We start from the raw sequence: 144,179 nt of genomic DNA on the forward strand, positions 1-144,179 counted from the left end.
CGTCGTTGTCGTCGTCAGTGTCATCATCATCGCCATTCCACTGCAGGATATAAGTTTCTCCCAGCTATTCCCTGTCCCTCGTCTTTGACCTGCAGGTTGTTAGCAGGTTTCATCTGCACACAGTTGTTTATCCTTCAGCTCAGTGACTTAACACTTTATTATTGCCGCTGCATGGCGATTTTAATCAAATTAGGAGAAACTGTTGGAACTGGATGTGTTGGAGGTCAAATATAGTCTTTGTAGGCATAAAGCAAGAAAGACGTCATCGTATTGTCTTTGTAAACTATACTTGTTTTTGTCACATAATTCTGGAGAGTTATCACCTTCCTTTCGACTAGAAGTTTCTATCTCTGAACCAGCTAAGACGGCCCTTAGGGACCTGACAATTAACCTACGTTAGAAACTTTCAATAGTAAAAAAATAGTGAGGTAATATTTTTAACCTACAGACGACAAAAGTCCACTCCTAAGGTAAATGAAATCGTCTGGGCGTGACGGAAATGTAATTGTTCTTAGTCGTATTATTGGAACCAACAGGGCGGCGGTGTGAGCAAGCTTTTAATTTTTGATGGTCTCTTATGGAACACATGTAGTTACAGAATATGGTCCACTTCTCTCTCACATTGCAGAGCGTTGCCAACAACGATACAGAAAGTCACACGTGTTTTGTCGTCTGTGGATTCGGAAATTATGGCAAAAAATTCGGGCTTCGTCTGCACATTCGCGATCTCGGTTTTGATTATATGGACTTGTCATTTCATACGTCTTAAAAGGTTAAGCATACGTCATTCTCTCTCTCTCTCTCTCTCTCTCTCTCTCTCTGTCTGTCTGTCTGTCTGTCTGTCTCTCTCTCTCTCTCTCTCTCTCTCTCTCTCTCTCTCTCTCTCTCTCTCTCTCTCTTCTCACCTCGGCACTCCTCTCAGTCTATCCCCTCACCTCATCACACCTCTCAGCTTTTCCCCTCACCGCACCACAACTTTTCTCACCTCGTTACACCTCCCAATCTCCCCCCTCCCCTCCTCACATCTCCCAAAGTCATCCTTCACTTCACTGTTCCCTGGATCACTCCCCCTCACCTCGTCACACCCCTGTCTCTCTCTTCACCTCGTCACACCCCTGTCTCTCCCCTCACCTCGTCACATCTTCCAGTCTCTCCCTTCACCTCACCACTGCTCATGGTTCCTCTGCTCACCTCCACTGTCGTCAGTCCCTCCAGTCACCTCTCAGTCTCTCCCCTCACCTCTCTCCTCATCTGTCTCTCTCCCCACCTCGCCACACCATCCAATCTTTCCCCACGCTTCACCAGATCTCCCAGTCTCTTCCCTCACCTCATCACACCTCTCGATCTCTCCTCTCATCTCTCCACACCTCTCACTCTCTCGCTTCGCTTTTCCACACTTCTGTCTTTCCTTTCATCTCTCCACACGTCACAGTCTCTTCCCTCACCTTTCCACACGTCATATTCTCTTAGTCTCATCCCTCACCTTTCCACACGTCACAGTGTCTTCCCTCACCTCTCCACATGTCGCAGTCTCTTCCCTCACCTCTCCACATCTCTGTCTTTTCCGTCTCGTATCCACACCTCTGTCTTTTCTCTCACCTCTCAATCTCTTCCCTTACCTCTCCACACCTCTCAGTCTCTTCCCACACCTCTCCACACCTCTCAGTCTCTTCCCTCACCTCTCCACACCTCTCAGTCTCTTCCCTCACCTCTCCACACCTCTCAGTCTCTTCCCTCACCTCTCCACACCTCTCAATCTTTCCCACACGCATCTATCGTGCCATAGTAACCTATCAGCGTCCGCCCTTCCCTTCGCCTCGCACAGTCCTAAATATTCACCACACATGAATACTGCACCACCCAAGGCAAGTACCACTGTGTGTGTCTCTCTCTCTCTCTCCCCCCCCCCTCCCGCGCGCGCGCGCGCGCACACGCACGCACACACACACACACACACACACACACACACACACACACACACACACACACACACACACACACACACACACACACACACCATTTTCAACTCACTCGCTCCGTATCATACCTATGTATCTACCTGTCTGTCTGTATCTATCTATCTATCTATCTATCTATATGTCAGTGTGTCTCTGCCTGTCTCTGTTGATCAATTTGTCAGTTTCTGTGGTGACAAAACGAATGACTGGTATGTATGGCTGTGAATTTTTTTTTTTTTCTATTGAACAAAAGTAAAACAAGTAGCCTCCCACATCCACTATGCCCACGAGCCGAAGCTGCCAGGGGTGAATAGTGAAGGTGCATCGTACAGTATAAAAAAAAGTCATAAAAATATAATCGGAAAGGTTGAATTGAAATTAAACTCACACTTTTTTCACCGGTAGGGGAAGTAATATCAAGTTAACATTAAGGACCGTATTCCCTTCGTCTATTGAAACTCGCTAACGTCTTTTCTTAAGTGATTTATTTTGCTTATTGCACCTTCCAGTCCTCCTCTGTATTACATAAACCCATCAAATATCGGCATACTCAGCATAAGTAACGTACGGTACGAAATGATATTAACCAGACATATCCAAAAATAAATTCCTAAGGAAGAGGTGCTAGGGAGCCACCCTAAGCGATGAGGATACGGACCTAACTCCATGCGATACAGATGCCACGCCTGAATACAATCTCTGTGATTTGGTTTGGAGAGTAATATTAACTGTGTAAGTCAGAAATGTACTTTTTATTTGTCTACATTTAGCTTGCGAGGTAATTATCCAAGCGACTTTCAAATGTTATTGCCGTACCAGGCTCTGCTACATTGTGAGGAAGTTTTTTCCCTACGTTTACTACCCTAATTATGGTGGAAAATTTTTGCTAGTGATTTGATAGTCATTATTTCTTGTGTAAATGGAGTGCATATTGTCATTTTCTTTTGAAAATAACTCATATGGCACTTGAATTAAATCTCCTCGTACTCTGCTATCTGTAAGGTAAAAGTGTGCATACTGAGCGTGCTCTTGTGGTTTGGCCCTAAATTTTGTTACCTGGTGTACTCTCTGTAGATACCCTCCCTTCTCCCCCCCCCCTTTTTTTTTTTCTGTACGCATGAATGGCGGAATTCGACGTGTGGCTGTTCTAGAGAATTGAGAAACAGGATGGTGTTATACTGAACTCTACCCATGAGACCAGTTAATTTGATTTTAAATAGCTTCCTTACACTGTTGGATTGGTTTCAAATAATTTATTATATACGGTGCATATATATATATATATATATATATATATATATATATATATATATATATATTTTCATAATCTTGTCATCCCTTTCTCCGTCATTCTCCTTCTTCCTTCATCGCATCCTCTCAATTTCCTGCCTCTCCCTTTCTCTCCCCTCCCTCCCAGTCTCTTCCCTCCATTCGCTATTCTCTCCCTCCCTTTTACCCCCGAGCATTTTCTTTCTCTCTCTTCATACCACAACCCTTCCCTCCCTTCCGTGCCACGTCTCATTCAGTGGCTCCTGCTTTCTCTGGTGTCACCATTTCTCTCTCTCTCTCTCTCTCTCGTGACGTCATCCCGCCTGGCAACCTAGCGTGAAGCCGGCCACCCACATCCATACTTCATTTTTTTATTCATAGCCTCGTGCGATATTCATTAGTTAGTGGCGCTATGGCTCACGTTTCTCTCTCTCTCTCTCTCTCTCTCTCTCTCTCTCTCCATTTATTTATTCTTTTCCTTCAGTCTCTGTTGCTCCTTGTTCAACTTTGCTTTTTCGTTGTCACTCGTAAGTTCATCTGTATCCCTCCCCTTCTCCTTTTCTTTCTTCTCGTCATTGTGTTCCTATGTCCCCTGCCTCCTCTTCACACTCCGATTCTTCCATTATCGACAAGGTCATGTTCTCTTTTAGGTAGTTGCTCACATGATTTTGTTCAGTAGTCACCACCTTGTTACAGCAGAGCATCATTCAGTTTTGCAAGTACAGTTTACCTAAGCAGTATATCCTGTTGTGAATATCATTTGTTATTTCACCCTCTGTGTAAAGAGTCATGCAGTTATACAAATATTACTTGCGTAGGTAGTGAATCATGTCATGAATACCAGTTAGCATTAATTAGGTGTTATGTCATGCAGTAAATATGGGTTGACAGTTCTGTTGTGCGACATGCACTTATGTAAGTTGTGTTTTCTTTAGTAATGTGTCGTTCAGCTCTATCGTTGTAGCTTCATCTTGCCATGGTACTGCGTCATGCAGGTATATATTAGAAGAATGTGTGTAGGTGGTGTGTCATATAGTAAATACAGTCCCTTCAAATATTGGTTGTGTTAAGCAGTTGACCCAGATAGCGTTATGCTGTTATATAATCAGTAGTTTACTTCGGTAATCTGTCATGCAGTACTTAGCTGGTTTGAAGCAGGAAGCACAACTTGGAAATTATTACTTGCGGCGAAACCAGCAGGGTCTATAGTCGGTACACGTGGGTGATTTTTTTTTTTTTTTTTTTTTTCGTTCAAGGAAAGTTCGAATATCTGCTCTTGGAGAGCGCTGAGCATTTTTTTTTTTTTTTTTTTTTTTTTTTTTTTTTGAAATACAAAGTTGCCCAGCTTGATGTTTTGAGTTGATTTAACATGCCAGCTGTTACATCAGCAGACTATTAGGCGATTTACGATTTCGTCTATAAGGAGGCATTTTTGCGACTGTATTATGAAATACAAAGTTGCTCAGCTTGAAATTTTGAGTTGGTTTGACTTGTCAACTGTTACAGCAGGTGATGCATCAGCTGATTATTTAACAGTTTTCAATTTTGACCGTAAGAAAACATTTTAAAAAGCAATTTCACAGTTTCTACGAGTTTCAGATAGAGAAACTTTTAAAAATTGGCTGCAATAGTTTCGCTGCGGGTCTGTGAAGATAGTCTCTTGTTATGTAACAGGAGTTGGTTCAGATAATGTATCAAACAGGTAGGCGTATGTTAAATAAGCTGGGAGTGCGCCATGCTATTCCATGCTATTCTGTCCGTTCTAGTGGCTGATGTAGCGTGTCATGTAGTTGTATGAAAACACATTTGTTTAAGCCACAGGAAATGTCTGTTTTTAATGTCTGGGTAGAGTATCATGTAATTATGTCCGTTCAGCCACATATGGTAGTGTTATGCAGTTATATAAGAAAAGTTTGGTTAGGTATAATGCGTAAGCACAGAATTCCTTCATAGCCTTTGGGATTGTTGTATAATATACCGGTATATGTCGAGGGAGAGCATCATGCAGTTATGTAAGTATAGGTTATCTTGGTAGCGTATTGTAATTATTATACTTGCCGTTACGCATACTACGTCTGGAAGTGTCATGGGGTAAATATCAGCTTTCTTTATCTCCGGAGAGCGTTAAACAATAATATACGTACGGTACAGTTGACGTGGGTTATGCATGATGCAGTTGCATTACCATGGTTTCGCATGGTAGTGCCACGTAATTATATACCGTAAGGACAATTTGCCTAGCTAGTGTGTCTTACGTAGTGTGTTGTTGTGGCAGAGCATCATGCAGTCATATACTAAATTTATTTAGTAATGTGTGATGGACTAAATAACAGTTTTGTTGATGTAGGTATAGCTGCAGTCAAGTGGTTAAGTTTATTTAGGTGGTGTGTCATGGCGTATATTAGTTTCATTATCAAAATTTAGCGTCATGCACTTATGAGAAAAGTTTGCTCGACATTGCGTCATGCCATTAGGTACGTAAAGGTCGCAGGGGTTGTGTGTCATGGAAGTAAATATCACGTTTTATAATTAGCCTCGAGCGTCATGCAATTATACTCTTACAATTTACGTGGGTAGGTAGCGCGTCATGGATCCTGTGTCAAGTAAATGGGAAAGTGACATGCAGGGGAAACGCCCAAAAACCTCGCTGCAATCACGGGAATAAAGCATCTGGAATTGCCGGTAATTGTAGTTCACCTCTTGACTCCCACTCGCAATGACAAGCGTTCCCATCCGCTCTGATGTCGCCAAGTTTTTCATTTTTCCCTCATATTTTTGCTCCCCTTTTTTTCATCCTTTTGTATCCCTAGTCTTTTTTTTTTTCTGCATATTTTTTTTTTTTTACCCCAGCTCCTCCTTACTCTGTCTCTTTTTACTTCGACTCCCTTTCCTCTGTTTTTTTTTTTTTTCTTTTAAGCCATGGCGTGGAAAAACTCAGAAGCCATAGTTGTATGTATAAAATTACCGTAAATGTTCGAAGGCGTTGACATATCCTTGTAGACAGTTTTCTGGCGCGTTGATTTCATGATGCGTGGATGTTAACCCCTTCAGCCTGAGGACGTCTGGGGAGTGATACTGGGGAGGGGGCAATGCGGGGGTTGTCTGATGATATATATGGTAATCAAGGTAAAACCGAGAAATCGGTAGATTTAGGGAGATTGGAGTGCTCAGAGTGAAAGACTGAAAATGAAGCTGAGAAATAAAGGAATGGTAAATAAATAGGAGTTTCAGGTGCTAGACTTGTTAAGTTCAGTAAAGTGGGAGCAGGTGGACTTTGAAAAACATTTGGAGCTTATACAGGAATAGTTTTGGTTAGGAATGATAAAGCTGTATTTGGTGTTACGAGGATATAGAAACGAGAAAGAGAAACAGCTTGGTGGGATATGTAAGTGGAAGTAAAGAGAAAGAAGTAGGTAGGTGGATGCAAGAAACGGCTTAAGATTGAAAGAAGGAGGGAATATATTGAGTGAGAAATGTGAGGTAATTATTGGAGAGAGAGAGAGAGAGAGAGAGAGAGAGAGAGAGAGAGAGAGAGAGAGAGAGAGAGAGAGAGAGAATACTAAATTACTAATAAAGATGGAAATTAAATCAGAAACACATGGAGAGAACAGTTTTGGAAGGCCGATAAATGGGAATAATAAGAAGCGAGGAGTGGCAAACATGATTGGCCTTGGTGGTGAGCGAAGATGGAATGTGGTGCCAAAAGTGAAGAATACTGGCTGATGAATGAGGTGTAAGGAGAGATGATGAAGGGTAATGGAGAGAGGGGAAAGATGATGGAGTGTAGGGGAAAGAGTCAAATGATTGTGTAGTGGAGAGAGTGGAGTGATAAGTGTAGCGGAGAGGATGGAATGATAATGAAGTGTTGTGGAGAGAGTGGAATGATGATGAAGTACAGTAGAGTGAAATCATGAAGTGTTGTGGAGAGAGTGTAATGATATGAAGATATATGGAAGAATGATATTAAGGTAAGGAATGTATCAGATTACCTGGTGAGTGACAAATAGGATATCATTGGAGGAAGTGTGGATGTAATATGAACCCTAAGATATACATTAAAGAAAGCATATGAGATGGACTGTAAGGAATTTGGGCATTTATGGATCTGGAGAATGCGTATGACAAGGTGAAAAGGTTTATAGAGTATGGATGTTTAGTGTGGATGGAAAGCTGTTAAATACTGTAAAGTTCCCATTGCATCTCTCTCTGTCTCTGTCTCTGTCTGTCTGTCTGTCTGTCTGTCTGTCTCTCTCTCTCTGTCTGTCTGTCTGTCTCTCTCTCTCTCTCTCTCTCTCTCTCTCTCTCTCTCTCTCTCTCTCTCTCTCTCTCTCTCTCTCTCTCTCTCTCCCTTTCTCACTCCCTCATTCCTATTCCCTATTCCTTGCCTCCACCGCGCCACGCTTTGCTCACCTCCCCAATGAATAATGATGCGTCTCTCTCTCTCTCTCTCTCTCTCTCTCTCTCTCTCTCTCTCTTTAAGTTACGTGTAAGCTATTTTCATGGTCACCTGTGTATGTCTGTAGGGTATATGTCTTACTTTGACGCTGCTTATCAGTCTTTTCAGAGAGAGAGAGAGAGAGAGAGAGAGAGAGAGAGAGAGACTGGGTTTGAGTTCATCCATTATTAGCACATCCGATCATGTGTGGGGATGGATGACCGGGATTGAGAAAGTGGATAGACTTATGGATATAGTAAGAAATAATGGAATGATGGATGGATGGTAAGTGGAAGGTTGGCAGAGTGGCTGGATATATGGATGGATGGTTGGTTTTTGGTTCCGTGGATGGTTGGAAAGGTTGGTGGATGCATTGATGGGTCGATGGCTGGATGTGGGAAGGAATAGTGGATGAATGGATGGATGGATGGATGGTTGATCAGTGAAGGAGTTGATGAGTGAATGTATGACTGCGTAGCTGGAAAGGTTGGTGGATGCAAGGGTGGATAGAAAGTTGGATGGATGTGTTTCTGGATGTGGTAAGATTTAGTGGGGATTGATAGATGGATGGACGATAAGTTGGAGGTTAGCAGAATTTTTAGTTGAGTGGATACATGATTCATTGGCTTCATTGACTGTTGGAAAAGTTGATGGAAAGACTGCTAAATTTATGCATGGAAAAATGGATGGACGGATGAATGGATGGAGAGAGTAGATTTTTAAAAAGTGTTGGGTGAATGACTGGATGGATGATTGGTTGGTTTAGGTGAAGAATAGAAGGGTAGATGGATGGATGGATGGATGAATGGATGGATGGATGGATGGATGGAATATAAAATCTTATGGTATTGGCAGGATGGTTCGATAAGTGAATGGATAAATGACTGTCATAGTGAAAAAGATTTCTCTTCCCCCTCTTCCTTCCCTTCTTTCTTTCCCCTCCCCTCTTCTTGTTTCTCTTCCTCCCTTCATTTCTCATCCTCTCTTCATTTCTCATCCTCTCTGTCTCTTCCTTCCCCTCACCTCACTTCCTCTCCCCTCTCCTCTGCTCCATACAACCCCTTTCTTCTCTTTCCTTCACATTTTCTTCCGTCCATCCTCTCATTCTTTTTTTCTCTGCTCCTCTCCCCTCCCTTTTTCGCCTGCTCCTACCTTCTCTCCCCCTTCCTCTCCTAACTCTCTCCCTCCTCTCCCCTCTCTCCCTTCATCTCCCTTCCCTCGCCTTTCCCCTTCCCTCTCTCTCTTACTTGCTTCTCTCCCCTCTCTCCATCCCTCCTCTCTCTCCCCTCTCTCCATCCCTCCTCTCTCTCCCCTCTCCCCTGCCTAGCTGCTCACCTCAGCCATCAGCTAATTAACGTTGCTGAATACCTGGGAATAATGAGACCTCGTTACCCCATACCTCTTCCCACCACCCTCATCAAATCTACACTCAGGCATTTTTGGCTAACGTCTCTGTTTAGGACTTCAATCTCACTTTTTTTTTTTTTTTAATATATAATACACTAGTATCATCGTAATTTTTTGATAGTGTCTGGTATTATTTCTTCCTCATCACCTTCGTAAGTATTTTTTGTCAGTGTCGATTGTTATAATTGTAAACCTCGGAATTTTATCTTTAATCATTTTTAATTTTTTAATTATGTGTTTGGCAACATCTATAAATCCCCTTCGTAATCATCTTGAAGTTTTTAATAACGTGTTGTGTTGTAACTTCTCCCTAACCATTTTCGTAAGTTTTGATAAGTTTTATATCTCCATGTAGTACTGAATTTCAGTGGTAGCTACTCTCAGCATCTTAAATTTTGGTAACGTCAGAATTTCCTCCAGACCATCTTCTTGATCTTTGGAGGCCGAGGATCTTATATTTGGTTCCTGCTACCTTCTGGCGATTTCATGTAGATTAATAGGGACAATTTGAACTGGCAGGGTTACATATAGCCATCATTATCTCCCTGGCTGTGATGAGGCTCTCGTAAGATAAAATTTTGGTTATAGCATTAAGAAAATATTACAAAAGACGTCATGAAAGTGAAGGAATTAAAATTTTGTAGTTTATACATTCCCTCCTGGCAGTCTCTGAATTTTTAGTAACGCCTTTATAGAGACCTCGTAGTAGTTGCTTTGCCTATAGTAAACAAACTCGTTATGAATGTGTTGCTTTATGCTGGCCTTTATGCCTCTCTTTTTTCATTTTTTCTAGTCTTTTTTATAATATAGCTTTCTCTTTCATTTCGCTCCTGTCAGTACACCTTTTCGTTTTCTTATCTTACCCACTTCTTTTCCATTTGCATCATTGTGTTCTCTCTCTCTCTCTCTCTCTCTCTCTCTCTCTCTCTCTCTCTCTCTCTCTCTCTCTCTCTCTCTCTCTCTCTCTCCTAGTATCCCTCTGGTTCCTATGCTTCTTTTCTTTTTCTTCCACCTCCTCCCTCCTCCCTCATCTCATTATCCTTCTTCTTCTTCCCTGTCTCTTCTCTCTTCCCTCATTTTCCTTTCCTCTATATCCCTCCTCTTCCCTTTTCCTCTCATCTCCTTCTTCTTCCTCCATCCCTGTCTTCTTTTCTTTTCCTCTCCTCCTTCATCTCCTCCCTTTCCCTCGCATCGCTTTCTCTTACTCTTCTCTCTTCTATTCCATCCAATCTCTCTCTCTCAGCTCCCTCTCCCGTTCGTCTCTCTATCCTCTCTTCCATTCCATCCAGTCTCTCCAAACTACCTCCCTCTTCTCTTTCCTCTCGTCCACTCCTGTCTCCTCTCCCTCTCTGGCTCCACCCAGCGCCCCCTCCCACTTTGCAACTTGGGATCCTGTTGCAAGGTACACATAGTGGGAGGGGCCGCCTTGCAGGACATCCGACACCCTCTCTCTCCTCTCTTCTGTTCTCTTCTCCTTTCTTCTGTTCTCTTCTCCTCTCTTCTCTTCTCATCTCTCCTCTCCTCCCCTCCCTTCTGTTCTCTTCTCCTCTCATCTGTTCTCTTCTCTTCTTCTCATCTCTCCTCCCCCCCCTCTCTCTCTCTCTCTCTATGTATGTGGTATATATATATATATATATAGAGAGAGAGAGAGAGAGAGAGAGAGAGAGAGAGAGAGACGTATACTTATATACATACATAGATACATATATAGTGTCCCATGGCTGTGAAATTATAGGAGATAATAAAAATGTCAGTACAAAAACTCCTACTTACATAATGTGCTCGGTGTACCAGTATTGTTCCTGATTAGTAGATCCAGATGACATACATTTGCCAGGATCTTGGATGTGTATACACACACACACACACACACACACACACACACACACACACACATATATATATATATATATATATATATATATATATATATATATATATATATTATAATGTATATAATCATTTTACCTTAAGAATTTGTTTGTATATACCAGCATATCCAGCGCAAGCTTACACCTCACTTTACTCGAAAGCAGAGCTATGAAAGAAAGATTAAATAAAATACATTTTCCCACCAACAAAAGTATGAAAAATGAGACATTCCTGGGTTGGGCATTAATATTATGTGCATTAAACTCCATACGGATAATTATTTTTCCCCCAGGCGTTATTCCAGCCTGTCTCACGAGGTAAAACAAAGCCTCTGGGACAAACAAAAAATAATATATATATACCTTAATTCCAGCTTCCAGGGGCGCAAAATATCGGGACCAAGAGGAGGATTGTAATTATTCTGGCCATAATTACAACTCCTAATGAAGTCTGGGTTAATATTTTTTCCATAATGCACCGATGATCTAATTAGCGGGTGGTAGGCAGGTAGGATGCAGGTGTGTGGAGTCCCCTTCTCGTCGTTACCTGTGGGGGTTGATGTGAGGTTGAGGGGATAAGGGGATGTGAGGGGGTCATAGGAGGGGAGGGTGAGATTGAGGGTAGGATGATGGAGAGATTGAGGAGGTTGATGTTGTGAGGTAGAGGGGTTGATGGGGTTGGAGAGGGGTGGGGTTGCTAAAAGAAGGGAGACAGGGTTTTGAGGGAAAGGTGGAGAAGTTGAGGGAATGGAGAGGGGTTGCTAGAAGAGGAGAGGGTGAAATTTGAAGAAGGGATGGAGGAGAGATTGAAGGGAGGGATGGGAGTACAGTAGGTGTGTGTGTCATCTTCCTTCACAGTTTCGGGGGAGTGGAGAGGGGTTGAGTAGGAGAGGAGGGGGTTTAGGTGTTGGAGGAGAGTTGGAAGGAGGTGGAGTTTCAAGGGGAGGGTGGGATTGAGGGGGTTTACTAAGGAGGATGCAAATGTGTGGATCCTCTTCTCTCACAACCACCTACCCCGCTACCTGAGGGGGTTGATGAACGTGAAGAGGATGGATGGGGTTGAGGGAGGGGTGGAGGGGAGTTGAGGTGAGGATGAGGTCGCAAGAAAGGAGATTGTAGGTGTGTAGGTCCACTCGTTCAACCACCTGCCTTTATACCTGTGGAGATTGGGAGTAGAGTTCAGGTTTGAGCCCTAGCGCCGAGTGCGTGCATGCGTGCGCGCCCGTGTGTGTGTGTGTGTGTGTGTGTGTGTGTGTGTGTGTGTGTGTGTGTGTGTGTGTGTGTGTGAGAGAGAGAGAGAGAGAGAGAGGGAAAAATGTTTCATCGTAGTGAAAGGGTGAGGGACAAAGGGAGAAGGAAGGAAAAACGACCTGTGTGTGTGTGTGTGTGTGTGTGTGTGTGTGTGTGTGTGTGTGTGTGTGTGGTGAAAGAGAGAGAGAGAGAGAGAGAGAGAGAGGGGGGGGATACGTCATCGTTGTGAAGGGGCAATGGAATACAAAGGAGTACGAAGGGACGGCGTATGTGAGGGAAAGAAAGAATAATAACGTCATGGTACTGGCTAAGGACGAAACGAGGAGGAAGGCAGGACGTAGGAGTGTGAGAGAGACCAGAGTGGCGGGCAAAACAAACAAAGCGACACCTGAAAACACCTTATGGAGGGACGGTGGGAGGCGATTGGCTGGGGGAAGACCAATGGCGCTAAATCTCACACCTCGCCGACACCTGGGCCACACCGCGCCACACCTCGCCAGCCAACCACAGCACGAGTACGGGATTAAGGTGTGAAGTCCCACAAAAGTTGACATGGCGACGATCACTCCACCTCCACCTCGCTCACACGCCAAGGAGACGAAGAGGAGAGTTACAATGAGAAATCAAGGAATAGGAAGAACGAAGAAGAGGAAGCAGGATAAAAAAGGGAAGGTGAAAATGCAATAAAAGCAAGGGGAAGTGGAGACGACCACTCCACCTTCACCTTGCTCACACTTCAAAGAGACGAAGAGGAAAATTAGAATGAGAAACCGAGCAAGAGGAAAAGAGAAGAGAGGGAGGCAGGAGAAAAGAGAGGGTGAAAATGCCATACAAACAAGAGGAAGACAAAACAGTGCAAGGACAGGAAGAAGAAATAGCCAGAAATGAACAGTCGTCATTGTTATTCTAGGCTTTTTTTTTTTTTTTTTTAACAACTAATGATGGGGTAGGTAACAACCATTGCGTGTTATGGGAATAAAGGTGTGAAATCCCTCAGATGTCGTCTCGGAGAAGAACACTGCCATCCATCCCTCGTATTTTCAGTGTGCCTTTTAAAAGGTGGGATTAGAAGTTGAATTGAAATAGGGAAAATCAAACACTGTACGCTAATATTCAAGTTTATTCCAGTATCGGCCGCGACTATCTTCTTCCTTAGTGGACAAGTAGAGGGACAGACAGAGAATGGCATGATCATCTGCAAGGAAGTATTTGTCTGTAAGCTACCTCCTCTGAGGAGAGCAACTGCCGTCACTGAAATGCTTAAAATACAAATACACCTCCCATCTGCCTTTGTGGGTGTTCTCGCAAATCGATATTGGCTAGAGACATAGGAAGTAGGCGTGGCGAACTCATCTCCCTGAGTCTCATGTGTACTTGATTTCGTCATCCTTAACACCATTCTAACCTTGTTTCCCACCGGTTAGTCACTATTCATAAAAGGAACTTGAAAACGCAGTAATAGTAACATATTTATGTACCTGGGGTAAAAAAAATAAATGAGGGGGGAGGGGAATTATGATCAGGTACAGTCTTCGGGATTTCTTGCAAAACTGGCCCATCTTTCACCCTCCCTCAGCACAAATAACTACGTATCTAAAATTCTGTCTAAGTACTTCATTGGAGATTACAACTCATGGATGTTAAACTGCCACCAAAAGCATATATGGAAATGTCACTTCAGTTCATGTCACATATTCTCCCTAAGCCTGGCATAGTAATTCGTGTCTCATGCAAACATGAGAGAAAACTTAATGGTCAAAGGATAAAGGCTTCTTCATAAATTAATCTCTCATAGTTTTAATTCTTTCAGTACGGTGATGCATTTTTAATACTGTTTCCAACACATGATTTTACCTATTTTAAAATCTCTTGGACCGAACTAGTAAAACCGATTATTTTCAAGTTCTTCAAGTCTGAAAGGAACTTCGTACAGTGATATTATAATCGTCTAGTAATATTAGGAATAAAATAAAAAGACGGGTGAAAACGAAGCAAAAAATAAATATTTCAGTGTTGAGTATGTTTCTGATATTTCCATGTTCAATACTGCGAATGGTAATGAGCTTTGCAAGTCAAGTGGAAAATGAAATCACATCAGTTCTGTCGACTGGAAAGAGTAATAAATAGGTCGAGTAGCCTATTGTAATTGTGTATGAGCATCGAAAAACCTGACCTTATCGAATAGTAGTACAATTCCACCGTTCCAGTTAGCAATATTTACATTACTGAACCACTTCCTCCCGATGACGTATTTTTCTTTTGATTCCTACCTTCAGACGGTTTTATTAAGCTTGGGAGAAGCTCTCGAGCTGCAGAAGTGGGGGAATGTGACTTTTATTAACCCGTGCGAGCAACATGATCAGTAAACATGGCACGAGGATACCGTAGATTTTTATATTGTAGTTACCTGTGTGTGTGTGTGTGTGTGTGTGTGTGTGTGTGTGTATTTTAACTTACCATACTTAGTACCCTTTCGCTTCCTTTTCTTTCATCCTCCTCTACCCCGTTTCTTTTCGCCCTTTCCTTTTTGTCATTTTTTTTCTTTCGTGTTATTACAGTATGTATATTTCTGCCGACATCCTCTCTCTCTCTCTCTCTCGTGCTTCCTCTTCTTCCCTTTTGCTTTTTATTTCCTTTCCGCTCCCACCTTGTCTTGTTTCTTCCTATTCCTCCCTTACTGTTGTTTTTTTACCTTCCTCTTGTTACAATTTTATTTTCACTCTCCCCGCTCCTGCTTCCTCTTCCTCTTCCTCTGTTTCTCTTTTTAACTCTCCTCTTCGTCTCGTTTCTCTGTTCTTCCTTTCTGTCATGATATTTTGTATTTATTTTTTTTTCAACTGCCTATCTTCTCGGTCCTCTCCTTTTTCGCCTGCTTTCTTTTTCATCATCATTCTTTTCGTCAGTTTCTCCAACTTTCCTCTTCCTCCCAATCCTCTTCCTTTGTTTTCTTCTATCTTGTGTTAATGTCTTGCCACCGCCCCCCCTCTCATCTTTCGTCTTGTTCATTCGTCTTTACCCTTTCTCTTATCTCTGTTTTCCTCGTTTTCGTACCGGTCATCTTGGTTCCTTGTCCTTTTCTCTCTTTCTTCTCACTCTATATTTTATGTTCTCCACTTCCTTCTTTATTTCCTCCTCGTACTTTCTCATCCATCTTTCCTCTTATCCTTTGGCCCTCTTTGTTTTCTTTCATCTGTTGCATTCCTTCCCTTCTGCATGTTTATTGCATTCTGTGTGTGTGTGTGTGTGTGTGTGTGTGTGTGTGTGTGTGTGTGTATGTATGTATGTATGTATGTATTTGCATAGATTGATAGATAAATAGGTACCGGTAGATGTGTTAATTTACATATGTGTATATTAATGTGTTTGTCATTCAATCGATCCGTCTGTTTATTTATGTCTTACCTTTTCTCCTCATAGAATTTGCTCCTCCTTAGCGTCCTCTTTTGCCATCGACCTTGTCTCACTGTTGAAAACCATTCCATATCTTTCCTTCTCACATCCTTTACCCTTCATCTCCTACATTTCCTCTCTTTTCCCTCTCTTTTCTCCTGTTTGTTCTCTCCTTTTTCCCCTCTTTTCTGTTCCATTTCTTTCCTCTCCCATTCCCTTTCCTTCTTTTTAGCCTCATTTCCCCTTGACTTCTCCACCCTCTTTCCCCCTAGCTCCTCCTTTCCCTTTCATTCTCATTTCCTTTTTCCTCCTCCATTTCTTCCCTCTCTCTTTCCTCTTTGCCTCAGCTGCACCCCACTTTCTGTTTCCCCTTCCTCTGCATTTCTCCCGTCTTTGTTTCCCCTTCCCCCCCATTTCTCCCCTCTTTCTCTTTTCCTTTCCTCATCATTCATCCCTCCTCTCTCAACTTCCTCTCCATTGGACCCCTCTTTCTCTTCCCATTCCCTCCATGTCTCCTCTCTCTTCTTCCCTTTCCCCACAGTTTCTCTCCTGTCTCCGTTTCCTCTCCATTTCTTCATTTTCCCCCTTCCTTGTCCCCCCTCTCTTTCCCACCCTCTTTTTCCCCCCTCTTTCGTCTTCATTTCTTCCTTTTCCATTTCCTCACCATTTCTCCCCTCACATTCCCTCTCATTTTCCTCTCTCTCTTCTCCTTTCATTATTTATGCTTTCCCTCTCCATTTCCCCTCTTCCCTTTCCTCTCTCTTAGACTTTCCCTTCCTGCTCTTCCTCCCCTCTTGGCATCACAGTTCTGATTTTTCACAGCGTCCTCTTCCTCTCTCCGTCTGTCTCTTTCTCTCTCCCCTTCTCCTTCCTCTTCCTCCTCCGCTTCCCCTGTGAAAGAAACGCGTGTGACTATTAAGTGCCTGAAATGTCCTTGCCTTCCATTTATTCCGGGATGTTGCTGATTTGGCTTAAAACACTGAGAGAGAGAGAGAGAGAGAGAGAGAGAGAGAGAGAGAGAGAGAGAGGGTGAGGGTGAGGGTGGATGGATGGATGAACACAAGTTAGGTTTCAAATTAGCTTAGTTAAAATTTTGTTTTCAATGCAGACAAAAGCTTGAGGTAACTCGCCGTTCAGAGCTGTATCATTGCAAACATTGATAGTTTTTTTTTTTCCCTAGTGTAGCGTGAAGATTTTAAGCTAGAAGTGTTCAAGAGTCAAAATTAGAAGATTCTCGTGTACTAAAAATAGGTGTCTACTGCCGGCATAGTTAGCCTAAGTAAGTTGTTTACAAGAGGATATTATACGACCGAAATGCAGAATTAAAATGGTCAGAAAGAGGTGCCGTAAGGTACCTCATAGCAAGCCATACTTAACCTTATGTTTTGTATATTGCACACTTATAATTTCTTGCATGTTATTTATAGTTCTTTACTTCGACGTAGTTTGCATAGGTAACATACAGGAAAATATTTACTGGACATATGCGGAAATTACCATGAAGGGAGATGCGCCACGAAACCTCCCCAACACACTGGAACACAGCCTCTGCTGATACTTCTTTTAGTTCACTTCGCTTTCCAGCCTGTCACTCATACACCCTCCCCTCTCCTCTCTCTTCTTTCTCCCTTTCCCACCCCACACCACCTCGTCCCTTCATTCTTCCCCTTCGTTTACCATCCCTTCTCTTTCTCTTCCCCTCTCCCCCATATTTCTCTCTGGTTATTTCTTCTTTCTATTCTCCTTCCTTTCTTTCTTCACCCGTCCCCTTCTTTCTCGTAATTTTGTTCTCTTCTTCCCTTCTGTTGGTACTGTGTATGTATGTATATACTTGCTTACATCTTTTTGGCAATATTTAAACCTTGAACGCACCATGTTTGTACTTGATGTCATTCATTTTTTTTCCTGGTGTCTGCTTTCCAGTGTGTACGGTTTCTTGCAAAATCTCTGATAAGTCCCGTAGCCCAGATTCTTTTCATATAAGACCTTGTCCTATCTTTTCCTTGGTGTGCCAGCTGAGGTCGCCCCTTCCATCTTCAGGGCCTCACCAAATTAGTCAGACATTTCTACAAATCCGAACCGCCTCACCGTGCGCATCAGTTCGTCAGATTTTCAGTGCATCCGTTCTTCTGCCCTTCGAGTGTAGCAGTACATGTCCACCTCGCCAGTCTTATTAGGTTCAGTTCTCCAGGTATCTTCCTGTTTTACTGCCTATGTTTCACAGCCATACGTCATTACACTACACACACACACGAAGCATAGTTTCCCTCTCGTATGCAGAGTCCCTGCCTTGTGAGGTGAAACAGCAGTACTCCAAACTTTTCCCAGTTACTTGTAAGTCATGCATATGTAGTAGCCTAGTTTCGCACGACCCATCACACTAATCGTATCCTCCAGGTAGCAAAATTCATCATCACACTGAAGAGCCATATACCAATATTATAGCAGTGTCCTCCAATTTTGGCGGCACCTCACGAAATACCTTGCATACTACACACTCACAATTACCAGGATCTTGCAATCTAACTTCCACATCGCTACATCTCTTAGGCACAACCCATTACAAACACCACACAAGTATGATTTCCTGTAGTCGGTTTGCTGTCGCCAAACAAAACTGGGTCACTCCCTTAACTGGAATACTGGTACTGTGTGGTGGGTGCATGAATTCGATGTGCCTTAATTATGAGGTAGGAATGAGTCTCCTTGGTTACTAGTCAAATCGACCTCATCGTTCCCTCCTTCCCAGCCATATCCTTCCTCTTCCTTCTCTTTGTGTCTTTTCCTTTCCTTACTTCTAGACCCTCCTTTCTTTTCCATCCCTCGCCTTTCGCAGCCGCCCCTCCTTTCTCTCTTTACCTCCATTCCATCTTTTTTTTTTTTTCATTCCCATCCTCTCCTTCTGTTGCTTCTCTTCCCCTCTTTCACTATTTCCCTCCGTTCCATCACTTCCCTCCTTCCCTTCCTGTATTTCCCTTCCTTCCCTCCTTTCTCTCCCTCCTGTCGTATACACTCCATCCTTTTCACTCTTCTCTTTTTATCCTCCCTCTCCCCTTTCGCATAACACAATAATTAAAGAGTATTCCGCCTTGTCTCTCTATTGACTGACACAGACAAATTGGCTGAGGAGAGCATATGTGTGTGAGTGTGTGTGTGTGTGTGTGCCTGTGTGTGTGTCTGTGTCTGTGTGTAGAGAACATGTGCTTGCATATGTGTGAAGGGGAAAGAATGTATGTGTATGTGTGTGAACGGTATTATAGTAAAGTATGTGTGTGTGTTTATATATGTATGTATGTATGTATGAATGTGCATGCGTGCGTGCGTGTAGTCAGCCATCACCCCTACACTGCACACTATATAACAAGTCGAAGAACACGAAACTAACAATGCACGCCCGCCCTAACACGTGTTTTGGTACATAATCTCATGCGAGGGGAACAAAAGAAGAAAGGTTGGGGGGAGGAAGATAAAACAAGGTTGCAATCATTGTCGTTGTCATTGGTATCGTCACTGTCATCGTCATTATCATTCTCGGCGTCGTCGTCATTATCATTCTCGTCGTCGTTGTCATTATCATTCTCGTCGTCGTCATCGTCGTCATCGTCATCGTCGTTATTGTTGTCATTATCTATTTCTTCAATTATAACTCACAAACGGAATAGGTTAAAATAAACCGGCGGATAACTGACAAATGTAGGTTGATAACGATTTGGTTATTGTATCCACAATATTACCGTAACGCTGACGACACTCAAACCAGCCAAATAAACATTGTGCACACCGTACTATGTGCTCACTTGATCTAAAACTGCCATCTCTCAGCCTTAAATCCTGACCTCTGGCAAGAGATAGCACTGGACGATGATGCTAGTTAAGTGTTACGCAGAGGAAGTACTCCTAGTATGGTCTTATAATAACTGAGCTACAGGAAATTAGCTGCAATAGGGCGAAAATATCCTCCACATTAGCAGCCTGAGTCAAGTGGTGTGGTTGTATTGCTCAGTCCGATGATGAAGTTGTATTGCAGTCCTATTTTCATGCGTTCTTGTGGAGGCTGATAGACTTTTTGAACAGCCGTTTTCTGCTGCTTCCATAACGGAAGGCTTTCCTTAGTAACGTAAGGTCGAATGGAGGAAGGTAGAATAAATTAAGCAGAGCAAAACCATGCGGCCCCATAGCACAGGAGGGGACTATGAAGCGTAGAGGCTCTTAGTAAACGCAAATACTGTAGTTAACCTTAAAACTTTCATTGTAAATACCGTAGTTGACCAATTTTTTTTTTTTTTTTTTGTAACGTTGCCAATCGGCTTTCTCTATTAGATCCTACTCTTCCACCATCCTGGAGAAAGGTTGCGTTCTGACCACTCCCAGCGAGATGTAGAGTTGGAAAAAGACGTCCCCGGGTTGCAAGGCACACACACACACACACACACACACACACACACACACACACACACACACACACACACACACACACACACACACACACACACACACACACACACACACACACACACACACACACACACACACACACACACACACACACACACACACACACACACACACACACACACACACACACACACACAATATATCATGCATGGGGCCCGACGAAAGATCGCATACCGCCCCGAGTCATGCAGTGTGTTGGGGTGCGCAAAAATGGTAATTGGCGCAAAAACAATGGCTGTGAAGATCTCGTGTGTTGGGCTAGAGGGATGAATACAGGCAAGTAAAAATGATGAGATTGCATGCCAGGCTGGGTAATGCTCTAGACGCTTCATATGGCCGGCAGGATGGTTGGCGAGGGGTGAGGTGTAGGGTATGGGGGTGTGGGGTGAGGGGATGTTAATGAAGGAGGAGGTGTAGGATGAGGGGGTAGGCTGAAGAGAGTATGGGGTGTAGAATGAGAAGGTAAGGGTGTGGGGTGTAGAATGTGAAGGTAAGGGTGTGGGGTGTAGAATGTGAAGGTAAGGGCATGGAGTGTTGAATGAGAAGGTAAGGGTGTGGGGTGTAGAATGTGAAGGTAAGGGCATGGAGTGTTGAATGAGAAGGTAAGGGTGTGGGGTGTAGAATGAAAAGGTAAGACTGTGGGATGTAGGATGATAAGGTAAGGGTGTGGGGTGTCGAATGAGAAGGTAAGGGCGTGGAGTGTTGAATGAGAAGGTAAGGGTCTGGTGTGCAGAATGAGAAGGTAAGGGTGTGGGGTGTAGAATGAGAAGTTAAAGGTATGGGGTGTAGAATGAGAAGGTAAGGGTGTGGGGTGCAAAATGAGAAGGTAGGGGTGTGGGGTGTAGAATGAGAAGGTAAGGGTGTGAGGTGTTGAATAAGGGTTTGAGTTGTTTGGGGTGTGGGGTGAAGGGTGAGGGTGTGGAGGTGAAGGGTGAGGTGTAGGGTGTGGGTTTGGGTGTAGGGTGAGAGGGAGTTGGATGACGTGTAGTGTGGTGTTGAGTGAGAGATTGCATGCCAGGGTGGGTGATGCTCTCGACAGTTCGTATGGAGAGCCGGATGGTTGGCGAAGGGTGAGGTGTAGGGTGTAGGGGTAGGGTGAAGGGATAAGGGGTGTGGGGTAAGGGGTGTGGGGTGAGAATGAAGGGTGATGGGGTGGGGGATGTGGGATGCAGAACGACGAAGTAAGGGGTTTATGTGTATAGAATGAAGGGGTGTGGGGTGTTGAGTGAGAGTGAGGGGAAGTAAAGGGTGTAGGGTATGGGGTAGGGTGTAGGGTGAGAGGGAGTTGGATGACGTGTAGTTTGGTGTAGAGTGAGAAATTACATGCCAGACTGGGTAATGCTCTCCCAGCTTCATATGGAGGGCCGGGATGGTTGGTGTGGAGTGTGGGTGTAGGGTGAGGGGTGTGGTGAAGGATGGGGTGTAGGGTGAAAGGGATGTAGGCGTGAGAGAGGGTGACTGGGCGGTAATATGGGTAGTATGACATATATTAGAGAATAAGAACAGTAGGAAGTGTAAAAAAGAAAATAAATAAATAAAGAGAAATAGTAAACACACGTTGGTCCCACATACCTGGACTGAACGAAAGAAAGGAAAAGAAGAGACAGGAAGAAGGGAAGATGAGGGATGAAGAAAGAGAGGCTGATAAAAATGAAGAACGAAAGAAAACGGAAAGGAAGAAAAAGAAGTGATAAAATGGAATCACGAAAAGGAAGAAAGACGAAGAAGAGGATTGGTTTATGATAATGAAAAACAGAAGAGGAGAAGGAGGAGGAAGAAGAAGGAGAGACTGATAAAAATGAAAAACGGAAGAATAACGAATGGAAGAAAAAATAAGGAAAAAGGATAAAGAGAATAAGGGGAGGCTAAAGAAATGAAAAACGGAAGGGAAAAAATGGAAGCAAAACAAAGAGAGGTTGATAAGAATGCATTACGGAAGGGAAGAAGAACAAAGAACAAGAACATGCTGAAAAGTGAATAATGGAAGGGAAAAAGTGAGGAATAAGGAGGGAATAGGGAAGAGGAAGGGAGGAAGAGGGAAGAAGGGAAAAAGAAGGAGAGGCAGCTAAAAATGAAGAGCTTGCATGTTGGAGACGCATCATGCCTTATCAGGCCAGATGTGAGCTTACTGAGGGATTAGAGAGAGAGAGAGAGAGAGAGAGAATAGAAGACGTAAATGGGAGAGAGGATCGGGTAGAGTGAGAGGAGGAAAGAACGTGCAAAGAGAAGTTGGAAGAGGAGAAAGGATAAGAGAAGAGAGGAGCGACCTACATAGAGTTCGTGAAAAGAGATAGAAGATAGGAAGGAATTAGAGGAGGACAGAGTAGGTAAACAGCGAGAAGAGATGACAGTAGATGGAAGATGAAGTTCGTAAAGAGAGAAGAGGGAACAGACAAGGGTAAGGAAGAAGACAGAAGACCCAGTTGCACCCACGCCGGCGACAATACCAGCGCGAGCAATTTGTGGTATTAACCCTTTCAGCCTGAGGACGTCATTTCTAGATAACTTTTGCATCCACCACACGATTTTTATTCAGATTTCAAGAACACATGGTTAGTGAAGTGGTGAATGAAGGCCATTTCTAATAAATATCTTTCCAGTTTGAAAAGTTTATCGTATGGTGAATGAAATCGTCCATGATAGGAATAATTAAATAATCCCATTCATTACCAACGTGAACGAACTACGGGCCGTGTTCTCGTTGGCTGAGGAAGTTCCCTAGCACGATGTATTGGCGATTTACTTTGCATATCACATCAGAGTGTTTTCCTGTATGTTAATTCTATCTTTTTAATATCGTCATGTTTTGCGTAAATGACAGACGGGTCTCCATGGTTCTTACCTATATTTCTTCCCCTTGAATACTCCACATGCTTTCCTTACTCCCTCACTCCCTCCCTCCTTCCTTCCATATTGCTTACTCTTTCCCCACTTCCTCCCTCCCCTACTCTGGCTACTTGTCCTCTCTCTTCCTCCACAGTTCCCTCCCTCCTCCACTCCCTCCCTCCTTCCTTCCATATTGCTTACTCATTCCCCATTTCCTCCCTCCCCTACTCTGGCCACCTTGTTCTCTCTCTTCCTCCACAGTTCCCTTCCTTCCTCTCTCCCTCCTTTTAAAATGCTCTGCATTGTTCCCCATCACATTATATCCCATTCCCCTCTCCTGTCTTCTGCGTTACTTACCAGTACTTTCTCCCTCTGCTCTTTTGGCTTCCCTTTTCTCTCCCTTTCCTCCCTCAGTGCTTCCATACCCCCCTACATCTCTCTCCCCCCCATATCCCTCAGCTCTCCCATTTCCCTCCCCCCCCCCCACTCCACCAACCTCTCCTCCACTTTTCTCTCCTCCTGATACTTTCCTTCACCCTACATTTTCCTCTCCCCTTACTTCCCATGCTCCTTAGTTCCCTCTCTCTCCCCCATCCCTGTTTACTGTCACCTCCCTATCCCCCCACCACCTTCTCCCCTATCCATTACTTGCTCCTCCCCTCCCTCCCCTTCTCAACAACCATACTCACGGACCAACCACGAACAGCGTAGCAAATGGTCCTTAATGTGTTCTAATTACGCCTTTGAGTCTCGGCTAATTGATTGTAATGATTCTCGGGCTGGCCGCAAAAAGTGACAACTCGGCTCAATCCGGTGTGGCAGATCGGCTCCACGGCGTTTTCGGCCATATAACCAAACCGCATGGGAGCCTCCTTACAGCGGGTTCTTGTTTACACCCTGAGACTGTTTAAGGTTCCCCTGTCAGTTTTGGAAGCTCCCTAACACCTCTTAAGAGATTTAGTTAGCTTTTTATACGTTACTTTCGTCTTTTGTGTTGTTTAAGTCTTACTGATATCGCCATACTCTGCATAAATAAGGTACAGAATGGTATTAACTTCCCATATCCAGAAATCAATCGTCAAGGAAGAGGTGTTAGGGAGCTTCTTTACCTGACGAGAATAAATGGCCCAAATACCATAAGGTCTGTCAATGCTATGATGGGATTGTAGACGTTGCTTATTGCCCTATTACGATTTAGGTTTTCCTGTTTTAAATAAGACTGCCAGACGCCATCCAGAGTACGTGGCCAAAGTTGCAGCAATGTTTTCAGAAATTATATAGATAGAATGATTATTGCTCCGCGAATTCACGTTGCTTCTCTGCTGCAGAATATTGTCTCCTGATGGCGCAGAGAAATACCTAAGGTTTAATAATGCAGGGAGAAGGTTAAGCCCGATCTAGTCCAGGCTTAAAGTTAGGCGCTCATAGCAAGGCGTCTTACCCATGTGATAGCTCAGTATGTATGCAAATCAGGCAAGGAAATGTACGGGAAAGGACCTCTTGTGGTTGGTGGTTGGAAGGTGTGTTGCAGCCACGTTGGTTATCTTGGCTTTCATGGTGAGATATTCGTCCTGCCTGATAGCTGTATATGCCAATCTAGCTATAGCCTTTCTCAGCGAGGCGCATTACCCATCTAATAGCCATACTGTATATGCAAATCAGGAAGGCAGATGTACGAGAAAGGGATCTGTTGTGGTGAGTGATAGGAAGGTTTGTGGTGGACATGTCCGTAGTTTACTGTATGTGGGAGTTTATGGCAAGGCTTTTCAGTCACAAGATATTTTACATATAAGATAGCAGGATAGGAAGTGTACAGTACAGATGTAAAGCGGTTGTGGTGATTGTATGTGGATGGTGTTAGGGAAAGGGTGTGGCGATCATGCTGGTATTCTGTATAGGCGTTCATAGCAAGGCATTTCACCCACAAACTTTTCAGATACTGGTAAGGCACATGCAAAGCAAAATAAGTGTACAGGCATAAGAAGGGATGTGTTGGGTGTGCGTGGGTGATGGTGGTGGTGGTGTGTTGCAGCTACTCGTATATCGGAAATTTATCTGTAGGCATTCATAATTCATCTACGTAATAAACTATGTCCTATAATCGCTAATAGAACTTGGAAATGGACCATCAAAGGCACTCGGTGTGTGTGAGTGGCTGAGAATCGACCTTCAGTAGGCGTCCATAGCAGGCATTTCACCTATAGTATAGCTCTGTATGCAAATCAGGCTTGGGAAGTGTAGTGTCAAGGGGCATGATGTGTGTGTGTGTGTGTGTGTGTGTGTGTGTGTGTGTGTGTGTATGTGTGTGTGTGTGGCGGTGGTGGTGAAGGTGTGTGGCGGCCATGTTGGGAAGCCGTGATGGTCCCTGATACATGGTTGCCACGGCCGTATATCACTTCCCCCACAGTCTTACTACCACCACCCCCTCTACCACTTCCCCACTCCTCCCCCCCATACACTACCTCCACCACGTCCCCCACCCCCTCGCCACTACTGGAGAGCGCGGCATGGTGTGTGAACCAGCTCGGTGCACTAGTTAAAATAAGTCGAAGACAGAAAAAGACTGAACAAAACTTCATCATTGTTACAACAAGAGCAATAATATTAATAATAGTAATAATAATTTTTAACAGCAACAACAACAGTAACAACACTACTACTGCTACTACTACTACTACTACTACTACTACTACTACTACTAATAATAATAATAATAATAATAATAATAATAATTAGATGAAGAAATAACAATAATAATAATAATAATAGTAATCGTTGTCGTTGTCGTCGTCCCACTTCCCACTCCTACTTGAGATAGATGCATTTCAGAGATAGGATCAGATCCATCTATCCATCCCTCATTTCAGATATAGGATCAGATCCATCCATCCATCCATCATCCAGTCTTACATTACCCCATGAAGAGCGTAGGAGCCCGGGACTAGGCAAGTTGATTTAAGATGAGAGTGAAGGAAAACAACCTAGTTACAAGAGAAACATCTATGAACCAGAGTAAAGATGAGTAAGCAGTTCACGGATGTCGATCCAGAGGGAGCCCCGAAGAAGATGGTGGTGGGTTAGATTACTGCCTATCATCTGTACGAGGAATAGTAAGGAATATATTTTTTCCAATCTTGCTGTAGAATTCGACACGCAACAATCGAATTAACCTTCATATACTGCCTGTCAACTGTACGAGGCATATTAAGGCATATATTTTTTCCAATCTTACTATAGAATACGACACGCAACAGTCGAATTTACCTTCGTATCGCCATGTGTACTGCGCGGTGAACAGAAACGAGGAATGCTGTTGCCAGCTCGTTTATTACCAGAGTCTCTCCAAAGCTAAATATAATATGTCTGAAATAAGAAGTAAGAAAATGAATGGCGTTATCTTCAGGAAGAGGTTGAGAAATACAAGTTTTAAAACTGAAGAAGAAGAACAAGAACAAGAACAAGAATACTGTCTGGCTAACTTTTGTTATTTACAACAGACAAAACATAATGAGAATATAAATGCTTACTTCGGAGTGTTTGCTTTGTCTGCAGTGCGTTCACCCTTTTTTATTTATTTATTTTTTCTTTCAGCCAGTGACATATTCCATTTTGGTTCCAGATGACGTCATTTTTATTTTATTCTTGCCGCTGCTGGACGGTTAAAATCAACTTGGTGGTGCCTCTTGTAGTAAAGGGTACCTAAGGACTAGAACAAAATTTTCCAGTTCAGGAGGTTTATTCAAAGCTGAGTAAAGTAGTCGGGAGATACCACGAACAAATGGCAAAAGATGTCCGCGAGTGAATGAGTTAATCTTGCAACATATGCTTTAAACACGTTCCTGAGTCATGTGTGGGAAACCGCAGGACGGCAAGAGTTCACTCAAACTTGTGGAGGTAATTGTTCCGTACAGATTGTGCTACGAAATATATATAACAGTAACACCCAGTATTTTAACTCACAGACTCCTGTTACCCTCCCTCAGCCGAATAACACAGTCTGACGTTGGCTGGTATGAAATATTAACGAGTTATGGTGGTTGTGCCACGGAACAGCAATATCCAGTCTCGTAAAACTCTCAGGCGCCTATGACTCACTTATAGTGGAATTAAATAGACATTCATTAACTGAAACAGAGTACTAGAATTGCCCCAAACATGAGAAGATTGGTGTTGGCTTGATACAGGCTCTTGTGACTCACTCTTCTAAATAAAATCCGAGAAGAAGCGACCATAAGATAATAACCATGGCAAGATGTGGATGCCCCAAGTTACGCTACCTTTATTCACAACATTTAAGGGTCAGTGACAAGCGTAATTGCTAATTGCATTTCGTGATCAAAGAAGAACATGAAGAAATCCAGCCGTTTATTGGGATTTCGAATCGATGTACACAACTTATTATTTTCACTTTTATGCCGTAATCCACTAGTCCACGGTCAGGCGTCCATAGTATACGGTTGCGGACACAAATACTGGTCCACTTCGTAACGATAAAAAGGGTGACATTGAGCAATGACTTTTGAAGCTGACCCAAACAGCTTTTCAGAACATACTGTATATCATTATTATTCGACTAAAATTTGAATCTGTAATATTTCCTGTCCCTAACACCTCCAGTCTAGGCAGTATTATTTTAATTCAAATTTCCCATCTCCAGACGATTTTATTCAGCCAAGGAAGGGTCTTTAGCTGTGGAGGGGTTAATGAAGACCACTTGTAACCACTTCAGTTGGAAAAGTCTCTCCCAAGCTGAGTAGAAGTCTCTGAAAGCAGCAAGAAAAAATTGAGAAAGGCATCGCCGGAGTGAAGGGGTTAAGGAATCTTGGGCTATAAAATCACACAGACCGTCTTATCGTGCAGGTGGCAGAGTGGCGGAAGTGTTTAAGAGTTAACTGCAAGGAGGTAATGTGTAATGAATAATTAGGCCATTCTCAGCCAGTTACCGCTCGTTACCCTTGACAGACGACTCCATAAATGCCACATTATAGCCATCATTACTAAATACAGGCTTTCTGACGCCGATAATTTCCGAGATGAGCTTATAATTTGCAGCCGTCTATCATCCTCTCAATATTTATATTATTGAGTTAAGATTCCAGTATGCCATAATGTACAGTCGCGGTCAATAGTTCCGTAACATATACCCAGCTTCAAGTACTCTGGTTCCGAGTTTTTAAAAAGAATGTGTTTTTAGAAATTATGCTATTTGTAGTCTGTACACATATATATAAGCAAATGAAAAAATAGTTTGTTGCCTAAAAGACGGTTACTGTTTTTGGTCTTTATTTCTGAAAACACTTCAGTCTGTTTATACAGTACAGTGGTCTCACATGGTAAACATTATATTTTGCTTTTACATAAACGTATATCTTTTCCGTATTTTTTTTTTGGCGGGGGGATTTGTTATTGCATTTTTGTTTTAAGAAAGATATTGAATAATAATTTCAACACCCTGAAATGAACTAATTCTCTCTCTCTCTCTCTCTCTCTCACACACACACACACACACACACACACACACACACACACACACACACACACACACACACACACACACACACACACACACACACACACACACACACACACACACACACACACACACACACACACACACACACACACACACACACACACACACACACACACACACACACACACACTATACCGACCTACCTCTCACTGCCACACGGCCACTCTATACCATTCTTTCTCTAGCGCTGTCTTTCTCTCTCCATCCCATCCTTCGCGACTCCCAACCATTCTGTCTCTCTGTCTTTTCCACCCTTCCATCTCGCTAGAAGGGCGCGATTATTACCTCACGGATGACAGGAGTTTGGGGGGGACGCACTCTCCACTCACTTCCTGCTCCCGCTTTGTATGGTGACAGGATGTTTGGCGATGGTGTGTGGTCGCTCTGTGCTTCTTGTTTTTATTTCTTTACATGTTTTTGAAGTTTATTTATTCCTGTTACGGTGGGGACGACTCTTGTATTTTGTTTCAGCTAACACCAGACGACCTTATTGAGCTGAGAACGATTCATGAGCTTGCGAATGTTAATACTGGCACAGGTAATCTTCATGTTAGTGATTATTCAGTTGCATTTTCCTATCTAATGTCCTCAGCTGAAGTGAGTTGCAGGAACCCGAGTGTTAAGTAGTTTATGTCCTGGTGTTAATTATGACTTGAGGGGAGGTTGTGTGGTCGGTTTTTCTAGTTGTTACTGTTTGTGGCTTTATTTAACACTTCCTTACACATTGTTATTTTTATTCATGTCTATATCCCGACCACTTTAATCAGTTTTGGAGTGAGTTTTCAGACAGGATGTGTAAGATTTGTCCCTCACTTCCCTGTCACTACTTGCTTGCACTCTTAACCAGAAAAAAGTCGTCAGTTTGAAGCAAGAATTAAATACGCATAACATCCTCATGCCAAAGGGATGAGTGTAGGCGGTGTGGGGATGGTGTAGTTACTGGAGTGTGGTATTTGTTTGATGCTTGTGGTGTTATTCCAGCACCGGGAAGTTTGAGAATGGTGTGTTGTGGGTGACTTGTGTTTCGTATTTGTCACTTGTTTGTTGTATTACGTAAACACTTCAACCTCAGGACGTGATTATTTTGTTATTACGCATACCAGACGACCTCTCTCTCTCTCTCTCTCTCTCTCTCTCTCTCTCCATAAAAGGTACCTGGATGGTATTATAAATTTTCAAATTGCTTTTCTTTACAAATCATACCCAACTCCTCATAGAAACAACGCCTTTTGTTGAGCTAGTTAATATTAACTTCAGTTCGAAAGGTCTTTACATGATAAAATTGCCTCTTAATAAAAAAAGACGTAATGGGAATGAATCAAGTAAACTCTCTCCTCCTCATTCCTCTCGTCTCAAAGTGCATCCCTCAAAGCTCTTCTGGAGGCCTTTTATCCACTTACTCATAACCCCCTTCCCTCACGTCCTTCCTCTTCCCCTTCCCTCCCCTCACGTCTTCCTTCTTCCTCTTCCCTCCTCTCACGACCTCCCTCTTCCCCTTCCCTCCTCTCACGACCTCCCTCTTCCCCTTCCCTCTCCTTGCTGTTATTACGAATTCCTTCCACTTCCTCTTCCCCTTCCCCCCTTCACACTCCTCTTTTCTTCCCTTCTTCTTCTTCCCCTACCCCACCTTCGTCTTAATCCTTCCTTCCCCTCCTGCTCCCCTTCTGTCTCTTCCATTTCATCTTTCTTTCATCCCTCCTCCCTTTCCTTCCCTTCCCCAAACCCTCATCCTCCCCTTCTTTGCCTTCCCTCTCTCTCACACCTCCTCTTGTCCATACATGTTATAGACACTCTTACAAATACCCAATCTCTCCATCCTTCTTCCTTCCCCACAACGGCTATCCAGTATCTCAGCATCTCCCTGGCATTCCCCTTCCCTCCCCTCCCTTCCCCTCTGCCACCTTTTTTTTTCTTTTATGTAGTGCAGCTTCCTTCCCTCCCCATTCCAAGAACCCTCTCCTGTCTCCTACATCTTCTCCCTTCCCCTCTTCATTTCCACAACTTCCTCCTCTCTCCCACATTTCCTTTTTCAGTTCCACATCCCCTTTCCCGCATGTCCCTCCTCACTTCCACATCCCCTCTCCCTCTTCCATCTTCTCTCCCCATCTCCTCGCCTTCCCACAATATCACTCCCCTCCCCCACATCCCCTTCGTTTCCCATCTCCGCTCCCCTCCCTTTTTCCACAACCCCTCCTTTCTCTCCCCTTCCCGTCCCTTTCCCACCGCTCCCCTCCTCTCCTCTCCTCTCACATCACCTCCTCTCAACCCTCATCCCCTCTCGCACAGTCCCCTCCCCAACTCTGTTTCCCACCGCCTCTCCCCTCTCTTTCCCACCTCCCTTTCCCTCCCCTCCCCACATTCCCCTTCCTTCCTCTCCCCTGCCCTGCCCCACAGCCACTTGCCAATATCCCCCTTTGCTTTCTGGAGTCGCTCAAGCTTTTAGCCTTTAAAGCCTCCATCAACCTCAATCCATCCTTCACTCACCTCCATCCCTTCTTCCCCCGCCACCGCCATTACGCCACGTCCACCCAATATATCTGTCTATCTATCCGTCTATTTGTCTGTTCATCTGTCTATCCATCTGTCTGTCTATGTGTATGTCTATCACTGTGTATCTATTTGTCTATGTGATTTCTTTCACCACGGCGTGAAAAATTTTTGTCGCCCCAAAATTTCGCCAAACGTATCTCTTCCCCCAGCTAATCTCTCTCTCTCTCTCTCTCTCTCTCTCTCTCTCTCTCTCTCTCTCTCTCTCTCAGTAATAAATAATGATAATAAATAGACAATATTTTGGTTTTCTAAATTTTCATAGCCTGACAAGGGGCATGTAAAGTGGGAGTGCGGTGTAACCATTTCCTGTCCTTATTATACTCTTTTCACCTTAACTTGGCCCAGATTATGTATTTTTTAAAGCTTATTTCATGTAGTTTAATGGCAGAATAAACCGCTGCTATGGTTCTACATCCTTTCCATAACACTTCTTCGCGAGTAGCATCATATTCTTGTGTTATTCTCTTGGCACAATAATTCACGATCGAAGGATGGTAATTTTAGGCGAAGTTATCGTAAAATAAATACTGTAGTGTCTTATAGCTGACTCATTAAGTCTTGGCTACACCTTGGCGTACTCAGTTTGTTATAAGATCGTGTTTACAGAAGCTTCGACAGGGCGACAAACAATGGCGGAAGTTGTCCAGTATCTTGTTTACCAAAGGGTCTGTCTCTCATCACCTGCTGTTACGTGTGTGTGTGTGTGTGTGTGTGTGTGTGTGTGTGTGTGTGTGTGTGTGTGTGTGTGTGTGTGTGTGTGTGTGTCCGCTCTACCGTAACTTATCTCCTGGCACGCACTTTAGCCACCCACATCTGTATCCAATCTTTCTTTTCACGCATTCTCTTTCTCTCTGCTCACTTTTTTTTTCTCTTTACCCACTCTTTTTCTGTATCCACTCTTTTTCTCTCTACCCACTCTTTTTCTCTCTACCCACTCTTTTTCTCTCTACCCACTCTTTTTCTCTCTACCCACTCTTTTTCTCTTTACCCACTCCTTTTCTCTCTACCCACTCTTTTTCTCTTTACCCACTCTTTTTCTCTCTGACCACTTTTTTTTTTCCTCTGCCCACTCTTTTTCTCTCTACCCACTCTTTTTCTCTCTACCCACTCTTTTTCTCTCTACCCACTCTTTTTCTCTCTACCCACTCTTTTTCTCTCTACCCACTCTTTTTCTCTCTACCCACTCTTTTTCTCTCTACCCACTCTTTTTCTCTTTACCCACTCTCTTTCTCTTTACCCACTCTTTTTCTCTTTACCCACTCTTTTTCTCTCTACCCACTCTTTTTCTCTTTACCCACTCTTTTTCTCTTTACCCACTCTTTTTCTCTCTACCCACTCTTTTTCTCTCTACCCACTCTTTTTCTCTCTACCCACTCTTTTTCTCTCTACCCACTCTTTTTCTCTCTACCCACTCTTTTTCTCTCTACCCACTCTTTTTCTCTCTACCCACTCTTTTTCTCTCTACCCACTCTTTTTCTCTTTACCCACTCTCTTTCTCTTTACCCACTCTTTTTCTCTTTACCCACTCTTTTTCTCTCTACCCACTCTTTTTCTCTTTACCCACTCTTTTTTTCTCTGACTACTTTTTTTTTTTCTCTACTCACTCTTTTTCTCGCCACACACTTTTTCTCTCCAAGCACCCTTTTTCCTTTCCATGTGCTCTTTTTCTCTTCATGCTTGTATTTTAAATTCCGTTCTTCACGCACTCTTTCTTTCTGCCTGCCTTCTCTCTCTCTCTCTCTCTCTCTCTCTCGCCACCCACTTGCTTTTGCTGTTGTGTGTTTTTTTTTTTTCCTTGTGCTGTTTTTCTCTCCATGCACTTTTTCTCCATACATTTTTTCCTCCATTCTTCACGCGCGTTTTTTTTTTTTCCACTTGCCTTTTTTTCTTTCCGTCTGTCTTTTTTCGCTTCATCCACCCTCTCATCACCCACTCTTTCTCGCGGCGCATTGTTTGCATCAACATTTTTTTTTGTTTTTGTTTCGCTCCATGTATTCTTTCTTTCGGGTGGAGTGAGATGGAGGGAGAGTGGAGTGAGAGAGCGAGAGGGGTGAGTTAGGGAGAGAGAGAGAGAGAGAGAGAGAGAGAGAGAGAGAAGGTAGGCTAAAGAGAGGGCCCATGGAGAGAGAACAGCCACCTTCCTTCCCAGGCCCAAGTAACCTGAGGCAACCATGTACCTTCCGCCCCTCGTTCCGCGGCGGGGTGATTAACATGTCAGACAACAAATTAAGCCATCCTGTCCCTTAACTGTCCGATCCGAGGCTACCTAATTGCCCCCCAGCGTCATTACCGGGGGGGATGGGGGAAGCTGGGTGGGTGGCGCTTCAGGAAAACGTCAGTGAAGCAGTTGTTTGTGTTGTGGGTACCTCTTAAAACACACACACACACACACACACACACACACACACACACACACACACACACACACACACACACACACACACACACACACACACACACACACACACACACACAAAGAATATGGAAGTCTCAGAAGATAGCAGTAGTCTTAATCCCCTCAACCCGAGGACGCGACATTCACTTTATTCTTTTTTAATCGAGGCAGTTGTATTCAGCTTGACAGTGTGGTTATTTATTCCTTTCTGTATGTTTAGCCGTGTAAATAATGAACAAAGGTCAGGCCTATCAAACTTCAAGTATCTAGAGCCACTTCTTCCCCCAGCTCCCCCAGTTTCCCCTTTCCCACTCCCCCTCCTACAGACCTCCCATCCCCCGCGTCCCTCCCCCTCCTCTCTCCACCGTCCCTTCTCTTTCCAGCCCCCTCCCCCTTCTCCCTGGCATTTGCAAGTGTATGGATGCTGAACCTCAAAAACCAGGTTGCATTTTGTTTCATTCAACACACCCAGCGGGCCTGTGGTAGTATTATTGTCACTTATTAAAGCAACAATTACCTGTGTTTACTAATTTTGTGTTTTCCCTCCACAGGTAAGTCTGATGACCTGGTTGGCTGAAGTGGGGCAGTGGTGAGTACCGGACGCCATAATCAAGGTATTTTGTCTGTCTCTTTCCATCTATCTACCTCTCTGCCTGTCTGTCTGTCTGTGTGTCTTTATGTATTTATCTGTCTTTTCCTTTTTCTGTCTGTCTATCTTTCAGTCTGTATATTATGACAGGGGTGAGATATAATTGATAATTGTTGAGCTAGTGGACCACGTGGGGTGAAAAAAGTTGATCTTGTCCCGGTTATGCTTGGCCAGTCCTGCCCATTGACACCTTCACTGTGATGCCCCCATTTTCATTTTAACTAAGCCACCACCAGATGAATTTACTCAGCTTCAGAAGGATCTAATGAATGTGATAATTAGGGACATATCAAATCTTTCCGGTATGACAAGCCTCTCCTACTCAGAGTTAAATCGTTTGTCGGTAATGAGACTGATTAAAAAAAAAAAAAAAAAAGACGCTCGGGTTGAAAGACTTTAGAAAACAGGTACAGAAATATGAAAAGCAATTGAGGTATGTCGTAAGGTGGCTCTTAACCCTTTCACTACGGTGGCGTACATTTTATTTAGGTTACCGACATGTGATTTCGCTTATTTCCAGAAAGGTCTCGATTAATGAAGGAGTTAATGAAGGCTGCCTGTACATTTAACCACGCCAGTTCGAAAAGTCTCTCCCAGATCGAATGAATCGTGTGGTGATAGCAATAATAAATTTAGAAACCTCGTCACTGCAATAACGTACCTTCTCTATTTTACTCATGTTATTTTTGGACGATTTTAGTCAGCTCAGAGGTTAGTTGCAAGAGGTGTTCGATATGGCATTTAGTTACTCTCACATTACTAGAGGCCCTCCCTAACTTGACTAAAACCGTATGAAGGTAGTAAGAGTAACAGAAGAAATAGAAGAAAGTGATAGGGTTAATACGAGAGTGATAGGAGAGGAATGAAGAAGAGAGATGGCTGATCAGGGTAGCAGCGAGGGAGTGGAAGAGGGTGAATGAGTGGAGAAAGGAGATGATGATGATGATGATAAAAAAAGGTCTTCATTAACCCCTTCAGAACCTGAATTGGCTGCATAAGGTAAATAGAATTGTCTGGCAGTAGCAAGAAAGGTACGTCACCAGATAGAAGGTTAATGTAGAAAAGAGGAGGCAATGCAGGAAGGAAGGAATGAAGGAAGGAAGTGTTAGGCATTAGGAAAAAAAAAGAAAAGAAAAAAAAGAAAAGAAAATTGATGTCATGCTTGTGTCGCATGGAGGTAGACTAGTTTCAAGCTGGAGAGCGGCAAGTGGGTGGGGAGGAGAGATATTATTTAGCTTGATTTTTTTTTTTTTTTTTTTTGAGAGTTTGGATGCAGCTCCCTTAACTCCTTCAACTACAGGGCTGTACTAACCTTGAAAAAAAAAAATAATAATAATAGTCTGTAGTAAGAGAAAACGAAAAATACTTTCCGGGATGAAGGAATTAATCCAGATTATTTCCTGCCCCATCGTTAAAGTCTCCTTAAGTGAGGCAGAAAAGGGTTTTGTGCTGTGCTCCATCAGAAGTGATATTACGGTGTAAAAAATTAACTTGTTGCAGTCGGTTTTTTATAGAGTTATGGCGCCTTATTTTTTTTTTTCTCAAGAATAGTAGATAGATAGATAGATAGATAGATAGATAGATAGAGAGAGAGAGAGAGAGAGAGAGAGAGAGAGGAAAGAACAAAGTAGCAGCATCCAGGGTCTGAGAGAGGCCATCCCTTCCTTAAACGACATCACAAATATTCACGTCTGAGTCTCTCTCTCTCTCTCTCTCTCTCTCTCTCTCTCCATATGACATTACAGTAACTAAGTGTAAATAAAAAATAAAAAATCAGATACTAAAAGTGGAAATGAACGTGGATGAAATAAGTGGTTGAAATGAATGGTTATGATGTCAGGGGATGGTTGTGGCTGTGGCAAATGTGGTAGAGATAAGTGGTGAAAGTGGCTGTGATAGGGGTAGCTGTGATTTTTAAACGGCTTTATGTATATGAACTTATGTATATGTATGTATGTATTTATGTATGTATGTTTGTAGTGTATATGTGTTATGTATGTGTGTATGTATGTAGTATGTATATATGTATGTATGTATGTGTATGTATGTATGTGTGCGTGTTTTCCCCAACGTAGACCTTCAGCCCCAACACACCTGTCACTCCCCCAACCATTTACGTCACCTGCCATTAATTAGCGCCGTAATAAACCAGGTGTTGCGTAAGGAGCGGCCATTGCAAGGACACCTGAGAGAATGGGCGCTGTGGGTGTAGAGAATGGGGCGCTGTGGGTGTAGAGAATGGGACGCTGTGGGTGTAGAGAATGGGACGCTGTGGGTGTAGAGAATGGGACGCTGTGGGTGTAGGGAATGGGACGCTGTGGACGCTGTGGGTGTAGATGAGCACATTGGAACGTAGAATCAGCATCATTTCTCCCTGGGGTCGCTGTTGTCATCTTCGTTGTCATCGTCATCTTCATCGTCGTCATCATTCTTCATCAGTCATCATCGTTATCATCATCATCATCATCATCATCATCACCATCATCATCATCATCATCGTATTTTTGTGTCTATATCTTAATCTTTATTGTCGGCCTCAGCTAAATCTTTGTCATCCACTTCTATACATCCTTATCTTTATCATTAATATCATCGTTATCTATACTCTTGATCTGGGTGGTGAGGTCTACTGTACACAATCAAGGAGAGAGAGAGAGAGAGAGTGTGTGTGTGTGTGTGTGTAGCATGAACATGTGAAAAGGAATATAAAGGCGACCTGTTGCATCCACATCAGAGTGCACCCAGCACTGGCATCAAGCCCAAGATAAATACGCTACTTCTCCGACCACCATCAAAATGTCTGCCTTTAGAAAAAAACAAGTATATGAGGTAATTCGTGTAGCCATTTACTTGCCATTCAGGATAAGCAACGATCGATGTAAGTTTTGAATAAGGAATGTGCTGGAAGAGGGAAAATTAAAGAGTAATGGTTAAAAAGGTTCTTGTTAAATAACTGCTATGGATGTTCAGGGTGTCGTGTGTCTGTAATTGATATTTTAGCCCCTTCAGTCCCAGGGTATCCTGTAAGAAAAACAATGCCTCTGACGTTGACCGGAATAAGATGCAAAGCACATCCCCGAGGTGGTACTACGGCAGTAATAGTAGTAGTAGTTGTAGCTTCACATTCAGCTGAATGTGAACTCAGGAGACTGCAGGCTGAAGTTGCCCCCTTCCTGCAGTCCACCATCCACCCTTTCAGGGGATAGGGAGGAGGTTGAGTGGCGTTTGCATAACCAGATTAAAGAACTGCCCGGCCACGTCGGTCCCGCCACGTGAAAGCGCCCTTGTCCAACACCATAGAGTACGGTCACTGAGGTCCTTCATCCACGTATGTCAGTCCTCATTCGTTTCGCTCACAGTAATTATAGTTACCCATTGTTTGAGCTGACATTACGATTCTTCATTCTGTCGCTCACACGCACTCAATCCCAAGTCTTTTCGCTCACGTGCATTTCAGCCACTCATTTTATTAGCTTATACATTTCGATCCTCATTCTTATTGTTCATACGCATGTCAGTCACTCATTCTTAGTGTTCATACGCATGTCAGTCACTCATTCTTAGAACTTTCACATTTTTTTGGCTTATACATTTCGATCCCCCATTCTTTTTGCTCACGCGCATTTCAATCCTCATCTGAAATCTCGACCTTGCTTTGGTATGGGAGGGAGGGAGGGTGGGAGGTAGGTTGGTAGGAGGGGGTGGTACGTATGTATGTTTGCACCAGGTCTTGCTTCTGTTTGCTTTCTGTCTCTCCCTTCTCTCACTGCATCCCTCACCCCTCTCTCCCATTCACCTTCAGCACTCCCCTGCCTCCCCGGCCTCTTCACGTCTCCCCTCCTTTCCTTCCCTCCTTCCCACTTCACTTCCTCTTTTACGTCCCTCCTCCTCCTTTATTATCTCCTTCCTTTTCATTCCCCTTTCCTCTGCTCTTTCATCCTCCTTTCCTCTGCTTTTTCATCTCCCTTCTTCTTCGTCACTTCCCCCTCTGCCCTCCATCACTTTCCCCAACCTTTCGTTCACTTTCTCCTATCTCAGGTGACTTCCCTCTTCCTCTGTTCATTTTCCTCTCCCTCCGTTTAGTTCCTTTCCTTCTGTTCACTTCACCCTCCCTTCGTTCGCCTTCCCCTCCTTCCGTTCAGTTCTCCCCTTCACCTCCGCTCCTTCCCTCTTCACTTTCTCCCTCTCGCTCTTCATCTCCCTCTTTTTTCTTGCCTTCTCCCCTTTCTCTCTTTCACCTTCCCTCCCTCTTCATCTCTCTTCCCATCCCTTTTTTATTTTTACTCTCACCTCTCCTCCCTCTAGCCTTCTCCTTCCATTCCCTTTTACCCACACTTCTCCTCCACCTAGCCATCCCCTCCCCTCCTCCCCTCCCTTTCCCTTCAGCTCCCCACACTTCACCTATGTCTTTTTCTCGGCGTCTGTATTTTCATTCCTGTTTTCCTTTGCATTTTCTACTTAATTCGGGCAATAATAAGGCAGTTTACTTACCAGGTCTCGAAGCATTGTCAGAATCCGGTGAGATTATACCAAACTAGTCAGAAGAAATAAGATGGGTTAGACTCTCGTTGTACTGTAGTCCTTCTACTCTAACCTGGCCTAAAATTGCCATCTCTCCATCTTCAGTGCTCAGTTGTGGCCGTAGTTTAAAATATGACGCTAATCATGAAGAAGTGATCCGAGAGGATGTAGAGCCGTAGTATTGTCTTTTCCATCTACTTACCCATGTGGAATAATCTGCAAAAGGACGAAAATCTTGGCCAGGTAAAGGTTAAAAGGGTATAGCTGGGAACCGTACACGTGTAAAGAAATTAATGACCGGGACTACTTTGCTGAACCTATTAAGACCTGCTTCCACCCTATTTTGTCCTCTTAACCCTCTTCGCTAAAGTACATTAAATCGTCTGCTCGGTAGTGTAAAAGGAGATAGTTTTTAGCTCATTCGATAGCCAGAATAAATGAAAATGAATCCTAAAATGCCTACGATGATCTGTTAGGCAGCCAGAGTGATAAAGAAATCGTATCAGGCAGCTTAACCCGTTCTTGTTACGATCAGATTTTTGCGTTAAGTTTCCCTTCCTCGTATTTACACACACACACACACACACACACACACACACACACACACACACACACACACACACACACACACACACACTCACACACACACACACACACACACACACACACACACACACACACACACACACACACACACACACACACACACACACACACACACACACACACACACACACACACACACACACACACACACACACACACACACACACACACACACACACACACACACACACACACACACACACACACACACACACACACACACACACACACACACACACACACACACACACACACACACACACACACACACACACACACACACACACACACACACACACACACACACACACACACACACACACACACACACACACACACACACACACACACACACACACACACACACACACACACACACACACACACACACACACACACACACACACACACACACACACACACACACACACACACACACACACACACACACACACACACACACACACACACACACACACACACACACACACACACACACACACACACACCTTTTTGTACTCCTCCCATCTAATTTACTCTTTAATATCTCCTCCTTTTCCTCCTCCCTTCCATGCCTCTGTCCCTCTCGCTTTCCCTCTTCATCTCCGCTCCTTTTCCCCCCCTTTGCATTCATCCTTCCTCTGTCCTTCCTTCCCATCTTTTGCCTTTTATCTGTCGTCCCATTCCATCCCTCTCTCCCCCTGTCTTTCGCTCTCTTCGTCTCTCTCCTCCCTATCCCCTGCTCCTGCCCTCTCCCCTTCCTTCCCGTTTTCTCTCCCACTCGCCTTACTTGTCTCTCCTCCTTGTGCTCTTTCTCTCTTCCTTCTCTCCTTCTTTCCTCTCCCGCATGCCTTTCTTTGCCACCTCTTCTCTTTGCCGTCATTTTCTCCCTCCTACTTCACTCTCTTCCTTTTCTTACCATCTCTCCTATTTTCAATCTCTTCCCCTCCTCACTCTCTCCTCTCTTCCTTTCTCTTTTTCTCCTTCCCTCTCTCCCAATCTCTCCTTTTCACCCCCATCCTCTCTCCTTCTTCCTTCCCTCCTCTCCTCGCCTTCCCCGTCTTTCCTCCCTGCCCCCCAATCCATATTCATAGACTGTACTCTCTGCATTTACATAATTGGTCAGACCTCCCGGTAAGACGAGATGCTTTCTAATCGGCCGTCTGCTTGTGCCTTTCAGTTGCTTGTCTGTCGTACGTTGTGCCCCGCTAAACACATGTACCCTCTGTCCGTGCCTTAGTCTCCCTCCCCCTCCTCCACCCCCCACGATCCTCCCTACCCACCTACACCCCCACGATCCCCCCTACCCACCTACACCCCCACGACCCCCCTACCCACCTACACCCCCACGACCCCCCTACCCACCTACACCCCAACGACCCTCCCTACCTACCTACACCTCCCACAGCCACCCCCTACTCCGTTACTCCCCACTCCTTCTCTCCCCAGTACAAGCGCATCGTGTCGAGGAAGAGTTTGGGTGTAGAATTTTCAGTGGTGAGAGAGAGAGAGAGAGAGAGAGAGAGAGAGAGAGGAGGAAGGAAAGTAGAGATGGGGAGATATCATAGAAATGGAAGAAGAATGGAAGAAAATGTGAGGATATACAGAAGTGTAAGGGAGGCTGAGGGTAGAGATGTGAAAGGGGTAGAAGATGAATACAAGGAAATGCAAAGGAAGAGAGAGTGAAAGTAGAGGAAGATGAGTACGGAAAAAGATAAAATAGTAGGAAAGGGAGGGAAAGTGGAGGTAGAGAGAAATAAGCGGAAAGAAAAGGATATAATAATTAAGGTGATCGTAGAGAGGGAGAGAGAGGAGGAGGAGGAGGAGGAGGAGCGAAATACAGGGAAGGAAGAAAAGAGTATAACTGTAGAGTAAGATTATAAGGGACATGAGAGAGAAAAGAAGAAAAGGGAGCGGGAAGCAGACGAAGAAGGAGGGGGAGGCAGAGAAAGGAGGAAGAAACTTGTGAATAAATTTAGGGTCGTATTTCGTTCGCTTCGCCACTGTTGCATTTTTCTTTTTATTTAGTCTGGTTTTATTTAGAGTTGATATATTCCATTTAATATTTATTTTCGTGTGATATTAATTTGAATCTGCTTTGGTGTTGATTTTTATTTTGATACTTTCTCACTATAACTTCAAAATTGGCATTTTTGAAATATGCATGATAAGTTAACTCCCCGTCATGTTTATCATTACTCGATATTATCGTAATCATTATAATTTTCAGTATCCATCATCATCATCATCATCATCAAAGCTCTGTTCCTGCTGCACCGGTTTAATGGAGTGGCCTTGTTAAGAGAGGATGTAATGATGAAAAATTGTAATAATACCAAGACGCTACCAGTCACCATAACTACCCAGTTGAAAATACCAAATACTATATGCAATGCTCCATCCCGACCCCCACAGTGCTTTAACTACACTATCAGCAGAACAGTACTATCACCAAACAGATTTGTTTCTCATGACAGTCCATTTCTCATTGCTGTATTTCTCAGAATTACATTTCTCCTAACTACTTTTCTCATTACAGTTCATTTTTCATGTACTTCTTTTAACAGTACGCCTCCCACAGCTGCATTTCTCATTCGAGTTAGTTTCTCAAAACGTCTGAGCCTTTCTCAAGAGTTCCACCAATCACCACGCAATATCATATATAATACTCCGTGTACCACCACAGCAGGACATTTGCAGTACCAGTGCATTCATCTTACACACTCATACCTTTACTACATCATCACATTCACCACAACTTTAGCTACATCATCATCACATGACATTCTTTCCAGCATGAACTGTAGGTTACTATGGACACACCAACACATTCACCACATTACCTACACCACATTCACCACATTACACACTACATTCACGACAACATTACCCACATCATATTCATCGTAAAATTAGTCTCGCCACTACCACCACACCAACACATTCGCTATAACATTAGCCACATCACCACCACTCCACAATATCCATTGCAACACAGCCATGTTAATACTGTTTCAGACTACACACACACACACACACACACACACACACACACACACACACACACACACACACACACACACACACACACACACACACACACACACACACACACACACACAGGCCAACCAATAACACTTTCACCAGGCCAGCTCCCTCCCTTTACGTCACTAAGAGCCAGGGAGGAAAGTGGTGCAATTTTCCAAGCACTCTCTCTCTCTCTCCCCTCAGTAATTAAAACTTTGGTCTCGGTAAACAGTTTGAAGACCTGTTTGGAAGCTTAGTTGTGGGGTAGTGGTGGTGTGCGGTGGCCTAGTGGTGTGCGTTTTGAGGCTTTACTGCTGCATCGGTGTAGGGATTGTGTGAGTGGGGGGAGAGGAGGAGTTGTGTACTTTGTTGTGTGTGTGTGTGTGTGTGTGTGTGTGTGTGTGTGTAGTACGTGGTAGCCGACTGAATGGATGGTTGGTGAGGATGGTAGAGAGGGAGGTGAAATTTATGTGTGGATGGTGAGAGGGTGGTGAGGAAATGAGGGTGGGAGTGTATGGTGACTGGGTGCAGAAGAGTGATAGTGGTGACGATTGAGGAAGGTTGAATTTGTAGGTGGTGAAAGTGATGAGGGGTGCTGATGGTGTATGGCGAGGTGATGAGAGGGAGAGGAGAGTGAATGTGTTGTGAGTGAACGAGGATTTGTGGTTAGGATGGCGAAGAATAACTGTGGGGATGATGAGAGGGTGGGGAATGGTGAGGGTAGAGAAGGAGAGCGGAGTGATTGTGGATGCTGAGAGATGGTTGATGAGCAAGGTTACTGTGGTAAGGGAATGTGTAATGTGTGAGAGTGATAGAGAGGTGGTGAAGAGATGTAGTGAGGGGTATGTGTAGTGAGGATTCCGAGTGGGAATTGAGGGTATATGGTAGATTTGTGGTGAGAGTGGTAAGGGACTGATAACCGTAGAAAGAGTCGTAAGCAAATGATTAAAAATGGTGGTAGGAATGAATTGCAACTGATCCTGTGTGTGTGTGTGTGTGTGTGTGTGTGTGTCGGAGGGATTACATTTAGTCTTAAGGAACCCTTTCATTACCCAGAGCCTCCCCTAAGTTGAATGCAGTCGTCTGGAAGTAGCAGGAATAAAATATGAAAAAGCATCGTTCTGAAGTGGTTTAGGATGAATAAGATTCTTTGGGGCTGGCGAGAATTACTTAAAATATCCCCCACCTGTGTGTTTTACCCCCCGGCCTCTCCCTAGTTTTCTCCTCCTTCCTTCCTTCTTGCCATCCCTTATTTTCTCCATCGCCAACTTTTTCCTATCCCTGACCGAGTTTCCCCTGTCTTTCCTCACTATCTCTCGTTTTCTGTATCTTCCAATGTATCTCCTATTTTCTCCTGTAATGTTTCGTATTTTCCCCGCTTTATTTTCCTCTCTCGGTTACCTATTTATTTTTCCGTTTATCGTTCCTGCCGTTCCTTTTTCCCTTCTATTTTCATTCTCGTTTTCTTCTTCATTTTCCTGTCTTCACTAGTCATTGCCTTCCTTTCCCCGTCATAAATTTCAGTTCCTCTTGTTCAGCCTACCCCCCCCTCTCTCTCTTTCTCTCTCTCTTTCTCTCTTTCTGTCTCTGTCTGTCTGTCTGTCTGTCTGTCTGTCTGTCTGTCTCTGTCTCTGTCTCTCTCTCTCTCTCTCTCTCTCTCTCTCTCTCTCTCTCTCTCTCTCGTATTGTTTCTCCTTGGTCCGTTCTGGTAAACTCTCTCAGCCTTTTCCCCTATATCCATTTTTCCCTTCATCTCTTCACTTGTGTCGCGTCCTCTCCCTCCTCTCTTACTCCTTCATCTTTATTTTTTTTCCCGTTCTTATTCTTAGGATTTTTGCTCTTTATTTTTTCGCCTCAGTCTTTCCTCTGTGTCTCTGTCCTCTTTCATTTCTCTCTTTTCTTTTCCTCTCTGTTTTCTTTTTCCCCATGTTTTCAGTTTCTCATTTCCTCTCTTTTCTTTTAGCCTTACTTCCTGTTTTTCTCATATTATTATCCTCATTTTTTAATATTTACCATTACTCTTTTCCTTGTGTCTTCTCTTCCTCTTTCTGTGTTTTGTTTTTCCTTCATCTCCGCATATTCTTCTCCCATACGTCGATACTGTTAACTTGCCCGTCTTTCTTATGAGCTTTCTTTCCCGCTTCCATTAGTTTCTCTCTCTTTCTCCTCTTTCCTCTATTTCTCCCTCAGTGTTTTCCCCGTCCTTTCTTTTTCTCACTCTTTCAATGTTTTCTCCCTCCCCCTCTCTCTTTTCCCCTCCCTTGCTTGCCTTCCCCTCCCACCCCTTTTCCCCTCTGTCTTTCCCCTCCCTGTTGTCTCTCACCCCCTGTTTCTGGCTTTCCATCCTTCTTTCCAACCCTTTTCCCCCCCTTTTTCTTACTTTTTCACCCTTTTCTTTTACCCATTGCTTTCTTTTCTTTCTCCTTTTGCCATCCCGTCATCTGTCTTTTTCTTACCTCCCTCCTCTCTTCCTTCACTCTTTGCTCTCATCTCACTGTCTTCCATTCTTCTTTCCCTCACTCTCATTCCTCCCTGCTCCCTCTCTTCTCTTCTTTCCTTCATTCTCCTCTCCCCTTAGTTCCCTCACACTGCTTCCATTTCATCTTTCCCTTTTTTTCTCCTCCGGGTTCCCCTTTCATTCTCCACCACCTGTATCTTTTTTCCCACTCTCTTCACTCTTCTCATTCTTTCTATTTCTTCCCTGCCTTCTTTCCACTCTTTTCCCCTATTTCCTGCTTTCCTCTCAACTTTCAGAAAACGAGAGTCATCTTTTTCCTGTCTCCGCCTATTTCCCTCGTTTCTGCTGTTTTGCTTTCCTTTTCTTTTCTCATTTTCCCCCTCCCTTGCCTTCTTTTCCCCCCTCCTTTCCCCCGCTTTCTAAATTCCCTCACTCCAGCCTTCCCAGCTCTTTCCCCTCTCTCTTTTTCCCATCTTTTCCCCTCTTCTTCGCCCTCTTCTGCCTTTTGTTCTCCTCTTTTCCTTCTCCCTTACTCTCTTTCCTCTCTCTTTTGCTCTCTCCTCCTCTTTTCCCATGGCTTCCGCTCCTTCCGGCCTGTCCACTTCAGGAAACGGGAGCTTTTTTCCCCGCCACCTCCATTTTAACCTCTCTCTCTCTCTCTCTCTCTCTCTCTCTCTCTCTCACACACACACACACACACACACACACACACACACACACACACACACACACACACACACACACACACACACACACACACACACACACACACACACACACACACACACATACACACACACACACACACACACACACACACACACACACACACACACACACACACACTCTCTCTCTCTCTCTCTCTCTCTCTCCCCCATCACTGAATTCTCTTTCCCCTTCATCCCTTTCTTCCTCCATCTTAACCTTTCCATTCTCCTTCTCCCCTCACTTCCCTTTCCATTTCCCTCCCCTCTCTTCCTCTCCTGTTCCCTCTCTTCCCCTTTTTTCTGCATAGTCCACGTCTGGAAACAAGTGCCCGTTTTTCTCATCACCTCAGTTTTCCCCTCTTTCCCTCTCTTTCCCTCGTCATTACTCTTTTTCCCCTCTCACCACCTTTTTTCCTCCCATTTCCGTTTCCCTTCATTTCCCTGCTCGTCCACTCCCTCACTCTCTGTTCCTTTCATAATCATTTACTTTATCCCTTTCTCCTATTTTTCCTTATTTTCCTTCCACCCATTTCCCCTCATTTTACCTTTGTCTCCCATGTCATTTCCTTTCTCCCATCTCGTTCCCTTTTCCTCTTTTTTCTTTTCTTTCCCTCTCATTTCTTCCCTTTCCATTTTTCCTTCTTTTTCCCCCCGTCTCCTCTTTCCCCCTTTCCCCCCTCTTTCCCCCTTTTCCCCCTCTTTTCCCCTCTTTTCCACGTTTTCCCCTCTCTTTTCCCCTCTTTTCCTCGCCTTCCGCTCCGTTCACTCCAGGAAACGAGGGCTTTTTTCCCCGCCACCTCCATTTTTGGTACCCATCGCTCACCACTGCACGGAAAAGGAAATAGAGAGAGAGAGAGAGAGAGAGAGAGAGAGAGAGAGAGGCCCCCACGATTGCTAAGGAAATGAAGCGAGTGGGCTGTTGGGTCGCCTTTGTTTCTCTCATTTTTATTAGAGCTTACTTTCTCTCTCTCTCTCTCTCTCTCTCTCTCTCTCTCTCTCTCTCTCAGGCAAAAGTGAGAGTTATCGCCATTAATAACAGTGAAAAATAACAGTGAAAGGAATGGTGCTGTCCAGTATGGGAAAGATATAAAATGAGAAAGAAAAAAAAAGACAAGACAGCTAGAGAGAGAGAGAGAGAGAGAGGGAGAGAGAGTCTGGTCGTAGTGTTGCTGCTGCCATCTGTTGAGCGCCAAATTCACTGACCTCCTCCCTTCACCACAATCACTACAGCCAACACTTACACTATAACTAAAAATAACTGTCACTTATAATACTTACCACCACCGCGCCACACTAGCAGCTATCACTACAAATACGAGCATAACATCTCCCACCACAATACCACACTATCACAAGTCACCACCACAACAGTAACACCTACCACTATAAGTACCTCAGTAACCCCAACCACCACAACTACCATAGCACCAGTCACCACTACTACCACAGTCACTTTTCACCACAGCTACCACAGTAACACCTATCACCACAACTACCCAAATAACACTTACCACCACATTTACCAATACAATAACTACCGGTGTCCTCATCAATAACCACCATAGCTTCAATTAATTTATGCATAGTCCTATCACTTCAGCCTCAATAAGTGATTCATTCATCCATCCATCATCCTCTCCTTTGCACCAGCACGAACGTAGGGGCCTGGGGCTAGGCTACTTGTCCTGATGTTTTAGTTGTGACCAGTCGTTCTTCCGTGAATGGCTTTATGGGAGTAGTGAACCCAAGTAACCCCTTGGATGTACCTTCAGCATCAAAAGTCGTCTCGCTCGTCCAGATTCTTTTTCGATGGTCAGTGAAAATTTTTGTGGTGAATCCGCTGCAGCCAACACTGATGACACTGATCTGTAGCCAGATGAAATGATCATTGTGGGTTGCTGTGGATTCAACTCACTGATTTTCAAAGCCCGTGGAGAGAAAAACAGGAAAGACGACAGAACTTTTGATGGCGACTGTACACCCTTTTGGGCTACATGCAGATGGAGTGCTTTATCCCACTAAGCCACCAGGCGTCCATTTCGTCATGTATTTACCACCCAACGTAGTAAACACTCTCCTGGGCCACATGATACCATTTGGCTTGTCACCGGAAGGTAGTACTATATCAAATGAGTGTTGACATTGATAAACAACCAATATGGCCGTTTGCCATCACCACCAGGCGATTTTATTCAGCGTAGAAATGATCTCGAGTAGTGGGGAATTATTGGCTATATCTAACCCCAACTAGCTCAAAAAGCTTCACCGAAACTGAGTGAAATCGTCTGGAGGCAGCAGGAATAAAATCTGTATGACATCTTTGGATTTAAAGGTCTGGCACCATTTAGTTTCTGTTAGCGTAAACAAATTTAACACCACGTGTCACTTACGCAACTTGTCACCACTACCACCATTACCACTTACTGTTACCACCACCTATCACCGTAACCACCACCTACCACCACTTACCATTTCAGCTACCACCCGTCTCTGCCTACCACCATAAGTATCCTTATAACGACATACTATCATATACTACAGTAACCCACTGTTGTCACAAGCATTACAGCCACCACTGCACTCACATCACAACCACCGCATCACCCGCATCACTACCACCACTTCACCCACATCATTACCACCACTTCAGTCACACAACCACCGCTTCACTCACATCACATTCACCACTTCACCCACATCACTACCACCACTTCAGACACACAACCACCACTTCACCCACGTCACAACCACTACTTCACCCACATCACAACCACCACTTCACCCACGTCACAACCACTACTTCACAGACATCACAACCACTACTTCACTCACATCACAACCACTTTCCAAGTCACACCACGCAGCTACAAGTACCGTCACAACCATTACGGATACAGCGAGAACAAGTCATTCCAAGCACATCCACAGTCACCACCAAAATTATTATATACAAAACCACAAGTATGACACAACTATAACCACAAGTAGGAAGCAATTATAACCACAACAACAACAATAATGATAACTAAACCCTCACAAACGAAAGAAAATACAACTTCACAACAACAACAACCATTTATAACATTCGCAGTCACCACGAACCAAGTCACATTAACACTCAGGCACCATTGACCATATCCGCTGACTAAATCGGCTAATAGTACTTTAAATAAGAGAGTTGTCCCAAGCACTTAGAGGTTAATTACACCTGTATTTAGCACTTGGGCTCCTGTGACTCATTCTTACCTGAATTAAATCGTATGCCATTAACAAGAAGAGAGCACCAGAGTTGTCCAGACTATAAGAGAGCTAGCAACGCCTACACCCTCGGTAACAGTTTATAATTATGATGGAAAAATACTGTCATGCCTGAATTTCGACCCTGTGTACGCTGGGTTAGGCTGTCTCTTCGATTGGTGTGTGGTGAGTTAATGTTCAGTTATTTCTGTCGTAACCATAAACAGTGCCTTTCATAAATATCCTCTCTCTCTCTCTCTCTCTCTCTCTCTCTCTCTCTCTCTCTCTCTCTCTCTCTCTCTTTCTCTCTCTCTTTCTCTCTCTCTCTCTCTCTCTCTCTCTCTCCCCCCCCCAAGTCTAAAAAAAAAAAAAAGCACACCTCTAAAGAAAGCCCAGACCGCCTCCCCACATACCCGGCACCCACACCAGATTCCCCTGCCTCAGTGCCTAGTCCAAAGCTGGCACTCCCCTGGCACTCGGATCCTCTCTTCTGGTGCCAATAGATACGCGGCCAGGCGGCTCTGCGCTTCGCCTCTTCCCTGCGATGGGGAGGCTGGGAGATGGGGTGTGACGAGAGGAACGCCAATGGAGAGAGAGAGAGAGAGAGAGTGTACGTATCAAGGAATGTGTGTGTGTGTGTGTGTGTGTGTGTGTGTGTGTGTGTGTGTGTGTGTGTGTCGTTTGATCATGGCATGTTTGCTGTCTGAGTGTGGAGGTAAGTAGGTGTGTGCGAGGAAGGGTATTTGCATGAGAGAGAGAGAGAGAGAGAGAGAGAGAGAGAATTATTTTTGTCCAGATTCTCTCTGTGTAATGGGCGCATGTTTCGTCTGGGTACGTGATTTAATTACATTATATATATATATATATAAAATGTGTGTGTGTGTGTGTGTGTGTGTGTGTGTGTGTGTGTGTGTGTGTGTGTGTGTGTGTGTGTGTGTGTGTGTTCCCTGTAGCGCAACCGTAGGCATGCTTAGCATCGTCCTTAAACACCCGAAGTGTAACTGTTATAATTTCGTATTAACCAGTGAAATTTTATGAAGTTATGCTGAAGGTATCTAGTTTTCTGTTGTTCTTTAGGATTGTAGTGGGTTTGTGCTTAAGTAACGCGGTGAGCAACTTTTTTTTCATCCATTTATTTATCCATTTATTTCCTCATCCATTTATTCTCTCTCTCTCTCTCTCTCTCGGATGGGTAAACAAACCTCTGCAACTTTATTCCGCTACATCAAGAGAAACAGCACATCTACTATATAATTAAATGTCACAGAATGGAGCATCAGTATTATACTATAAATTGGTGCAAGTAAAAGAATAACATTAATATTACCCAAATTTCCACTTAGGGAACCGAATGTCTCGATTATTTGGACAGATAGTATTGTAAATCTCTCAACAACCAGACGTCTTTCCCACACTGAATAAAAACCATCAAACGGTAAGAAGAATATGTAAATGACGTCCTGGTAATTTTGGGACTAAGCTTGAGAGGGCGTAGGTGTGTGTTTGGCATGCCTCTTGTGTCTGACGAGTATTTATGAAACAGTTGTGGTTATTAGTTTTTATTCGTTTGTCTGTCTGCCACATTAAGAGCGTATTCACCGGTTAAGTAGAGAAACAAAGTAAACATTATTCTTGTCACTGATATCACTGATTGGTAGAAATTGTGGGTTTACCTACACTGTCGCGATCTCAGTTTTAAGATTGTGACCCGTTGTGTTGGTATAGAGATGACCAAGTTGTGAGTGCCAGCAGGAATGGAAAGGATCGTGTAGGAAATCACATCGATGTATAAGCCTCTTAGATTAGGGAGCAGATGAAATTCATTGACAGTCACCACAATCAAAATGAGCAACCGGATACAGGCCGGGCACGTATTTTGTATATAGCAGGTGGAAATCAAGTTACTAATTGGCAACCTAGAGATTGAGGGAGGGAGAGACGGAGAGCTCGAGAGGTGGAGGGAGACAAGCGGAGCGTAGAATACATTAAATTATCATATTTCCCGGGGACTGGATGAAACCAGCTAACAGCCAAATGGTCAGAGTGGAGGAAGTTGGGAGATGCATTTTTCCTGGAGTGAACAGTCAGGGTGTTGTTGGAGGTGATGAGGATGCAAATATTGTGATCTCGCAGTGGCATCAGCGACGTGGGAACACACGAACATTTGATACTCATTTTTTTTTTTTCACCTTAGCATCAATTATTTACAATACCCAGATATGCCATAATTGTCTTTTAGTTGTAGTATGAACATTTTTACAGACGGAGTGGACAGTGGAATACTACTTTATTTTCTCAGTGAGTAACGCCAATATTGCTGTCCGTCAACTGCGGGTGTGTACTGACCAGGGGAGGGTAACACCGGCTAGTTCATGTGGTGCTGTTTGAGCGTCAGTGTGTTTCTCGTATGCTGCCTCGTTAATTGCGCTACTGTGGTTGTTATTTTGCGGAATTCTCTGCGTGTGCTTTGTTGAAGAGAGTGAGAAAAGCCGGAGGACCCGACCAAGTTGGGACAGCGGTGTTACCTGTCGGTCTGGCGATGGTAGCGAGGTAAGGACAGACACAAGAGATGGATGCTTTCTTGTGGTGGCACAGATATAGCCGGGTGATGGCGCTGTCTGGTTATCCACCTTCCCCCAATCCCTTCCATGACCACCAAGTTCACATTCAGATGAGTATGGGGTTGCACGTACAAGTACTTTGCTGCGCTTTGCTTATATATCTTGAAAATTCCTGTGTTGTCATTTATCATGTTGTGCTGTGTTTATAATATTTCATCGTAGATTCGCTTAATGTTCTGTCTGTCTGCATCATTGTAACTACCAGTGGTCTGAAATACTCCAGGTATATGTTTTAGGATGGCCACAAAAACCACCTCCAATACCTAACGTATTTGTATCCCACATCCCGTTATATGGGCATTTACCGCAAGTTAATGACGTACGGTATTTATTTTAATAGGTTCCTGTCATATCCAGACAAGTTTCTTCTGCCTTAGGTTAGACTTTTCGAAATGGCGGCAACAGGTACAGCCTTCTTTTAGCGTTTCAGTATGAGGGCTCTTTCGTAAGTTGAATAAATTTATGAGAAAGCAGCAAGATAAAACAAAGGGCGTCACTGGCATCAAGGGGTTACCGATGTGCAAAACCCATCATCGACCACGTGTGCCTCGTCGTGTTCATTGCTTTGCGGTGTGTGTGTGTGTGTGTGTGTGTGTGTGTGTGTGTGTGTGTGTGTGTGTGTGTGTAAAGGATAGAGCTGGGAACATACATTCTTAACCGGACTTCACCTCATCCTAATAACTGTCGTAAAAAAAAAATAATAACTCCAGATGTATGTCCAAAAAGTGATTATGGATACTTTATCTCTCCTGATCCCATGAGCATGACAGCAGTGAAGAGGATTCGAATAATGATGATGATGATGATGATGGTTGTGGTGTTAATACTGATAATAATGGTGATGGCTTTTTGATACACATAAATATGAAAACAAGAACCTAAAGGTTGCCATGACAGACTCCCTCACCTGTACCGTTCGCCCGCTGGCAACTCTGACCGGCTCGCTGCTGATTGTGTCGGGAAGCTCCGAATCAGTGACCAACTCCTGGCTCGGTTGTATATTGCTTTCACCTCCTCACCAGTATATTATAACTTCCACTCCCCCCCCTCGTCTCTCTCTCTCTCTCTCTCTCTCTCTCTCTCTCTCTTATGGCAGTATCGAGACAGTTGAAAAATACGTCACGGGATTGAAGAGGTTTAAAAATCGACCAACAGTTTATAGGTACGGTACAGTTAGGCCCAAGACACAGACAGACAGCAGATACGGCGAAGCCCCTTTGAAAGAGTGTACAAACCACGCGATGTTGATGCTTATACTTGTGCTTGCTTCGATCTCTGAATGGTGTGTGTGTGTGTGTGTGTGTGTGTGTGTACTGTTTCATCTAATTGCCTGCTGCAGTTACTCTATCAGATCATTCCCTAATTATACTCTTAACGTATCTGTTTTAATTCCTTCACCTATAAATGTTTGTAAAAAGCACGGGTCAACTGTAGCTTATACCGTTTCCTTTTTTCTACTCAGTTATAACCATTTCTACTTTATTATATCCCATCATTGTACTGTATGTCATAGCCATTTCTTCTATATTGTAATTTGTATACCCGTAGATTTATGCTTTATCTGATGCAGCAAATCTTCAGTAAGTTTTTCATAGCACGTGTATTCCTCTGATCTCTATAGTCATGTCAGCAACGAGTTATTATTATTATTATTATTATTATTTTTTATGCCACTACCACCACCACCACAACCTCCGCCACCACTCATCCTCATCCTCATCATCCACAACCACTCATCATCATCATCAACCTCCACAACTTTCATCATCATCATCATCATCATCATCATCATCGTCGTCGTCGTCGTTGTCGTTATCATTGATTAACATCATTTTCAGCAAATTTATTCTGGTGATCCCAGTGCTAAGTCATGCCAGCAAGCAATATACTGGTTTACATCAGTACTGTAAATCTTGTATAATCACACTGCTCTCATAAAGCTGTCATTCATTTATTCTGTCGTTTTCTGTTTCGTCTTAACTGAACGTACCGGGTACTTATTCTTAAAAACCCACCACTGCAATAGATCTCTCGTAAGCTCAGTAAAACCATCTGCCGGTAGCAGAGGTAAAACGGTACTGTATTAACTTCGTTGTACTGAAGGGGTTAATGGAGATGGTTTATGCTTCACTACAAAGTTTCTCTAAGCTGAATCGAGTGTTCAGCGGTAGTAAAGATAGGTGGAAAACACATCTTTGTAGTGAAGGAGTTAGAAGGTAAGCTAAAAGTTAGCCAGAAAGATTTGACTGTTTCCTATAGATTGGCAGTGGGATTTTGGAACATATTCATAATCGGTTCCCAATCGTACTTTACGCTTGTTTTTCCACAAGAACGAGACACATGGGAAGTTTTTGTACTTTTTCTTTTCCCTCCTACTCAGGCAAAGTAAATACTGTAGCTACTTTTCCTGGTATCGCAAGTTTTCTCGTAGATGGAACAAGAGCTATGGGAAGACTCAGTTCTATTTTCCATGTACAGCACCTGGGTATTGGTCTTAAGTTTTTGTGAATGTGGTACCAGTCCATCCCTCATTTCTTTGGTAGGAAGTATTATCCGACATATAAGCATTCTCTTGTGTCTTCTTAATCTTTTAGTCCTGTTCCTGCTTTTATGTAGTAGAGAAGACATGCCCTGCTTGGTCTTCTGACGTTAGTAGGGTATGATATTCTGTTTCACATTTCGGATCTTCAAAATGGATACTTTGAAGCGCGCGCGCGCACACACACACACACACACACACACACACACACACACACACACACACACACACACACACACACACACACACACACACACACACACACACACACACACACACTACTTTATTCCATAACCTTTACTCCGTCACCCTACCCCCCAACACATTCCACTCCCTCACCCTATCACACATCCCTCATACTACTTCAGCATACCACACACGTTTCTCATATTTACTTACAGTTCAACACTCCCCTCAGATCATCACTCTATCCTTGTTCTGCGAGACAGCTACCAAAGGGCTACTAAGATAACATACTTTGCCGTTCTTTAGTCCTTTAGTTAAATAGGGTATGGTTACTTACGTATTTAAATACTTAATTACCATATTTGAACACCCATGCTTCTGTTACTCAGTAAAATATAAATCAGATTAATTAGAATACAGCCCTAGAGATGGGAAGATCACGAGATGTTTAATAGTCAGAATATATATACAGTATTTTGTAATTCATTTTCTCTCTTTGTTTCTTCTTCATTTTACAAGACATCTCATTGTCACTCGAAGACACATTCTCACCACAGTTATCCTACCACACTGTACATTCTAACCCTACCACACACCACAAATTCTAATCCTGCCACATGTCGCGCTTTCTGATCGTACCACACACCACATTCTCATCCTACCACACACCACATTCTCATCCTACCACACACCATTTTCTAATCCTACCACACACCACACATACTAACCTTTCCTCACACCACACATTCTAACCCTACCACACACCACACCACTCTTTCTAACCTTTCCACACACCACACATTTGAACCCTACCACACACCGCACCACTCATTCTAACCTTTCCACACACCACACGTCACCTTACCATACACCACACCACACATTCACACTCTGCCACAACTCTCACCCCGCAACACACCTCTCATTCTTCGCCTACCACACACCACATCCCCACCCTGCCTCATCAACATCCACCCTCATCCACACCCAACCACACCTTCCAAATCACACCTTCATACCCACCACACCCTCCTACACCCATCCCAAAACCCACACCCTCTTCTTATACCCACACTCTCCACCACCACAGCGGAGGATGATGGTGGGGGAGGGGGGGGAGGGTGTGGGTGTGGGGGGAGAGTCAGAGGTGAGATGGTAAGTCGTGATGTGTGCCTGGCATATCACTGTGCTATGTTTAATTTCGACTTGATCGGAGAGATGTGGGAGTACACTGTATCGGGGTTACTGGTGTACATGGGCGCTTACCTTGGGTCAAAGATTGCCAGAAGTCGCTATTAAATTTCAAACTAACTACCAAATTTACACAATCTTCACTACACCACTGGCTTCTGATACTGTTTACGAGCTAGTTTTGCAATAGGCTGTGCCTTTTATGTGTTGTCTAGAAGTACTGAAAGAGTTAGTGATGTAGGTTAGGTGGGTAGGGTAATGGCGAGTGTAAGCAACTCTCCTTGGCATCTTCGGGAACAGGTTGGGGTCCCGCACGAAAATTGTATCCTTTTTGGCAGAGGTTTCGCTAACGTTCATTCTCTGTGGGCCGTGTCTTCTGTGCCTTTAGGTCTCCATTAAAAATTTATCGGTGGCTCTCAAGTGATCATTGTATAAAATTTTGCAGCGGGATATTTTAAAGAAAATCCTCATAGCCTTCCCCAGTGGGTAGGTTCCGCGGGAGGTTCGTGGAAGAGTCTTGGGTACACTACAATTTCGGAACCGACGAAGCATTATGAAAGACGACCACCTGGTCTATCAACTTTGAGATGGTTGCGGACGTTAGATTACCGACAATAATTATGGGCCAAGTTGGAGTGTTATAATTAGAAAAACAAACACACAGCGCTAACTTGGACATGGCGGCCAGTTTATGGACCTCGTTCGGATCCTTGGCGGAGAAGAGGATGGGGGTGAGACTCGGATATCGGTCGCTGTGTGGACGTTTGGTCGTGCTCTCGTCAGTCTGGACTGTTGTGGCCATTTACGGTTAATGCAGTTCGATGTGTTGCTGCCATGTTGGTTCCCCCAGGCTTGTGGATTGATTGTTAACTGGGGTGAAGTCTAAGTCGGTGCCGGGGTCAAGCCAAACGTAGGAATGCAGGTCCGAGGGCAAGTGGCGGTTGCGGGGAGGTAAAACCAACAGCCCCTGGGCAAAATGCCTCGGATGTCTTCATGGGGGAGGCGAATGGATCAGCCGCTGCCCTGCCTTTTTAAGCCATTTGTCCTATCACATGAGCATCTGGTGGTTGATATAATTTGTTGTGATTCTTTAGAGCAGCTGGTGAGACGCTGGGACCGTACGCACGAGGGTAAGGGCGGGATCGCTCTTTATCTCGTTTTATTATGCCCCGGCCATGATTGATGCGGCCCCGGCGCTTACCAGAACATCTCGTGTTAGGGTTTTCATCATCTCCCATTTTTTTGTTCGAGGCGGAGCTGGTGTGATGTATCAAGCTGGCTTCTCGCAGCAGCGGCGCGGGGTAAGCCGCTCGTTGTAATATGGCTTGAGGAATTGGGGTCTGACATTCTTTTAAAGTTGAACAAAATAATGTTGCAAGGGGCCAGCTAAGGCTGTTCACACACGTTTTGGAAAATTAGCTATATTCACCGAAAATTTGGAGTAGAAAAAGGCATCATACCTATATCAGGTAAAAAATATGCATATTTCAGGTAGATTTAGACATGGAATAGAATTAAGTACTGTTCAAGCCAGCTGTGTATGTAAGGCAATATTACCCGGAAATACCGGTATATAACTTGAATGTATATTTCTATAAAGGTTTACTGCATAATATATTGTTCAGTGATTGTGTAGGTAAAATGTTGGCCTAGTGTTTTACGAAATATTTCATCCAGATTAACTCGAACCGATAAGGGTGAATTGTATATTAAACTCTCTCTTATAATTAAGAAAATTTTTCTTTAACTAATTGAGGTAAGGCCTGTTTCCATAATGTGTTCGATTCGTCAATGTAACATCTTATTCTTGGTATCTCCAGACACTTTGTGTATCATAGGAGAGACTTAGAACTGGGTAGGCCTTCATTAGCCCCTTTAATTACTGGAGGTTAGATGAAACTAGGCAGCTCCTGAAGTGGAAATAGATGGCGCGGCAGGTCAGGCTAACGATTAACTCTTTAAGTAAGATGACGTTGTCTATATTTTAAATTTGCATCTAAGCGGCTTCGTTCAGCTAATGGTAGACACTCTTGCAGTAGTTATTGGTGATTGTTCCTAACTCTCTCATTAGTAGAGATACCTCATAAGCTGAAGGATAATGAAGAGATGGCACCGTACTGAAAGGGTTGAGTAAAAGCAGGTTAATGGAAGATATACAACCAACGTCTTTCTGTAGTTTATTTTTGCTGCTGCCGGAGTCCGTTTTGTAAGGAAGCACTTGTCGTATTCAAAGATTATTATGAAGGCTGTATCTCCCTCCAGTAAAAAAAAAAAAAAAAAAATGCCCCTAAGCTGAGTAAAATTGCTGGAGATAACAACAGTAAACAATAGTGATACGTCATCGTAGTGAAGGATTAATGCTATCCATATGAAAAGTAAGGGACAGAAAGAATGGCAAGGTGAACCGTATCATATAAATACCTCATGGTAGTGAAGTGGTTAATATGAACAGTAAAGGAAGGAGGTTGTGGTAAAATGAACCGCATCTGTAAAACTATTAAAAAATAGTCAGCTGGTTTGACTTATAGGAAGATGTAGGAAAGTGAGTGGTTGCTAAACTCTGGTACTTCGTACTTTTAGTAAAGAGGTTAGTATGAACAGTAAAGGAAGGAAGGTATAAGGTAAAGTGTGGCTGTTAAACTAACAGTGTGTCATCGTAGTGAAGGGCTAATGTGGAATGTAAAGAAAAGGTGTGGTAAGATGAGGTAAATGTGACTGTTGAACTCTGATAATGCGTGATAAACTGTAAAAAGTCCGTCATGGTGGTGAGTGGGTCGATAGGAAATGTAAGGAGTGGAAGGTCTGTTAAGGTGGTATGAACTGTAGACCTCCCCTTGGCTGTCCCACACGCAGCGGTGTGGCACTAACTACCCTGTCAATCACACCCACTGCTGCCTCCAGGGGACAGATGCGGGGGGAGAGGGAGGGAAGGTGGCTTCGAGGAAGGAAAGATGGGCAGGAGGGAGGGAGGGAGGAAACGGAGAGGCTGAGTGGATGGAGAGGCTGCGTGGAAGAAGGGGGAAGAGGGACGAGGGAAGGAGAGGTAGCCTGGATGGATGGAATGAGGAAAGGAAGAGATAAGTGGATGGAGACGCTTAGTGAGAGGAGGAATGGGTAAAAAGGAGTGAACGAATGGAGGGAGAAAAGATTAAAGATGGGATAGATGAGTAGAGGGAAAAGAACGGTTGGAGGAAGGAGAGAAGAAAGGGAGAATTGAATGGATGGAGAAACTTTGGAAGAAGGGAGGGGGAGGAGGGAAGGAATGGAAGAAAGATGTGGAGGAGGAGGGAAGGAAGAGAAGGGAGAGGCTAGAGACGGGTGGGTGGAATAAGGGAGTGAAGGAAAAAAGGAGGCTAGGTAAAAGAGCGGAGGGAGGAGGAAAACCGAGATGAAAGGGAGGGAGTGGATGGAGAGGCTTGGTGGTAGGATGTAGAGGAGAGGTAGAGATGAAAGGAGGGGGATTGGTGGAATGGCAACAGACAGCGATATGGGAAGAAAGGGATTGGAGGGAGGAAAGGGGGTTAGAGATGTAGATGAGAGAGGAAATGAATGAGAAACAAATGAAATTAGGAGTGAAGGTAAAGTATCCTCTCACTACTGTAGTTTCTCCCTGTCCAAACTGGAAGGAAGAGGAATAACATTTTCTAGGTGGCAGTAGTTGCACAGTCAGGGAATTATTAGTTTTTCTAGTTTTGTCCAAAGGTTATTTAAAATTGGTGAAACAGTCAGAGCCTTAACGGGGCTGCTGATGTGGGCGTGGGTGTGGCATTGGGAATAGGAAATGAATAAATGATGCAGGGCAGACATTGATAACGCATTCCTAGTGGTCCTCGCAACGCACAAGACATCCCAGCGGTATTGAAGAGGAGCGTAATATATGGGCCTCCCTGTACTCGTATATCGGTCTGTTATACAATTTCACTTCAGTATCAAATAATTTTTTATTTCCCAGATATCAGATGTATATATATATATATATATATATATACAGAGAGAGAGAGAGAGAGAGAGAGAGAGAGAGGAGAGTTGATGACCAGGGAGGGGAGAGAGGGGCATAAGACATCTCACTTCTAGTAATTGTTGGAGGGGAAGAAGGAATTAGGGAGCAAGGGGGATGTGAGGGGAGGGAGAGAAAGTGAGGGGGAAGAGTGGGAGGAGGAGGAGAAGGAAGGGAGAGGGAAGGGCAGGAGGAGGAGGAGGAAGAGGAGGAGGAGGAGGAGGAGAGGAGGGGAGATAGAGGAGTGATATCAGAGAGAGAGAGAGAGAGAGAGAGAGAGAGAGAAGATAATTAAGAGGAACGAGAAAGAGGGGAGGAGCATCAGAGAGGGGGGGAGAGGGGAAAGGAGAGGGGAAAAGTGGGAGGGACGGGTCAAGATTTATGTCCGGGTACAAGTGGGGAGTCAAATCGAATGACATGGGGAGAGGGGAGAGAAGGGGGTAGAAGGAAGGGAGAGAGAGAGAGAGAGAGAGAGAGAGAGAGAGAGTTGGAATGGCAATCAGATCAAAGGTGAGTTTCTGTAAATAATAATAGTAGTAGTAGTAGCAGTAGTAATTTGTTATTATTATTATTAATTTATTATTATTATTATTATTATTATTATTATTATTATTATTATATCGTGGCTTTATGAAGTGCGATGAGCCATAGTTATGAGATAAGAATTAGTCCTTGAATTATGAGTTATATCGAGTCTCCAGTCTGACTACACATGGCCACCAGCTGAGCAGAACGGGATTAGGGATTTTTAGTTAAAGCTAATTCACTATAGATCATGTGCCACGAATCCTGTTATGACAGTGGGAATACCGACTTAACCCATGTAGGTAGTTTTATTTTACTTTATTTTTCTTTATTTTTTCTTTATTTTTGCTGAGCCACATGAGGATTATATTAGCCTGGCAGACACTTCCCATATTGGAGGGCAGATATAGCCTTCATAAACCCCATCAATCCGATTACTTATTTTCCATTTTACTACTACTATTACTACTGCTACTGCTACTACTACTACTACTACTACTACTACTACTACTACTACTACTACTACTACTGGACAGACGATTGTATTCAAGTTTGGAATAACCCTTGATGGTGACTGGGGTGGCGAGACCTGTATATTTAACCACTGTCATTCAAAAAGTCAAAATTAAATGTAGTTGCGTCGAGAGTTAGCAAGAATAACACAAAGAATATCTCTCTAGGCTGAGGTGGTTAAAACCCTTCACTCGGGGGGTTAAATCAATCGTCCTGTAGAATCAATACGGAAACTTAGATACTGTACTTAGGTTCAGGGTTTTAATATCGTTCAGGTGAGCTTTCTACCTTTGGACGAGTTCATGTAATGTTGGATCTCTGGCGGTGAAGGGGTTAATGAAGACTATGGTCCGTATTCTCGTGGGTCAAGGAAGCTCCCTAACACCTCTTCCCTAGCGAATTATTTTTGGATAGGACTAGTTGCTATCCTCTTGTACGTTATTTATGCAGAGTATGACGATATTAGCAGGACTACATAACACAGAAGAGGACAGTAAGATGTACAAAGGAAAATAAACCGCTCAGGAAAAGATTTTAGAGAGTTTCCTAGACCGACAAGAATACGCCTCTATATCAAACGCCTTCAGTTTGGGGAAAAGAAAAAATTTACCCCTTTAACCAGAGAAAGTCTAATATTTTACTTTAGTCATCATCAGACGATTTTCTTCAGCTTAGAATAGATCACTTTTATGGGAGGAGTTAATGATGGATATATTAAACCCCTCCGATGCCACATTATTATTATTATTATTATTATTATTATTATTATTATTACTACTACTACTATCATTATTAGAAGTCGTGGCCATATGAAATACGAAGAGCCCGGGTAAAAATCGTCTCAGGTTTGCAAGAATATAGTGAGAAAAATTATATCATTGTGTGGTGGTTAAGTTGAATGAAATCCTCTGACAATTGCGGGAATAAAGTAAGGAGAACGGCCGTTTATCGAAGGGTTAAGTATTGTTATTATCTCTCTTAGGATGTGGTGTAAGGCGAAATAGGAAAATTGGTCTCTCTCTCTCTCTCTCTCTCTCTCTCTCTCTCTCTCTCTCTCTCTCTCTCTCTCTCTCTCTCATTCTATCTGCATCTGTCTGCGTATCTATCTGTTTATCAGTCTCTCCCTCCTCCATTTCCCTGCCCTCCTTCTCTCTCCCAGCAGCTGTAGGGATGGATGGAGGGAGGGAGGGATGGAGGGTTGGATGGTAGTAATGAGTGTGATGGGAGGGGAGGGAGGGAGGCGGTGATCAGTGGGTAAGGTTAGTAACTTGTCCACACAACCCCCGCTCGTTAGCTCCCTCCAGGGTAAACATTCTCTGACCCCCCACCCCACACCACCACACAGACCCACTCTCCCTCCCTCTCCCTCTCTCCCTCCCTGTTCCACTCTCCCCCCCTCTCTCACTTTTATCCCTGCCCCTCTGTACTTCTCTCTCTCCCCCTCTCCTTCTTTATAGCCTCTTCCCCGTCATCTCTCTCTCTCTCTCTCTCTCTTTCTCTCTCTCTCTTTTACTGCTCACTCCCTGCCCTCCCTCTCCCTCCATCTCTTCCTTTCACTCTCTCGTCCTTTGCTGCCTGTCCTTTCCATTCCTCCAGTTCTCCCTCACTTCACGCCCTCATCTCTACTTGTTCTCCGTCACCCATTGTCTGTCTCCTCACTCTCTTACATCCCTGCTTCTCCTCCCTCTCCATCACCCCTCATTCTCCCTCATTGCTGTTTATCCTCCCTCTCTCTCATCCCTTCTATTCTCCCCCTCTCTCATTCTTGCTTATCCTCTTTCTCTCTCTCATCCTTGCCTGTCCTCCCTCTCTCTCATTTCCGCCCATCCTCCACGTCTCTCATCTTTGCTTATCCTCCCTCTTTCTTATCCTTGCCTGGCCTGCCTCTCTCTCATCCTTGCCTGGCCTGCCTCTCTCTCATCCTTGCCTGTTCTGCCTCTCTCTCATCTCTGCCTGTCCTCCCCCTCTCTCATCCTTGCCTATCCTTCTTCTCAACCCTGCCTATCCTCCCTCTCTTCATCCCTCCCACCGTCCCTCTCACTCGTTCCTGCCTGCCCTTCCTCTCTCATCCCTGCCTGTCCTCGCTCGCGCTCATAACTGTCTAACCTCTATCTCATCTCTTTCTATGCCCCGTCTCTCTCATCTCTGTCTGTCTTCCCTACCTTTTATTCCTTCCTGTCAGCCCCACTTGACTCGTATTTTTTAATCCATTTCTTTCCTCCCTTTCTTACCTGCCTGTCTTACATCTTTCTGATCCCCGTCTATCCCCCTTCCCTCTCACCTCCCTCTCACTCTGTCTCAACCCTGCTCGTCCTCCGTCTCCCTCTCCTTCCTCCATCTTTTTCTCCCCCTTTCTCATCCATGGCTGTTCTCCCTTTCCCCGTACTTTAATCCCCATTCCTCTTCCCTCGCACTGTTTTTTTTGTTTTTCTCTCCTCCCTCTGTCTCTCCTCTCGCTCCTACTTTAATTCTCTCTCTCTCTCTCTCTCTCTCTCTCTCTCTCTCTCTCTCTCTCTCTCTCTCTCTCTCTCTCTCTCTCTCTCTCTCTCTCTCTCTCTCGTAAATGCGGTTCCATGACAATCTTTTAAATATCTAGAACTTTTCCCCTTCTACACGAGGACGTCATTTCGGCTTTATTTTTTCTATTACCAGACGATTTTACTCAGTCAGGGAGAGCCCCATAGTAGAGAAAGCGTCAGTGAAGGCGTGTATCTAACCCCTGCAGCTCTGTAATCTACTCTGAGGGAATTAAAATCGTCTGGAGATCGCTGTAGAATAAAATGTAGAAAAGGGTCATGAGATTGAAAGGGTGTATCCCATCCATAGTGGTGGCACCGATATGACTGACGGTACTGATGTCCCTCACTTCCCTCCCTATCCCCCAAAAGGAGAATGGTGGACTGCAGGAGAAGGACAATATTAATCTGCTCTTTAACTGGGTTCAGGTTCAAATGATCCTGGGGTTACAATTACTACTACTACTACTACTACTACTGCTATACAACTACGACTACTACTACTACTACTACTGCTATACAACTACGACTACTACTACTACTACTACTACTACTACTACTACTACTACTACTACTATTACTTCTTTATAACTTCTTGCTCATCCTGAATAAAATTGCCCTTTGTTAGGTAGAAGTTAAAGTCTGATTTCGATTATCATTGAAGGGAGAGACAGGAGAGAGGCAATGGAGAAGAGGAGGAAGGGAAGGGAGGGACGTACTGAGAGGTAAGGGAACATGGAGAACAGGCGGGAGGGAAAGGAGTGTGAGAAAAGAGGGAGAGAGATGATGGGAGTGTGGGAAACGGGGAAGTGAAAAGGGGAGGGAAGGGGAGATGCAGAAGGAAAAGAAAGGAAAGGAAAGGGGAGGAAAGGGAGGGGAAGGAAAAGAGAGGGAGAGGGAAATGTGATGAAATGAGAGGAGAGCAGAAGAGAGGGAAGGGAGAAGAGAAGAGGCGAGACTGTAATGGTGCATGTGTGGAGGGGGGAGGGACGAAGGGCGTAAAGGGGAAGAACATTGCATAAAGCATTTACAGATATACATAGTTCATTGATTAAAAACTGATAATGAATATATACAAATAAATCACTTGATTATACGTGATTCATTGATTTGCTGATATATTGTGTGTGTGTGTGTGTGTGTGTGTGTGTGTGTGTGTGTGTGTGTGTGTGTGTGTGTGTGTGTGTGCTTTCTTCTGTTTTTCTATCTACAGTCACCAAATTTGAGTTCAGTTAGGACAGTTGAGTATTGTTATTACTAATGTTGCAGTAGTATTGTTGGTTTAAATGGTGGTAGTGATGGTGGTTGTGGTGGCTGGATGGAGATATTATTGGTAGGATGATGGTAGCCTTGGTAGGATGATGGTAGTGTTAAGAAGGTGATGGTAGTGGTGGTTGAGTGGTGGTTGTGGTGGTGTGAGGCTGGTGGTATGGGCGATAGTGGTGGCAATGGTGGTAGGATAGTAGTAATGATTGTAAGATGATGATAGTGGTGGTAGAATGGTGGTTGAGGTGGTGGTAGGGTGGTGGTGGCAGTGGTAGGATGGTGGTAGTTCACGTCCTGAATAAATTAGCAATTCAATCAATCCTGGAACATCCGCACACTTAATTAGGCAATCGATCAGGCCCCTCTCTCTCTCTCTCTCTCTCTCTCTCTCTCTCTCTCTCTCTCTCTCTCTCTCTCTCAGTTCCTCCCCTTTCTGCCCAGTCTCAAGATTCCCCCTCTTCTCCCCTCCTTTTCTCATTTCACAGTGGTATTGTCTTCCCCCTTACCGTTCACCCTTTTCTCTCTCCCCTTTCCCTCTCCCTCCTTTCTCGCACTTTTGCTTTGTCCCTCCGCCATCCCTTTCACTCTCCTCTCTCATTTCTTTGTACCCCACCCTTTCCTTCCCCCCCCCCTCGTTTCCCCTCTCAGCATTCTTTCTCCCTCTTTCCCCTTTTCTCTCCCTTCCTCTCCCTTTCCCATATTCTCTCCCTCGCCCCTTTCCGTCTTCTTTCGTTTCCCCCCAATTCGTCATTTCATTCCCGCTCCCCTCTCGTTCTCCAGTATTTTCTCCCTCTCTCTTCCTTTCCCCCCCTCGTTTCTCACACTCTTCTTCCTTCTCCCAAATTCTCTCTCTTTCCTCCCACCTCTTCCTTTGGCTACTTTCCTTACCCTTTCCTCCTTTTACACTCTTTTCCCCATCCATGGTCCTGTTTGCTGTCCCTTCCTCTCTCCTTCACTCCTCTTCCATTCTTTTTCCCGTGTCTCTCTCTCTCTCTCTCTCTCTCTCTCTCTCTCTCTCTCTCTCTCTCTCTCTCTCCTCACAAAGTTGTCTCTTCTTTTTCCCCTCTTTTCCATTTTCCCCTCCTTTTCCCCTGTCTCCCCTCCCCTTCTCTCTTTCATCCTCTCCTTCTCTGTCTCCTCTCCTTCTCTCCTCTCTTTCCCCCCTTTCCCTTTTTTCTCTTTCCATCTCCCCCTCCCTTTCCCCTCCTCCCTCCATATCTCCTCTCTTTCCTCGTTCTTCTGTTTTTCCCCCCTCTCCTTCTTCCCTCTGTTTCCTCCTTCTTACCTCCTATTCTCTTTCTACTCCTGTTTTCTCTCCTCCTTGTCCTTGCATCTCTCCCTCTCCTTGCTCCATTTCCTTGTCCTCCTCGTCACTTTCTCCCTCCTCTCTTCTCACTTCCCTCTCCTCAATTTCCTCTCCTTTCTCCCTATTCTCTCTCCTCCCTTTGGTCTTCCCCACTTTCTCTCCCCTCTTTCTCCCTCTTCTTTCTTCCCTTTTCCTCATTCCTCTATTACTCTGTCCTCCCTTCCCCTGCATCTCTTCCTTTCTCCTTTATTTCTCCACATCTCGCCCTCCCTCTCCCCTTCTTCTTTTCCTCTCTTCTCTCACCCTCTTCTCTCCCTCTCGTCTCCCCTCTTCTCTCTCCCTTCCTCCCTCTCCCCACCCCACCCAGGGAAGGATAATGTAAACAGGAGAACCGGACAGAGGTGGTGATGGATTTTTAATGAGTCGAATTCAATCATCAGCCCGTGACAGCACCCACCACTACTCTCTACGCTTACTCTCTTCTCTCTTTGTGCTCTCTTTTCTCTCTCTTCTCCTTTCTTGTTCGTGATAGCACCCACCATTACTCTGCTCTCTACGCTTGCTCTCTTTCCTTTCTGTGCTATCTTTTCTCTCTTCTCTTTTCAGTCCGTGTTAGTACCCACAACTTCTCTGCCCTTTTTTCCTTTACTCCTTTTGCTCTCTCTCTTTCTCTGTTTTCTTATTTCTCTCTTCTCATTTCAGTCCATGACAACACCCATCATTACTCTTCTCTCTACTTTTACTCTCTAAGCTTACTCTTTACTCTTTTTTTCTTCTCTTCCCTCCGTAATAACACCTGCCAATACTTTTCTCTCTAATTTTACTTTCCTTTCACATCTTTTCTTTCCTTTCTCTCTTCTGGTTCTCTCTTTTTTCCCTCTTTTGTTCTTTTTGCATCCCCTCTTCTCTCTTTGTTTTCCTTTATCTTTCCCTCTTTCTGTTCCCTCATTTGTATTTTCTTTTTTTTTTTCTTTTTTTTTCATTTTATTATCTCTCATCCTCTTTGGACCCTCTCTTCTCTCTTCAGACCATGACAGCACCTATCACTACCGCTGTCTTCGCTGTCTTTGCTCTTCTTTCTTTGCGTCCTATTTTTCTCTCTCACTACTCATTCCTCTTTGCTTCCTCTCTGCTCTCTTCGCTATCACTCTTTCAATACAGCTCTTCTTCCTTCCTTTTCTTTTTTGCTGGTCTTATTCCTCTTTGCATCGTCTCCTCTCTCTTCCAGCCTTGACAGCACACACCATTACTCTCTCTCTCTCTCTCTCTCTCTCTCGCTTTGCTTCTTCTCTTTCCTGATATTTTTGCCCTTTTTTGCTTTCATTTTTTCCTTCCTCTCCTTTTTTCCCCTTAGCTTCATCTTTCTTTTCTCATAACTTCTGTCTTTTTCCCTCTTATCTTCTCTCTTCTCTCTTCGATTCTTTCTCTGTATTCGTTTCTTGAGTTTGTCTTCAGCCCTGTTCTTTTCTTTCCTTTAATTCCTGTCGCATTCTTTCACTTTTATACCTTTACTACTACTACTACTACTACGACTACGACTACTACTACGACTACGACTACGACTACTAGTAGTAGTGTTGTTTGTTGTTGTTGTTACTCCTTGTTGGTATTAGGGGAGGGGGAGGAGAGCGTAATGAACGATGACTATATTTGAGGTGAGGTGGAGAAAAATCCGTAGAATGACGTACAATCAGTTTGTCCCCTGCATAATGTAGTTGTCAGTTTGGACTATATCTTACTTGGCTTATTATTACCATCGTCACCCTATTTTCACATGTGTAGGTACGTTTGGTAACAGTGCACACCATTGAAAGGTCATGCTTGGAACAAGTCTAGTGTTATATTTCAGTTAATACCAGACTGTAATATTAAGCTGATGTACAGGAACCTGTGAGTGTTAGTACTGTCATCATCAACCCTGTCATATACCGGACAACTCTGTAGATCTATTTCAGCTGACTCCTTACATTTTATTCAGCTGAGCTATAGAAGCCCGAGTGCTGATATTATTACAATAAGCTTTCTTCTGGTCTGGACATCTCTAGTATTGTATTCCAGTGAGTGTTCGAGCCTGGATGTTAACTCTAGTCCGTTGTTTTCTTCCGAACAAGGATCTGTGTCTCTCTCAGTTCTGTTGATGGCCATGTGTAGTCAGGTTGGAGAATAAATTTGGTTAGTAACCTAGGAGGCAAATTTAGGCCTCATAACTGAGGCTTATAAAATTTCATGCAACCACGACTTTGTATTCAAATTGTAGGAGTGACTCTTCCGTCAGACGAAAAGAAAAAACGACTGTAATCATTAATGATCACGGAAATTATTATGACGCTTCGTGAGTTCTGAAACACATACGCGTAAAGGAAGTATTGACAGTGACATCATACAATATTACGTTCTCAAAACAGAAATATTAGTGAATTTAACTGTTTGCCTACCATGAACGTTAGATGGTAGCCCGAATAAAACTTTAAGTGCTGCCAGATCATGGGAACGTGTTGCGGGGTAGTTGCAACCTAACCTTTCACCAGCCGCGAGTTTCCCTGACGTAAATGGAACCATTTGGACCCGCATTCAGGTTGGAAAAGAAAGCGCCCTGACATCTATCTCTTACCGAATTTATTTCTAGACATGGAAAGCGAGTATTCTTTTGCGTGCTGTATATGCAATTTAAACAATTGTCAGAATGTAGGCTAGTAAATGACATAAAAGGGAAAGTTAGTGTGTAGTTTTGGCAAATAAATCGCAAAGGAAAAGGTGCTAGGGAGCCTCCTTACCCGCGAGAATAAAGGACTTGGTGATATACCGGTACTTAAAAATAATGTTTTGCTCAAATTTATACTCGTTCAATCCGAGGCGTCCCTGAAGTTGATTATAATCGTCTGACTTTAACTAGAATATGTGCAAAATTCGACTTTTGCTTGCCAGGGACTACCCTCATGAGACTAAAATCATCTGGCAGTATGAAAGTGGTGTTCCCAGACATACCAGCAGTATCATGACAACTTAATGCCAACCAACACACCCGCTCCACAACTTCCATTACCAGTCACACTCTTCCCACACCACAATCAGACCACACATCCCCGCTTCCATGCCGGCCTCACACTGGATTGCGGTTACCATAGGGACGGCCTCGCTCCTCATCCGTGCAAAATCCCATCAAGAATTCGGCGCAACCTTTTCCCAGGTGGTCGGTGGGGAGGGGGGCGAGGCGAGGTGTGGGCGGAGGTCGTGTGTTGTTCCGGCGGGCCAGTTTTACCGCAGTCCCTCCTCAAAGTTTGGCATTTTCTACGGCCGTCAATTACCTCGCTAATGCTGCCCTAAATATGGATGGGCTTGTCAATCACTAGCCATCTTGCTGCTCCTGCCGATTCTCCGTCTTATTTACGTTGGCGTGGGATAATTAGTTGCCGTTGCTTGTGCCTGTGTGTGATCATTGCCACCATATAGTTCTTTTACCTTTACCTGGCTTGGATATTCCTTTTGCAGTTTAGTTCTTGTTGTTCAGTGACAAAATGACAGGTAGACCAAGCAGTAGAAGGCAGATAAGTAGATAAGTAGATAAGTTGCTGACAAAAAGATAGATAGATAGAGGGTTAGATAGGCTGACAGAAAGATAGATAGAATGATAGATAAAGTAGGCCAGGTTGTATGCTGGAACAGTGAAGCTGAGTGACCTACAGGGATTCAACACATCATTTTTATATTGAGCTAGACCCAATGGCATTCGGACGCCCTTCAGGCCCATACGTGCATTGTTTGGCATCAGTTTAGGTGGTAGTCGCATTAACAATTGTCTCTCCCTAATTAATTCCCGGTAGTTAATAAAGGCTTGTTCAAGGGCTTGGCTGGTGCATAATTAACCCTTTCAGTACGATGACATTATTCTCTCCAGGTGGGTCCGTTAAACTTAATTTTAGATAATCGAGTTCGAGGGATTAGGTTAGATGTGTCATTAAAATCTTTCAGTAATACAATAAAAGATCTAAATACACATTAAACGTCTGGAGGAAAAGAGAATAAACAGGATTAGAATATTCGCCATCACAATGAAAGGATGAATGGCACTTATAAAATGCTAACGTACTTTTCTTTATTTGATTTATTAATATATATATATATATATATATATATATATATATATATATATATATATATATATACTTACTTTTCTTTATTTGATTTATTAATATATATATATATATATATATATATATATATATATATATATATATATATATATATTTATTTATTTATTTTTATGTGAGTGGAGTTTAGACAGCGTTTTAGTTTACCTTTAGTATTGCCGTTCTCTTTTTTGGTTTCCTTCTTTGTAAATACTGTATATCTTTCTCCTCTCACCATGATCACCATTCCATCCTCCCTCCCATCTTCTCCCTCTTGCTTATGATTCCCCTCTTGTGTTCCCACCTCCTTCCATCTTTCTCCCTCTCATCTTCCTCCTTCCCCTTGATCCTTCATCCTCACCCACTCCTTCCTTCTCTTTCCTCTCCATCCTCGTACTCCTCATCCATCCTTCTATTTCCCCTTCATTTTCCTCCCACTGTTCCATTTTCCCTTTCCTCTCCATCTTCCTCCTTCCCCTTCATTCTTCGTATCCACCATCCTCTCTCCTTCTCCCCCACCATCCTCCCTCCTTCTCCCCCACCGTCCTCCCCCACTCTCCCCCACCATCCTCTCCTTCATCTTTCTCGCTCACCATCCTCCTCCTCCAACCTACTCATCCCAGTCCACCCTCCATCCTCCTCCTCATCCATCCTTCTCTACATCTCATCCTCTTCATCCTACTCCTCCCCATCCTTCTATTCGTCTCCATCACCCCCTCCCCCCATCGCATCCTAGGGCTTCATCTCGTGCTGTCGGTCCGTCCCCGCCTGAGTGCTACGTAAATGAGTAATATCCGGGACCCGGGCAATCAATACCCCTCATTGCCTCTGTCACGCCACACCATACTCCCACCATCATCCTCCACCCAAAATTGATTCTCGCTTCATGATATGCCTCCATCTCCCTCAGCTTAATGGATTCTTATACCCTTTCCTGCTGATACTTCCACCATCTTCCTAAACTTCCCTTGGATTGATTCTCGGTATTCCTCCATCTTGCTCAGCCGTCTTTGGTGCTGCTCGATCTTTATGTAAATTGGAAAGCTTGATAATGATCTTGCTTGGTTCTGACTGTTAATTCTCAGCATCTGTCTCTTAATTCTTAGCATCTTCCTCTCAATTCTTAGCATCTTCCTCTCAATTCCCTGCATCCTTCTCTTAATTCCCAGCATCTTCTCTTAATTCCCAGCATAATTATCGTGATTCCCAGCATTTTCTTAATTCTCAGCATCTGTATCTTCTCAGCATCATCCTCTTAATTCCCAGCATCATCCTCTTAACTCCCAGCCTCTCCCTCGTAATTCCCAGGATGTTCCTCTTAATTCCCATCATCTTCCTCTTATTTCCCAGCGTCTTCCTCTTAATTTCCAGCATCTTTATCTTAATTCCCAGCATCTTTATCCAAATTTCCAGCATCTCTTAATTCCCAGCATCTTCCTCTTAATTCCCAGCATCTTCCTCTTAATTCCCAGCATCTTCCTCCTAATTCCCAGCATCTTCCTCTTAATTCTCAGCATTTTCTAAATCTCAGCATCTCCTTTTTAATCCTCAGCATCTTCCTCCACGTAAAGTTGATTCTCGATTCGTTGATATTCCTCCTTGATCTTGCGTGAATCATATTATTTCTTATGTATATACTGTATTCCTCAATCTTGCTTGAACCACATGATTTCTTACCTATATTCCTCGGACTTAATTCACTGATATGCCTTGATTATCTTTGACTGTTAATTATAGGTGATGTTCCTTGACCTTCCTTTCCTTATTAACTCTCTCTCTCTCTCTCTCTCTCTCTCTCTCTCTCTCGACTGATTCCCGTCAAGATGTGGTGGCTGGCTTTACACCCTCAGACCCACCTACTGCTCTACGTCAGGAGCTTGAAATATGGCCATCCATAGAGAGAGAGAGAGAGAGAAGGGGGGGGAGGCAATAACAAGAACAAGAAAAAGGGAGGTGCAAGAGGCCCTTTCCATCGTCCCCTGGATGTTTATTTAAGCCCCTTCTGTAACCTGTCCGGAGAGAGAGAGAGAGAGAGAGAGAGAGAGAGAGAGAGAGAGAGAGAGTCTTCTTTTACCTTTTATGACAAAGAATATGCAGATGATAAAAATGGAGACAAAAAACGTTGACGATAGAAAGATGATTTAGGTGAGAGAGAGAGAGAGAGAGAGAGAGAGAGAGAGAGAGAGAGAGAGAATAAGAAAGGGAGGTGCAAGAGGGCCCCTTCCATCGTACCCCTGATATTTATTTAAACCCCGCTTCTGTAACCTGTCGGCCGGCCATCCCCCCAAAGCCTATTTACGGGCACCTAATGAGGCCAGCTCGCTATAAATCTCCACTTATCATTGACCCGAATATTCATAAGTGCGGGGACGACTAGCAGAGGAGAGGATCAGCTGCCCTTTGTTGGTCCTCCTTGGGTTCTTTTCTTCTTGGGAGCCGAGGGAAATCGTCCGGTATATGAACCTCCCCCCTTTTTTTTGGTCCCCTCTTTGATTTTCATGTGAGTTAAGGGAAATCGTCTGGTATATGGACCTCCCCATTTTTTGGTCCCCTCTTTGGATTTTCTTGAGAGTTGAAGGAAATCGTCTGGTATTTGATTTTTTTTTTTTTTTTTTAGGTTGCTGTGGATTTTGTTGAGAGCCAAGGGAAAACGTTTGGTGTTAGTTAAGTGCTTTCTTTGGCTGTGATGATTGTTCTTTTTTTTAAGGTGAAGGATATCGTCTGACGGATAAATCCCTTTCTTGTCCGGTCCTTGTTTTTTTTTTTTTCACCATCTGAATGAAAGCGTCTGGCCTTAGATAAACCTGCTGGCAAACGCTTTCTGTGGTCACGGTGGGCTTCTTTAGAGCTGAATGAAGTTGTCTGGTGTTAAGTATCCTTCTGGTAAACCGTATCTTTGGCCTCGGTGGGTTTCTGTGGAGCTGAGTATGATCTGGCTGTTGCTGATGTGTTCCTGATTCCTGGTCATAGCGGAAGTGAGGATAGGCTTTTTGATTTTTCAGCTGAATAAAATCGTCTGACAAACCGGAATGCAGTTAAGAGTATTTTAGTATATATGAACTTATTTCAAGAACATGTACTGTACGTTTTTTTTATATTTTTTTAAATTGTTGTAGGTTTCTCTAAACTTAAAACCTCAGACGTAAGCGGACCCAATTATACATTTCAGAGTACGGTGACGCCTTTTTTTTTGTTTCTTTTTACCTCATTCTTGCCACTTACTTGTTATTTTTTATTGTCTTTAATTTGAAATCATTTATGAATTTCTCAGACGATTATTTTGCGGTGCAGGATGGGCCTCGCGCTGAAAGAGTTAGTGCTTTCCTTACCGTCACCTCTTCACTACGACGATATTTTTCGTATTCTTCCCGCCTTCAGACGATTATTTTACTTCCAGAGAAGAACCTCCAATACTGGAAGAGAAGTAGATAATGGGTAGTAAGAAAGTCGTCATTAACCTCTTCACCATTGTTATCGGCAACCTAAGACACTCACTGCAGGACGAAGGCTCCTCATATCTTTCGCCACTCTGACCTGTTATTCCTCTTCCACCCTGTCCCAGCTGATATTCGAATTTCATCACTCGACCTCTTTCCTGTATGCCTCTTCCTTTCATTCTGGGTTGCCACTCAGTTACCCTGGTTGTCTAGCTGTTGTCTGTTCCACGAAGGACGTGACCTCACATCCATTTATGGTTTTCATCATTGGAATGTTTTAGCGTCTGATTACGTCTGTTACTTTATCGAAAGTGTTTTTTTTTTTTAAATCCATAAAATACTAAACGTAATCCTTTCTTTTCTGGTGGGTTCCCTAGTATTACGAGTACTTCAAGGATTTTATTGAACTCAGGTTTCCGATTTTTTAGTTAGAGACACAATAATTATGTACCCATTTAAAGAAGGGCAGTTTCCGACTACTGTGATGTTATTTTTTTTTTTTTATTTTTTTTTTATACCAAAATCTCTCCATTCCAGTCCTGTTTTGCGCTTGAATTGGTTGTCTTGAACTGAAACTGAACTGCTTGCCATTTTTTTTAAACACATTCAAGTTATTCATCTCCTGTTTGTACTGAAAGAAACTGAATATGGCTGGTAGACGTAACTCTGGTCTTCATGTTGTTCCATAATCCTACCTTCAGACTCTTCCTTATCGGGTCACCTCATATTTCTGTTGGTTTCTTCCTAAAAAAGAACTATGTCGTCAGCGAATCGAAGCTTGTTTAGTCATTTACCGCCACGATTACGTTATGATTGTATTCATACTGCTCTTACTTTTTTTTTTTTTTTTCCCCTTACTGCTGAGGAATGACATATCGTAGTGAGATGGTTAGAAATGTTGTCTAACTCTGATCCTTGATTTTTTTTTAATAGTTTATTCTTGCTGCCTCCATATTTTTTAATGGGTCACTGGAAGCTGTATCGAACCTGCCAGGTAGAAGTTCTCTCCATAGCTGAATAAAATTGTTTGAAGATAGCTAAAGTAAACAACACTGTTACTTCATCATAATGAACTGGTTAACCTTGTAAGTATGATGATATTTTGTATATTGCTGCTGCCGTTGACGATTTTTTTACACTTTAAGAAGGACCTCCCATATTGAGGGGGTTACAGAAGGATATGTAGGCAGGCAGGTAGTGAGGCAGGAAGGTAGGATGGTGGAGGAAGATCTAAGAGGAAGGTAGGTAGGGAGGTAAGCAGGTAGGATGGTGGAGGAAGGTCTGAAAGGCAGGTAGGATGGTGGAAGAAGGTCTGAGAGGATGGTGGGTGGGTGGGTAAGGAGATGGAGAGCGATAACGCGTAGAACCAGAAAAATGAGAGAGATACCATCGCTAATTGATTCGTCCGCAGCACCACATGTATCTCAGAACACGGGACGCAATACGGACCAGAGGTTAAAAAAAAAAAAAAAAAGTTCTTCGGAGGTACAGGTACATGAAATTGAGGAGGTAGAGTCGAATGGATACCTCCCCCCCCCCATGAAAATTAGAAAACTTTAAGGGTGAAACAATTTTTTTTTATTTGCTCCTTCAGCCGGGACTTTCTATGTATGATTATTGTTATTTTATACTACTACTATACTATTTTTATTGTTACTGTTATTACTGTTATTATTATTATTATTATTATTATTATTATTATTATTATTATTGTTGTTGTTATTTATATATATTCGTTTATTTATTTTTTTGGTGGCTAGCGCTAGGTGATTTAATTCGGTTTAGGTGAGATGTCCCGGGGTAGGAAACAGTCTTAACCCCCGTACTCAAGTGACTTAGCCTGTCATCTTGCTACCTCCAGAGAGTTTTATTCATAAAAGACTTATGAAAGGGTTAATGAAGGCCATGTCTGTCCCCTGAAGTTTATTCATTGTCTCCTAATGTAAATAAATTCATCTTAAAGATAGCGGGAATTGAATATGAAATATGTCTTGAGATTGAAGGGATTAAGTGACAATACGGCACTTCTCAGCTGAATAAAATCGTCTAACGGTAGAATGAATAAGAATAAATAGTCTTTCTCATGTTCTTAAGAGGGGTTATTGGAGGCTGCTTAAAATCGCTTGACTACGAGAGGCCACCCATAAGCTGAATAAAATCGTCTGGTGGTTAATATTCTCACCTGCTGGAAGGGTGACGGGAGGATTTGAGTCACGCCCGCATCTCTCTCTCTCTCTCTCTCTCTCTCTCACCTGAAGGGCGGCCGTGTGGAGGTGTGAACATGGTTATAATTCAGTCACGATAGATAAGAAACAAGTAATTACCAAAACTGCATAGGTGAGAGGGGATAATGGTCTCTCTCTCTCTCTCTCTCTCTCTCTCTCTCTCTCTCTCTCTCTCTCTCTCTCTCTCTCTCTCTCTCTCTCTCTCTCACCTGAAGGGCGGCTGTGTGGAGGTGTGAACATGGTTATAATTCAGTCACGATAGATAAGGAACAAGTAATTACCAAAACTGCATAGGTGAAAGGGGATAATGGTCTCTCTCTCTCTCTCTCTCTCTCTCAGTCACACTTTAGTCTCAGATTCCCATTTTTGTTATCAGTTTCCACTCCTTTAAATTAAATGGAACCTTATACTTTACATTGCACTAAATAATAATATTAATAATAATTCACTCTTATTTTAAATGTCAGGACCAACTGCCTAGCCCCAGGCTTCTACGCTCCTCATGGGGCAACGTAGGATTGGATGATGGATGGATGGATAATCATAATAATAATAGTTGTAGTAGTAGTAGTGTCAATAGTAGTAGAAGTAGTAGTAATAGTAATAGTAGTAGTAATAATAGTAATAATAATAATAGTAATGATAATAATAATAATAAAAATGGTAATGTTAATAATAATAATAAATACTTCAGATCCACGAATTCCATAAAGCAATTAGTATTTCTCTAGATGTTTATTCAACCCCTTAGCCCGAGGTAGTTGTCTTCATTAAACACTAGCTAATATTAGGCAAATATTTTAGTGTAGGGGATTCTGTATACTAAATGGAAAAATAGCTTCTCCACTTAGAAAAGAGAAACGTTTAAAAATAGCAAAAAAAATAGAATATAAAGGACGTCATAATGAGGAGAGAGAGAGAGAGAGAGAGAGAGAGAGAGAGAGAGAGTCGGCCCCTTTCATGTACCCCGTTGTAATTGGGTCAGTATTTTCTTGGCGGTCGCTTTGTTGATGTGTTGTAATTCTCGCGGACATGATCATTTTTTTCTTCCGACATGACGGTTATATTTTTCCTGATATCTCCCTCCCTCACTGATATATTCCCTTCCCTTCCCTTCCCTTCCCTTCCCTTCTACCCTCCATCCAGGTATATGCCTCATTTCCCTCTTCTTTATCCTTCGTTATGTCTCTTCATATTTCCTCTTCTTATTTTCATTATCCCATTTACTGACTTCCCCGTTCCCTTCCCTCACCCTGCAGACACCTTCCCTTCTTACCTCTGTGTCCTTTTCGCTTTCCATGTGCCTCTGATCTTCACTTTATTCCTCATGTTACTAATTGTAATATTCTCCCCAATCCCTTCCCCTTTCGCCATCCTCCTTCTTATTTTCCCTCTTCCCCCATCCATGTATCTCCATTCTCTCTTCCCTTTTCCTCTGGTTGTCCTCCTCCTCCTTCTTCTCCCTCTTCTTTTCATATTTCCTTCAAGTACCTCTAGATATCTACCCGTCTCTCCCTTTCCCCCTTCTCCTTTTCTCCCCTACATCTCTTTCCCTGTCCCTCCTCCTCCTACCCCTCTCTTCATTCTGACTTGCCGTAAGTGCTTGGGATAGATTAAAAGCATCTATTTGCCCGAGTGTCAGAGGGTTATCACAGTCTCGTGATGCCCACAGTCGGGGAGTAGGGATTTTGGCTTCATGATTGTGACAGTGTGAGATATCTTTTATCTGGTCATGGACTAGTGAATTGCTACCTGGCACTCACCTGAGAGTCCCGGGTTCGATTCACGGCATAATGGTAATATATATATATATATATATATATATATATATATATATATATATATATATATATATATATATACGGTATATGAATAATACTAATAAGGAGAATTATTAATCTCTCCCACACGCACGCACACATATACACATACACACATGCAAATGAAGGCAAGGTATGTTGAGGCAAACGACCAGGTGGAGAGAGTTAGTGCGAGAGCTTAATCTTCCCCCTCTTCTCCCCTTCTCTCTCTCTCTCTCTCTCTCTCTCTCTCTCTCTCTCTCTCACTAAATACACCTGTAACTCTTCGTCTTCTTACCTCTAAATTTTTCCTACCTTAATTATTCCGCCACTTTTAACCGTTCTTCAGACTCATCTTCTAGCTCATTCTAACTGCTTCTTTCTCCCACTGATATACTTCTCATTTAACCTCCTTAAACTCTTCCCTTAACTCCTGTTCCTTTTCCTCTCCCTTCTCTTATTGTCTCCCACCTTCCTCTTCTTCCACCTTCCTCCCTTACTCATTTTCGTCCTCTGGTTCCTCATCTCCCTTTTCCAGGTAACCTATCCTCCCCTGACTTCCTTCTTCTCCTCCTCCCTCATTCCTCCCCTCCCTTTCCTCCATCGCTCTTCGGCTGATAACAGAGGAGTGGAGCCGGATATGTTAATGTGCTAATTAACCCAACTAACAATTTGAGGCAGTGAGGGAAGGGTTAACATGAGGGTGCGGAGGAGATACTTTCCGCACACACTTCCTTTTTATCTCTCCCATCTCTCTTCTTCTCTCACCCCTTTTTTCTCTTCTTGCCTCGTGTACTCTTCACTTCTTTCAATCTCTCTCTCTCTCTCTTTCTGTGTGTGTGTGTGTGTGTGTGTGTGTGTGTGTGTCTTTTCCGCCAGACCTTTCGTTTTCTCTCTGTATAGAGGAATGAAGGAATAACTAAGGTATTAAGAAGAGAAGACTTCAAGTTCACTCCAGCCAGTCTGTGTCTTTATGCCTCCCCACTCCCACACATCTCTAATCTGCCAGACTAACTTTCCTTAACCATCAATCACACCATGGCAAAGGAGCACATTCGTGAAATATTTTAGGGTTTTGTGGAAGTTGTTTCTGTCCCATACGAAAGGCCCTAACAATGCTGAGTACATTGGCCCCGCGGTAGCCAGAAAAAAAGAAAGAAAGAAAAGGATACGTCGTGTACAGAAGACAGGAGTTACTGTAGGCATTTCTGTTTACTTGAATTTTTAAGAGACACCTGTTAGAATATTCTTTAAATGTCCTTAGGTACAGATAGCAGCTTCTTGGATAACATAGCTTCATTTCATCTTATCCTTTGTTCATTATACTTGGCTTCAGAAGAAAAAAAAAAATCCCATTTCAAAAGAAAACACTATCCTATCTCTCCGACACAATTCTCAGGCTACCCCACCTCACACACACACACACACACACACACACACACACACACACACACACACACACACACACACACACACACACACACACACACACACACACACACACACACACACACACACACACACACACACACACACACACACACACACACACACACACACACACACACACACACACACACACACACACACACACACACACACACACACACACACACACACACACACACACACACACACACACACACACACACACACTCAGACTGCCAAGCGTCACACACATCTTAGACTGCCACACTACCTGTCTCATAATTCACAGAGTTTTCTAACATCGTATTACCAGTTCGTCATACAAATTGTTAATATAATGGTCTTCTTTTATTTCCAGTGTGATGGCATATTCTTTGAGTTGACGCCTGTCGGTGGTGACATTACCCTCAACGCAACACCATCTCGATTGAGACACCATCCTGAGCCCTTCCTGGTTCACCTGCCAGCATCTTACAGGTGTGTACCCATTTCCTTCTGACTTTCTGCCCAACGGTTTTTTCTTTTTTCCTGCAGGGCGTTATAAAACGTACTTCCTGTATAAAACAACCACAGTAAATGTGTCACACCACGCTTTCATACACCTCATATACTTGCAAATATGTCACTACCACACTGCACACTTCTACACCACACACTCCCTCATCACATACTGCCACAATACACACTGCCTCACTACACATTGCCACATTTCACAGTTCCTCATCATGCACTGCCACTTTTCACATCGTCACATTCCACAGAAACCTTACTGTGCAGCACCTTTCGTCTTGTACTGCGTGGACTCTTCAGACACCAATAATAATCGCTAATCTAGTAATTTACAAGACTTGATTGTAGACGGTATGAAAATGTCGGTCATTTCAGTGGATACTATAGTGATACCTCCTTATTTTTGCCTGTCTGTATTTACTGATTTTGGATTCTACTCACCCCATGGACATCTTGGGAAGCTTGGTAGGAATGGGATGATAATAGTATTGGTCTCTGTGGTGTTCTTTTGCCTCTAAATATGACTGGCAGAAAACTGACATTAATATAAAAGATGGTAATGCAGGTAGAAATGATTCAGTAGTCATATGGCTGCACGATTGCTTAGCTATTTATTTTTGTTTAGCTATTTGTTTATTATTGATATTACTGTCAACACCATCTGCACTGACAAGTATTGTGCGATAAATTGGTTTCTGTAAGATCACTGACAATCCGGCGACCTTGGTGTTTTGGGTATTATCTTACGGAAGTACTAGGCATTTCCATTTGTTTCGGTCTTCCTAGTTCCATTTTGTTTTTTTCCATCCAGCCCAACCCTTCATTATCAGAGCATGTTCCCCCAATTCTACATTGCCCTGTTCCATTCACTCTGTCCCCATCATTCCCTTGGCCTCTTTTACCGTAGCTCATCCTTTCAGTCCTCTACGTCTCTGTCTTGCTAGTTCTTCTGTACACTGTCTTCGCCCATCCATGCCACCCACTGCTTTCAGTAATCCTTTCTCTTACCAGTTTCATTTTGTTTAATTTCAGTCACTCCACCCCACTTGTCTTTCTGGATACAACTTGTCTTACTCAGTGTCTTAATCCACACAGCTCTTTCCATTCATTAATCTTGTATCCTTCTACTTAAATTTCATGTTTCATCCATTCCACTCTTTTCATTCACTAAGCCTCTGTCTTTTTAATTAAATTTCGTCCAATTCCTTAAACTCTTTCACAGTTAAAATTTTGCATTGCTTAATTAAATCGTCTGTTAAAAACCCAAGTATAATTAATTAGTGTGTCCATATGAGCGAAAGTGTTATTGAGCAACATAAAAATACGAGTATAATATGATAATGCGAGAATGGAAGTAGCAAGTGCACAATTCCGAATTTGTTCGTTGTATGTTTCAGTGTATTAGGTTTTATAATTTTCTGTTACCTCTACAATATGGTGGAGACCACAATGTATTTGTTCTGTTTCCTTTTTCATTCAAACACTTTTTCAGGTTTGCCATTCCTCCATTTCATTAGCAGATCACTTCAGACTTAGTAGCCTTCACTTGTTCTGTGAGCAAATACCTGTATCACGATCTTTTACAACCCCCTCCACCGTTATAAAATCCAAGCCTTTTGAAGTGTTTTATGGGGTAAAAGGTCTGGATCTACAATCATATTTAGTGAAATATGGCATTGCGAATGTTTAGAGTTTGCCAGCTTTTGCGTGGAGGGTGAGGACAATTATATAACACTGAGTGGTAGATTTTCATCTTTCTGCATCCCTTGGGAATGTTGGCAGTCTTTATTTTATTTTTATATTTATTTATTTATTCCCTAAATATTACAGCAGAATATTATCAAACGTTTCCCACAGTGTTTCAGAATGTTGACTCTTTCAACCGGAGGACGGTATTTTTATTATATTGCTGGCTTCTAATGATTTAATTCAGCTGCGGAAAGACTTTTCAAACAGGAGGAATTAACACTTTTTTACCCGTTCAGCACTTGAGAAATTAAACTGAGTAGTGCTGTCTGGTAGCTACAAGAATATAGTAAAACATGATGAACCCGGGCAGAAAAGGATAAGATGGAAAAGTCCAGTTAAGTATATATCAAGGGTCTTCGTCAACCTTTGCGATAAACAAGTCTTTGTATCGTTGAATTATTAATGTCATTTTGCGTGCTGATAATTTGTTCTTTAAGATGACTAATTTGTTTGTCAAGTGTTTGGCCGCTGTGTGAATTAAGGTAAATGTATAAGCAAAATCTTTAAATGCAACTCAAGCTCAAGGTAAATGATAAGCAAAGTCTTTAAACGGAACTCTGCTCAAGGTAAATGTTTAAGCAAAATCTTTAAACCCAACTCTAGCTCAAGAATATCTATTAATGCTACCCGAGATACTTTTTGGAACAACTGTATACTTGAAAAAACAAACAAACAAACAAAAAAGTTTATTGAACCTGGTGATCGATGGGTTCAAAATGAGCGTTGTTGCTGTTCAGGCTCACATTTTCATTTTCGTTTTTGTAAGTACTTCTCAATGGGTAGTTCAGATGCTGCATAAATTTTTCTCATGGTGTATTGATGACAAAATGTTATGAAATACTGATGGAGAGTATTTTTTTTTTTTTTTAATGTTTCGTCCACCGTTTCAAGTATGTAAAGACGGAAATGGACCTCATACTTTTGGGAGCGAGTGTACCCAGACCACTAGGCCATAATTTCAGGCTGGGTCCTCCTCTCCTCCGTCTCAATTACTACCTGGTGGCCGGCTGATGGATGGCCCTACGCTTGTTACTAATACCATTTTAATTGTTCCATGATTGTGCCTCCATGTTTATTGCGCCTAATTTGTGTTTGCAGTTATCTAGATGCTCATTATTAATTTGTTTTGGCAGTCATTGGGAACTTATGAGTACATGTTTTTAATGGTGGATTTACGTTGCGGTTTTAACTAATATCTTTTTAGTTTGTTCTTGAATGCACCTCTGTTTATTTTTTTTTTTTTTCAGTAATTTAAATGTTAATTATTGCATGTTTCCTTAGTGACATTCCTAACACTTACTACTGACAGCTTTTTAATTGGTCTGCATTGGGCCTTCATGTTTATTGCCGCTGTTTGTGTGGCTTCTAATTTGTTTTGCGGTAAAGATGTTTATTACTCGTTTTTAATAGTGATATACCCTAAACCTCGAACTATTACCATCATAATTATTCTTTGATTGTGCCATTTTGTTGATCCTGTTTGCGTTGCCTCGTTACTTGTTACTCGTTTTTTAATCATGACATCGGGCCTTGAAATGTCCAATCTACGCAATATTGTACTTTAATTTTGCACTGTATGTTTGCTGCCTTCGTAACGATTGATATTAATTTGTTAGGCAGTTGTTTGAAGGGCTTGTTACTCGATTTAAGCGATTTATTCTACAGTGTTTTAATTGTTCTTTTGAGTCTTCATGTGTGTTTATTGACGCCACTTGTTCTGTTGGTAATTTTTTTTTGCAGTCTAGATGTTAATTACTCTTTTTGATATATAGGTGTCCATTTACCCAGCACTAATTACTGATACCATGTTCACAGTTCTTAATTACTAAGTATGATTCTTCCCGCCATTTGTGCTGCTACTGATTTTGTTTTTGTAATTAGATACTCATCACACATTTCTTTAGCGGGGATGTCTACAGAATAGATTAGTTTTGTATTTACCAAACACTTCTAGCTAATACTGCTTTAGTTGTTCAGTGATTGTTCCTTCTGTGGATATTCTCGTCTCAGTGATCGACCTTCCCTCTCCCATTCTAATCCTCGACCTTCTCTCTCTCTCTTTATATTGCTCGACCTTCCCTCTCCCTCTCTAAATACTGACCTTCTGTCTCCCTTTCTATTGCTCGACTTTCCCTCTCCGTTTCTAAATACCGACCTACTCTCTCCCTTTGTTAGTCTCGTCCATCATTCTCCCTTCCTAATTCTCGTCCTTCATTTTCCCTTTATAATTTTCGCCCTTCTCCCTCTCTAATTCTCTCTCTTCCTTCTTCCCATCTAATTCTCGTCCTTCATTATCCCTTTCTAATTCTCGTCTTGCCCGCTTCCTTTCTTCTGTCCCCCGTCTTTTCCCAGGTTGTCATTGCTACATCTTTTTCGCCTTTATTTCTTGCCTTCTCTAACCCTGAGTTTGCTTTGAAGTTTTCTTTACACTTTCTTTACTAATGTATAGTTTCTTTTGCTCTTTTCCTACTTTAAATCACGTCTTCATTTTGCTCCCAGATAAGCAAGTTCTTTTTTCTTGTTTTTTTCTTTTTTCGATCTTATTCTTTCCTCACTTCCTCCTATTTTTCAGCCATTCATTTTTGCTCAGTTTTTAAAGGTATATTCTGTTTTTCTTATTTATTCCTTCGTCCCACTTTTCTTCTTGTAATTTTTGTTTTCTTCTTCTCGTAGTTTTTTCTCAGTTTATTTCCTAATTTTTTCTTCGTTTTGTCCTTCCCTTCTCCCTTTCTTTTCATTCTCTGTAATTTATTCCTTGTCCCCGTGTTTCATCTGTCTTTTTATCGTGTTCTTTTGATCCCAGTTTAATGTATTCTCTTTCTCAACTTTCTTATATTTCTTTTTCGTACTTGAAGCCTTGTTTTGCCCTCTTTTTTTTTTTTTTTATAGAAACGTTTATGTTTTCCTTTGAACATTTCTCTCTCTCTCTCTCTCTCTCTCTCTCTCTCTCTCTCTCTCTCTCTCTCTCTCTCTCTCTCTCTTCTCGTCTTTGTGTCCTGTTTTGATTTTTTTTTTTTTTTTTTTCCATGACTTCGTCTCTGATTCTACCGTCCTTACTTATACCATTTTTTCTTTTGTCATTTTAGAACTTTTTTTTCTCTCTTTTACTTTCTTTTACAAAATTTCCGTCTTTTCTCCGACCATTATCTCGTTCATTCTTTCACCTCCATTTGTGATTCCCTTCCTTCCTTCCTTCCTTCTTTCATTCTGTCAGCCTGTCTTTCTGAACTTCATTTGCCAACAGTTTACACATTCTTCTTACTCTCAGCTTTCTTCATAAACTCCCTCACTGTGTTATTTTGTCTACCGACTTTCTTCTTTTATTATTTTTCAAAGCCTGGTTTAGGAATCTGCATTTTTAACAATATTCTTGGCTTCGTCACTCCTCCTACCGTCATTATTTATTCTGCCCATTCCCCTGCCTTCTTTATCCCTGGACTTTCTTCCTTATTTTCTTAGCTAGCCTGAAGTTGATTTTCTCTGTCTTCATACATCTCTTTTTTCTTCTTTTCTTCACATTCTTCGTTTATGTCTCTTCCTCCACTGATTTTACTTCTTCCACTGGCATTGTACCATCTTTCTCTCTCCTTCTCTTTCCAGTCCTTTTCATTTTTTTCTTTTTTTTTTGTTTTGTTTCGTGACCGCTTTTGATCTTTGTGTTTTAATGTTTCTTTTTTCATTTCTCCTCCTACGATCATTTTCCTCTCTGCCTTTTCCCATGTCTTTCAACTACTTTCTGTCCGTCTGTCTGTCTGTGTGTGTGTGTGTGTGTGTGTGTGTGTCTCTCTCTCTCTCTCACGCACGCACGCACGCACGCACGCACGCACGCACGCACGCACGCACACACACACACACACACACACACACACACACACACACACACACACACACACACACACACACACACACACACACACACACACACACACAGCTCTCCATCATTTTTCATTTCTTCCACCATCATTATCCCGTTTCTGTCCTTTCCCCTCCCTTTCTAATCCCTCTTCCTTCCTTCCTTCCTCTCTCTCTCTCTGTGTAGCCAGCAGGACAGGAAGCCACAGATCCTCCCCTTCTGTCACTCCCTGTCAATCAACCCCCGTCCACTGTCACTGCTCTGCTGTCCTCGATTCGCTACAAAAAAGAAAGAAAAAATGGCAGGGAAAAGAGTTAGGAACAGAGAGAATAAAGGATGGAAAGGAAGGGAAAATGTGTGTGTGTGTGTGTGTGTGTGTGTGTGTGTGTGTGTGTGTGTGTGTGTGTGTGTGTGTGTGTGTGTGTGTGTGTGTGTGAGAGAGAGGGAGAAATACTACTGACGTAAGGGAAAAACTTTCATAACATAAGAGAAGTTAAGTCCTGCAGTAGACCTTTCATTGACAGATTCATGTGTAGATCATTTTTTTGTGTAGTATTAATTAACACACACACACACACACACACACACACACACACACACACACACACACACACACAGAGGAACAGTGACAGTGCAGCTGAGCATTCACACACCCGACACACACACACGCACACAAGAATAATCCAGTACACTCATTATCCTAGGAACAAAGCTCTCATGAATACACACACACGCACACGGATAAAAGCTAAACGGCACACACACACACACACACACACACACACACACACACGACAAATAAGACCCAGGTGACTGACATTTCCGTCCCGGCACTACACGCTTAATGCACCCACCGCCACTACACGCACCAAAACACCCTGATACACCCATCACCAATACACGTAATATCAACATCACTACACTTTTACTACACCTATCACCAGTACACCTTATACTAACACCAACACCACTCCTAATACATCCATCTCCACCACACATAATACTTACACCACTACACCCCCCATACACCCACCACCATCACCACTACACAACCGAAAGAGGAGTGAATTACAGACGATAAGGTCAGTAGATAGATTCCTTAGTGAACAGGGAATAGTTTAGGGATTTGGATTTCGTTAAAGAGGTCTGAACTGATTTTCCACTAGACCTACCACTATTTCTTAAAACTCCAACACTAATACCATCACACCAGTTAAATAGCCCTGGCATGTTTCACTGTGCGTGGTAAGGTAATAGAGCTGAAGTGGTGACATGTGAGGGTTTCTGAGCGCTATCTTTCGTGCACATGGAAACTGCTGAGCCTCTGGAAACGAACTGCCCAGAGTGGATACTTAAAGAAACCACTTTGTCCGCTGTTCTCTCTGTTTGCAAGGTTGTGTTTCTGTATTTATTATCAGTCCTATTGATTTCTGCGTTTAGTTTTTTTTTTTTTTTTGTCCGTAACTTATTATGTACTAATTTGCAAACTAATCTGATGTGTGAGTACAGGGTTCCACCGCATGGTGTGGCGGTTACTTAATAGGTGGGTGCTGTTAGAATGTTATATTGTACACCTACATATGTTTCCACGCCAACCTATGTTTCCACCCAGTCTGTTCAGCCCAGGTCAAATATAGACTTCCACACATACAAATATAGCAGGTACAACACTTATGCTTTCTCATGCATTCCCTCTCCCGCCGGCACACTGCCCCATTCGTACTTTGCTCTCATGGGGAATGGTTGATTCTGGCCGTCACTTTTCCTCCGAGAAGGTTTGGTCCTGTAGTTCACCTACAGCAATATATACTGATAGATACTTATGTTTTTTTTTTTCCCCGTATTTTTCGCTTTGCAACCACCAACAGGGTAACAGTGGGAATAAGATGTTGTTGATGGTGATGGTGGTGACGGTGGTGGTGGTGATAATGATAAAGATTATGATTTATATTAACCAGATTCATATGTTAATATTAATGTTGTATGTATGGATGGTACTAATTTTCTTGAATTTTCATTTCCTTTAAAAGTTTGTTTATAATATATGCAAATATGCAAAATATTAATTCCTTCATTACAGTATCTCTACCGGGAGACGATTTTTTTTTTTTTTTATAGGTAATATAATGTCTCGCAGTGTATAGGGTAGAAATAATCTCCAGTAAGTTGCACTATTTTTCCTATAATTTTGGTATTTAGAGCATTTCTGTTGCGGTGGTTTGATGCGACGAAACTCTTGTTCTCAAGGGGTTCCATTACCAGCAGTGTGGGCAGCTTTGGGGGGGAGGGACGGAGATGGGCAGAGAGAGAGATGAATAGTTAGATCGATGAACTGATGAATGGATAGATTGATAGATGGATAGGTGGATGGGTACATGGATGAATGAATAGATGGATGAGGGATGGGCGGTTGGATAAATTGATAGTTGATTAGTTAAACAGATAAAATTATGGTTGTTTTGTTAAGAGAGAGAGAGGGGGGGGGGGTTGGAGAACCAGAAACTTCACCAAGAAATAATAACCACAAACACCGCATTACGAATCCAAAATAAAGTCGTCCCGATCAGAAGCACCACGAAATCGGGCAAGTGGAAAAACATTACGAAAAACGACCCAGATAAAACGTAATTAGACACGCAAACCCACCTGGAAAAAGTTTGGCCTGATCAAAATGGCGAGTGGCTACGGATGCGGGGTTGGGTGATAGTCGTGGATGGATGCTTTTCCTTCCGTGGTGGATGAAGTGAACTGTGAAGATAGCCGGGTTGTTTGTGGGCCCCCTCCAACCAGCCAGCCATCCCAGCCCACCTGCCTTCCTTCCTACCCTACCTACCCACCCTGCTAACCTACCCTGCCACCCACTTTTCCACCCACCTTGCTGTCTAATTTCCCACCCACTTGCCTTTTCACCCACCACGTCACCCACCCTCTCCTTCCCTCCACCTACCCTGCCTACCTCCAATCAGCCCGTTCTGCCCTGCCGTGTCGCCCATTTTCCCACCCTTTCTTTACTCAACCCTTCCCCACCACCCACATTCGCACTCACTGGACTTAGTCAATTACTCTACTTGCCTGCCTCTGCCTGCCTGTCCACCTTCCTGTCTGCCTACCTTTCCTGCCATCCACTCTCCCCCTACCTGCCGTACTCGCCCATTCTTCACCCACACGCCCACCCCCCTATTCTCTCTCTGTCTCTCTCAGATGCCTTACACTGAAAGCTTCGTGCACTTGCCCCTCCCAAAGAAAGTCGAATCCATGAATACTCAAGACAGTTTCAGTTCTAATTGCCTGGACACGCTGCTTTCTAAAGACTGGAGGTCTTAAGCAGATAGAAAGATAGGCTGAGGAATTTTTTTTGCAGTGTTGTCCAGTTGGGCACATGAAGAGCACCAGTTAACTCTTGCAATAATAAAGAGTAGACAGAACAGGGCTGAGAATGTATGAATGTTCGGGTACCGTATTGCACGCCTGCCGTCATAGGGAAGATATGCAGGCAGAGAGATGAACACGGCTCCCTTTAAGAGCGATAGTAAAAACAGTGATGGAACACTACAGTGGAGAGTTGTTCTCCCGCTTCCTTCCCATTCTGCTATCCACACTCCCCTTCCCAACGCATTCACGCATTTTCTCACCTTCACCCACCCAGCCACACTCTCGCTGTTATTCACCCAGGCACTCACATTCTCACTCATACCCACCCATCCACACACACTTCTACACCCACCTACCCACGTTCCTACCCTCACCCGACCAGCCAGCCAGCCACCTGCTTACTTACCTGCCCAACCACATCCACATACTTCCCTACCCGCCCTCACCTAGCCACCCACCCACCCACCCATCCACCCACTCATCTGCTTACCTATTCACCCTCACCCAGCCACCCACTCTTTTACTTACCTCTCCATCCTCACCCAGCTCCTCAGCCTCACCCACCCACCTTCCTAACCACCCTTCTTCCTCATTATTCTTCTACTTAGGTACCCACCTCCGCACACACTAATTCGCCTACTTTTCGTACCCTCTCATCCTACTCTTCCTTACAAACCCACAGTCTCCTACATCCATACCCAGCCACATAAGCACTTGCTCACCCACGCCTACACTCCCAGACACTCACACAATAATACGGTTACACCCGACTCATCTATCTACTGATACGTACCCCCTTCCTCTCGCCCACTTACACAGCTCCCCTTCCCTCCCTTCACCACTCCTGCCTGCCTCAATCCTTTCCCCCGAACCAGTCCTCCTCCCTCCCCTCCAATCTCTCCTTCCTCCCCTTGAGTTTCTCCTACCTTCCTCCAGCCGTTCCTCCCTCCCCTCCAGTCTTTCCTTCCTTCCCTCAATCTTTCTTCCTTCCCCCAGTCCTCATCCTCCACTCTCCACCTATCCTCCCCACCACGTACATGCCGGCCAAATTTCTCGCTTCATTAGCCTCTGAGTGGCCGCCTCTGAGACACTGACGGGCGGAAGCTGAGCGAGCAAGAGAGAGAGAGAGAGAGAGAGAGAGAGAGAGAGCAGAACTCATGGTCATTTGTTAGGTGGTTTGGCCTTCATCTCTTCAGACAGACTTCGAAGCTGAATAATATCGTCTGGTAACTATAGGGGCAGTCAGTGGAGCTTGTGTCTCCGACAAGGGCAACGTAATATCCAAACCACGCTTCAAAATGGGTTAGGTTCTCTCATCATTGATTATGGTTTCACAAAAAATATTTTCCGAGTCAGATATCTGTAATACGATCCGGATCGGCGCCAACAATTAATCGATTGTTCCCTGGGACATGGGCTATCTACCCACTGAATTTGGCCCAGATCTCTCTCTCAGGTTTTGAGTAAACTTGCTAACAAACAAACAAACAGGGGGGAAAACATACTCTCCTTGTCGGAGAGAATAAGCAGAGTAGAATTAAGACGTTTTTCGATATACTGTATATACATATTGGCTTGCTACAGGCAGACAGACAGACAAGGGCGAGAACATGACCTTCATCTCGGTAATAACAGAAAGACAGAGAGACATGCAGACAGACAGGGGTGAAAACATAACCTCATCCAGGGTAATAACAATAATATATGCCGGAGACATGAGAAGGGAGGGCATGGAGGGTGGATGGCCAGGTGGATCTCTCTCTCTCTCTCTCTCTCTCTCTCTCTCTTTGCCAGGTGGGATGGGTCGCAGGTGTGAGCAAGGACGGACATGTAATCTTTTTTTTTTTTCTTCTTTTCTGTCAGGTAGCCCTCTGATGGCAGAAGGTGATAAGGGCGTGAGACGAGACTTGTACCTCATCCCGTATTATTCTCTCTCTCTCTCTCTCTCTCTCTCTCTCTCTCTCTCTCTCTCTCGGGGTAATGCATCTGGATATAATTGCAAGTCCTCGTTATGGGTCGCCGATTTTTGCAATGTTTTCTGCAATTAACCCCCCATTAAATGACAGTAATATTGCCTGTTAATTCATACACTGTGATATTAAAACCTAGATTAGCCAGTTCAGCTTTATACTTTTTTTTTAATGCAAGGAAGAAGGAACCAAAGGCCAGAAGCCAAGACAAAACAAAAACAAGGTAGCAGAGAGTCTGATTCAAGATCCACTCATATTGTTTATTACACCTTGCCGTCCTCTTCTATGTTACTTAAATCATTCTAATATCAACGTACTCTGCATCAGTAACGTATAAAACAATATTAGTCTGCTGTGTCCAAAAATAAATCGATAGGGAAGAGGTGTTAGGGAGCTACCTTAATCACCGAGAATACAAACCCAGATGATTTTATACAGCGTAGAGGGACATATAGTTTTAAAGGAGTTGACGACATTCTTACCCATTCTTACAAAGTACCTCACAAAAGATGACTCAAATTGCGTGTTGGTTTAAGAATATTACCGAACTGAAGTGGTATAATATGAGCCATAGAGGAAAGATTGATATTTCTCAGGTATTTAATTTTTCTGTTCATTTTAAAGCGTGTTTTCATGTTTTTGAGTTATTAATCTCGACTAGTGGTTTGTGTGTGTGTGTGTGTGTGTGTGTGTGTGTGTGTGTGTGTGTGTGGAGAGAGAGAGAGAGAGAGAGAGAGAGAGTCACAACCAAGACGAATCGGTTTCAAGGGAAAGTTGTTACCATTGATTTACACTGTCATTGTGGCTGGTTGATCCCACCCCTTTCATGCATTTCCCATTCTCCCCTTCCTCTACCCCCTTCATCCCTTTCATTTCCCTTTCCCATTCTTACTTTTTCGTTGCCTTTCCTTTCTATTCACGCTTCTTCCTCCTCCTTCCCTTTTCTCACCCCTTCTCTTCTCCTTTCTCATGCATTTTCTTTCCTCTCCTGCCCCTCTTTCTTCCATCTTACTTCCCCATTCTTCACTTTTACTCGTATTCTCTGCCTTTCATACTCATCCATTTCCCTTCTCTCTTCCTTTTCCCCTTCTCTCCGTTCCTTCTCCCCTCTTCCTCTTTTTCTTCTTTCACCCTTCCTGCCCCCTTGTACACCCCCCTCCTTCTCCCATTTTCCTTCTGTCATTCTTCACCTTCTCCATTCTTCATTGTCTTCCACTTTTCTCTCTAATCATCGACCTCATTTCTCCTTTTCGACCTTTCTTCTTCTTCCTCTACGCTTTCCGTCATTCTTTCCTATCCCTCGTCTTTTCCTCTTCTTTTTTTTTCCTCCGCTTATTGCTCCCACTTCCTTTCTACCTTTCTCTTCTCTCATTCTATCCATTCTATCCCTCCTTCTTCTATTTCTCCATGTTTCTTCTCTTTCCCTTCACATTCCTGCTAACTTTTCATTCCTTTCCTTCTTCGTATTAATTTCGTTTTTTTTTCTCATCCAATATTCTTTTACTTTTCTTTCTCATCATTCTAGCTTCTGTTATCCCTCCCCTCCCACGTATCTTATTTTTCCCCCATCCCCTTCTCTCATTTCCCCTTCCTTACTTTCTGTCATTCCCCTTCTCTCCTCTCCTCTTCTCTTCTACCCAAAGCTTACTATCCCGTCATTTCTGCCTTACATTTTCTCCCATTCTTTACTTCGCTTCTCTTCTCCTGTTCTCCTCTCCTCTCCTCTCCTCTCCTGTTCACAACACATTCGTTTGTCATTTTTGCCTAGCAGTTTTTTTCTCTCTCGCACTCACTCATTCTTTCACTTTCTCTAACAAAACAGAATTGCAGCTAGCCCTCCCCTCAGAAAAAAAAGGAAAGAAAAGAGAGAAAAAACAAGACATTTCACCCTGAGACTCCTAGGAAAAAAATCCAATGAACACCCTTTTGACGAGCCAAACATTTCGAGTGACCTGCGAAAAAAAATGGCCTGAGCAGAAAAAGGGAGAAAAAAAGACAGCTCGGAGCAATTTACCAGGTTTTGCTTTTTCTGTCAGCGAGCCCTGTCAGCCACTTAGCCTTTTAATCAGCCATTTAGTCAGCCATTTCGGTATACTGTATACTTGGTACCAGTAATCACATATAAGATAAATAGGTAAATGAATAACTGATAAATCGATAACTAGGTATTGTTTTGTCATCACTGTTCGTAAGTCAGTCGTTCTTTATCATTACTTAAGTTCATTTAATCAGCTAGCCTTTGAGCTTTTTAGTTAGCATTTCATTGGGCCACCTAATTTCCCAGTTATTGAGTCATTTAATCAGCCAGTCATTGTGCCCTTTAATTAGCCAGTTACTTATCCATTTTATCAGCCAGTCATTGAGCCGGTGGAAATATGTTGGTCGGTGAAAACCAGTCAGCGAGAAAGTGAGGTAGATCGGTGAGGCAGTCAGTGGTGATCAGGTAGCATTTAGTGAAGATCAGTTAATCAGTCAGCTGTTGAATCAACCACCTGTCGAAGTAGTTATCCATTCAGTCAGCTATCTCTCGAGTCAGTCAGTCATTTAGTCGTCTTTGTATCAGATGAGTCAGACGCTCAATCACCTGTCTTTTGAATTCAGGTATCTCGAGGTAAACGGAACTTGATTTTGACTTTGTTTCTTCAGCATTCTTTGGAAGGGACAAACTGTGCATGTTCCCAGCCTTAGGCTCATTCTTTTTTACCATTGAATATGTTTTTGGACAGCTGTTTATCCTCTTAAGGTCGGAGCAATTTTGTAGCATTTGGGTTTATTACAGGTGACTTCAGACGATTATATTCAGCTGAGAGCGAGTCGTAGAAACTTGAGCGAGCTATTACTGTCACCACTAACCCTCACATATTTTGGACAACTCTAGTACTGTGTTCCATTTGATACTAATTAAGAGTCATTAGAGAATAAGGCAGTTATTAAATCAGCAGGTCACCCTTCTGTTGAGGCAGTCAGTTAAGTCAGTCACTTAGCTAACCAGTAAGTCATTCAGTCAGGCACCTGTTAAAATAGTCAGCCATATACTAGTCAGTCCGTCAGCTAAACGACAAGCTATTCTATCAGCCACTATTAAGCCAGCCAGTCACTCCGTCAGTCAGCCAGGCAGCTATTCAATCATCCATCACCCCCGTCCCCCATCCCCATCCCAGCCCACCCGAGCCCTTCTCTGTCCCAGCTAATACACTTCAATTGCAACCTTAATTCAGTAAAAAGCGAGATTACAGCAATTTCACAACTCCGAATTCAATGAAAGTCTGTATGCCGACCCCCTCCCCCCCATCCCTTACTCACTACACCCTTCCCTTCTCCCTCCCACTCCCTCTTCTTCACCCCCTTAATCTCCTCTCACTTCCTCCTTCCTTCCTTCCTTGTGTGTGAACCTCAAAGCTTAACTCCCGTCTCCTCTCCTCCCTTCTCCTTCCTTCCTGCTTACTTATATATATATATATATATATATATATATATATATATATATATATATATATAATAATTCATCTACCTTCGTTATGCGTCCTCTTCTGATGATATCAGTGCCCCTCTCTCACACTCACCTATTTTGCCCTTTTCCTCTGCCTTTCAGTCATCAGACCTTCTTCCTTCACCTTCCTTCTCCCTCCCTCTCCCCTCCCTCCTCTCCTCAGTCGCTCACCCCCCTTTTCCTTCCCACTGTGGCTCCCATTCCTTTCCTTTATTTTGTCTTTCATTTCCCCTACCTAACCCCTTCTCATTGCCTTCATCAGTCCTATGTCTTTCTTTTCTTACTGTGCCACTATCCTTCCTCTCCCTTCTCCTTTCCTTTTCCACTGTCCTCATTATTCCCTTCCTTTCCTTTGTTTCTTACACTTTGTCTTTCCCTATCCATTTCTCCTCCCTTAAACCATTTTTTTTTTTCTCTCCCAACCCCCCTCCTCCCTCATCCCATTTCTTCTCCTTCTGTCCTTTACTCCCACCCCGTTCTCTCTTTCCTCTTCTTTAATCCTTCCCATTTCCTGAACTGTCACATCCCTATCCAAGTTCTCTTCCATCTCCTCGTCCAACTCTCTTCTCTCCACTTCCCTTCCCTTCCCTCCCCTTCCCTTCCCTTCCCTTCCCACATCTACTCTTCCTCCACAACCATTTTCCACTTCCACTCTCAACCGTCTCTGTATCCCCTTTCCACCTTTTCTCTCCCTCCACTCTTGCCACAGTGTCCCATCCATCCCCTTTCCATACCTCTTCCACCCTTCCTCCCTTCTGCCACTCTTCATCCACTCTTCCTCTCCACTTTCACTCTACCTTCACTCTCTCACACTCCCATCATCCATACACTTTCCCTCCCTCTCCCAGTCTCCAGCCACTCTTCCATTCTCCCTTCCCTATCCCGATCTGCAGCCGGTGTCCCATTCTCCCTCGCGTCTCCCACTCCCCATCCACTCATCCACTCTCCCTTCCCTCATTCACCCTTCCTTCCCTCATTCACTCTCCCTTCCTTCATTCACTCTCCCTCCACACTCCCTTTCCTCTCCCACTCTCCCTCCACACTCCCTTTCTTGCTCCACTATCCACTTTCTTTTCCACCCTCCCATCCCTCCTCCATTCCCCTCTTCCACCCTTCCATGCCTCCTCCATTCCCCTCTTCCACCCTCCCGTGCCTCCTCCATTCCCCTCTTCCACCCTCCCTTCTATCCCCTTTCCTTCCGCGCTCCCTTCCACCCGTGCGTCATTTTTTTCACAATAGGGTGTAATTGAGTAATTGTCAAGCTTCTACATCCTGAGGGCCTTTGTGCCTTGATTTTCGACAATTTTCATCAATTTTCCACTTGCTGCTTGTTCCGGTGGGCGCCAGTGAGAGAGAGAGAGAGAGAGAGAGAGAGAGAGAGGTCTAGCAGATACCTATGTGTTTAGTTTATATGCATTATCTATATTTCTATCTGTCTGTACTATTCTGACCATCGCCAAACGTTTGTATTAAGCTTTAGGAAAATTTGGCGGTCACAGTGAGTTGTAGCGTGTCTCAGTATATGTAGAAAAACAGACAGAAAAAGAAAGCATACAGTCACACAGGTAGAAATAATAGAAGAACGTACAGACAAGACAGGTAATGAGATACCGGTATATAACTACGCAGACAAACGGACAGAAAATGACAGAAAATAAAATAAAATGGAAGACACAGACATCTCTAATCAGACTGGCAGGCAGTTTCGAGGGAAGGAGGACGAAAAGGCAGACAGATATATGTATATGAACAGACACAAAAACAACCAGCCAGAATCATATCTACACACACACACACACACACACACACACACACACACACACACACACACACACAGCAGACACCTTCAATCAGACTGGGAGACTGAGTTCTGGGGTGTATTGAGGGGGGGGGGGAAGGAGGAGGGTGAGTGAAAAGGCCAAATGAAAGGGTTTGACGCAGGCAGGCCGGATGGTGTCCTGAGGGAAGTGAGGAAGGAAGAAATATGAATGGATGGGTGGATGGATGGATTGTGAGTGGATGATTAGGTGAATGAATGGATGAGTGGAGAGATTATGAGTGGACGATTGAATGGGCGAATGGGTGGATGAGTGGACAGATTATGAGTGGATGATTGAATATATGGATGGGTGGATGAGTGGACAGAGTGTGAACGGATGATTGAAAGGATGGATTGATGGGTGAGAGGACAGATTATGGGTGATGGATTGAATGGATGAATGGATTGGTGAAGAGATGATTTGGAGAGTGTATGAGTAGATGTATGAGTGGATGAACAGTTTATAGATGAAAAAATCGATTTATTATTAAAGGAAGAATTTATAAGTTTATCAATGAATGGATGGATGAATGAGTTAGTGAAGAAATGAATACAGTATTGAATGCAGTTTTGTAATGATGGCAAGAAAAAGCGTCTATCTTTCCTACTATCACAGCTCGTGCCACTCCCAGCCACCCTCCATCATACATAGCTCACTAGTCTACTTATTTCTACGGTCGATAGGTCTTTTTGTGGCTAATTCTTGCTATTAACAGACGATTTCATTCAGCATTGGGGTGAGTTTTCTAAAGGGAGGGATTATATGTAGCCTTCTTTAACTTTTTCATTGCAAGATATTAATACGAAGGTGAATAAAATCGTCTGGAGGTAGTAAAAACAAAGTAAGTCATCGTAGTGAATGGGTTAAATGACATGAAGGAGGGCATGGGATAGGTGTGAGAGAATATAGTTTAGCCCCACCCCACCCCCACAGTCCCTCCCACGGATACATACACATTCTCTCTCTCTCTCTCTCTCTCTCTCATCAGTCATAAACCCAGTAGCAAACTTCTTATCGGAACACTTCTCTCTCTTTCCCTCTTAACAATAAAAAATCTCCCTCTCCTTTTTACCACCTTTTCCGTTTTCCTTTTTACCCCTCCTCCCTTTTCTTCCTTCCTTTCTCTTCTTGTCCATCCTTCCCCTCCGTGGCTCCCGCATTCCCCCTTCCTGTTCCCCTATATTTCCCTTTTCTTATCCCCTCCCTTCCCTCCCTATTTGCCCCTTCACCAATCTTACCATCCTCATTTTTGTCTCCCTCCACTTGCATTTCTACCCTCAACCTTCCCATCTCAATACCTCTCCCAGCTCCCACCTACCCATTTTACTTCTCATTTGCTTCTTTCTTTCTCTGTACTTCACCGTTTTGCCCCACGTCCCTTCCCTTCCCTTTCCCCAGTCATTTCCTTTCCCATTTCTCTATCCTCCCTCCCTTTGTCTTTTTCCCTGATAATTCCTTTTTGTTTCGCTTTTCCTGTCTCCCATTTCTTCCTCCCTTGTTGTTCACTGGGCAACCCCTTTCCTCTACTTTGTCTCTTAATCTCTTTTTCATTTCTTTCTCCTTGTTCCCTCGTCTCCCATTTTTTCTTCCTTCCCTTCCCCTCCCCTCCTTTCTCCTTTCGCTGTCTTCCCTTCCTTTCCCCACGTATCAGTCCTCTCTCCTCTCCTTTTCCTTCACATAAATATCCTCCCCTCTCCTTCTTTACCCCTCCCTCCCTCTTTCTGCAAGAATCATGCCAGGTACAGTATTCAGTAGCATCTGTCATGGGGTGGGGAGGATAGGATAGGAGAGGAGAGGAGAGGAGAGGAGAGGAGAGGGGAAGGGAGGAGAGGAGAGGAGAGGAGAGGAGAGGAGAGGGGAAGGAAAGGGGGGAGAGGAGAGAAACATTTTAACCCCTTCACCACGAGACGACATCCTCATGCTGGAAAAAAAATAAATGGTGATGCCAAGATAAGAAAAAGTTGTTATTGTTTTAAGGGATTTAATGGCAAAAAAAGGCATCATTTTGTTTAAGGGATTAATGGAGATAGTTTTAAACCTTTTATCACGATATTTCCTTTAGTAGAATATAGTAACTGCAGTGTCAAGAATAACGTAAAAGAGAATTACGTAAAGGGAATAACATAAACGGGAATAACGTAAAAGAGAATAACGTAAACAAAAAAATAACGTAAGAAAGACAGTGCTGGAGGAGGAAATGGAGGTAGACTCTAACACCATCTACCCATTGTCATTTCCCTAGCATCCTCAACTTCCATAACTTGCTCTCACACACACACATTCGTTTCTGTATCCATCCACCCATTTCCTGGCCTCCCATGCGTCTTCTCACCTTCAATTTCACTCACATATGCCATTCCACTCCCGCTAAATGACCATGTAAGCTCTCATTGACCATTTTATCAACAAACTTCCCCTACTCCCACATCTTTCTCTGTTCCTCCTTTATGACTTTTCGATCACACTACATACTTCACCGGAGAAAGCTCATGGGCAGTCAGGAACTTAACTGAGTATCTCCAAATATCGTGATACCTGAGTCGTATGTTTTAATGTGTGAAGAAATAAAATGCCTTTGATGATGTCGCTACACTTCCCAAGATGTCTTTTAAAGAGAGAGAGAGAGAGAGAGTGTGTGTGTGTGTGTGTGTGTGTGTGTGTGTGTGTGTGTGTTCTTTTTCCTACTGCTTGACGTTATTGTTCCGTTTAAAAGAGGTATTTTGCGTGGAAGTCGTGAGAAGCAGTATTCATTAATTAAGATAATGTAGTCTTTGCACAGTGAGGGGTCTTTTGCAAGCTGGAGGACATGCAGGGTGACCGCATAATTTGGAAACAGGAATCCCAACCTAAGCAGACTGAGTTGCTGGAATCAATGCAGTAATCATGATGGCGCACATTCTGAACAAACACTGCAACAAGAATAACTCCACAATAATAATAATAATAATAATATTAATGGATTAGCCAAGCATCTATACTTTATGTTCACTCCAGTTTTAGGCGTAAAAGATAAAAAGCATTTGATCATTACGAAGGGGTTAGCAGACACCGCTGGCATAGTGAAGTGGCTTATGAAAGAGAGAGAGAGAGAGAGAGAGAGAGAAATATGCAAAACTTCCCTTGGGGCGTGAGTCATGAAGAGAAACCGGGCGTGGGCGTGAGTGTGGCGGGGGGTGGGGGTGGAAGTGGAAGTGGGCTACGGTATGAGAATTGACGGACTGGCTGACTGAGTTGATTGTCGGCGGTCTGAATAGAGTCGCCTACACGTAATGGCTACACGCTCACGGCAGGCTTTGTTTGGTAAGTAGGCAACGTTAGGTAAGTTTCCCCTTCCCTCCCTCACTCCCTCCTGTTCCTTTGCTCCTTCTCTCTGTCTCCCTCTCCCTCCGTTCTTCCTTTCACTTCTTTATTTCCTTCCTCTTCTCCCTCTGTCTTCTTGTTCCTTCTCTCTCTCTCTCTCTCTCTCTCTCTCTCTCTCTCTCTCTCTCTCTCTCTCTCTCTCTCTCTCTCTCTCTCTCCCTTCCTTCATATATCTCCTTACGTCCCAGTTTTTCCTCCTTTCCCTTCCATTCTTCATTTCCTTTCCTCCTTAAGTTCTTCTGTTTTCCTCCCTCCATCTCTCCCTCAGCTTCCTTCCTGTCTTACTTCCTTTCTTCCTTGCTTTTTTCCTCCTTTCTTCCTCCCTCCCTCCGATCTGTTCCCCTCCATCCCTTCCCTGTCTCTCTGCCACTCTCCCTTTGTACCTCCGTTTCAGGGTGACATTAGAGGAAAATTTTCCTTGGCAATCCATAAGAGCATGCTGGAGGAGTTGAATGAGGGTGGGGGGCAGGGTTGGCAGGAATTGATGGCTGGCATTAATGTGTCCACCATCCCACCCACCACACTGGTAACGCCTGGTTGGGGTTCCTCCTCACATTCATCCTCCCATCGCCCTTTTGTTATCTCGGTAGCAGTAAAAAGAAAACAGATACAAAATATATAGCATGCATTTTAGCAGACATTTTCTAACCCATTGCTCTGAGCATTATCTCGCCTGGCATTAGCCAGTACAAAAAAAAAATAGAAAATGTAATTAGAGATTTCTTCTAACACGTTCAGGGATAACGGTTTCTTATGAGCTAAATATAGCCTAATCCTCTGGCGTTAGCCAGAAAAGTCATCGCACAAAAGAAGTCTAAATGAACCTGTAGGCAGCGCCTACCTGGGAGTTCAGTTCACATATTTTCTCCCACTTTTCACTTCCTCTTGCATTAGAATTTGGAACCTCGTATAAATTAAGCACATGGGGTTTTAAACAAGACCTCAGTATTCATAACTCCCTCAGTATGGTGACGTCCTCTGTTTTTAAATATTCCACCAGCCGAGCGGTGGTCACGTACAGCAGTGGAGGAGTGGACTGCTGATGGTAATAGGCCGTGAGATCGTTCAAAGCTGGGGCAGGGAACAGTGAAACTCTTAAATAGGCCCCAGTGACTCACACTCAGCTGAATAAAATCATCTTTCGTTGCCCGGAACAGAATACTAGAGGTGTTTCGACCATGATAGGGCTAAAAGATTCAATTGATATTTCACAGACCCCACCGATATGTCACTAATTCTCCCCAGCTAACAACATCACATCAATCCTGACATGGCCCTGGAATAATTCAATATAGACGGTTCACTATTAACGCCTAAGCCATGAAGTAGGACTGCTTGGCTTCAGGAAATGGACTTTCTAGAGTATACTTAGATATGAATACTTAAAAAAAATAAATGTGTTCTTTTGAGTTTTTACTGTCCAGAGAGGCTAGTACGGTCTGTTTGGTTTGTGAATCTCTCTCTCTCTCTCTCTCTCTCTCTCTCTCTCTCTCTCTCTCTCTCAGTTCGTGCCCATGTAATATTCACGCACTTCTTTATTTTTGTTCGTGTGTGTGATTGGGTGGGGTTATTGTTTGCAAGGGATGGTGCGTGCGCGCGTGCCCTCCCACGGTAAATTTCACCTGTAATGAGTGAATTTCGCATGTACTGTGGCAACAACAATTACCGTGGAGAGAGAGAGAGAGAGAGAGAGAGAGTGGCTTTCTGTTTTTGGGTAGGCGTGAGTGTGCAGAGTGTGAGTAGTTGGTTGGGTGTGGCTGTAGTTGCGTGTGTGTGTGTGTGTGTGTGTGTGTGTGTGTGTGTGTGTGTGTGTGTGTGTGTGAATTCCGTTCGTGGTTGTGTGGATGTTAATGTGAAAATGAAAATAAGAGAAACTGTAAGTGTAGGTGTGTGTGTGTGTGTTTCCCGACGTAAGTATGAATTGATGAGAGTTTGAGTGTGGCTGTAATGTGATTATGGGTGTGAATGTAATCTAGTGTGAGTTTCAGGTGTGGATGAGGGTGAACGAGTGTAAGTTTGGATGTATGTAGAGTGTGGATATTTGTAGGGATGGATGACAGTGGAGTTTGGATGTGAGTATGTGGCGTGTGGATATACTGTATATAAGGGTAGGATGGATAGCAGTGGAGTTTGGATGTGAGTATGTGGCGTGTGGATATTTATAAAGGTGGATGGTACTTTGAACTTTGGAATAGGAATTGCTACATGGGAGAGTTAGGGCAACGAAATAGTATAATATAAATGGAACACCTACAGTTTCACGACATCATGCAGTCATGCTGTTCTCCAGACGATTTGGTTCAGCTTAGGACGATTTTTCTTGAAGGAGTTACTGAATGTATATATTATTCTCTTCTTTACTAGGGGTTGTCTGTGCTGAAGAAGATCCTTTTGAGACAGCAAGAATTAAATGTGAAAAGAGTGTTATGCAAAGGTGTTCGGTCCGAAAAAATCTGTGTGTTTGGAGTGGCGATTTTCTTTGGTGTTACGTTGAGCTTCCAGTGGCAAATTTATGATGTCTCCCTTATTTCTTGTCTTCTCTCTTTTTCCCTTCTTTCCTTTTTTTCCCTCCCTTTGTCAGAGTGTGCGTCTCCATGTCTCTTTCCCGCATGCGGTCCACCCTACTTTCCTTTCTTTTTTTCCTTCTTTTTCTTCTTCCTTCCTTCTTTTGTTCTTTCTTTTTCTCCTTCCTTCCTTCTTTTGTTCTTTCTTTTTCTTTCATTATCTTTCTTTCCATCCTACCTTCCTTCCCTCCCTCCCTCCCCAGAACTATGCCTGCTTTGAGTCTGTGGGGTATTCGTTGTGTTAATTGAGCTTCCACAGATAAAAGATGGCGGTGTGAGAGGGGAGAAAGTGGGTCGTATGCAGATGGGAGGCCAAAGTGAGGGTTTGATGGGAGGGGAGGGGTTGCGGAGGCTGGAGATGGAGGGGAATACCTCAAATCTGGTTTAGTTTTGTTGCTTGAGATGTAGTTGGAGAGGGAGTTCGGTATGACAGCTCCTGTATAATAGAGTTGTAGGTACTCTTAGGTATTAGGGTATGGAGGAAGGGAGTGTGATTGTGGAGTCCTAAGATGGAGGGGCATTTGCGTGTGGGGATGTAAGTTTAGCTGGAAAGTTAACTGGTTTGATTAAAATACCTTTCCACAGATGTAGGGAATGTACGGACCTCAGGTATGAGAGCCTGGGAGAAGGGAGGGTGTTTGGTTATGGAGGTCTGTGTTGAAAGGCATTTTTCTCGCTCCGGCGAAGTTTGCTGGTTAGAGAGAGAGTAAAAATTATTTTAATCTCTTTATATCGGAACATTAGGAATACGCGTATATGTGTTCAGAGAAGGAGAAGGCAGTTGCGGAGCCCTAAAATGGAGCGGATTCTCTCGAGTTTGGTTTGATTTGCTGGTTGATTTTTAATTGGCAAGGACGTAGATATGGCTGAGTCTCTCTGTCAAGGTGTTTGATTTGCAGTGGCTCTAGAAATAAAGGTGTGATGGAAAGACGAGGGGATATTGTGAAGGCTAGGATGAAGGGTATTTTCATTAGTCTGGTTTGGTTTGCTGGTTCAGGTGTAATTGAAGAGGGATTGAATATGATCTGAAACTCTCTATGTAGAGACTCAAACTAACGGGAGGGTAATTGTGGAGGCTTAAGAAGGGGATTCTCTCGAGTCTGATTTGGCTTGCTGATTGAGGTGTAGTTTGTGATGGAGGGAGTAAGAACAGAGTATAGATGAAGAGCTGATTTTCTAAGCAGTTTAGAACTATGCTGACCTTTTATTTTGCTGTACGTTTGAAATTCAAAAACGAGAGTAAAGAGTGTATAGCCTATGTGTTTTAGTGCTGAATGGACTCTTAGTTCAGCTGTACCGTAAGTGATTGTCAGAAGTTGAAGTCACGCACATGATTTTTTTTCACTGTAAACTCTGTCATTACGAGGACACCGTATGATTTTATTCTTGCTACCGTCAGGCGAAGGAGGAGTTAGGTAGAGCCTCCATTAACCACTTCATTGCGATAAGTCTCCCCTGTGCTAATAAAAGCAACTAGTGGTAGCAGCAATGATGTCACTGCGTTGTACGGGTTAAGAATTGACTATGATTAAGGAGCTTGGATTCGAGAGACTGTGTGAATGGATATCAGTGTGGGTGGGTGTGGGTGTACATGGTGCTGGTGGTGGTAAGGAGGCCAGTATGAGCTGTGTGGTTTGGTGTGGGTATGGTTGGTTGTGATGGTAACGAAGAGGATGTCAGGTTTGTGGTCTGGTGTGGGCGTGATTGGTGATTTTGTTTGAAAAAAAAAAAAAAAAAAGGCATTTGGTGAGTGGGTGTTGGTGTGGTTGATGATGCAAGGAAGAGGGTTTGTGGTGTGTGGGTGTGGATGTAGTTGATGATGTAAGAAAGAGGGGGTGTGGTTATGGGTGTGGATGTAGTTGATGATGTAAGACGAGGGTTTGTGGAGAGTATATGTGGATGTGGTTGATGATGTGATAAGGAAGAGGGTTTGTGGTGAGTGAGGATGGGTGCAGTTGATGTAGTAAGGAAGAGGGTTTGTGGCGAGTGGGTGTGGGTCTGGTTGATGATGTGATAAGGAAGAGGGCATGAGAGTGTGTAGCGCTCATCCACCTACTTGTACACCCTCTCGCACATTTTCTCTCCAACTTCGTAATGCAAGAGTTAACTGATTTTCCCAGTCTTTCATCTGGACAACTGATCAAATCCGGAACTGTCTCCCGCGGTCTGTCTTCCCCTCTGACTATGATCTTCAGTCTTTCAGGTGCAATGTGCTCAGGTTTCTCGAAATTAATGGCTCTTTATGCTGGTCATTTTGTTCAACTCTCTCTCTCTGGAATGGACATGTTTTTAGCTATTATTGTAAGATAGCATAATAGCAGTAATTGTTTCCTAACCTCTTCCTTGCAGCTGATCTTAAGTAAAATGGCCAGCAAATTGTCAGTAGCGAAGATATCTTATGAGTGAAGGGATGAAGGAGAGTAGTCATCAATACATCAATCATTACCAACATTACCAAAATAAGGAGTGTGTTATTGCCCACCCCATCATTTTATCATTAGGCTCTGGTTGCGGAAGAAAGTAAGGGGAAGGGAAAACGGCAGAAAATGAGAGCAAATTGAAGATAATGGTAAGAAACATTGAGAAAAAATGAAAGGTGAGAAAATGGAAAAATCAAGTTGATGTGGAAGAAAATTGAAAGAAAGTGGGAAAGTGGAGACTGAAAGGAAAAAATAAAGGTTTTGGAGAATTGATTAGAGGGGATATGAGAATATAGAAAGAAAATAGATAAAAATTAGAAGGTAATGGGAGATAATTGAAGGAGTGAACTAGAGAGAGAGAGAGAGAGAGAGAGAGAGAGAGAGAGAGGGTGAAAATAATTGAGAATGGGAAAGAAATGGAGAAAGTTCAGTAGTTTATAGATGTGATATCCTCTCTCATGCTCGCCTTCTATCTCTTCTCTCTCTCTCTCTCCTCTTTCTTTTTCTGTCCCTCCTCATCTTTCTTCTCCATTTCTCTTCTCTTTCCTCATCTTCTCTTCCTCTCTTCTCTCTTCTTCTTCTCTCCTTATCATTTTACTCCTCTGTTCTCTTCGCTGCCCACTCTTCTTTTATTCTTCTGTCTCTGTCTTTTTTCACTGCTTCTTTCCCTCGTGTTTCCCCTTTTCCTTTTCGGCTGTTTCCTTTTCCTTCCCTTTCCCGTACCTTCCATTTTCTTCCTCTAACCCACTCACTGTCTCACTTTCTCTTCCTCTCCTACACTTCCTTCCTCACCAACTTTCTCGCTATCCTCCCATTCTTCTTTTTCTCATCCTTCGTCGCCTCTCTTTCTTTTCCTCTGTCACTCACTCCCTCTCCCTCCTCCTTCCCTTCTAATTTCTTCTCTCTGGACTTTCCGTCACCTCTCTCCCTTCCGTTCTCTCTCTCTCTCTCTCTCTCCACACTTCTTTGTCATTCATACCCCCTCATATACTTCACGTTCCGCCCATCAGTGTCTCCCTATTCTGCATTCACTTCCTCTACTTCACCCCACATATTCCAATCGCTCTCCAACCCCCTCTATCTTCCGCCACTAACGAGTATAATCTCCTCTGTAATAAACGTGCTAGAAACAAGTGTGTTGTTGTTAGTTTTCCTTTGTACTCATTTGTACTCTCGCATAGCACCAAAAATGACATATTGCACCTCCTCATCTTTTCCACTTATTCCCTTCCCTCCCCTCCCCAACCCTCCACTCTCTTCCTTTTCTCTCCCTTCTCATCTCATCCTCTCCTTCTCTCATTAGTCCTTTTCCCAAACTTACTCTTTCACTTTCTTATGTCACCGCTATAGCTCCCTTCCATCCTGTCCCCCCTCTCTTTTCCGTCTCTCTCTTTGCCTTCTCCCTTGTCCTTTTCACTCTCTCGCTCTCTTCCTGCACTCTCTCCACTCACTCACTCTCTCAGTGTCTTGCGTACCACAAAATTCTGACGTTGTTCCTCGCCTCCCTCCTCTTACGCTCTCCTCTTCTCCCTTTTCCTTCTTTGTTCTCCCCAGTCTTCAAGCTCACCCTCTCCTCGTCTTCTCATTCCCTCTCTTCATCACCCCCTTCTCCCCCTCCCAGTCTCCTTCTCTTGTATACATCTTCCAAGCTCTTTCTTTCCACCTCCTCCCTACTGTCTTCTCTTTCCGCCTCACCCCACTCCTCTCACCCTCTCCCTGCTCCTCCCGCTCCTCATTCCCCTCCCCCCACGTCTCCCTCTCCTCATTCCCCTCCCCCACGCCTCCCTCCTCATTCCCCTCCCCCACGCCTCCCTCTCCTCACTCCTTTCCTTACCCTCTTACCTCTTTCCACATCATCCTTTGTACTCCATGTCACCCCATCGTTTCCCTCTTCCCCACATCCCTTCCCCTCTCCCCACTCCTTTCCCCCCCTCTCCCTATCCATCCCCTCTCTCTCTCTCTCTCTCTATCTCTATCTATCTATCTATCTCTCTCTCTCTCCTCTCTCCCCTGCCCCTTTCCTCTCTCCCCTCTCGTCTCAGTTCCTCTCTCACTCTCACACAGTACCGTATTGAAATTGACGTGTTTATGACTCTTCTTTTCCTTTCTCTCATCCTCTCGAGTTCTCCTACTCATTTCTCCTTTTCGCTCGCTTCACTCCTCCAATCTACTCTTCTTCCCTCCCTTCACCACATTCTCTCTCTCTCTCTCTCTCTCTCTCTCTCTCTCTCTCTCTCATACACGTTCCCTATGTACGCCTCTCTCTCTCTCTCTCCTCTTGTCTCTCTTCCTATAGTCCTCATTCTCCTTTCCCCTCCCCTCCCCTCCCCTCCCTCTCACCTCTCCTCTTCCCCCTCCCCTCCCTTTCCTTCCTCTCCTCCCAAATCCCCCTCCCCCATTCTCCTATCCAATACCCCCCCTCCGCACTCACCCCCTCTCTCACTCTCTCGCCTACCACCAAAATTGACGTGTTTTGTGGCTTGCATTGTGTAATTTCAGTGCCTCATCTTTCTTGATATGCAAAAGAGAGCCAGCCAGGTAGAGAATGGCTTGACGTGCGCAGTGCAGGGGAGGGAGGGAGGTACAGGGGAAGGAGGAGAGGATGGAGGAGGTAGAGAGACGAGAGAATGTGAGAGGTGGCGAATTAGAGGGAATGTATTTGTGAGAGAGAGAGAGAGAGAGAGAGAGAGAGAGAGAGAGAGAGAGGAAAAATAAAGCAAAGCAAACAGAGGCACGGAGAAACGTCAAGAGGCAAGCAAGCAAGAAGAGAGGAGTGGGGAAGGGAGGGAACGGGGAAGGTAGGTAGGTAGGTAGGTAGGTAGGAGGGTGGGAGGGAGGGAGGGAAGAGCACGAAGAGAAAAGAGAGAGGGCGGGAGAGAGCGAGAGAGACAAGATCAGGACCAAGAATCAAAAGTCGATAATGACATAAGATAGAGGCTGCAAAACCAACATGGCGGTGGTGGGCAATCCTTTAAATTACCGGGCTGAGGATGGCCAAAGTGGTGGGTAGGTTGAGGCCAAAGGGGGAGGGGGGAACGGGGGAGGGGAAGGGATGGTTGGGAGGGGTGGGGAAGGGGAGAGATGGTTGGGAGGGGTGGGGAAGGGTTAGGGATGGTTGGGAGGGATGGGGAAGGGAAGAGATGGTTGGGAGGGGTGGGGAAGGGGAGAGATGGGTGGGAGGGGTGGGAGGGGTGGGGAAGGGGAGGGATGGTAGGGAGGTGTGGGGAAGGGGAGGGATGGCAGGGAGGTGTGGGGAAGGGGAGGGATGGTTGGGAGGGGTGGGGAAGGGGAGGGATGGTTGGGAGGGATGGGGAAAGGGAGAGATTGTTGGGAGGGGTAGGGGAAGGGGAGGAGGGAGGGGAAATGACTTAGAGATGGGTCGGGGCGGGTTAAGGGTATAGGATGGGAGGAAGGGGAGGATGTAGATGAGGAGGGAGACATAAGAGTGGAGGAGATATGAGTGGGAAGGGGAGGGCAGGGGAGGAGGGGAGAAGGAATGGTTGGGAGGGGTGGAAGGGAGGGGGAAATGACTGAGATGGGTCGGGGAGGGTTGAGGGTGTAAGTAGGGAGGAAGAGAAGGATGAGGATGAGGGAGACAAGGAGAGTGAAGGAGAAATGACTGAGAAGGGGAAGGGAAAGGAGGAGAGGAGGAGTGGGAAGAGTGGGGGAGAGGGGGAAGGGAAGGGGAAATGACTGAGATGAGTGGGGAGGGTTCAGGGTACAGGAAAGGAAGGGGAGGGAAGAGAGAGGAATGGCTGAAAAAGGGAGAGGAAGGGAGCAGGAGGGGAGGGATGTATGAAAGGGGAAGGGAGAGGAGAGAGGAAGGGAGGAATGATTGAGAGGAGGAAAGTAGGGAGTAGAGGAGAAGGATGAGAGAGAGAGAGAGAGAGAGAGAGACGAGTAAGGTAGGGAGAGAAAGAAAGTAGAATCTGCAAGAGAAGGAAAACAGAGGAGGGAGGAGGGAGGAGTACGGAGTGGGAGGGAGGGGAAGGCAAGTCAAGAGATTGGTAGGCAGGAGGGAGAAGAGTGAGAGTCTGGAGGGAAGGGAGATAAACAGGAGGGAGAGGGGTGAGGGAGTGGGGGGAAGGTAGATACGAGTACGTAGGAAGGAGGTAGAGGGGTGAGGGATTGAGGAAAAGGAGGTAGACAGGAGGGAGAGGGGTGAGGGAGTGGGGTAAGGTAGGTAGGTAGGAGGGTGAGGGGTGAGGGAATGGTGGGAAGGGAGGTAGACAGGAGGGAGAAGGGTGATATATTGGGGGAAGGGTAGGTAGGAAGAAGGGAGAAGGGGCAGAGTAGATAGGAAGAAGGGAGAGGGGTGAAGGAGAATTATGGGGGAGGGTGGAGGGTCATGTCGGGGGATAGGAAAAGGTTACGAGGGAAGGAGGGGTACAGGTGGGGCAGAGCCGGGGAGAGGGGGGAACGTAGGTAGGCAGAAGGGAGAGGGATGAGGCAGAGAAGTGGGGGAGGGTGGAGGGGCATATCAGAGGATAGGTAGAGGATACAGAGGAGGGGGGGGGGACAGGTTGGACATGGGATGGGTAGAGGGAGGAGGGTTTATAGGAAGAAGAGAGAGAGAGAGAGAGGAGGGAGAGAAGTAGGGGAGGGTGGAAGGGCATGTCAGGGGATAGGTAGGGGTTGGGAAGGGAAAGGGGAAGGGGGGAACAGGTGGGTCAGGGGTAGGGGAGAGGGGCAGGTAAAATGAGTGGGTTAGGGTGGCTCGCTGATTGCCGGGGCGGGGGTCTGGAACAACAGTGTGTATATCCCCCTCCTGTCGCCGCCCCGCCCCGCACCGCTTTCATCTCGGCCACAGCGCCTCGTTTTTATACACCCCATCGTCTTTTGTTTGTTTAGCGATGAGCGAGGGAGGCAGATAGGAGCGGTATAAATTAATTTGAGGGTCCCATGTTTATCTTTGGGGCTTCGGAGCTTTGGGGTACGGTATCTCTCTCTCTCTCTCTCTCTCTCTCTCTCATCTTATCCGCAACCTTACCTCTGTCCTCATCCACGCTTTATTCATGACTCATCCTCATTTACTTGTATCAGACTTACTCCCCTCCGCTTCTCTCCTCTATTATCCTCGCCTCTCCTTTCGTCCCTACTTTTCTCTTCTTTCTCCTCTACTCCCCTTTCCTTCTCTCTTTTCTCCTCACCTCTGCACGGATTTATCATCTCTTCTACTTCTTCTCTCTCTTCCCCTTGTGCATGCCCTGTCTCTTATCCCATCTTTTTTGTATCTTACCCATTTCCATACTGTTTATCGTTCTCCATGCATATGCCATTTTAACTTGTTTCCCATTTCCTCTACTCACCTCTGCTCTGCTCTCGTCTCCTCTCCTTTCCTCTCCTCTCCTCTTCTCTCCTCTTTGCTCTCCATGTGTTTGACTTGCAGAATATATACCTTAGTTATAACCTACCCCGTAATAGCGTGGAAAACACCAACATATCTCTTTCAGTGTACTTTCAGTTGCGCTCCTTTCTTCTTTCCTCTTCTCGTCTCTTCTCTCTCCAGTCCTCCTTTTCCAACTCCTTCTTCCTCCATCCTATTCCCCAGTTTCCAGCGCTCCTTTCATGTCGGTTCTATCCCCCACTCCTCTTTTGTCTGTCTTCTCCCATCCCCTCACCACTACTTTTTTCCTCCTCATCACCTCGCCCGTCTTCCATTCTTCTCTCATTCTGTACTTCTCGTTCCCCAGCGTTCTGGTGCTTCATACTTTGTTTTCCATATCTTTTTATATATGCCTTTCTCTCTCCATTACCATCAATCCTTCTGTCTTTTACCATCCGTCTCCTTCCTATAGAAAATTCATTCTTTTGTGATTGCCTTCCTCTGTGTCCCATTACCATTTTTATAATTTATTTTTCCTGTCTTTCCTACCTCGTCATATTCAGATATTTTTCCAGAACGTTTCCTGTCGTTCCTCCTCCATCCTGTTATCAATTTCTCCTATTGCCACTCCCATCCCTTTATCGTATAAGTTTTTCCTCCATTCCTTCCATTAGTTTTACCATCCCACTCCGTCCCCCTATCACTTCGTTCCCCATTTTCACCCTTATGCTTCCCTCACCATACTCCCATTCTCTAATCATCATATCATCACAGTCCATCCTATAATCAGTTCTTTCACATTTTTCCTCCTAGGGCTTTTACCATCCCAGTCCATCCCATAATTCTTTTTCATTTCTCCATCCTACTCCTTTCTCCATCATACCTTCATCTCTTTCTCCACTGCCTCTCACTGTGCCACTTCGTCACATACGTATTAACTGCTCTTTTTATTTCCCATCCTTTCCCTTGCCATGCCATCTCCTCATTGCATTAACCACCATCAACCTTTCCTTCATCCTTGTCTTTCACTCCATATACCCGCTTTCTTATACCTTCTTCATTACGTATTCTTTCCTTCATTTAGTGTCTTTCTCTCCAGACTCAATTTCTTCTACCTTCTCCTTCGCTTATCCTTTTCTTCAGCCTTTGTCTTCCCCTCTTACCTTCCTTCTACCTTCTTCCATTCATCCTTTACTTTATCCTATGTCCCTCCTTCCACACCCACTTTCATCAGCCGTCTATCCCTCCTACATTTTTTTCTTATTTCTTTTCTTCTTTTTTGCCTCTTCTTTTTCTTCCTCCTCATCCTTTCACCCTCCTCAACATCCATCCCTCCACCCTCTTCCATATATCCATCATTCCTTCCTATCCACCTTGCACGCTCATTTTTCTCCCTCCGTTTCCTTGTTGTATCTACCGTCTCTCTCTCTCTCTCTCTCTCTCTCTCTCTCTCTCTCTCTCCCCTCCAGAATGGGGGAGGTGAAGGGATGTGAAAAAAAGGGAGGAGAGGAGGGGAGGGAAGAGGAGAAGGAAAAGGGGAAGAGGAAGGGGGAAGGGAAAGGGTGGTGCATGTGATAGCGGTGATAACGAGAGTCAGTCCGCACCCAGATCATTTGCATTTTACGAGTGGAGTTGATCACTTAACACCTGTGGCCAGCTAATTTATCCGCTCTTGCAGCAGGGGCCCTTTCTCTCTCTCTCTCAGCAACATGGAGCCTTTCTTGCAACTTACACCCTCCCTCTGCAACATTTACCTCTCTCTCTCTCTTTCTCCCTTCAACATGAATTAGGAGCATCTCAGTGGAACGTTTGTCTCCCCGCATCATTTGTTTATTCTCATCCTACACCTTTTGATTTTACCGTGCAGTGCTTCTTATTTCTGACCTCCTTCAACTTTTGTTTCTGTTATTGCAAGAGACTGATTTTCCTTTGCAGCCTCAAATTCGTCTCCCAGCACCTTTTGAACCTTTTCTCTGCAACCTATGTCCTTTCTGCGTAAATATTTGTTCGTGTCTGCAACATCACTCTCTCTCTTTACAACGTTTGTCCATATCTGCAGCATTTGTTCCACTGTGCAATATTTGTCTTTCTGCAACATTTGTCCCTGTCTGTAAACATTTGTCTTCCTCTTTACAACATTTGTCCCTGTCTGTAAACATTTGTCTTCCTCTTTACAACATTTGTCCCTGTCTGCAACATTTCTGTCCCTCTGCTACATTTGTCCTTATCTGCAACGTTTGTCCCACTCTTGCAACATGTACCCCTGTCTGCAGCATTTGTCCCAGTTTGCAGCATCTGTCCATCTTCATGCAACATTGTGCCTCCCTGTAACATTTATCCCTTGCAAAGTCCCAGTCTGTCTGTCTGTCTGTCTGTCTCTCTCTCTCTCTCTCTCTCTCTCTCGTAGTGAATAATAATTATAATTGTGTGCCTTCGTAGTGAATGGATGCTAAAAATAATATATAATCTCTTGAAAATTAGCGGCCAAGCGGAATACAGGTGTTGGTTGGTCGTTAAGAGTATATTACAGAGCACATCATGGTACTAACGAGGGTAATGGAGATGGATGACAAGCCGTTCACCGCTGGGGGTATCTCTTAAGTGGCCCGTCCCTTTTTGCCCACTTTGGAGCGTAGGGACCCGAGGCTAGGTTAACGTTGTCTAGGATTTTTTAACGTAAGGTGGCCGTTCTGCTCCCCTGGTGGCGTTTTGCATGACAGGAAAAAAAAAAAAATGGTCACCTATAGGACTTGAACCATAGCGCGTTAAGTCTCATTCCGACCCGAGAGCTCTGCCGCAGGGCCACCAGACGTCATGTTACTTTTTGAGATTAGAATTATGATCAGAATTTTGCGGGAGTTGTAGGGATAGACATGTAATAGACGTCTTGGTACTGAAGGGGTTGATAGTTCGAATTTCTTTTACCTGAAGTCTCACGTATGCTTGAAAAAATAAAAAATAAATGAAGGAATAAAGGAAATAAAAGATTCTCTGGTACTAAAGAGGTTAAATATTTGCCTCTGTAGTAACCGTTCTCCTCTTGATCGTGATTTTCTCCATTCTTCATTCTTATCTGTATCTCTCTTCTTACCTTCTATCCTCTGTCTTCTTGTTCATCATTACTTTCTCTGTTCGTCTTATCTTTTATCATCTCTATCTCTCTTACACCCTCCCGTTTCTGCCTTCCTGTTTATCGTTATTTGTCTGTCTGTCTGTCTCTGTCTGTCTGTCTGTCTGTCTGTCTATCTATCTGTCTCTCTCTCTCTCTCTCTCTCTCTCTCTCTCTCTCTCTCTCTCCTTTTCTTCTCCCTTTGCTCTGTCATGCTGTCCCATTTTCCCTCTCCACTCCCACTCTCATCATCTGCATATTTCTTCCTCCCACCTTTCCTCTGCCCTCATCTTAACCCCCCCCCCCTCACCATCACTCAACACCTCGTTCTCAGCTGAACATATAAATTACACCTCTTTTGCCCTTTCCTCTCTCGCCTTCCTTTCCCTTCCTCTTCTCCCTCTGTACTTTTCCTTTTCCTTCAAGCTGTCTTTCCTCTTCTCCCTCTCTTCCATTCCTCTTCCTCCTCTCTTCCTTTCCTCCTCTTCCTTAATTCATCTATTCCTCTTCCTCCTCTCTTCCTCTCCTCTTCTCCCGCTTCTTTTCGCCTTCTTCCTCTTTTCGTTTCCTCTTCCTCCTCTGTTACTCTCATTTCTCCTCAGCTTTCCACCTCCTCCCACTCCTCCCCCTTCTTTTTTATTTTTCCCCCTCCCACTCCCCCATTTCCTCTTCTCCCTCTTCCTCCTTTTTTTTCTTCTCCTCTTCTTCCTGTTGCACCATTCTTTTGAGATGATGTACTCGTATGCTTATAAAGATCTCTACGTTGAAAAATCGTCTGGAGGTAGCAAGAATAAAATACAAGACGCGGTTGCAGTGAATGTGTTTATGAAGATTAATTTTAGTCTAAATTGTTTGTAACCGCATCACTCCGAAGAGGTGTTTTCTTAGCCAAACAAAGAACATAATGGACAGGTAATCGTACTTAGTTCAGAAAAATAATCCAGGTTGAATTCCGCTCTCTCTCTCTCCCCTACATGTTTTTCTGTTCCTGTCTTTAGCTGATAGAAGGGTTTTGTTACTTATACCTTCCCTATACCAAACAGCCGCGAAAGGATCATCAGGTCTGTTTGCTGGTTACTTTCCTTGTACTCCTTTGTACTCCTCTCCTCTCTCCCCCTCCTCTCGTCAGCGTTCTTCATTTCTCCTTCCATCCTATCTCTCCTTCCATCCCATCTCCTCACATTTCATCTCTCCCCTCATCATGCTACTGCCACTAGCTTTCTCTCCTACTCTCTCTCCTTTCCTCTCCTCTCCTCTTCTCTCCCATCTCCTTTTCTCTCCCTTCCTCTCCTCTCCTCTCCCATCTATTCTGTAGCAACTGCCTTCTACATCCTCTCATATTCTCTCCATGCCTTCCTTTCCTCTCTCCGCTACGTCCCACCTTCCCACCCCCACCTTCCTCCTCTCCTTCGCCAAATAGATCATCATTAAGCATTGCGTGATCCCTTTTTAAACACTTCCACAAATGATCGTAGGGGCCTCGTACAAGCTGTCATTACCTCGAGTCAGGTGTGTGAGTGGAGGGGAGGTCGGAAGTGGCTGGGGCGAGAAAAGGCACACCTGGTGGACGGGGGCGGAAGTGGGAGGGAGATGGGGAGATGGATGAGGGAGGAATGGATGGATGGATGTGGGAGGGAGGAATGGGTGGATGCAGTAGGGAGGGATGGATATGGGAGAGCAGGAGGGGGTGATCGATGGAGAAGGGGATAAAGAAGAGGAAAAGAGGGCTAATTGAAGGTGGGGTGATGAGGATAGGATAAGTGTATGGGGGGAGGGATGGGGAGCTGGATAGAGGAGGGATGGGGAGATTGATCCGGGAGGGAGGGAGGGAGGGAGAAATAGATATATGAGAGGGAGGAAGGGAGAGTGATGGATGAGGGAGAGATGGATGTGAGAGAGAAGGAGAAATGAATGTGGGAGAGACGGAGAGATGGCTAGAGGAAGGAGAGTGATGGATGTGGAAGGGAGGGAGGGAGAAATGGATGACGGGAGAGTGGGGGAGGAATAAGAAGGGAGGGGACGATGGATGGAGGGAATGATATAAGATGGACAGGAGGAAGAGAAACTAAATAGCACATGCATGAAGAAGGGGAGCTGCATAGGTGATGGTACATAGGGAACACCAACAACAGATGCAGAGAAAGTTGACGGCTGAAACGATGAGCGAGTGGAGGTGTGGGCAATTTTCACCTGGCAGCATGATAATAGTTCTCTTACTTGTGTGTGTGTGTTTTCCTTCTTCCTGTCTCTCACGCACGTATTAGTAACCCCTTCAGTCCCAGGACGAGAGTTTTAATCAGGATACTCCCAGGCGCTGATACACAACTTTGGAAGGACCTGTAGTAGTGAAACTCTTATTGAAAGCTGTATATAACCACCAGAAAGTTTTATCGAATTCACTCCTAATATTTATTGGGTTAAAATAATCTCCCATTTCCCCATCACTACCATAGCCTCTCATTAAGTTGTGCAAAATCGTCTGGCAGGAGCAGGAAGGAAACACATAGTAGCATTAAAAAGGTTAACAGTTGACGATAGATATAAATTACTTTGATCCGTATTCCACGTCGCTAACCGAATTATCCAGGGCAGTCCATCTATTGCCATCTCAGCTTCGAATGCTCTTGTCTGCCATGCGTCATTTTTTTTTTACTTCCCATAACCCTCTTCCTGCCTTACAACGCCTGATTTTCTAAGTTCATGGATTGTATGGGTGATTACTGATGTCATGAAGCAGCCAGAATGTTTGAGTTTCTTACACGTAGCGGAATGAGCCGTCCCTGCAGCACATGAGATCTCAAGGTGCAGTATTCGGATCACCCTGTATAACGTGGGAAAAGTGGCTAGCACATCTTATCTCACTGGTTTGTATTATCCTCTCAAGTGTTCTTTTTAACATGGCGTTCTTTTTAACATAGGTGTTCTGATTAACATGGAGTACAGGCTAGCAACACCTAATGCCCAGCGGGTGTTCTCTAAGTGTTCTGGTATTCTGTTTAACCTGGAGAATTGACCAGTCACGTTACCGGTACCTCCCCTTGTACTGGTGTTTTGAAATGGAACGTCAAAGTATGTTGGGCTTGGCTTCTCTTCCTCGTTCGGTGTTTTAATCGTTTGGCTGCCGTGGTTATCTCTGAACTAAGTAGACTCGTTCGGTATGTGTATGTCTGTCTTTGCTCCTGTTTCTGCGAGCAACTTTTGTGTGTGCATGTGTGGATGTGTATTTCTTTTGGGGGGGGGGGGTTCACTCGTGATTGTGCGTATACGAGTATGCATATATGTATGTATGTATGTATATGTGTGTTTGCTGGCGCGGGTGTGTATATGTGGGTGTGTGAGTATGTGTTAGTGCGATTAGATATGTGCGTGTGTGTGTGTGTTTATATATGTGCGTGTGTGTGTGTGTGTTTGCATGCGACTGTATGTAAGCATGTACGAGTATACCTATCGGCGTGTCTGTGTATGTATATGTGTGTGTATGTCTGTGATTATATGTGTGCGTGTGTATGTAGTATGTGTTTGTGTGTGTGTATGTCTGTGTGTATGTCTTCTTGTGTATGTGCTTGTGTATGTAGTATGTGTGTGGGTGTGCGTGTGTGAGTGTTTCCTGGTCCACTAATTCGGTCATCCCTGCATTGTATTATCGCTTGTGGTGCAAATGTGGGGTGGACGTGAATGCGGAAACAGCAGCAGCCACGCAATTGCTGTCTCTCGAATCCTAATGGCTACTTGTGTGGTGTTGACGCCAGGGAGAGACATGTGTGTGTGTGTGTGTGTGTGTGAGAGAGAGAGAGAGAGAGAGAGAGAGAGAGAGAGAGAGAGAGAGAGAAACAAAAGTATGGCACAGGCGAATAAATTGATCAGTCAACAGAACTTCCTAAGAAATAATACCCCAGAAAATGGCAGTTCCAAAAAAGAGAAATTAAAGAGAGGAGGAAGAAAGAGAATGAGTGAGCAAGAGAGTGTAGTAAGTAGTAGAGTGAGTTAAAGAGATGTGAGAGAGCGAGCAAATTAATGAGTGGCCGAGAAAATGACAGAGACGAGGCTAGTTAAGGAGACTTGAATTAAGGAGATCACGAGACGGCCGTAATGAGGTGACTGAGTTAGGGAGCGAAGGAACGAGGTTGTTAGCGGGGAACGAGGTAGTTAGTTGGGGGGGGGGAGGAAGGTAAGGTAGTTCAAACGTCGCAAGTGAAAGAGAGAGAGAGGGGGGGAAGGGGAGATGAAATAGTGGGGGACATAAAAGAGTGGAATGAAAGCCCTATTGAGGTGACATGAGTTAAGGAGCGAAGGAACGAGGTTGTTAGCGGGAACAAGGTAGTTAGTGGGGGGAGGGGGTGTAAGGATGAGGGGGAGGGGGGTGTAAAGATGAGGTGGAGAGGGGGTGTACGGATGAGGGGGAAGGGAGATTGTAAGGGAGTGTGAACGTCGCGCACTGGCGGTGGGGGGGACGTGAAAGAGAGGAGGATGAAATGAGTTAAGAAGATAATGAACGAATAGTAAGCGAAGATCGGATGTAAGGACAGGGGGGAGAGGACTTAAGAACAGGGAGGATGTGAACGTTGGAGCTTTTATAACGTTGTATGAAGGAGGGAACGTAAAAATGATGTACGAAATCCACATTGAACGTAAGGGCTTTCAGAATTCGTCTCAAGAGAAAAAGAAGGAAAAACGTAAAGACCATCTGAACGGGACGCAGTAGAAGGGGATAGAGAACGTGAGATCGTAACTGAGCCTTAATAAGATGACCGAGTTGGAGAGCAGAGGAATGAGGTGGATAATAATGCTGAAAGGGAAGGAGGAACGTGAAGGCTGTCAGAACGTATTGGAAGTAATAGAGAGAAGGAGGGAACGTAAAGGCTGTCAGGACGGGTCGCCATCATTCACAGGAAGGATAGGGCATTGAGGGAGGCGGTGAACGTAAGAACTATCAGAACGGGTCGAGGGGAAGCACGGGAAGGTGTGGGTACGGAAAGAAGGGGGTTGAACGTAAAAATGTCAGAACGTGTTGCAAGATGGAACGGCACAGTACATACACCGGAGACCCGAGTAAGACAAGATTAATTTGTTTTCTCTGGTAAGGGCGCTGGATGAATGAACGGAAAGGGGTGTAGAGGCGAACGTAATGGAATGGAGGTATTGAGAGTAAGAAGGGTGGTTATAAGAACGTAAGGGGAGGGTGTGGGTGAACGTAAGAGCAGTCAAAACGTGTAGCAAACAAGTCCTTCACGCAGACCAGAGGGCCGAGTAAGGCACAAGTGAACGTAACCGGGGTGAAAGTAAAGGATGTCCGAACGTGTCGCATGTCAAGTAAGGCAGTGAGTTGGAGGGGTAAAGTGAACGTACAGTAGATGAGGTGAACGTAATAAAAAAAATGAATGTAACTGGGGAATACATAAGGAAGAGATGATCGTACCTGATGAACGTAAGGGAGAAATGAATGTAAATGGTGAACGTAAGGGAGAAATGAACGTAACTAATAAACATAAGGGAGACCTGAACGTAACTGAGGCGAATGTAAGGGAGATAAACGCAACATGGGCGAACGTTAGGGAGATGAACATGCCTTGGGTGAACGTAAGGGAGAGAACGGAGTCGGACTGAACATAAGGTGAAATGAATGTAAATGAGATGAACGTAAGCGAGAAGTGAACGTGACTGGGCAGATAATAAGACAAATAAACGTAAATAGGATAAACGTAAGGGACAAATAAACATAAACGGGTTGAACGTAAAACGGAGATGAACGTAACTGGAATGAACGTAAATGGGCTCTAAGAACGTGTCGCAGTAAGCAAACAAGGGTCACACACACACACACACACACACACACACACACACACACACACACACACACACACACACACACACACACACACACACACACACACACACACACACACACACACACACACACACACACAGAGCGGAGTAAAGCAAGGCAGGTTATTTTCCATGGCTCCCTCAAAGGCGGACTGTCGTGGCCCTCTGTGCTGGGATTTAGTTACCCCTAATGGATGGTGCTGCTGGCCCTGTTATTTCTGCACGGCGGGTCACGATGGGGGGGGGGAGGTGTAGTCGGGTGGAGTAGTGGTGGGTGGGTGAAGTGGTGGTGAGTGGGTGTAGTGGTGGTGGGTGAAGTGGGTGTAAAAGTGGTGGTGGGTGTCGTGGGTGTAATAGTGGTGGAAGGTGTAGTGTGTGTAGTGGTGGTGGGGAGTTGGTGCCTTAATTTTGGGGGTACTGTGAGTGTATATGAGCTCAATATAACCGGCACGAGAAAACTAACTGTGATACTTTTTCATAATTTGGTGTTCTCTGTTAATCTTGAGCATAGAAAATTGGCAGACGTCAGCAAATAAGAAAAAAATAATACTGAATAGATTAGGTAATAGTCAGTGGGTAAAGGGGATGTGTAAGGGATAGTGGTTTATTAAATTTGTACCCCCACTTATTTCCTCCCATCTCCCTTTAATAGTACCACATATACACACACATATAGACAAATTAATACATACACATATAGACACTACAATATAAAAAAACACATATGAATACCAGACTGCTTAAACACACACATATGTACACCTTAATACGTAAACACACACATAAACACCACAATACATACACACGTACTACACATACACGAACACCATAGTTAGCAAGGAAAACACAAACACAGAGGCACACACTACCCTCTCCTCTGCTGGTTCCTGGAAAAATAAACACACATGCAAAGACAACACAATTACCAGTCACATCACACATGGAGGCACACACCTTGGCACACAGACGTAGACACTTACACACACACACACACACACACACACACACACACACACACACACACACACACAGCTAGGATATGTGGGTCGTCAACATCGCCCCCACTGCCTCGCCATCACAACAAACGCACTCAACAACACCCACATCCGTTCCAGGAGTTACTTGAGTTTAAGATGAGAGTTATATTTGAGTTGGCGACTTGTACAACTTTGTCCATAAATAAATCTTGGAATATACACAAAATTATACTTACATAGACCCTGGCATACACAAAAGCACACATACGACACTGCAACACACACACACACACACACACACACACACACACACACACACACACACACACACACACACACACACACACACACACACACACACACACACACACACCACCTCACCTGGCGATGGTAAAAATTAGCAGTAAAACACGAAACGCCAGGTGATAAGCGAGCACGAGCCATATCCATAAAAATAATAGCTTTGTTCTCTCTTAAGCATGCACGAGAGATGGCCAGGATGGTGACTGGGAAGTAATGCCTCTTGTGTAGAACTAGTGGAATTGTTTTCATTGATTCTTTACTGCTTTATTTATTTATTTATTTATTTTATTTTTGTCGCGGCCACTTCTTATAGGATGCTGCGTAAAGAAGTAAATACGTAGATGAATAGATGGATGGTACTGATCAACAGGTAAATGGTGAAGATGGCTGGAGGGATGATTATTGGAATTTTAGATGGATATAGCTATAATTGAATGAGTGGATGGCTGGATGGAGGCTTTTCGAAGTGAAGGGTTCAGAAGAGTCCTACAGATCAGTCACATATAGTTATGTGTTACAGGGGTTCATTGTTTAGGTCTGTGAGTGACACAAGAGTAGAGGTTATCCAGTTACTGTTTACTATATTCTCTGTAGTGTTGACAATTCTGTGGTGGTTGCTATGGTTACCACGAGACAAAGCTGTGTCTTAAATTTATGACAGTACTGGGAAAGCTGGTTTCTCTCTCTCTCTCTCTCTCTCTCTCTCGTCTTTGTCCACTGTAAGCCAACACACACACACACACACACACACACACACACACACACACACACACACACACACACACACACACACACACACACACACACACACACACACACACACACACACACACACACACACACACACACACACACACACACACACACACACACACACACACACACACACACACACACACACACACACACACACACACACACACTGTCTTACCTTTTTTCCGCCCAGAAGAAAATAATCATACTTGAGGGCTCACATTTAAAATTCATTAGACCTTACAACACAAGGGGTCTTTAATTAATTGAATAAAATCGCCTTGGGGTAATGAGAATGAAATATAAAATGACGTCCTTGCATGGATTAAGGTCCTTACTCGTCGGGAAAGGAAGTTCCCTAACACCTCTTCCTTAGCAATTTATTTTTAGAAGTGGCTGGTTAATATTCTTTTGTACAGTACTTATGGAGAGTATGGCGATATTGGAAGGATTTATATAACACAGAGGAGGACTGTAAAGTGTAATAAACAAAATGAATCGCTTAGGAAAAGGTGTTGGGGCGCTTCCTCGACCAATGAGTATACGGCACAGGTGATCTACTTGAAAACTCTATAGGAAACAGAGGCTAATTATAACCCTCATGTTTTCACCCTTTTCTCGCCCCCGGACACAAGGTAGCAATTTGATTCCCTATTTTTCACCCTTTTTTCACCCCCATTTGAAGGTAGCAATTTGATTCACCGCCTCGATCACCTGACGAAGGATAAGAGAGGTACAGTAGGCAAAAGAAGTATTGTTATTCATAGGATCAGTTCAAGGAGCGATTTGTGTGTGTGTGTGTGTGTGTGTGTGTGTGTGTGTGTGGTGATTTTGGGATGCTAAACTCCATGTTGATACTTTGTTAGTAATACTTTTGTCTCTTGCTTTTTACATATTACTACTGCCTAGAAACGATATTATGATATTTAATTAAAAGTTTTTTGTCATTAACTTAATTAATTAGTTAACTTCTACTTTACAAATATTTTTTATGCAAGGAAGAAGGAACTGAAGGCTAGAAGCTGTCAAGACTGTTCTCTCTCTCAAAAAAAAAAAAAAAAAAAAAAAAGTTGATTGGCGAGGAACGTTTGACCTGAATGTACTTTTGGGCGATGGGAAAGCAGAGAATTAATACTTTTTTGATCGACTGTAATTTACGAGTATAGTACTTGTGGAGGATGGGAGGGCAGAACGACGATACTTTTTGTGGATGACTGTAGCCTAACTGGGAGAGCAAAGTGACCAAACTTCTTAGGTCAACTGTACCTTATTTCTGAGGATTGAGAAAGCAGACAAACGATACATTATATATTTCTATCCTTCATTTTCTGCCATTCTCTCTCTCTCTCTCTCTCTCTCTCTCTCTCTCTCTCTCTCTTCATGTGTAATTCTGTCGACCGGGCCTACATCATGGGGGACGGTAAAGCAGAGCGATCATACTTTTTGACTGACTGTAGCCTGCTTGTGGGGGATGTGAAAGAGGAAGGAAGCGGGCATCATCACACTGCATTTAGGCGGATGGGAAGAACGAGGTGGCGAGTTACGATGCGACTGATAAATGCCGCCGGAAAGGAACTCAGTCATCACCTGGTTGAGCGATGAGGTGACGCGCCCGCATGCAACACCCCGCCAGTGGGAGTACGGGAGGTGTGTGTGTGTGTGTGTGTGTGTGTGTGTGTGTGTGTGTGTGTGTGTGTGTGTGTGTGTGTGTGTGTGTTTAGAGGGAGGAGGAGGCTAAAGGGTTTTGAGTGGAGGCGTTGGGTTGTGTGTGTGTGTGTGTGTGTGTGTGTGTGTGTGTGTGTGTGTGTGTGTGTGTGTGTTTAGAGGGAGGAGGAGGCTAAAGGGTTTTGAGTGGAGGCGTTGGGTTGTGTGTGTGTGTGTGTGTGTGTGTGTGTGTGTGTGTGTGTGTGTCTGTCTGTCTGTCTGCCTGTCTGTCTCTGTCTGTCTGTCTGTCTGTCTGTGTCTGTCTGTCTGTATTAGGGTGGGGTTGTGTGTGTGTGTGTGTGTGTGTGTGTGTTTTGCGTGAGTCCCACACCTCCTGCCTCATCTATCATCATCTCACTCCCGCACACACACACACACTCGCTCACTCAAACCTGTAATTAGGTGTGGGATTGCGTGTGAGGTTCGTTGTGTGTGTTTTGCACCTTTTCCTCCCCCATCTGTACAGCGTATGACACCACCGCACTCACACGCACTCACTCAAAACATTCATCATTACGTAGACATTTTTGCGCGCGCGCGCGTGCGTGTGCGTGTGTGTGTGTGTGTGTGTGTGTGTGTGTGTGTGTGTGTGTGTGTGTGTGTGTGTGTGTGTTGTGTTAGGCTGCGTTGCGTTGCGTGACTGCTTTTATTCCCTATATCTGATATCTGTATCACACACGCACTTATGACCCAGTACAGTTGCGTGTGGTGTGTGTGAGGTGTATTGCGTGAGTTGAAGACTTATTCCTTGTATCTCACTTCCGTATCTCACTTTCACACACGCAGTTTCTCATTCCACTCAAACCTGTACTCTTCACACTCACAGAGAGAGTAGTTATTTTTGCGTGCGTGTGAGATGATTGAGTTCATTGCGTGTTTTCTGCACCTCCTGCTCAGATGGTTGTGGTATTGCACACTCGCCAGCACGCACACGCACTCACGCAAAATGGCGATCAAGACACATAGGATTGTTTGTATTGGGTGTATTTTGCGTGTGAAGTGCATTACAGGAGTCTGTCTGTCTGTCTGTCTCTGTCTGTCTGTCTGTCTGTCTGTCTGTCTGTCTGTCTGTCTCTCTCTCTCTCTCTCTCTCTCTCTCTCTCTCTCACACACACACACACACACACACACACACACACACACACACACACACACACTCACACACACACACACACACACACACACACACACACACACACACACACACACACACACACACACACACACACACACACACATCATTAACTTAACCTGTCATTAACACAGGTAATTTCCGATGCATTACCTGAGAAAATAGTGTATACAGTATAGCGCCGGAATTCCCTTATTATCTTAAACGCTCTTATAATTTTTATTTCACCCACTAATTCACTATCTCACTCTTTAATTTTCTCACTAATTCACTCTCTCACTTTTTTTAATACCCTCACTGATCTACTATCTCAATTTCTTTAATTCTCTCACTAGGTCACTGTCTTACTCTTAATTCCCTTACTAATTCACTGTCTCATTGTCTTTAATTCCCTCAATAATTTACTATCTCACCCTCTGTAATTCCTTCTCTGAATTACTGTCTCACTTTCTTTAATTCCCCCACTAATTCACTATCTCACCCTCTTAAATTCCTTCACCAAATTAATCTCTCTCTCTCTAACTCACTCCGTAATTCACTCTCACACTCCCTTTAGTTCGCTCACAAATTGACTATCTCACTGTCTTTATTTCCCTCACTTTTTTTCACAGTTTCGCTCGTTCAACTGTTCACTGCAATGTTTTTCCTTTCTTTTATTTTACCTCCCAAATTGGTGATTATATGCAACTAAGGATTACTTTCTCGTAGCGAAAGGACTAATAGTAGACCTTATTTAATCTCCTTTATCTTGAAAACTTTCTCCTGAACTGAGTAAAATAGTGTGATCATAAGAACGAAATATATCAGACGTTACTGTAATCTCGTGGTTAATTTCCTCACTCACACTGTCACTTACTCTCTTTCATCCTCTCCCTTTTTTTCATTCACTCACTCTAATTCCCTCACTCACACTGTCACTGAATCACTCCCTTCAAACTCCTTTGTTTATTTCAGTCATTCACTCTCTTTAATTCCCTCACTTACACTTTCACTGAGTCGGTCTTCAATCCCTTCTCTATATTTCAGTTTTTCAACCCCCCCCAAATTTCCCACCTCATACTGTCACTTTCTTTAATCTCCTGTCTTTATTTCAGCCATTGACTCTAATTCCCCTCAATTTCTCTCTCTCTGCTCATAAACTCGGTCTTTAAGCTCACCAACATAATGCCGTGTTTTTCATTTTCGCCCACACTAGATGGTTGTATTTGACGATTTTTATGCAACTCCAGTAGCGAGGGGATTAACTAAGGCTGTAATTAATCCCTCCGGTTCGATGAGTCTCCCTTTAGCGGAATAAAATCAAGTGGAGATAGCATTGAGGAAATATAAAGAGTCCTTGAGGTGCTGTGATTAAATCTTTCACGTACTTCCACTCTTGCATTATCCTTTGTAAATTCACCCACCAAGCCACTGTCTTTAATTCCCTCACAGCCTCACTAATTTACTAGCACTCTGTTCATTTTTATAGCTCGTCTCCCTCCTTTTCCCCCTTCCCATCTACTGTATATCGTTTTCCTTCTCGCGCCATCTGTCTCCCCAACTCCTCCCCTTCACTCCGTCCCCATCTCCTTCCCTCCCCATTTACCCTCTCCTTCCTCTTCCCGTTCCCCCCTCTTCTCTCCAAATCCACATTCCTTCCTTTTTTCTTTCCCTTCTTCCTTCCTTTCTCCCTCCCATTCCCTCCCTCCCCTTCCCTCGGTGTCGTTTCCGCTTTTATTAAACGATATGATCTCTGCGGTTGCTCCATGCTCTCTGACCAAGGGGGGGAAAGGGGGATGAGGTGGGGGAATGGGGAAGGGAAGAGAGATTAGCGTGTCAGGAATGTGTCAGAAGGGAAGAGTGATGGGATGTGTCAAGAAAGTGTCAGACGGAAGTGTCATTAACCACTTCAGCACAATTAAACATATTCTTTACCTTGTTATTGCTTTTATGACTCGATTATGTTCAGAGCAGGAGAGTGCCTAGTGAAAAAAGAGCTAATGATGGCTATATTTAACCCCATTACTTCGTGAAATGTAAACTTAGCATAATTACATCGTCTGGGAATAGCAGGGTTGAAGTAGAAGTAAGTCATCAAGGCGAAGGTGTTAAGGAAGTGGTATGAGAGTGGTATAGGGGGAGGAGGTTGGGTGGGGGAATGTCAGAAGAGTATGTTGGGGTGGGGAAGTGTCATGGAACGGTGTCACGTGGATGGTACGGGGTCAAAATGTCAGTGTTCAAAGGAAGATGATTGAAAATGTATTGGGGTGATTGCAGTGAAGTGAAAAAGTCAGAAGGACTGAATGAAAGTGTCGAAAGAGTTGCAAGTGGTGTAAAGAGGAAATGTTGAGAGACGTGTCTGAAAGATGGGAGGAGGAGAAAGTGTCAGAGGGTCAGGGAAAGTGTCAAGGAAGGGTAAGAAGGTCAGAAAGTGTCAGAAGGGTACAGTGGTGAGAAAGTGTCAAGGAGGTGTCAGAGCAGGTGTCAAGAAATATTCAGGAGGGTCGAATGAGGGGAAGTATCACGAGTGTGTCAGAAGGTGAAGGAAAAGTGTCAAATAGGTGTTAGGTAATATGGCAGGGACGTGTTAGATGGAAGAGTGAAGGGAAAGTGTCAGCTGGGTGTCAGAGAGTATGTCAGGGAATGTGTCAAGGAAGTGTCAGAGGGTAGAATGAGGAGAAAATGTCAACAAGGTGTCAAGTAATATGTTAAGGGAGTGTCAGAAGGAAGAGTGAGGGGAAAGTGTCAGGTGTCAGAGGAAGTGTCAGAAGGTGGAGTGGAGGGTAAGTGTTAAAGAAGAATGATGGGAAAGTGTCAGGAAGAGGTGTCAAAAAAGTGTCAGACGGAAGACTGCATCCGGGTGTCAGGGAAGGCAACGTAATTACTGTGGTATAAGAGGATGAGAGAGAGAGAGAGAGAGAGAGAGAGAGGTAAGAGAAAAACTGAGGGAACGAAAGTTGGAGGGAAAGAAGTGATGGAAGAGAGAAGAAGAGAAATGGGAGATAAAAATGATTATTGATTGGAGGAAGACAGAAAAAGAGAGGAAGAGAGACAGGTGAGAGTGGAAGCCATGCACATTAGGGTAAGATGTTGGAGGGGTGTGGAGAAGGTTGCAAGGTCAGAGTGGTGGGGGAAATGTGGCCAGGGGGAATAGGTAGGGGGCAGAGGTCACATTGAGAGAGAGAGAGGGAGAGAGAGAGAGAGAGAGAGAGAGAGAGAGAGAGAGAGAGAGAGAGAGAATACATAAAGATCCTATAATCATTACCGTGTCGTTTGACGTCATGTAATTACGTACCCATAATATAATAATAATGATGATAATAATAATAATAATAATAATAATAATAATAATCACGATGACGTTAGTGATGATAATGTATGACGACGACGATAGTGATGATGGTAACGATAATGGTGATGAAGACGATCAGAACAGAAGGCTCGTTACCCAATCCTTTACGCCCTCCGGCCATCAGCTGTACCGAAATTACTTGCATTACCGGTACTGAAAATTATACTCGAAGGAGATTTTATAGGAACGATAGAATTCAGTATCAATATGAGGCGTCACTAAGAGGTAAGGTACAGGATGGGGGTGTCAGTGGCAGGAAGATTAGGGGTGAGAGACGGGAAGAACGATAACTAAAGGATAGACTGGACGGGAAGTGGCCCAGTATGAGAGCGAGCTAGAGAAGTGGGAGGGAAGTTTTGGAGAAATGCTGGAGGAGGAGGAAGAGAGAAGGAGGAGGAGGAGGAGGAAATGCTGGGAGAAGGCACGGTCAGTCTTAAATCACCTGTGTAACTCAATCAGCAACGAGGTAAAGGTTAAACTTTATTTTTCATCGTATATTACAAAATTTGATGCTTTTTTTCCCCCCACGGTAACTCAGGTTTAATAATGTGTCCGAATAGCAAGGGAGAATATTTAGAAGGGAGGAGCTGATAGGGAAAGAGGGTGAAAGTGCTTGAAAGGTTAGTAGGAACAGAAGAGGGAAGGTGGATTTAGGAAAGGAAAGTAAGGGAGATTTCAGATTACGGGGGTTGTTGGCCGAGTGAGAGAAAATTAAGAGAAAGTGTATTGAAAGTGACATGGGTAATGGTGAGGGAGAAAATGATAGGCGGTAAGAGAGGTAGGTAGGTGAAGGTGAGAGAGAAAGGGATGAAAAGCGACAAGGATGATGGTGAGGAAGAAAATGAAAGAATGTGACATGGAGATAGGGGAGAGTGAGAGAGAAGTGTATGAAGAATTACAAGGGTGATGGTGAGGAGGTATGAAGGGTGAGAGAGGAATGGATGGGGAAAATTGAGAGACAGTGTGAGATGTGGCAGGGGTGATGGTGAAAAAAAAAAAAAAAAAAAAAAAAAAAGCAAGCAAGCATGTAAGGGTGAAAAATGAGGAACACTGAGAGAGGAGTGCGAAAAGTGAATTGGGTGAAAGTGAGGATATGGAAGGAAGGTGACAAGGTTGGGTTTTGGCAGGTAAGAGGAATGGTGTATGAAAAATGAAAAGTGATGATAAGGGAGGGGAGAGAGAGAGAGAGAGAGAGGGAGAGGTGAGGGTGAATAGTGAGGGGGAAGCTGGGAGAGGGAAGGTGTTAAGCCATGAGTGCACGTAAATCGATAGGTATTTTAAAAAGTGAGATTGAGAGAGGGAGGGAGCCGGAGGAAAAAAAAGTGAAAAAATGCGGGAAAAATGGAACGAGGGAAATGTACGAATGAATTATTGATGGGAGGGTGAGGGGAAGGAGAAGGGGAGAGAGAGAGAGAGAGAGAGAGAGAGAGAGAGAGAGAGAGAGAGAGAGAGAGAGAGATTAAACCCCTTTCTCTTCTGTCCAGTGTGAGGGTTGAATTATAACAAGAGATTGACTCTGTTATATGTGGTGCCAGTCAAGAAGAAGTGCTATGGAAGGAATGAAAAGGCCATAGTATTGCCTTTCATGAAATTAGGTGCTAAGTAAACTAAAAATTGTCAAGTTAAAGTGATCGAACTACAGAACAGCGATAGTGAAACCAGAATTGTAAATATTGAAGCTCATTTGTAGCTGATGAAAAATATATTGAAAAACTAAAATGGATTAACCCCCAAAGAATGTATGAGACTCAGAAAAAAAAAATCAAAATAACAGTGAGATTCGTCAGGTAAAACTGGGGACTGGGAAAAATTAGAGGTGGAAAAGAAAAAAGCTGGATTCTGATAACAATAGCCAGTGTGGAGAGGACGGTGATCAGAGAGAGAGAGAGAGAGAGAGAGAGAGAGAGAGAGAGGAAATGAGGGAAGCCGGGAGAGTGAGAGCAAGGGGAAGGCATGAAGGAGAGGAGGAGCAATAACAGTTAGGTGAGAGAGAGAGAGAGAGAGAGAGAGAGAGAGAGAGAGAGTGAAAGGAATTTAAAAAAAAAAACGAAACTGGAAAGTGAATAAAAAAAATAACAGTTGGGTGAGAGAGAGAGAGAGAGAGAGAGAGAGAGAGAGAGAGAGAGAGAGAGGAATAAAAAAAAAACTGGAAAGTGAATAAAAAAGTTAAAATGTCACGTTGCTCCGCAGTTGCACTTCCCCTGACGTACTGTTCCGGCCGCGCTTGGTCCCCTCCCAGGTGCATCACGACTTTTACCATACTGGGAGAAAAAACACCCTTCACACTCCCATAGCCACACCCTTCACACTCCCACACCCACACCCTTCACGCTCCCACACCCACACCCTTCACACTTCCACACCCACACCCTTCACACTTCCACACCCACACCCTTCACACTCCCACACCCACACCCTTCACGCTCCCACACCCACACCCTTCACACTCCCACACCCACACCCTTCACACTCCCACACCCACACCCTTCACACTCCCACACCCACACCCTTCACACTCCCACACCCACACCCTTCACACTCCCAGATCCACACCCTTCACACTCCCACACCCACACCCTTCATACTCACTCCAGCCACCACGCATCCACACAGTCTCTTCTTTTTCTTAGGTCTTTTCCTCTTCCTTTGTCTGTTGCTCTTCGTTCGTCTCTTCATATTTCTTCCTCTTCCACTTTATTCTCGTTTCTGCTTCCTCCCTCCCTCCACTTCCTCCCTTTTCCACTTCCTCCCTCTTCCACTCCGTGTCTCTTCTACTCTGCTCCGCTTTCATTCTCTTTCAAACTGTCTTCTTCACTTCCACTGTCTGACTCTTCCACTTCATCATCCAAACACTCCCTCTTCCACTACCTCCAGTCTTCTACTGCGTGCCTCTTCCTCATTGTCCATTCCAATTTCCTCCATCTTCCACCCCCTGGCTTTTGTACTTCATATATCTTCCATCATGTCCCTTTCACTCTGTGCCTAATCCACTGCGCTTCTCTCTTACTTTCATCATTTTTCATTTTCTCTCTCTTCCACTGTGTCTCTTCCACCTGTCACTTCCACTTTTTTTTTTTTTCCCTTTTTCACTGCCTTTCTCTTCAGTTTTGTTGCTCCCACCCACTCCCTCTTCCACTTCCTCCTACACTCCAGCTCCATCTCATGCTCCACAATAACCGCACTCTTCACGTCCCCCCTCCACCTCTTCCACCAACAGTGTCACGCTTATATATTAATGCTCCCTTCCCCCTCCCACCCTCGCCCTTCTCCCCCTCAACCATCCACCATTCTTCTCCACCCTCCCACCTCCATCACACTCTCCAACACCCACCATTCCTCTCCCATCCCCACTACCCTTTTCACTCCCACTACCCCCTCCTCTCACTCCACCCCTCTCTGTACCCAACCACCCCCTCCCACCTGCACAAACCCTCTACTATCTCCTCCCCACCCACGCCTTGTCGCATCAACTCTTTTTACACACTCGTAATCATTCACGCTCCTCTTTACGCATGTTCCACTATTCGCCAACTCTGTCAACTGTACATTAGCTCCCTCGCTCCTGTAGTTCACCCGCAGCTGAATAAAATCGCCTGACGCTTAATAGATGAGTTTGCCCTGACCGCTATAGTTAACTATCTATTACCCCTCCAAAACAACTAATTTTATTTTTTTTAAGTCATCAAGTGTCGTTTAGGGGTTAATCGAGATAGTTTTTAGCCCATGAACGACGGGAAGTTTTTCAGCTACTTGCGAAATTGTACGAGTTAATCAGAGGAATAAGACATAAGACGGTTACTGTTGTTAAACTTCCTGGAACACAGTGCTCAATTTTTCCGTAACGTGCAATCTTCCAGCGATTTATTTAGATCAGGATGGACCTTTCAAACTGGAAATATTTGATACATTTTTCATCAGCTTCTTCATTAGCTAGGTACCGTTCTAAGCTAAATAAAATAATCTTGTATCAGCAAATATAAAATTGAATTAGTCTTGAAGAGAAGGGGTTGAAAGCTGTATATTTTTCCACATTGTCAGCATTAAAAAACAAAACAAAAAGCTAATACTATCACACAAGTCTTGAACGAGATCTCAGTAACGCGTCTTCGGTATAAATGGATCGGTATTGTCCAAGTGGTGACATGAGAGGATGTGTGCCGCCAGCTGAGGATGCGTACACACACACACACACACACACACACACACACACACACACACAGAGGATGTAAAAATGTACTATTGAAGAAATAAATAAAAGGCCAATAGTAAAAGTCGGGGCCTCCATATTACATCCGGATTTGGCCTTTTTCTGGATTGGATTCTTTTCCGATTCATCATTCCTGTTTCCCCCCCGTGTGTGTGTGTGTGTGTGTGTGTGTGTGTGTGTGTGTGTGTGTGTGTGTGTGCGCGCGCGCGCGCGCATTTTTTTACCTCTGCTTATGTGTTTGCATTTTAGGTGTTCAAGTACTGTATATAATAGCGTATGAATTTACTTCTGCGTATGAGTAGATAATTGTGCATCCATGTACGTTTGCAGGTGTGTACATGTGCAGGAATAGGTTTTTATGTGTTTCTGCCCATCTGCATGCAGTTAGACCTACATGTGTGTATGTACTCTGCGTATGTGTGTGTATGCTAAATTTCTGTGAGTGTGTGTGTGTGTGTGTGTGTGTGTGTGTGTGTGTGTGTGTGTGTGTGCCCAAATGAATTTAGGTTTAATGTGTGTGTGCTCACTGTACTGTATATATACTATATTTGTGTGTGAATGCGCGTAGGCCTGCGTGAATGTATATTTGAGTATGGAAGTAAACGTGCATATGTGTGTGTGTGCACATGTGTAGGTCTGTGTGAGTGAGTGTAAGGGAGTGAGGGACGCTCCTCACTTCCGCTCCCATTCTCCTTTTTCTATAGCTCTCCAGGTTTTTCCCACACACTATTGGCGCGGCAGAGTGCAGACCTGCCAGCCCCCTTCCCTTTCTCATCCCATCCTCCCCCTTCCCTTACACTCCCCTGCCCTACCCTTTCCCTTTCCTCCCCTCCCCTCCCCTTCCTTGTGCTTTACCAGGGCCGCCAACCACCTGTGTGTGTGTGTGTGTGTGTGTGTGTGTGTGTGTGTGTGTGTGTGTGTGTGTGTGTGTGTGTGTGTGTGTGTGTGTGTGTGTGTGTGTGTGTGTGTGTGTGTGTGAGAGAGAGAGAGAGAGAGAGAGAGAGAGAGAGAGAATCATATTTGGTGCAAGTAAAAAAAATATATGCATCTGTCTTTTTCTTTCTCTTCCCTCGATAATGAAACAAACATCAGCATAAAGAAATCATTAACAGGTACCCCCCCTCCCTCCCGTGTCGTGAAGTATACTCAACACCATCCCCCTATTAACACCTTCAGCACGAGGTCGGCATTTCCATTATACTCGTGCTTTCTACAAACGATTTATTCTCAGTAGCAAATGCAACCTTTCAGTACGATGTCTGATCAAGCCTTTCACTCCGATTTATTTTTACTTTCGTGGTTGCCATCAGGGCCTGTATTCTCCTCGGTCACGGAAGCTCCCTAGCACCTCTTCCTAAGCGACTTGTTTTGCTTATTGCACCTCTCCGCCAACTTCTGTGGACAACAAATCCTTCCAATATCGCCATACTCTGCATAAATAATGTGCAAAAGGATATTAACCAGCCATATCCAAACATAAATGGCTAAGGAAGAGGTGTTAGGGAGCCTCCTTACCCGACAGAAGTGCGTGTCCAGGTATTGATACTGGTACAGGTATTTCGAACTAGATATTCTTCCTTAACCCAGTCACTGAAAGAAATCTATACGATGCGTGAAATCGTCTTGGGGGAGGGAAAGTAAACGAAAAAATACGTTATTGTTAATATTACTCTTGGTACCATCCAACGATTGCATAGGAAGGACATCTCGAACAGAAGGGGCTTAGAAACAGTCTTTGCCAGCCTTTTCACACACACACACACACACACACACACACACACACACACACACACACACACACACACACACACACACACACACACACACACACACACACACACACAGACGGATGATAAAAACAACCTTCCTTCACCAGCGAGATAATTACATATACAAACGCGCGTCAGGAATAAGCCAAAGCGTTGATGGAATATCGTTGATGTAAATATATTTTAAAGTCTGTATAGTTAATTAACCAAAGCGTAAATAAAAACCACTGACGGCAACAGAATATGCATAGAAATTAGCACACGAAAGTAGCCAGAAAGTTTATAAGTCGACTCAGGTGTGAGTACTTGTAATGTATAGAAGTTTACGTAGGCAGGTAACCAAGGTGTTGAAAAAATGTCGTAGGTATAACTACTGATTATGCAAAAAGAAAGAAATGTGTACAGAATAGCCAGAACGGTGATAAAATGACTTGTGTGTAATCATTATGGAGTGGGCTAAGTTTCCTGGGTGTAATGTTTCGTAATGGTAGTGTAGGGGAGATATCAGTTCACATAATGTTTGGTAATGGTCATGTATAAGAAACCCTAGATTGTGGGGTAATGTTTGTGTAGAGCAGCACGTGTGGGGGGTTGGAAAGGTGAGAGAGGGAAGGGAAAGGATGGATCGCCGGAAGGGAAGGGAAGGAAAGGGAGAGATGAAGAAAGGGAGGGTAAAGGAAGGGAGGCATGAGAGAGGGAGGGGAAAATTGGGAAGGTGAGGGAGGAACAGAAAGAGAAGGAAACTGGAAGAAGGGTAGAGGGGAAGGATGGTAATGGAGAGTTGTGAAGGAGAGAAGATGGGTGAGATAAAGAAGGGAAGGAAGGGTAGGGTAGGTGAGTTGGAGAAGAGGAGGGAAGGAGGATAGGCTAGGGTGAGTGGGAATGGGGAGATGAAGGTAAAAGAGGGACGGCATGGGAAAGAGAATGGAAGGGGGGAAGGGGAGACTGGAAGGAAGGGAGGGTGGATGAGGGAGGAAGATAAAGGAGATGTGAGGTTAGGGAAGGAAGGGTAAGCGAACGATGGCCGAGCTGAGGGGAGAGAGGAAAGAGTTATGGAGGGAGAACAGGGGTGGGTGGGTGATGTAGAGAGGGGGATGAGAGATGACAGAAGGTCGAGGAAGGAGTACAAAGGAGTAAAAAGGAATACAAAGAAAACAGCAATAGACCTGTAGATTCTTTCGAGGCTGTTTCTGTAAAGGAGTTTGACATCGATATTTCATATGAGTGAAAGACAAGGATAGCAAAGCAAAAAGGCTCCCCCCAGTCCCTCCAGCAGTGATACCAAAAGGGTTGGGGGGAAGGGCAGTGTTACCAGAGTGATTCAGGAGCAGTGTTACAAAGGCCGGGGGCAGTTGAGTGGAGGATTATGTGTTTATAATTAAATAATTGGACTATCATCACCTGCCATATGATACTGCTAATTCTCCACTTCCTTCCTTTCCCTTCTCTCTCTCTCTCTCTCTCTCTCTCTCTCTCTCTCTCTCTCTCTCTCTCTCTCTCTCGTGCCTTCTGCCTTTCAGCCTTTTCATTTTTCCTTCTCGTTCCATTCTTCATACTGTCGTCTTTTTTCCTTTTTCCCATTTTTATTATTTCCTATCAATATTTTCTTTTTAATGTTTTCTTTTCCTGTATTCCGTATTACATCCAATTCCTCTTCTTTTCTCCTTTTTCTCATCCTCATCCTTTTTTATCCTTCCTTTCACTTCTCTGTTTTCACACTTCATTTCCTCTCCTCCTCCTAGCTTTTCAATGTTCCTTTTCTCTCTTCCTATTTTCTTTCTCTTGTTTTATCTTTAACTTTCTTCTTTCTTCATTTCCATTTTATACTTTCCTCATGTCGTTTCATTTCACGTGTCTTTTATTCTTTCATGGGTCCTTTCTCGTGTTTTTCTATATTTATAATTCTCTCTCATTTCTTCGATTCTCTCTTCTTCCCCTCTTTCTTTTTCATTTTTTATTTTCATTCTTTGTTCCTCGTCTCTCGCCAGCCTATTTCACCTTTCTCCCTTCTTCTTTTCCCCTTCCCCCATTTTCTCTCTCATACCCTCAACTTCCTTTTCATACTTTTCCCGTATGTTATTCCCTTTTCCTTGTTCCCTTTTCTTCTTCCTGTTTCTTTTTCGTCTTCCTTTTTCTTCTTATTTTTTTCATTTTCTTTTCATATTTCTTCTTATTCCTCTTTCTTCTTACGTTATTTCTTCCATTTTTTTTCTTTCGTTTTTCTTATTTCTTTCCCATTCATGTATAATCTTTTCTTCCTTTCCTCTCCTCTGCTCATTTTACTCTCCCAGCTTCTCACTTTCCCTTTACTTCCTACCCCCAGACGCTTTTTCTCAGCTAAGAAGAGAGCAGGAGGGGTCAGATAGAGCTTTAATCAATCCCCACAAACAAATCTCCAAACTTGAAAGAAAAAAGAAAGAAAAGAAAAATCGTCTGTGTGTAGGGAAAAAAAAAAAAACATCGCAATGACGTCCTCGAGTGAATGGGTTAAAAATGCTTTCCAAATTTGTTGAGAAGCCACATCTAAGCTGAAGAAAATCGTCTGGTGGCAGCAAGAGCACATTAAGATTTCGCATGTACTGAACGGGTTTAAAGACACAAATATTTTCCCCGATGTTTCTTCCTACTAAAACCCTCCGCAGGTTTTGTTTTTCTCCTTAACCCTTTTATAATTTGATATTTTTTCATTTTTCATCAAGCTGCCAGTCGCCTCCCTCTTCCCTATTTCCCTCTTCCCCTCCTCTGTCCCCCCCTTTCCATCCTTGGTCTCCCCCTCTTCCCGAACCCCTTTTCTTCCACCTCTCCTCTTTCTCCTCCCTCTCCTCCTCTTCCCTTCCTCAGTCTCCTCCTCCTCCCTCACCCCCTCTTTCTACCTCTCCCCCTCCTTCTACCTCTCCCCTCTCTTCTCCTCCTCTTCCCTCTTCCCTTCCTGTGTCTCTCCCTCCTCCCTCACCCCCTCCTTCTACCTCTCCCCTCTCTCCTCCTCCTCCCTCTCACCTAATTTTAGTCTCGCCCCCCTCCTCCGTCAACCCCCCTGCCCCCTATCTTGCATCTAACGTGATTAAACAGACATAAGCAATTATCATTATGTTAGTCACTCGGCAGGGGGGATAGGGAGAAGTGAGGGAGAGGGAAGGGGTGAGGGGGTGAGGGAGAGGGAAGGAGTGAGGGAGAATAGGAGGGATGGAGAAGGGGAATGAGGAGGGAAGGAGAGAAATGTGCATGGGAAAAGAGGAGAGTTTGAGCGGGACAAGGAAGAAGGGATGGTAGGGAAGGAAGGGAGTTAGGAAGAAAGCTGGGTGAGAGAGAGAGAGAGAGAGAGAGAGGGAGAGGAAAATGAAAGGTGAAAGAAGTGGAGAGGGATGAGGGAGAGGTAACTAAGGCATAAATGGGGGAAGGTGGAGGGATGGAGAAAAAATACAGAGGAATGAAAAGATGTGAGAGAAATATGAAGGGATGGATGGAGAAGGAGTGATAAGGCTGGAGAGAAGGGGAGGAGGAGGGTTGGAGGGATGGAAGAGTGTAAGAAATGGATTGGGGAGGAAAAAGGAAGGGAACGAAGAGGGATGAGAGGGAAGAAGGAAGGATAGGAGTAATGGGGGTGAAAGATGGAAGGAGAAAAATACGATATGAGGAGGAGTGAGAAAGGAAGGAGTAGGGATGGCGAGGAATGAGAAGGAGTGGGCAGGGAATGAGGAGAGCTGGAGAGATGAGCGAGGGATGAAAGATGAGGAAAACTGAAAGAGGTGATGATGAGGAATGGGAGAAGAAGAGAGAGATGAGGGGAAAGGAGGAGAGATGGAAGAAGAAGAAGAAGAAGAAGATTAAAGGGAAAGAAGAGCGATGGAAAGGGGTGAGGGGAAAGGAGGAGGGTGGGGGAGAGTACGAGCATGAGGGATGAGGGGTGAGAGGGAATTAAGGAGAAAGAAAGAGACGGAGGCAGGGTTGGGGAAGGAGCTGTGAGGTTGGGAATGAGGAGAGAAGTGTGGGGAAGGAGGATAGGATGGGAGAAAGTGGAATGGAGGGGGATGAGAAGGAATGAGGAGGGAAGGAGAGGGATGAGAGAGAATGAGAAAGGATGGGAGAGGATTGAGAGGAAGGAGGGATGTGGGAAGGGATGATAGGAGAGGAGGGATGTGATAGAAAGAAGTGAGAGGGGATGAGGGGGAAGGAAGAGGAATGAGAGAATGAGAAAGAGTGGGATAGGGGTGAAAAGGAAGGAGAGGTTTTGGGAATGAGGGTTAGGTGGGGAGAGACGGTGGGGTTGGAGGAAGGAGGGATAGGTGGGGAGAAACGGTGGGGTTAGGGGAAGCAGGGATAGATGGGGAGAACCGGTGGGGTTGGGGGAAGGAGGGGTAGGTGGGGAGAGACGGTGGGGTTGGGGGGGGTGATCACATAATTCCGTTGACACCGCGAGAGCAACACTGCCTCAGGGTGGAGTCAGGGTTGCAAAGGTTTCTTCACTTCGCACACCCGTCTTTAAAACCCCCTGAAATAAACCACCTAAAGCCATCCAAACTCCCATTGAAATAAACCCCCTAAAACCGTCCTAACCTCCTCTGAAATAACCCTCCGGAAATCGTCTTATGACACTGAAACCTGCTAAATCGTCACAGAAAAAGCTATTGCAATCATTTAAGCCTCACTGAAATAAGCCTCAGGTAACCATCTGAAATTTCCCTTAAAACCGTATAAAATCCACCTCAAATACACCCCATGAAGCCCTCTAGACCACCTCTCAGAAAAAAAAAAAAATCGTCTGAACCCATCTGCCAACGCACAAGGGAATCACGGACTGAACACACATCAGTCTTTAAGCTTTAGGATTACCGAAATACGTAAGATTTTCGATGGGAAATTCCGGGCTTATTGTTTAATCCGTTTAGTATGTTGATGATTATTATTATTTTTTTCTAGCTACCTTCAGATGATTTTGCATGGCTTTAAGGAGATTTTTGCGGGGGAGTTAACCCTATCAGGCCGAGGACGTAATTTGTAGTTTATTAGGGATGATGCCAGACGCCTTTTTTTTTTTTTTTTTCTCATTATTATTCTTTCCCCCTTGTTTTTGCTTAGCAGTGCTCCCTCTAGGTGAAGAGTTTGGAAATAAATGTCTATTAAAAACACTCCATTCATCCTTCGGTACCAGCGGTTTTCCCGTAACTTGAATAAAATCGTCTGAGGTAGCAAGAATAAATTAAGACATCTGGTCCTGAAAGGGCCAGAGAAGAAGATGGGGAGGAAAGGGTTACTAGAATTACAAGACCTGTCCCCCATCTCTCAAGAAGGAAGGAAGAAGTAATTGGAGAAAGATGATGGTAATTTTTTGTGTATATGTTTAGCATTACCAGGAAACGTGGATGACAAGAACATTATGAACGAAGTCTTTCAGTAAGGTGGGGAAGAAGGTAAGAAAATGTCTCGTTATTTAGCAGTGTTAATAATACCCAACAAATACGACCGGACTAAGGAACAGTGTTAAAAAAAAAAAAATTCCCAAATACAAGCAATAGTAAAAGTGACCAAATTACGTAGTGAAAACAAGTGCCCATAAGTAGCCAACAGTGTAAAAATGACGGAGTTAAGTAATTGTAAACAGATGCACAACTCAACAGTGTAAACAAATGCGCAAATTAAAGCAGTAAAATGCCGAATTAAATAACAGTGAAAACAAATCTCCATAGCTGCGGTGTAAACAAATGCACGAGTTAAATACCACTGTTAACAAATGCCCGAATTAGAAACCAGTGTAAATAAATGCCTATATTACGTAACTATGAAAAAAAAAAGTGCGAAAGAAGTAACAGTGTAGACAGATTCCCAGATTAATTAGCCAACAGTGTAAGATGATGTTCAGATTAAGTCACAGTGTAAATAAATGTCCCAGTCCAATAACAGTGCCTTTCAGTATGTTAGTAAGATTCGAATGTAATGTTTCGGGAAGGAGGCGCTGAAGGAGGGAAACCAGTGCGTGAACAGTTTAAAGGATTTTTTTTTTTTTTTTTTTTTCATAAGGAAAGACCTGTTGCGAAATTAATGTAGTAGCATGTGAAAAAAAAAAAAAAGTTCTGAACAAAATTTTTCTAGACAGCAGTGAGATTTGAACGATGTTTTCGGGACAGAGGGACAGGACGGAAAAAAATTAAAGGGATGCACGCAGTCAGACACATGCTGACAAATTAAGGGAATGTTTGGTACCGTACAAACGAAAGCCCCATGAGGAAATATAACAAGATCTGAGCGAAATTTCCCAAGATAACCTTAGAGCTGAACGAAATATTTCTGGAATGGGGGAGGGTCAGAAATGGTAAAATGTAGGAAGCTATTTGATACATGCGAAATGACCCTTTAAGTTATAAAAAAAAAAAAAAAGAAAAAAGAAAAAAAAAGAGGTCTCTTTGGGATAGCTGTAAGATCTGAGCGAAATCTTTCAGGAAGGAATGGAAAAAAAAAAAACGCATAGATTTAAGGAGATAGTTCACGGGTACGAAAAGCTCCATGAGGAAACAAAGTAAGATCTGAACGAAGTCTCTCAGGGATAGCTGTAAGATGTGAACGAAATCTTTCAGGAAAGAGGGAGGGGCAGAAGGGGTTAAGCCTTAGTAACAATGGCGCGGTGGCAGGAAGATTACAATGATTATGAGGGTGGATTTATGTGGTGATGGAGGGCAGGGGCGGCTCCGTCTCTGCCATAAATTACACATTGTAGGAGCGCAGAGCCGGTGACATAGTGGCTTTGGACCCCGCCCGTGACAGCCAACACCCCCCCCTCTCCTTCCCCTTAGACCCCAGATTCCCCACTCCCCCGCCCCGTTACCCCCCAGATTCCCCTGTCTCCCGCCCCGTTACCCCCAGATTCCCCTCTCTTCCTCCCCGTTACCTCCTGACACCTCCCCTCTTACCCTTTGCACACTCGCCCCATCTGAACTTTCTGCCTACCTCTTTCACCCCACCCACATGCCTTTCTTTCCTCCTCCTCCTCCATCCTTTGCACACACACACACACACACACACACACACACACACACACACACACACACACACACACACACACACACACACACACACACACACACACACACACACACACACACACACACACACACACACACACACACACACACACACACACGTCTCTCCCTCTCCTGTACACAGCCCCAACTGTAACCTCACCTCACCTAATCGTGTACCCCTGCAACCCTATTGTACAACCTTTCCCCTGTACCCCCACCTACCGTCCTTTCTTCCCCCCCTTCTCCTTTTGTACCGCTTTCTTCCCCACCCCACCCTCCCCCTCTGCACTCAACCTGCCTTGTCATACCCCTTGCCCTGTCGTACCCCCTCCCCTATGCTCACCACCCCAGCACTCATTTACCTTTTGCCTTGCCACACCCTCACCCACACCCTTCCCTACCACTTCCAACCTGCCCTGCCTTCTTGCCTCCTTGTCCTGCCTACCTTCACCCCCACCCCTGCACCGCTCCACTTTCCCTGCTTTGTCACTCCTCCTCCCTTACCCTGTCCCTCTTTCCCTGCCGTCTTGCTGCTCTGTCCTGCCCTCCACTTACCCCTTTCAAACCCTCCACCTACTCCTCCCGTACCCAGAACCACCTCTTTTGAATCACTTTCCCTCCCTTCCCCGTATCCTACCTTCTGGCTTGCCTTGCTTCTCTTTGCCTTACTCCCCATTCCCTGACCCCAGCTCTCTGAACCCCTCCCAGTTGCACCCCACCTTCCTGCCTAACCACACTCTTCCTGCCTTATCCCTTTCTCTTGCACCCCACTTTCTGCCTTGCCACACCCTTCCTGCCCTGTCCTGTCCTGTCCTTTCCTGCCCTGTCTTGCTCTTCCTTGTCGTGTCCTGCTTTGCCTTCTTTCATCCTGTCCCCCATCCTTCCTCCCTGCCTTTTTTGTTGCCCTGTCCTGCCTTGCCCTACCCTGATTTGGTTGCCCTTGCTTTGTCCTGTCCTGGCCTGTCTTTCCTAGTCACGTCCTGTCCAGTCTTGCCTTGGTCTGCCCTGTCCTGCCCTGCCTACCCACCCTACTTGCTGCAGATAACAGACAGGTGAAAGTTTAGTAAATGAGGAGTGTCTGTTATATTTGTAGAGACTTTTAACTCAGGATTTTGATAACTATAACTGTTATAATGATGATGACTGGTGGTGCTGGTGGTGGTGATGATGATAAAATGACGATGACGACGAAGACTGACCTTGGCAGTGATGTGGTGACGACAATAATGACAACGGCGACGACGATGACGACGAAAGGAAGTTCGACTGCAATCTTCCACACATAACCTTTCTCCATAACTAACATTTTCATCCCTCACTTATTCTGCATCGTCTATTTTGAACATTTCGTATTCTTTCATATTTCTCTGCCTCCTACCACTCTAAGTTATTCCCTTTAGTTCCTCTTACAAGTTTTTAAAAATTAACCTTTCACTAGAAGCAGTCACCTTTCAGCTGAGTAAAATCGCCCAACGGCAGTAAAGTATAAATGGAATAAGGGTCATCTGCCAAATGGAGATCATGGAGACTATTTTTAACTCCTTCGCTACGAGGGGTCTGGGGTGACAAGAATAGAATGTAAAAGCGTCATCATACTGGGGGCGTTTGTTATATTTGGAGCCATAGCTACATAACCTGTATATCATCGTCACACACACACACACACACACACACACACACACACACACACACACACACACACACACACACACACACACACACACACACACACACACACACACACTCTCTCTCTCTCTCTCTCTCATTAACAAGGGCAATTAATCACCCTCGTTCCAAATTAAACAGCCATAAAGCACCAGCACGACCCTAGTTATTAATACATCACAAGCCATCTCTTCTGCCCATCTCCTGCAGCATCCCTCACAGCCCCTACCACCCTCATAGACCCTGCCACACACCTTTCTCTCTCCCTGCTCTACTGCCCCTGCTCCGACGTGCTTTTTCTTGCCCTGCCTTGCCCTTTCATAGTTTGTTATTATCCTCTCTTTTCATATTTTAGTTTGTATTTTCCTGACCGACACTATTTTTTTTTATGTAGTCTGTCTTATTCTGTCCTTCCTTGCTCTGCCTTTGCCTGCCTTGCCCTGCCCTGCCCTGCTCTGCCCTGCCCTGCCCAGTTCTGTTCTACTCAGCCTTGGCCTTCTTTGCCCTACTTTACCCTACTGATCCCTGTTCCCCATACTTAGCTCTACCGATTGACGTAACCACCTTATCTCCATTGATGTGTGAGTCTCAGGTGTATAGTCGCGGAAAGTAGTATTGCTCAAGTTTTCAGTAGGGCTGATAAATTTTAATTCAATACTCTCTGAAAAGCTTGGTGGGCACAGAAGGTCGTATCATTGTGTTTTGAAAGTCACTGCATTCTGATTTAGTATATAGCATGAAGAAATTAATCCTTATTAGTGTCTGTGGTTGTATATTTAATTAAGCATCAGTTGGGTGTTTGAATGTTTGATTTGAGTGGTTTGAAGCATGAGATGTTAGTGAATGGATTTTTGCCCCATTTTACTGGATACTTGGTTGATAGTATGGTAGGTTGTCATACTTCTGTGTTTGAATTTTCCTGTGTGTGTGTGTGTGTCCTGTATAATAATGAGGTAAGATGGTGATGATGATGAATGAAAGTGTATATATATATATATATATATATATATATATATATATATATATATATATATATATATATATATATTTATTTTTTGTGTGTGTGTGTGTGTGTGTGTGTGTGTGTGTGTGTGTGTGTGAGGTGTATTTATATTCATGCATGATTCAACTTCCTTGTATGAATGTTTTCTTTTTTTTTATTATTTTTCTCTTCCTCTTTATACTTTTTCCTCTATGTGATGTTGGTAGCTTGTGGGTGCAGGGTGTGTGTGTGTGTGTGTGTGTGTGTGTGTGTGTGTGTGTGTGTGTGTGTGTGTGTGTGTGTGTACCAGTTCCTTGTTAGTCGGGTGGAAAACATTACCTCCGTCACCATTTCTCAGGGCCGCGACACCCAGCCAAAGCCTCTCCAAGCCAAACCCGGCAGGACCCAACAAGACCCAAGTCCACAAGCCACTGCTCTAACCCACTCGCCCTTATAGATTGATGTGGGTTACGCATCTCTTACCATCTCGCCTTTTTTTTTTTTTCCCCCCCGTCTCTCCCTCTCTCTCTCTCTTGCCCAGTTAGGCTAAAGAGATCCCGACCTTATGTATTATATGACTTCACGCTATAATTACAACCCGATCGAGGCATAGCTTACGTCGCCCCGGCTATATTACAAGGGGTTATATTTAGTGTGGGCCCCGGTGATGGATGGCGGGTGTTGGTGAGGTTTGGAAGTGTTGGTGCTTCATCTTGCAGGGTAGGTAGCTTGGGGATGGTTTGGGGGAAGAGAGAGAGAGAGAGTAAAGGTAAGGTAGGATGAGAGACAGGTATAGAGGGAGAAGCTGTAATCTATAAAGGTAGAAGGAGTGAGACGAGGGGGTAGAGGGAAGGTCGACGAGTTTGTAGTGATGATCCTCCTTCCCCGCGGCCAGCCAGATCTTATTTTGATAACATGGGGGCGATGCATTAGGACTCCGGGGGTTGCAATCCGCCGAGGTGTGTGTTTTTGATTTGACGAGGATTATTTCCCGTGATGACAAGCCCCTGGATGATATTAACGCCATCGACGCTCGTAAAGAAGGGGGAGGGGAGTGATGCGTGGTGTGTGGGGCTAATGATGGTGGTTGGGGGCGAGGGTATTGGCTGCTAATGCGTGTTTTGGTGGGGTATGTGATGATGTTGCCCCGGCCCATGATACCTGATATTATGCCTTTTGGGAGAGCCGGAGCAGTGGGGTTCATGTCTGCGTCATCGTCAGGCTTCATACTTTGTCTTGTGCCTCGTCGTTACTTTTCTTTTGTTACCTACCTTGTTACTGCTTTTCCATATTTGCTCCCCACTTCGTCATCACTCATTTGCTACTTAGTCTTTACTTTTCCTTTCCTGTTTCCCTCTTCGTTTCTGTACTTCATCATGTTTCCCTCTTTATTCCCTAGTTCCTGGTTGCTTTTCCTTCCTTACCTTCTGTTTATCGCTTTTTCTTCTTTGTTACCTGCTTTGACATCGCTTTTCCCTTTTTGTTGTATACTTCATCGTTACTTCTTCTTCCTTGCCTTCATCACTTTGTATTGTTCTCATTCCTTCCCCCTCTCCATTCCTCCCTCTTCACCTTCCCCATTATTACCTCGCTCTCACTTTCTCCTGTTCTGCCTGTTCTCTTTTCTGTTATGTCTTTCCCTTCTTTCTGCGACTTGATCTTTTCTGTTCTCTATCCCTTGTATATGCCTTCCCCCCCCCCCTCTCTCTCTCTCTCTCTCTCTCTCTCGTCCATACACATAGACACACCAGTAATTACACTTTCACCATACATCCTTCCCTCTCTTGTTCTGCCATCAATGCCTGCCCTCCCCTACCCATTCCCCCTCTCCCTCCCTTTTTCCTCTCTCCCCTGCCCCTGCCCCTCCCCCTTCCCCTGAGGCAAGTCCCCAACAGACCTTTGACGGTGGTCTCTTCAGATGGTCTCAGAGGTGGTCCATGAGGGTTTTTCGGTCTGGGGTGTAGGTCTGTAGTTTTGGAGTTGTAGGTGTAAGTGGTCTCAGTGGTTTGGAGGTGGGGGTTTGCAGAGCAGAGCAGAGCAGAGAAGAGAAGAGCGGAGCAGAGAGAGAGAGAAAGAGAGAAAGAGAGAGAGAGAATGAGAAATGTGGCGTATTGCTAGTCGTCATAGAGTTAAGGATTTAAAGAATGAGGAAATGGTTGCCTACATAAAAGTTATAGATGGATTGGTTGATACAGCATGTCGATAGATAGGTAGGCAGGTAGGTAGGTAGGTAGAGAGAGAGAGAGAGAGAGAGAGAGAGAGAGAGAGAGAGAGAGAGAGAGAGAGAGAGAACATACCATCTTTTATGTCAGAGGTTATCTAATCAGGATCTCCTCATCTCCCACGCCCGTTATCTCACCACACTCCTGATGAACAGATAAGCACGCCTCCTACACCACGCTGCCCACACCCACACCTCCACCCTTACCCAGCACCCACTCCCACACCTCCTCCGTTACCAAACACCCACACCCACACATCCACCCTTACCCAGCACCCACACTAATTCTTCCACCCACACCTCCATCCTTCCCCCCATCCATACACTCGACTCTCATCCATACCCTTGCATCAGCACTGACATGCACTTCCACACCCTCATCCACATATTCCCACCCTCACAACACCCGTATCCATACCCACAAAATTCCCTTGCTCATAGCTATGTTCCCTTTCCCTCTCACACACATAAACACACTCTTACCAACACCTCCATCCATAGCCACATTCAGCCACATTCTCACCCTCATACCCAC

The sequence above is a fragment of the Coenobita brevimanus genome, chromosome 78 (assembly GCF_032717465.1).
Source record: "Coenobita brevimanus isolate Jiangsu-jjx chromosome 78, ASM3271746v2, whole genome shotgun sequence".
Lineage (NCBI taxonomy): Eukaryota > Metazoa > Arthropoda > Malacostraca > Decapoda > Coenobitidae > Coenobita > Coenobita brevimanus.